Genomic DNA, 133731 nt, shown 5'->3' with positions numbered 1-133731 from the left:
GAACCATACTATTCAGGTCTTAGTCTATATAAGAAGTACGCTCGTGGATATTCCTAAAAAAATCTAAGTTTCTGAAGGGATTGAATTATTATGTGCAGTTAATGCCTACAACAATACCTAAATGGAATATAAACAACAACAAAAATTCAAAGAATGGTGATTCAGTTCCTTTTCGACAAGATGACATAAGTTGTCCATCTGCGACAGTGGTTGTTAAGAGGATCACACAGGAAGATCTTATACAATCTCAACGTTTGAAATCAATGGGGTCCAAATATTCAAGACATATTTCTTCAGAAGGAAAAAACATTGAGTTATCTGGTTTTCATGTACATATTAACACCATCTGCTAATACATCCTCTTCTACTTCGCGTAGTTTCTCACCTACAAGGCTACAACGATGAGAGCTGACCACTTATTTTGTTTTTATTTGTTCTCTTTGTATTCTAGTTTGCGGTGGCTGAGTACAGACATCAAGTTTTTGGAGCAAAGGTAAACTTTAGCATTTGGGAACCAGAAGTTTCTCCCACTCAATTCAGTTCTGCGAGTATGCTTATCGCCCAAGGCTCTAAAGAACAGTTTCAAAGCGTTAGAGCTGGATGGATAGTAAGTCTAGATCTTTTGTATTACTTTGCTGATATTGCACTCATCAATTTACACTAGTTCATATCAGTGGTGAAAAAGTAGAAAATATATAACGAAACCCACATTTCAAATTGTCGCTCAGGTCTACCAATGGTTGAACCAGAATCACAGTCGCCTGTACACCTATTGGACTGTATGTTCTCAAAAAACTTCATGAATAACATATAGAGTTTTCTTCCATTCTCAATAAATCACTTATAGAAGTTCATTTGCAGTAAACTCTAATAGCTTTATGAATAACATACTGAGTGTCTTCCATTCTCATGCTATGTCTTGTATTATTTGATTCAAAACAGGCAGATGGATTTATCAAGACAGGTTGCTACAATATCTTATGTCCTGGCTTTGTACAAGTGAGCGCCAGAATCCCACTCGGCATCTTTTTTGGACCAGTTTCGGTTTATGATGGCCCACAATATGAAGTAGGGATCAGAATCTATAAGGTAGCACCAACTTCCTTAAATAAGTAGAAGTCTCACGAAATGAGCCGAATCTACAAGAACTTGAGGCTCTAACTCTATCTTAATAAGAATGTTCATTGTGTTTACTAGTCATTTGAATGAATATGTTCGGTCCAAATTTTCAGCTGTATAGTGCATGTGTAAACAGGATGGCAGCACAGGAGATTGGTGGTTAGTGGTGTACGACGAAAATGTTGGATACTGGCCAAACTCATTGTTCACAAAAGCAGGCTTAGGTCATGGAGCTAGTTTGGTAGCGTATGGAGGAGAAGTATACAGTCCAGTGAACGAGAAAAGCCCAAGCATGGGAAGTGGGCATTTTCCGAGTGAAGGTTACTCGAAGGCAGCCTATGTGAATAATTTTGAAGTGGTCGAAGGAAGTGTAGCTTCGAAGCCCCTTTTTCCTGTAACGCTATTCTCAAGCACTCCGAATTGTTACAAAGCAAGTCTTACAGGTAAAAAAAAAGTTTGGTACAACGCTATCTTCTTTGGAGGGCCAGGAAAATGTGTTTAAGATATGTATCTTCTGTTTTTCAGTTTGATTACAAAAATAAAGTTGTTATTCTGAAGTTAGAACTTTTTTATGAGATTTAACAGAGATACAAGAAGAATGTTTTGGTGTATGTGTAATTGGAGTTATTCAATTAATATCAAAATTAGAATAAGAATGTTTTTTTATGCACTCCGATTATAGATGTCCTATAGGACCACTCGCCAGAATTTCAGTCGGGTGGATCAGTGGATGCTAACTGGTAAAATATTGTGAAGTCCAAACAAGATAATTGAAATTCTACGCGTAACGTTTTCTTTTTACAGCAATAACGAAGTTATTCGGATAACCAAACCGGAAATATGAAATCAATATATAACAAATGAAGAGAAGTACTTCGTGCACCACATCCGCATGCAAACTTGTTTGTTATTATATTTTGTGCTTTTGGCATATTTATGATCGTGAAATTATGAAATAATTGTTTACATCATCGAAATTTGAGAAAATTATGTCATTGAATTTCGTCCACACTAAAAAATAGTGTCGCCATCGTTTTCATCGATTGAGAACAAACCTTCGTAAATATAGTCTTTGTGCATTTCTTAGTCCAAAAAAACTTCATATTTTGATGTAAAAGTGATAAGCTTCGTCAGGTATTTATTTATTTATTTATTTTCTTGAAAGAATGTTAAATTAATTCAAACAAAAAAGTTGTTTTACATTTTGAGAAACTTTTATAAACCCAGAAAAAAGCTTTGAGAAACTATTTCGTTGCAAACCATTGAACTAAACCTCCCGTGTGCGCTCGGGCGCGGATGGAAGACAGCCTACTACGAATGTTTTTGTCCACAATCGGAATGAGCTGACTCGGGGACAGTGGACTTTCGTCAGGTATTTATTGCCCCTATTATCTTCTAATCCTGTGGTATGCAGGGGCGGATCCAGAAAAAATATTGGTATTTGGCACAAATAATTTTTTTTATCATAACAAAATATCTAAATTAATAGCTTACAGAGGAATTAAAAAAAATGAGCGCCGCTAGGGTTGGCGACGAAATAGGCGACTTTGAGATCTGGTTTTCCTCCAACTCCGGCGAACCCTCACCACATCTCTGAAGTCTCTCTCTCTACCCTGGTGCACAAGGGAGACTACTCAACACTCCTTGTGCCCCACGTCCTTTTTCTTTTCCCTCCGGCGGATCTCCCAACCCGACCAATCTCTGGCTTTCTTGCCAAGGAACGCAATATTCCCACGATTCTCACGATATTCACTTCCCGTTTTTAGGCAACCTCTTCGAAAACCGACCCCACAGAAACCCTAGAGGAACTCGCACCATAAAAGCACCACCATACCCTCGTCAGATCCTCACCGCAGTTCTCCATATCTTATAGATCTCGATCTACCTTTCTAGCTTTTGCTAAGTTCTTTACGAGTCATCTCTCACTATGAGTCAATCCTCGCTAATGATTCGCAAGGGAGGTTCCACCAATGGAGATCGTCGTGCTTTAAACTCCGAAGACGATATCATTCGTATTCCGGAATGTGATATCACTGACGCCAAGGAACGCTTCCGCCTCACTCTTTGGGCAAGTGTTCCATACCCGTGGACGTAGTATCGACGCTCTGATCAACCTCCTCCCCCGATCCCGGATCTGGAACGTAGAAGGGAGAGTCCGAGGTCTCAACCTTGGAAACGGCCGCTTCCAGTTCGATTTTGACAACGAAGCGGACCTCCAGACCGTCCTAAACAAGCGACCCTGCCACTTCAATCAATAGAGTTTCGCGCTGGAGCGTTGGGAACCTTTCACGTCTGAAACTTTCCCAAACACAATACCTTTCTGGATAAATGTAACTGGAATCCCAGTTCATTTCTGGAACGACAAGACCTTCACGGAGATCGCCAATGCACTTGGAAAAAAGCTCCTCGTTGATGAAAAGAAAGCCCGCATTCAAGTCTCTATCGATGTTGATAAGCCTTTGCAGTTTGAACGTAGGTTTGGCTTCCCAAATGGATATATAGGGAAAGTAACACTTACCTATGAAGGTCTTCATCGCTACTGTTTCACTTGCAACCTCATCTCCCACGATGAAAACACTTGCCCCCAATTAACACCGGAGGAACGGGAATATAAGAGGAAGCAACGCCTGGAAAATAATGCTTCCAATGATCAAACTAGGCTACCGATCCAGGGCTCTCAAGGTCTAAACTCTAGAAACCAACTGAAAAGACCTCGATCCCCTCTGATTGGGAGATACCAAAGTTCTGCGGCAACCTCTCGAAGCAACCAACTCTACCGAGATGAAAAAAGAAGGAAGAGCACGCCCTCATCCTTCTCAACTCGGGAGACACGAGAGACTGCCGATCATACTTATGATCGTAAAAGCTCAAGCAGACAAGACAACCGTCATCTACACCATGGTAGGGAAGTGTGGAGTCACCTAGAGATCCCATCCAGGAGGGAGGACACCCATCGAGGAGGACGCAACAGTAACCATCTCCCCCGAAGCTTGTCCCGCAAGGAAGATCACCGCCCACTCAAAAAGCCTTCATTGGAATGGCGGCCAAGACACAACTTCGAAAATTCCAGGAGCAAATCCAATGTCAATGGCACGACCCGTCAACTTGAGCATGACCGCATGGAAAGGTCCCGTGCCACTATGGACTCTCAAAAGACAATCTCCGACAACCGTGCATCCCTGGAGTCAGGTGAAATTATCGCAACACACAATAGGGAAGCTGCAAACATAGTTTCAGAGGAGGAAAGGATCTGACGCCTTAAAGGAAAGTCTATAGCCACAGACACACCCACGTCCCAAGCTAAAGATACACCCTTCACGATCTCCGAGAAACAAAGCAACAACCTGATCATCTCGGAGAGACACTCGGGGACGCCTCACTCAACAAGTCAAGCTCAAAGGTATGATCCCCCTCCTACGGAACAAGGAGAAAAATTCCTAGAACTAGAAATTGGTTTAGATCAGGATATAGACGCCCCCATAACTGATCTTGAGTTGGCGGAGGTAGATAACTTAGTCCTTGAAACCGAACGCTTAGGGATGTCTGAAAAAACTATGAGGGATGAAAATATGTTTGATGCTGATAATGTTGATCTTCTTGGAGATTCTCCTGACCTTGATGCAGAAAAAATTGAGGCTATAACTCAACTCTCTCCAGCCAATGCTGTGTACAAGAAATCGGCTCGCACAGAACATCAACCCATCTCTGCCAGGTCAGATGTTCCCCCCCCCCCCCCCGAGCCAACCCAAAAGAAGTCGCCCGGAGCTTACGTCCCAAAAGGTCTTTTGAAGAAGAAGATCCCCCGCTCCCCTGACATAAAAGGAGCGCAAGCTTCAAAGAAACTTCAGGTGCTCAGTACCCGTGCTTCCCCAAAGAAGAAGACAGCACCGGGTAAGAAATAGACGTCCTCTTCGACTATGGTCCCTCGCTTTGAGGTGTTTCCTTCTACTTCACGCAAAAAATCTGTGTCCCTTTCAGGTTCGGTGGTGTCCTAGAAACCACCCAGTAAGAAGATATGACTGCAATAGCATGGAACTGTCAGGGTGTCGGAGCCTATCTGACAAGACAACATCTCCGGGAACTGCATCATTGTTTTCTTCCTTCTTTTCTTTTTCTTTCTTAAACAAAAAAACAATTACTCTTTTCTTCAGGATTTTTAATTTGAGTTTGGTTATAATAAATTGTTCACCGTGGAACCCGAGGGCAGAAGCGGTGGACTAGCACTTTTTTATTTGGATTCTTTTGATGTTACGGTTCTTTACTCCAATAATCGCATGATCGATATTGAAGCCACCATAGAAGGGCACAAGGTCTATATTACTTTTATATATGGTGATCCGGTCGTTGAGTACCGAGAAAATGTATGGGAACGCCTTACTCATATGAGCACGTCAAGGTAGGGACCATGGTTGATGCTGAGTGATTTTAACGAAATTACCAGCAACTTAGAAAAAAAAGGAGGCAGAAAACGTCCAGACTCCTCTTTCCTTCCTTTTAAAAACATGCTAGCAAACTGCGGGATGATAGACTTCCCCTACAAAGGAAACCCTCTCTCTTGGGTTGGCAATAGAGCTTCTGGAAAAGTCCAATGTTGATTAGATCGAGCAGTAGGCAATGAAGACTGGCACCACAATTTTTCCCACTCGAATGTGGAGTATCTCCGCCTTTGGGGAAGTGATCATCGTCCCATCGTCACCCGATTTCTATCCACAAAGAAGCAGGGCAAGAGAGCTTTTAAATTTGATAAGAGATGACTAGGCAAAAATGGCTTTCGCGATTCTATTCTCCAAGGTTGGAATGACCCATCTCTCTTTAGCAAGGAGGACCTTCACGCACGAATAGTCCACTGCCGTAAATTTATTTCTCGCTGGAAGCGCGCCAACCTATCAAACGCAAAGCAAAAAATAGAGGAAATCAAGGACCAACTCGAACAAGCGCAAGTAGATGATAATTTCTCGCAGGAAGCTATCTTAACCTTAAAGTGGAACCTCTGTAGTGCCTTTAGAGACGAGGAGCTCAATTGGAAGCAAAAAAGTCGAGCTAACTGGCTCAGAGAAGGAGATCCGAATACTAAGTTCTTCCATGCTACCACAAAGCAGCGTAGAGCCAGAAACCGGGTGACAAAACTCCTACGGAAGAAGATATCGAGGAGGTAGCGACATGATACTTCCAAACCCTTTTCACCTCGTCGGAACCCTCTGATTTTTCTGAATCCCTAAGATACATTACAGAGAAGGTTACCCCGGCCATGAACGAAGCTCTGACTAAACCTCCATCAGATGATGAGATCCGCAAAGCTGTGTATGACATTAATCCAGACAAAGCACCTGGCCCTGATGGAATGACATGCCTCTTTTTTCAGAAGTACTGGGGTATCACAGCAGAGGTGATGTGTGAAACGGTGAAAGACTTCTTCCAGCACAACGTTTTAGATCCCCGCTTGAACCAGACAAACATATGCCTCATCCCAAAGACCGATCGTCCTAGTGAAATATCACAATTCCGACCAATCAGCCTATGCAATGTAAGCTATAAGATCATCTCCAAAATCCTTAGTAAACACCTCAAGCGTTGTCTGTCCAGCCTAATTTTGGAAACTCAATCATCCTTTGTGACTAGGCGGTTGATTACAGACAGCATTCTGGTAGCACACGAAGTCTTTCATGCCCTGAGAACAAACCCGAGCTGCAAAGCTAAATTTGTTGCAATCAAAACGGATATGAGCAAAGCTTTTGACATAGTTGAATGGTCCTTTCTTGAAGCACTCCTACTCAAGCTGGGTTTCTCGTCTAAATGGGTATCGTGGATAAAATTATGTATCTCCTCGGTGTCTTACCAGGTACTACTAAACGGAGAACCCAAAGGCAGCATCCACCCCTCAAGAGGCATTCGACAAGGCGACCCGCTCTCCCCTTTCCTTTTCATCATCCTCACAGAAGCTCTTATTTCCCAGATTCAAGGAGCAGAAAGGGAAGGAAGAATCACGGGCCTGAAGATCGCGAGAGGTAGTCCACCAATCTCTCACCTTCTGTTCGCAGATGATAGCCTTTTCTTCTGTAAAGCAGAAATCCCGCAATGTACGGAGCTTATGAAGATCATACATACATATGGTTGCTCTTCAGGACAGCAACTAAATGTAGATAAATCTTCCATTCTGTTTGGTAACAAAGTTCCTCCTGACCTAAAAGCTGAGATAAAGTGAGAACTAGGCATTTCAAAAGAAGGTCGCATGGGCGTCTACCTAGGACTACCGGAAAAAATATGTGGAAGCAAGAAACAAGCTTTCGCGTTCATTCAAGAACGTCTAATGAATACTATAAACTCCTGGTCTGCGAAATTGCTTTCTAAAGGTGGTAAAGAGGTCTTAATAAAATCAGTAGCCCAAGCCCTCCTGACCTACGTTATGTCATGCTTCCTTCTCCCACAGGATATCATTCGCAAGCTCACAAGTGCCATTTCTCGCTTCTGGTGGAGCACAAAAGATAATAATCGTGGGCTTCATTGGATTGCCTGGAAAAAAAATTGTTCCCCAAAAGATAAGGGAGGCTTAGGCTTCCGGGATTTTAAAAACTTTAATCTCGCATTACTTGCGAAGCAACTCTGGAGGCTCATACAATACCCGAACTCTCTCCAAGCTCGCGTACTAAAATGGCGCTATTATAGACTATCAAACCCGATAGAGGTCAACAAGGCGGGCAATCCTTCATACGTGTGGCGTAGCCTCATGGCTGCTCAACCCCTCCTGAAAGCCGGCCTGAGGAAAGCGCAAAGCTGGGCAAACGACCTTGGTTTGGTCCGACCCATGGCTCCCAACGTCACCAGCACGCCCACCCATCCCATGTGGCCCTTCTTTCAACCCCTCGCTACGGGTTAGTGACTTGATAGACCCTCATTCGCACCAATGGAAACACGAGCTCCTACGCGAACTAGTAGTCCCTGAGGATATTCCGTATATACAAAGTCTCCAGCCGAATCGATCCCCCCGAGGCATTGACTATTGTTGGAACCTCACCAAATCTGGCATGTACTCGGTCAAATCTGGGTATACCTTGGCCATGGAGACAGAGGAGCACTCGGAGAATGATCAGGTCCTTGAACCTAGTATAACAACTCTCCAAGCCAAAGTCTGGAAGCTCAAGACTTCCAAGAAGATACAACACTTCATCTGGCAAGCGATCTCCAACTGCCTTCCGGTTTGTAGCTCGCTCTCCGATCGCCATTGCTGAACTGATCGATCCTGCCCGAGATGTAGAGCAGAAGAAGAAACCCAGAACCACCTACTCTTCGAATGCCCGCCATCAGTCCAAGCCTGGGCTCTGGCAGACTTGCCGCACTCTCCAGGGCTATTCCCGAGAAACTCGATCTTTTGTAATCTGGATCACATATTATGGCGCGCAAAGGAACTTGCAATCCCGGAAAATATCAGTGCAACTGTTCCGTGGGTCATTTGGTACATATGGAAAGCTCGCAACGACAAAGCTTTTAACGGCAAAGATATCTCACCGTTAGAGACCATATAAATAGCCCGCGCAGAGGCAGAGAGTTGGCGCATAGCCCAGATCATCGACCAATCCCAAGTAGAGACAGGCGACGACACTCCCCTTACCCCTCCACCTCAAGACCCAAGCCCCCAATGCTTGATCGACGCATCTTGGCACAAGGATGATAACTTTTTTGGTGGGGGAATGGTTCTAACGACTGAGGATGGGGCGACGACTTACGGTTCATTTGCTAGTAACTGAGTCTTAACCCCCCTACATGCTGAGTTCCAAACTCTACTGTGGGCCATGAAATCCTCCATTCAGTTGGACCATAGCACTATGAACTTCAGGACAGACTGCCTCCAGCTAGTCAACCTCCTGGAAGAAGACGACGAAGACAAATGGCCATCCTTACTGGCTGAATTCGATGAGTTTCACCTTATTAGTTCTATGTAAACATTTTGCTCCATATCTTTTATCTCCCGTTCTTTGAACTTCCGAGCCGACCACCTTGCAAAAGGAGCTAGGTCTCGAGGTCTTTATTTTTCCCATGTAAACACTCAACTCCCGAGTTGGATGGCTCATGAGGCCAACCTCTTGGTAGTTTCTTAATAAAATATGGAGCTTTCGATGTAAAAAAAAAAACTAATATCTTACTAATACTTCCTTTGTTTCAAAATATATGAAGTTTAGGTTAATGCACAATTATTAAAATTTTGATTTTAACCTAAAAAGTATCTTAAAATATAAATTAAAAATTATTTAATCAATTACAAAATAAACTAGAAAATATTATTGGTGAAAAAGTTTTTTACAAAGTTAAAAATTATATTAAAATATGAAATCATCATATATTTGAATCACCAAAAAATTTCTTAATTAAAGATCATCTATCATGATGTAATATATTTTAGAATGTGATTATGGAACAATATCGTTTTGTTAGCGCACAAAAAAGTAGCTTTCAAACTTAAGTATTATTGATTTTTATTTTCAAAAATTATTTGTTAATCTAATGGTAATATTGTTAAAGTATGAGTGTCATTCCAGGATTCCAATGTTTTTAATTGTTATTTTGATTTTTATGCTCATTCAAGGATTTCTATTTCTTGTGGCCTTTATAGAAAAATCTAAACAATAATTGGATACAAAAAAATACAGACGAATAAAATACAGCTTACAATCGGTCATAAAGAAAATTAAACACACAACTACTTTACAAAGGAGTAGAAAAGGAAATTAGATATTTTGAGCAATAGATAGGCATGGAAAATAAAAAGAAAACGAAAAAAGTTAAAATGAAAAAAGGAAGGTGCAGAGAACATCAAAACCATGCATTACCGTAAAAACAGATTACATGGAGCACGATCTATAGGAAGCTTAACATAGTATGGGGCACGTCTACCACGGCCGTAGATCCGCCCCTGGTGGTAAAGGATTTTGTTCTTTCAAAACCCCACCTATACAATGCCATATAGTACTTTCCCTTTGTTGATTCAAGTAGAACATACATCCTCCAAGCGTAACGGCTTCTAAATTATATTGATTTTAGCTTTATCATCAATAGTAAAGAACGAAAGATATCAAAGCTTTTTTATAAATGTTAAACGTATGGACGTGTATTTTTTTTTCATTTCGATTGTTTTTTTCTAACAAAAGGTATACTACTCTTAAGAAGATTCCAAATCTATAAACTAGTTCGGTGGAACTGAATCAACATAAATCATATCATAAAACATATTTCAAATACCTCGTACAAATTTATCAGCCATTATATTTTTCTCCTTTGGGTATGATAAATGTCAAAATTTGGGAAGAAATCTTTATAGCGTAAAAATTCTTCAATATGTATAGTGAAGGCCGATCATTCTGTCAGTGCAGACATTATTTTTACCAATTGAGAATAAAGAAGTAGTATTCAGTTATAAATACTACCTATTTAGTATCTAGAGTCTTCGTGCACTCCATCCCCCAAATCAAAGCTTCACATTTTGTATTTAAAGATAAGAGTTTTTAATGTAAAAACTCCTCAAGTATGTTTCATTTGGGTAGAAACCCCTCAATTAATGATTCAATATATTAACCCCTAACGTTATGTATCTCAATGAAAGAGCCCCTCCGTTAATTCAACCGTTTAAGCAATACGATGTGTTTTGATTATCTTGTAAACTAGTACATCTTATATATTAAAACAGAAGTCACAACTTTGATTCATGTGTAATTTTTTTTAAAAAATGGATCTATTCCTATAAAGTCATGTTACATTTAATCTCTAATCTTATCATTTAAATTTTGGGCCTACCAAAATTTTTTATTAGGCTATAATTGGATTTAAACAATAGATGATCCATTGGATTTATATATAGTATAAATTAAATAGATATAATTTAATGTTGTAATACTATACCTCCATATATTAAATATTTAAATATTTGTCAAATGTTAACTTTTAAAATTACAAAGATTTTTTTTTAAATAACAAAAATCATATTATCTAACAATGATTAATCTTTACTACCTTTAAACCAATGAAAACAAATTTTCAACTATATAGTTTATTTTAAAAATTAAAAAAGTAAATGTTTAATTATTTACTCGATAATATAAATCTATGAAGCGAAAAGTTTAATTTTTTAAAAAAATTCTAAATTTATGAAATGTTACAATATCTTTGAATATGACAATAAGACAATATTTTACTAATCTTTATATATATAGTTACGATTTTAATAGTGAAATAATAATCCAAAAATATATATATAGAAGAAGATACAAATACATGTGAAAGTTTGAAACAATCAATTCAATGAAAAAATATACCGTAAACTTATTATGTTTTAAAAATTGATAGACACATATATATTATAATATATACCAATTTAGAATTGAAAACAAAATATTTATATAAAAATAAATGAAAACAAAAACCCGCGCGGTTGCGCGGATCGAGATCTAGTGATATTTTAATTAAGCAATACGAGTACACGACATTAGCTTAGAACAACATGTAGTTTGAGATTAGTTTAAGCTTACGACTTATACTATCAAGATGGAGATGACGAACCCTAGTTTCTCAAATTCTGAGATTTCCGAGTTTTAATTGTGAGATGTGAGAGAGGCGAATTCGAGAAAAGCTTATAGACTATTTTTATATGTTCGTGTGTTCTGTGCGGAAATTGAAAAGGGACAGTGAAGGAATTGTGGCAAACCGAAGAAAAAGGAAAAAGGGTGAAAGATGAGTCTGTGCGAAATTTTCATGTTCGTGTGTTTTGTCTTTTTATAAGTTCTATATTTATGATGAAATTTTCATGTTTGTGTATATTCTAATAATTTAGTGACTTGATTGTGGATCATATATGACAAAATGTAAATAGTAAAAGATGAGTCTGATGACCTTTAACCGAGACCAACAACATCTCTACGACAACAACTTGGCCAGATGACACAAACAACTTGAGCATAAGACATAAACAAGGTACGAATCATACACCACCAACAACTAAGATTAACAATTTGACCAAAAGAAACTAACAACACTTCTAAAACTTAGCTCTAATACTCTCCAAGACACTAATAATCTTTGCAATGTCTTTCTTCATATCAAAGTCTTTCTTCAGCTCCATCAATTTTCTTCTCTAAGAAATAGCAAATCACGTACAAGTTGATAACATAAGAATCTAAGTAGAAAACATAAGAACCAAAATAGTTTTGTTTACTTCCCTGGATGGAGAAGAATGGAGAAAATTTACAAGAACCCTAAAGATTTGGGAATTCTGGAAATAGATAAAAAAGAGATATGAAAGCTGTGACATTTTTGGTAATTCAATGAACCAATGCGTTTCTGATTTAACGACAAACTACAACTTTTAACGTCAGGTAGACGGAGGGGTTGATTCCTTAAAAAAATTGACTTTGGGGGTTTCTATGTCACATTCTTAATTGAGAAGTTTTACCCAAATGAAACATACTTGAGGGGTTTTTATGTTAAAAATCCTAAAGATAATAGACTCTTTCGAATATTCATGGCTCTAATCATACTTTTAGTAGATCTCTCTTTACCACAAAACCATCCTAGTTTTGTAAAATATTATGTTCTTTCCGAGCTCCATCAATACATCACCAATTGATATCTTCCAAATTCAAGCTTATATATTTTGTATCAGACTCTTTCACATCTTGTAAATCTTTGATTTATGAATAAAATATCTTTAATCTCTGATATACATAAATCTTTTGTGGATTTCCATTTCTATTTTCCGTATCCTCAATTTGGAGAGTTTAATATGCTATAAAAATTAACAATGATAGGCAAAACTATTAATGATTTCTTTCAATTTGTGCATATCATTTTTGCAATTGGATTCATTATTTAACATTAATATTATCTTTAAAAAAATAAAGAAAGATAAAAAATATTTTTATAAATTATATACGAGTTATAGACTATTTAGTTGACTGGAATTGCTTCCATCTTTGTTAATTAATTTCTTTGTTTTAATTTACACATTATTTTGGATTTCTTTTTTTTTTTTAATATAAATCGTGTTAAAATTCAATGCAAAATATTAGTTAAATAATATTTATTTAAAAATATTTAAAGTAAAATTGAAACATAATTTATGCTAGATACTATTTTATTTAATTATAGTAAAGATAAATTAATATTTACCAAAACAAGTTATAAATTGAAAGAAAGCGTGACTACTTTTTTACAGTTTGTGAATTTATTAATTTATAAAAAAAAAGTATCTTAAAGTTTGCTCTTTAATGACTCATTTAAGAATCCTCATAAAGGGATTTAGGAAGAGACATTTGTCAACCATTGTATATAGGTGCCTCGTAGGTATCAATGGTCTCGAAATTATTGATACCGTATATAATTGTTGTGCTTCATTAAACTTTTGGTAAAGATAGTCAGTCATAAGAGCCATGGTTTCCTTTGATAAGTTACAGATGCTGACTTTTTCGGTACTAATTCTCATTATTGTTGCCGAGAGTCACAGAAAAGTACTAGTGGAAGACAATGGAAGGGAGCTGGAAAGATTACTCAACTATGTCAATAGACCTGCAATCAAAAGCTTCCAGGTAAGTTATAGCCTTTCCAAAACCATATTCATATTATGTTCATAAATTTGGCTTGTTTGTGCGACCATAATCACTTTACTTTCAGATCATATCATAATTATTTTTGTGCATTTCGACAGACTGAACTTGGTGATATATTGGATTGCATCGACATTAATAAACAGCTAGCATTTGATCATCCTATGCTCAGGACCCACTCTGTTCAGGTTTTTCGTGCATATAAGAAGTTTGCTACTACAAGAAGCTAGTAGAAATTCTGAAATTATATTATTATGTGAATGGATTGAAACTATGATGTGCAGTTGAGGCCTACAAATACATCTAAATGGGCCATCAACAGAAACAATTCAAAGAATGGTGGTTCTGTTCCGTTTGGACAAGATGGGATAAGGTGTCCACTTGGGACAGTGGTTGTTAAGAGGACAACATATGAAGATGTTATACAAGCTCACCGTTTAAAATCCATGGGGTCCAAATATTCAAGATATGTTTCTTCAAAGGGAAATAATATCGACTTAACTGGTTATCATGTATTTAACCATATGCTAATTCATTATATTTTCCTTTACTTAGAGCATATCCTCACCTACAATGAGCATTTAACTTTATCACTCGTTCTTCTTATTTGTTCTCTTTGTAAACTAGTTTGCCGTGGGTGAGTTCAAATATGACAATTATGGAGGAAAGGCAAACCTCAGCATTTGGGAACCAGAAGTTTCACCCACTCAGATCAGTTCTGCGAGTATGCTTGTCGCCACAGGCAATTATGAACATTTTCAAAGCATTAGAGCTGGATGGATAGTAAGTCAGAATCTTGTGTTTTTCTTTCATTTTTATGAAATTGCACTCATCAAATTACATTAATTATTATATCAATGTTCGAATGTGAAAAGTTGGAGCTGGATTGACAGTAAGTCAAGGATTTGTTGCATTTCCGGTTGCTTTCCCTGATTGCACTCATCAGTTTACATTTATTATTATGTCCCTCAGGTGTACCAATGGCTAAACAAGAACCACAGTCGCTTATTCACCTACTGGACTGTATGTTCTCCAAACATATAAGTCTTTTATGAAGAACATCTTGACTTTTCCCACTTTCATGATGTCTTGTCGTAAAATATATCAGTCTATTCTTTGTTTGTAAACAGGCAGATGGATTTATCAAGACAGGTTGCTTCAATACATTATGCCCTGGTTTTGTCCAAGTGAGCACCAAAATCCCGCTGGGCTACCTTTTTAACCAAGTTTCTACATACGGTGGCAAACAATATGAAATAAAAATCAGCATCTTTCAGGTAGCATCCTTATATTAAATCATTTGAAAGCTTAATTCTCTAGTAAATTTTAATGAATATATAAGGTCCAAATTAGCAGCTGTATATGCAACAATGCTTTGTCTAAGCAGGATAGTAAAACAGGAGATTGGTGGTTGGTGGTGTTTGATGAAAATGTTGGATACTGGCCAAAATCATTGTTCACAGAAGACGGTTTAGTCCATGGAGCAAGTTTGATATCATATGGAGGAGAAGTATACAGTCCAGTGAAAGAGAAGAGCCCACACATGGGAAGTGGGCATTTCCCCATTGAAGGTTACTTGAGAGCAGCCTATGTGAATGGTATTGAAGTGGCTGATGAAATTGACGGCAAACTATCAAAGCCACCAATTTCTACAGTAAATCCACTCTCAACCACCCCAAATTGTTATAAAGCAGAAACCAAATCAGATAGTAAAGTTCCGTATGATGCAATCTTCTATGGAGGACCAGGAGGTTGCACACTCTAGCTAGCTTGTGTTTAAGATCTCTCCTGGTTAAGTATCTTCTGTTTTTCAGTTTAAAATTTAAGAAATAAATAAAATGGATATTTAACTATGTCGTTCAAACTTTATCAACCCATTCAAACTTTATCTCCAATTTACTGTTAATTTCTTTTACAAGATATATCTAGCTTAATCTATTTTGATATGTTATTTTATGTTTATTATTAAATTACCTCTTTTATTGTATCCAAGAAAGTTGAGCTAATGAAAGTAAGATATGTTCAAAAATACAATAAAGTAAAATGGTTGTTCTGATCTTAAAGCTTCTTTTGTGAGATCTAAGAGAGATAAAAAAATTTCCCAAGCTTTAGATGAGATATTAAAAAGCAGAGTTAAGTGTCAGAGGTTTTAGTAGCAAATTAGCAATTAATTTCATTAATGCACTCCAATTTCATTGATTTTTTCCCATAGAAAAGTGAAAGCTACGCCAGCGTATATTACATTATAAAAAGGCCTTTTGTTCTTTTAATTATATTTATATCTTACAAATATTAAGGAGCAATATCTCTTAAAAATATTAGTTGATTGCAAGATGGATTATATTATTTTTTACCAATAAATACTCCATAATCTTGCATTTACTACTTTTACTGATTTTACTCAGTTATGTGCTTTTAATTATTCCATTCCATTGTTTTACTACTTTATTGATTTTACTTAATTTGTGTTTATATTTACATATATTTAACTTAGATATCTATTTATAAGTGACACTAATTTTTTAGTCTTTTTTGTTTAGGAAAGCACTTTAGAGAGAAGAGCAAACTCTCAATCATATAGATATTCGTTTGCACGCAGAAGAAAGATATAAGAGATTTTTTTGTCATGTCCTATTATTTTGGGGATTATAGACGATTTAATAAGGATTTCTATAGTTTAGGGGCCTAAATTTGTTTTTTGTATAAATTTAAGGGTTTGTATATATGTAATTTTTTCAAAGTTTTTGGGGAATCAATGTCTTCCTTCAACAACTTTGTGTTACTGGTTCTGTTAACATTCACTCTTATTTTAGTCATTGAATCAGCTGAGGAACGTCGAGCAATACCATCGGAAGAAGAAAAGAAAGAACTTGAAAGACTACTCAAAGTTATCAACAAACCTGCAATCAAGAGTTTCAAGGTTGACCCAATAGCCTGCACTGGTCTTAGTATAATTACATTATAAATCACATCTAATCATAATGATTTCAACAGACAGAACAAGGTGATATATTTGATGAGACAGGAAACACGATAGATAAATTCCCGAACTAGAAATCCTACTTGCGGATTCGAAGAAAGGATATACACAGACCTAGAAGATGATCGTAAGGATAGAAAGATCACCTCGAAAGACTGAGTTCGTTATGCGAAGCTCTTGTATGAACTTAGCAAGGTTTGCTTGAGAGATAAGTAATAGGTAAAGAAAGAGTTTATTGATTGTGTGTTCTAAAACGTGTCCTAAGGCTACATATAGTAAACAAAGAAGAGGTTTAACTATCTAGGAAAAGGAAAGAAGATATAAAACCAAGCATAATAAAGAAAACTAACAGTTAGATAACAATAACTATGATATGTGACTTATCCCGTCACGTTTGATTGTATCAATGTTCACAAACAACTAGCCTTTGATCATCGTCTCCTCAAAAATCACTCTGTTCAGGTTCTTGCTTTCTGGAGAGTTCTTAGTTCTTTTCAATATTCACAAACAACTAGCTTCTTTATGAAAGATGAAGCTCTTTAGTAGATAATGATTTTGTAAACGCATTGCCGTATATGCAGTTGAAGCCAAAAAATTTACCTGAATGGATCATAAGCAATTAACATCTCATGGAAAGCTGATCCCTTGCAATATCTGCAAGAGAGCGTAAATTTGTTGAAAGTTAAACTTGATTTGGATCACATTTTGGGCTAATAATTTACTAATCATTTTAGTCCAAACTTAGTCAAATATCTAGAATTATCCTCCACCTCCTTAGAATAAAAATCTAGATATGCTCATAGAATTATCTAGATAATTATAATAAAAAAATCTTAGATATTATGGTAGAATTCTCTAGATTTAGGATTAAAATATGTAAGATATTTTGTATTTTGGAGGCTATAAATACCTCCACTCCCCTTTCATTTTGTATCATCAAGAAATAATCCAAGTTTGTAAGAAACTTTCAAGTAATAAGAGTTCTTTCTAAGTTATAAAATCTTTCTTCTTCACAAAGCTTCTTTCTCTTCAAACACTTAAACACTTTCTCCATCTTTATAAAGTTTTTCATTCGAACAAAGTGGTATCAGAGCTATAAGTTTCTTTTGAAGATGGCAAACAATGGTGTTCCCTTCCAAGTTCCATTGCTCACTAAGAGCAACTATGACAATTGGAGTCTTAGGATGATGGCTATTTTAGGAGCACATGATGTGTGAGAAATAGTCGAGAAAGGCTTCAATGAACCGGAGAATGATGGTGGTCTATCTCAAACACAAAAGGATGGTTTGAGAGATTCATGGAAGAGAGACAAGAAGGCTCTTTGTCTAATCTATCAAGGATTAGATGAAGATACATTTGAGAAGGTTGCTGGAGCAAAGACATCCAAAGAAGCATGAGAGAAGCTTCAGACATCTTACAAGGGAGCGGAACAAGTTAAGAAGGTATGTCTTCAAACTCTAAGAGGAGAATTTGAAGCGTTACAAATGAAGGAAGGACAACTCATCTCAGATTACTTCTCAAGAGCCTTGACGGTTACTAATAACCTAAAGAGAAATGGTGAGAAGTTAGATGATGTGAGAATCATGGAGAAAGTTCTTAGATCATTGGATTCAAAATTCGAACACATTGTTACCGTGATTGACGAGACAAAAGACTTGGAGACTATGACAATGGAGCAACTTCTTGGATCACTACAAGCTTATGAAGAAAAGAAGAAGAAGCAAGAAGATATTGTGGAGCAAGTTCTCAAGATGAGAATTGATCACAAGGAAGAAAGTGGCCGAAGCAATCTAAGACGTGGTGGCGGTCATTTCCGAGGACGAGGTCGTGGTGTAAATGGACGAGGTTGGAGACCATATGAAGACAAATTCAACCAAAGAGGAGAGAATTCATCAAGAGGTCGTGGAAGAGGAAACCCAAAATCAAGGTACGATAAATCAAGCATCAAATGCTATAGTTACGGAAAGTTTGGACATTATGCTTCTGAATGCAAAACTCCAAACAACAATAGAGTTGAAGAGAAGTCCAACTATGTTGAAGAACGACGTAAGGAAGAAAATATGCTGTTGATGGCTTACAAGAAGGATGAACCAAATGAGGTTCACAAGTGGTACCTTGATAGTGGCGCAAGCAACCACATGTGTGGAAATAAAAATATGTTCGTGGAGCTCGATGAATCGGTAAAAACCAATGTGGCTTTGGGAGATGAATCGAAGATGGAGGTGAAAGGTAAAGGAAATATTCTCATCCGCTTGAAGAATGGAGATCATCAATTCATTTCCAATGTTTACTACATTCCAAGCATGAAGACCAACATCTTGAGCCTAGGACAACTCATAGAGAAAGGTTATGACATTCGACTAAAGGATAATAGCCTTTCTTTAAGAGATAAAACAAATAATCTCATCACAAAGGTACCGATGTCAAACAATAGAATGTTTGTCCTAAACATTCAAAATGACATTGCACGATGTCTCAAGATGTGCTACAAAGAGGAATCTTGGCTTTGGCATCTTCGATTTGGGCATCTCAACTTTGGAGGCTTAGAGCTACTTTCCAAGAAAAAAATGGTGAAAGGATTACCTTGCATCAATCATCCAAATCAAGTGTGTGAAGGTTGCTTACTTGGAAAGCAATTCAAGATGAATTTTTCAAAGGAGTCGGAGACAAGAGCAAGAAAGCCACTAGAACTCATACATACAGATGTATGTGGTCCGATCAAACCAAGTTCACTTGGTAAGAGTAACTACTTCCTTCTCTTTATTGATGACTTTTCAAGAAAAACATGGGTTTACTTTTTGAAACAAAAATCAGAAGTGTTTAAAAATTTCAAAAAGTTCAAAGCCCATGTTGAGAAGGAAAGTGGTCTTAATATCAAGTCTATGAGATCGGATCGAGGAGGAGAATTTATGTCCAAAGAGTTTCTGAAATATTGTGAAGATAATGGCATCTGGAGACAGTTGACGGTGCCAATAACCCCTCAACAAAATGGAGTAGCAGAAAGAGAATAGGACAATACTTGAGATGGCAAGAAGCATGCTCAAGAGTAAGAAGCTACCAAAGGAGTTTTGGGCGGAAGCAGTTGCTTGTGCGGTTTATATATCAAACCGATCTCCAATAAAAAGTGTTTTAGGAAAGACACCACAAGAAGCTTGGAGCGGAAGGAATCCCGGTGTGGCGCACTTAAAAGTCTTTGGAAGCATTGCTCACGCTCATGTTCCAGACGAGAAGCGGAGCAAACTAGATGACAAAAGTGAAAAGTACATCTTCATTGGGTATGATGCTAACTCCAAAGGCTACAAGCTCTACAATCTTGAAACAAAGAAGACAATCATTAGTCGGAATGTCATCTTTGATGAAGAAGGAGAATGGGATCGGAGATCAAATAATGAAGACTACAACTTCTTTCCATCCTTTGAAGAAGAGAATGTGGAGCAACCGAGAGAAGAGCCAGCTACACCACCAACTTCACCAACAACAAGTTTTCAAGGAGATGAAAGCTCAAGTGAAAGGACTCCACGTTTTAGAAGTTTACAAGACATCTACGAGGTAACTGAAAATCAAGACAATCTTACTCTATTTTGTCTATTTACGGATTGCGAGCCTATGAACTTTGAAGAAGCTAAAGAAAAGAAGTCATGGAAAAGTGCAATGGATGAAGAAATCAAGTCGATTCAAAAGAATGATACATGAGAGTTAGCTTCACTTCCAGATGGACACAAGGCAATTGGTGTGAAGTGGGTGTACAAGGCAAAGAAGAACTCTAAAGGAGATGTTGAAAGGTACAAGGCAAGATTGGTGGCAAAAGGCTATAGTCAAAGAGCCGGGATCGACTATGATGAGGTATTTGCTCCAGTTGCTCGCTTAGAAACAGTTAGATTAATCATTTCATTGGCAGCCCAAAAGAGTTGGAGGATACATCAAATGGATGTCAAATCAGCCTTCTTAAATGGAGACCTTGAGAAAGAAGTCTACATTGAGCAACCACAAGGCTACATAGTTAAAGGAGAAGAAGATAAAGTCTTGAGGCTGAAGAAGACGCTTTATGGATTAAAGCAAGCACCAAGAGCATGGAACACTCGGATTGATAAGTACTTCAAGGAGAAAGGTTTCATCAAGTGTCCATATGAGCATGCACTTTATATCAAAACTCAAAACAATGATATATTGATTGCATGCTTATATGTTGATGACTTAATATTCACTGGCAACAATCTGATTATGTTTGAAGATTTCAAGATGGAGATGACAAAGGAGTTCGAGATGACCGACATTGGATTGATGTCATACTACCTTGGCATTGAAGTAAAGCAAGAAGAAAATGGAATCTTCATTACTCAAGAAGGCTATGCTAAAGAGGTGCTTAAGAAGTTCAAGATGGATGACTCAAATCCAGTTTGCACGCTAATGGAATGTGGAGTCAAGTTATCAAAGGAAGAAGAAGGAGAGAGTGTGGATCCAATACTCTTTAAGAGTTTGGTTGGAAGCTTACGATATCTAACGTGCACAAGGCCCGACATCCTACACGCAGTTGGAGTTGTGAGTCGATACATGGAGCATCCAAGAACAACTCATTTCAAGGCAGCCAAGAGGATCCTATGCTATATCAAAGGTACAATAAACTTTGGCTTGTATTACTCTATTTCTGACGATTACAAGCTTGTTGGATATAGCGATAGCGATTGGGGTGGAGATGTAGATGACCGGAAAAGCACAATTGGCTTTGTGTTTTTCATTGGAGAAACCGCTTTCACATGGATGTCAAAGAAGCAACCAATTGTCACTCTTTATACTTGTGAAGCGGAGTATGTGGCAGCTACTTCATGTGTTTGCCATGCTATTTGGTTACGAAACTTGCTAAAGGAGTTGAGCCTACCACAAGAGGAGCCAACAAAGATCTTTGTGGATAACAAGTCGGCAATAGCATTGGCGAAGAATCCAGTCTTCCATGATCGGAGTAAGCACATCGATACTCGTTATCACTACATTAGAGAATGTGTTACCAAGATGGATGTGCAGTTAGAGTATGTGAAGACAAATGATCAAGTAGCTGATATCTTCACCAAGCCACTCAAGCGAGACGACTTTATCAAGATGAGGAGTTTGCTAGGAGTAACCAAATCAAGTTTAAGAGGGGGTGTTGAAAGTTAAACTTGATTTGGATCACATTTTGGACTAATAATTTACTAATCATTTTAGTCCAAACTTAGTCCAATATCTAGAATTATCCTCCACCTCCTTAGAATAAAAATCTAGATATTCTCATAGAATTATCTAGATAATTATAATAAAAAATATTAGATATTATGATAGAATTCTCTAGATTTAGGATTAAAATATATAAGATATTTTGTATTTTGGAGGCTATAAATACTTCCACTCCCCTTTCATTTTGTATCATCAAGAAATAATCCAAGTTTGTAAGAAACTTTCAACTAATAAGAGTCCTCTTCTAAGTTATAAAATCTTTCTTGTTCATAAAGCTTATTTCTCTTCAAACACTTAAACACTTTCTCTATCTTTATAAAGTTTTTCATTCCAACAAAATTGCCCAGATGGAACAGTAATTGTAAAAAGGACTACATTGCAAGATCTTATGCATGCACAACGTTTAAAAGCCATCAGATTCAGTGGTCCCAGCTTTCTTACAGAGAGAAATAATACTGATGTAACTCGACCACATTATGTTAGGCTGCAGCGGTTAACTTTGGACCTAGCAACTTTTATGGAGTAAAAGGAAATCTTAACCTGTGGGATCCACAAGTCTCACAAGATCAATTCAGTGGCACATTCATGGCAGTTGGGGGGGGGGGGGGGGGGGGGGGGGGGGGGGTTGTTGCTAAAGAACGACTATCCAGCATTTATGTTGGGTGGATGGTAAGTCGCTTTGTGGTTCTTAATTTGTTCTTTAGTAAATGACATGAATATGAAGTTCACAATTTTGAAAAATGTATATATACAACAGGTGAATCCCTCTCTGTACCAAGTCCCTCAACATCATGTCCACTTATACACACACTGGGGTGTAAGTTTTGAGTTATCAGTAAAGAGCTTGTGCTAATGTTTCTCTACTTTTTAAGGTCTTAAATGTTACGTGTGTATATATACCATTAACAGAAAGATAATGAAAATTCCGGATGCTGCGACATAACATGCCCTGGGTTTGTGCAAATCAGCATGAACATACCACTTGGTGCCCTTCTTCAAATCAGGTTAGGTCCAGATTCTGTAATCTCTACTCAATCTTTAATCACTTCTCATTAAACCATTTGTATATTCATATTTTCTAAATCAAGAACAGGATCTTGGCGATGGAGATTGGTGGTTTGCATATAAGGATGAGGACGTTGGGTATTGGCCTGCTTCATTGTTCATGGGCTCGGGCTTTGAAAAAGGAGCAAATTATGCAGCTTGGGGAGGTCAAGTGTACAGTCCGGTGACAGAGAAGACTCCAGTTATGGGAAGTGGGCATTGGCCTAAGGAGGGATCAAACAAGGCAGCCTCTGTGAACAGTATCAAAGTCATCAAAGGTTTGGGAAAAGTTTTGGATCCAGAAATCAAGCGTCTGAAGGCACGAGAGACCAGTTCAAAGTGTTACAGAGCCTTGTATGGTGATGGGGATAAAGAACCTTGGTTAGAACTCTTTATTATGGAGGTCCTGCTGGATGCATATATAGGAACATGATCTATTTTCTAAAGTTTTACAAGATATATATATATGCTTTTATGAATAACTTAAAGGTTTCATGAATTTCTTTACCCTTTTTACATACATTGAGAATATATGATATACACAACTTTCAGCAGAAACTTAATTGTTTCTGACTTCTAAGGTTGAAAATAATGAAACTATAGCCAACGTTTAAAATGTCACAATCAGTTATTAACTTATTATAAGCTATCATAATTTCTATATTCTTATACCGACAAATGATTAGTTAACCAGAAATGTGGATTCTATTGTGAAGCCAAACCGCCATTGAATGAAAAAAAAATCTATAACCATGTTACTGAATTTACAGACAACTTCTCAGTTTTAGATAAACAGAAAAGACTTCTGTTGCGTAAAAAATGCATGAATCTTTGTTATGTTTCTATGCATTACAAATGATAACATGAAAGTACGAGAAGATGATATTGTAATAAATAGAGAAATTTGGTAGAAATAAAAGCTTTTTAATGCAAAATGTTTTCCCTGCCACTATGCCACAGGGCAGGTCTAATTTTCACCATAGCAACACAAAAATAATTTCCCTATCTTTTTACCAAAAAATACTCCACAATCTTGTATTTACTACTTTTACTGATTATACTAGATTTTGTGCTTTTTTTAATTACTCCATATTTTTGTATTTACAATTTAATTGTATTATTAATTTTGTGTTTATATTTAGTTCAAATTCCTATTAATTATAAATTTATAAGTGACACTAAAAACTATTTAATGGAATATTTGTTTTTTTTTTTTGAGAATTAGAAGTACTGTATATGTTTTCAAAATAAAGATATAAGATCAACTTTTGGGGAATCAATGGCTTCCTTCCACAACTTTGTGTTACTGCTTCTGTTAACAGCCACTCTTATTTTAGTCACTGAAGCCGCTCAGGAACGTCGTCGAGCAATACCATCGGAAGAAGAGAAAAAAGAATTTGAGAGACAACAATTCAAAGCTATCAACAAACCTGCAATCAAGAGTTTCAAGGTTGGCCTAATGACCCAATAGTATTATTCACTGGTCTTGGGTATTTACATTGTAAATAACATCTAATCATAATGATTTTGAACAGACAGAACAAGGTGACATATTCGATTGTATCAACATTCACAAACAACTAGCCTTTGATCATCTGTTCAGGTTTTTTGCTTTCTACATAGTTTTTTCTTTTCCTCTTCCGTCTTTTGTAAGATAATGATTTTATGAACGCATTGGCGTTTATGCAGCTGAAGCCAACGAATGCACCTGAATGGATCACAAGCAACAACATTTTATGGGAAGCTGATCCCTTACAATATTTGCAAGAGGAAATAAACTGCCCAGATGGAACAGTAATTGTAAAAAGGACTACAATGCAAGATCTTATGCTTGCAAAGCGTTTAAAATCCATAGGATTCAATGGTCCATTAAACTTTCTTACAGAGAGAAATAACACTGATGTAACTGGACCATATTATGTAAGAAACAATTAGTGTGACAGAGTAGCAACCAATGTTCTCTACTTTCGTTTTCTTAGTTTGATCTTTGTTCTCTATGATTATTAGGTTGCAACGGTTAACTTCGGACCTAGCAATTTTTATGGAGTAAAAGGAAATCTTAACCTGTGGGGTCCACAAGTCTCGCAAGATCAAATGAGTGGCGCATTCATGGCAGTTGCTGTTGGGTGGATGGTAAGTCCCTTTCTGTTGGGTGGATGGTAAGTCCCTTTCTGGTTCCTTTGTTATTAAGTAAGTGACATGAATATGAAGTTGACAAAATGTTTTGAATATGTATATACAACAGGTGGATCCATCGCTGTACCAAATCTCTCAATATCATGTTCACTTATACGCATACTGGGGTGTAAGTTTTGTATTACCAGTAAAGAGCTTCTGCTAATGTTTCTCAACTTCTTAAGGTCTTAAATGCTATGTGTGTCATATATCATTAACAGAAAGATAATGACAAGTCCGGCTGCTATGACATAACATGTCCTGGGTTTGTGCAAGTCAGCAAGACCATACCACTTGGTGCCCTTCTTCAACCAGTTTCCGTTTATAATGGGACACAATATGAAATAAGGTTGAGCTTGTATCAGGTAAACTCAAGATTCTCTAATCTTTAATCATCTTTGATCACTTCTCACCAAATCAAGAACAGGATCTTGCCAATGGAGATTGGTGGTTTGCATATAACGATGAGAACGTTGGATACTGGCCTGCGTCATTATTCCTGGACTCAGGCTTTGATAAAAGAGCAAATTATGCAGCTTGGGGAGGTCAAGTGTACAGTCCGGTGACAGAGAAGGCTCCAGTTATGGGAAGTGGGAATTGGCCTAGGGAGGGTTTAAGCAAGGCAGCCTATGTGAACAGTATCAAAGTCATCACTGGTTTTAAAAAGGTTATAGATCCTGAAATCAACCGTCTGAAGGCACGTGAAACCAGTTTGAAGTGTTACAGAACCTTGTATGGTAATGGGGATAAAGAACCTTGGTTAAGAACTCTTTATTATGGAGGTGATGCTGGATGCATTGAGACATGATCTATGATTTGAGGTGTTACAAGATATATATGCTTTTATGGATTACTAAAAGTTTCTTGAATCCCTTTACATACATTGAGAATATATGATATTTAAGCTATAACTTAATTGTCTCTGACTTCTCACTTCTCAGGATGAAAATAATGAAACTATAGCCAAAGTCAAAAATGTCACATTAAATTTTTATAAACTATCATCATTTCTATTTTCTAATACCTAAAAACTGGTTAGTTAATCAAGATTCACAATAGTTTATCAAAATTTAGTTGGTAGATGAGGTCTCTAAGGAAGGAAATTTGATTGATAAAAATCGAGTGAGGACTTTCTTGTTGTTAACACTGGAGATCTTGTGTAGGCATGGATTAATGGACGTCTGAACATAGAGTTGTATTAAGAAAGCTGGTGTACAGACAGAGTCTCTGGCATTTTTTCTTTGTTTTGAGGCTGAGAAAGCGATACTTGTGCCACAAGTAATAGTTACGAGGGAAATTGCTGGAGCTACGAGTCGTTTAAGTGTTCGGAGTAACGTATCCTCCCTGGCACGTTTTACAAAGCAAGAGCTTTCACCTTCCGGGTTAAAACAATCACCTTTCCGACATCCCCCTTTTCTTACTGATTCTGTCTTTTAACCGCTGTAATTCTCTGCTTCTTTTTCAAATTGTTGCCTGAATTAGAAGTGACCTCTGGATAATAGGCAACCTCGAGTTTTTACCTCCGGGTTCTTCCCCCGACGACCGTCGGAGGGACCGCTTCCAGCCACCTTTTCACCGGAATCGTCGATGACGGGGACGGGAGAGAGCTCCACTATGAAATCTTAACCGTGTAAACACTTTGAAACAGGGATTCCTGTACTAGAAATCAAATACCCTAAGATACAGCTGAGAGTTCAGCACTGCGATTTGCTCAATGACTGGAAGATTATCTAAGGAAGACAAAGGCAAAGGCCTTGCTACTGATTACTATCAAGCACCCCGAAAACCTTCTATCAGAGCCCAAGCTCCAGATAACGCAACGCTCCCCCAAAAGTTCTCCCTCACGCTGATTGGTACGGTAACGAACCAAACAGCTCAAAAGGTCTGGTCTCTAATCCCCTTCTTCACTGAGCTCTGGAAGTCAGATACCAGACCAGTTGGAGCAGATCTTGGAAACGGTTTGTTCTAGTTCCAGTTTGAGAAAGAAGAGGACCTTCTAGCAGTTCTTGAGAAAAGACCATACCACTACTCTAGATGGATGGTTATTGTCCAGAGATGGGAGCCAACAGTATCCAAAGAATTTCCAGCTTTAATTCCTTTTTGGATCAAAGTTCAAGGTATTCCAATTCACTTATGGAGAGAAGAAACTGTGGAAGACCTGGGACATAACTTAGGAATATTTGAGAAGCTGGAGATTACAAAAACTTCTATGAAGATGAGAGTCCAAATAAATGGTCTCTTACCGCTAATAAAGTCTTCAGTCATCGAGTACAACAATGGCGATAAGGTTACTGCAACCTTTGTCTATGAAAAACTGGAGAGACATTGTTCCAAGTGTCTCTGTTTAGACCATGAACTTAAAGACTGCTTAGTTGCTAAGCACCAAGACAGAGAGGCTAAAGCAACTGGACCAAAAGACAGAGTTACCAATGAGGAAGGGGGCTCCCTGAATCAAGGTGAAACTCGAAGAGCTGATTCTGATGTTTATCATTTCTCAGCATCAAACCCCAATGGGGAGAAATATAGAAGGGGACGTAGTTTTGATCCCAGAGGCCCACGATATGATGCGAGAAGAACCCTAGATGACAGACGTCGATATCGCTCTAGCTATGACACAAGTAGCAGAGGATACTCTAGAGAAGCATCCAAAGAGAGACAAAGAAGCGATGGTAGTAGGTCATCTCAACCGAGGGAGCCTAATTATCAATCTAGGGAAGTCTCCTCTCGACCCCCACGAGATGATATTGATCGAAGAGGATATAGAGGTCGCTCCATGACACGAAGAGAAGAGCAAAACAGATCGAATGAGAACTGGTTGAGCCCCGACCACTCAAATCTCAACTTGGAACGACAAACTCATATTCCACAGGAAACTCTCAAGGTAGCCAGAGAGGAAGTAAGAGAAGCTATGCTTCAATACACACAAGTTGCAGATCCAACGGAAAGTGCAGCTCGAAGAGAGCGGATGCGACTAGCAGAGGAGAGGATGGAAGAGTCTGCGTTGCGTATAGCCTCGAAAGCAGCTCTGATGGAGACACATATTGGTGGGGAAGAAACTACGACTGAGAAAGACCTCTCTGCGGAGCGAATTCCAGCTCCTCTTAGGCTGGGCTCACCTATGGTACACAAGAAAACAGGGGAGAACATAAACTTAGGGGATAATTCTGCCCCTGAAGGCACAATTTCCGAAGGAAGGATTCCAGCAGCACTTAGACTGGGACAAACTAAGTCAACAAGGCGACCAGGGGAACAGAAGGAGAATACAGTAAAGCGAAAGCCGGGTCGTCCACCTGGAATCCGTAAGGTTCAACTCAGCCCAAACCAACTAGCCGGCTCTAGCTCTAGGAAAAAGAAGACCCAACAAACAAAGACTACGCTGGTACGAAAAAAGCTGAACACAACGGAGGGGAAGGAAAAGAAAAAGTACGCTAGAGCTAGAGTGACAAACTCTCGTGAAGCAGGGAGCTCAGCAAACTCTGACGACCAACCTATCTGCAACATGGTTCCTGCGATCTCGAAGCGAAGGATGGATTTTCGAAATCCATCTCCTCTCGGTCCTTAAAAGTGGCGAGCTGGAACTGTCAGGGGTTAGGGAATCCCCGGACAGTTCGTCGTCTAAAGGAGATGAAGAGAGACATCTTCCCAGACATTCTTTTCCTCATGGAAACAAAAAATCCCGACAGCTTCGTTTTGCGGAAGACGGAGCAACTGCAGTATGAGAACCAGCACCTAGTCCCACCTTCAGGGCACGGAGCGGGTGGTCTAGCTCTTTTCTGGAAGCAGGAGATAAAGCTTCAGATTCTAAACTCTGATGCAAATTGTATTGACACTTGTATTGAGTTTGAAAGAAAAATTTTCTATGCTTCTTTCATCTATGGAGATACTGATAAACCAAAAAGAAAAGCCCTATGGGACCTGCTGTTAGATAGGAGCTTGGCTAGAGATGCCCCTTGGTTTGTAACTGGCGATTTCAATGACTTGATTAATAACTCGGAAAAAGAAGGAGGGCCAGAGCGTGCGGAAGGCACTTTCATCGACATGAGATCTTTCTACTCCGAGGGCGACCTTTACGACTTGCGCCACTCAGGAGACTTCCTGTCTTGGCGAGGAACAAGAGGTTCCGGCGATGATACCTACTTGGTCCGTTGTCGCTTGGACAGAGCGGCTGCTAATAGCTATTGGGCGGAGATGTTCCCAACTGCTCGATCTCAATATCTGACGTACGAGGGTTCTGACCATAAGCCTTTATTGCCTTTCTTTGAGCCCGACAAGAAGAAGAGAAGAGGTCTCTTCCGATATGATAGGAGGCTAAAGGATAACCCTGCGGTTAAGGAGTTAGTCAAACAGATTTGGGAGGCAGAACCAGATACATCTGTCAATGACAGAATAAAACTTGTTCGCTCAGCTTTGATCCAATGGAGTAAACAACAGTACCAGAACAGTAGAGAACGGATCGAACAAAAACGGTTCGAACTGGAGGAGGCATTGACGGACCCGGAGAATAATGCCGCCCATATCTCAAAGGTTTCTAATGAGCTTAATGATGCATACCTTTCTGAAGAAGAATACTGGAGGCAAAGGAGCAGACTTTTATGGCTGAGTCTTGGAGATCGCAACACCGGCTTCTTTCATGCCACAGCGAAGAATCGAAAGAGGGCAAATGGTTTCTCTGTTATAGAAGACGTGGAGGGTAACATGGTTTACCAAGAAGACCAAATAGGGAAAGTGATCGTAAGCTACTTCCATGACCTGTTCAAAGCGATGGATGGGAACAGAGAAGAGACAGTCCGCTATGCATTATCACCAATGGTGACTGAAGAGACAAACAACAAACTTATAGCCATCCCGGACGCAGCAGAGATCAAGGATGCTGTCTTCTCGATTCATGCGGATAAAGCTCCTGGCCCCGATGGTTTCTCCGCTAGTTTTTTCCACAAAAACTGGGACTCCATTGGAAAAGACATAGTGAAAGAGATTCAAGATTTCTTCATTTCTGACAGTCTACCTCCCAAGATCAATGAGACTCATATTCGATTAATCCCCAAGATCTCCAGCCCACAGCGTGTATCAGAGTATAGGCCCATTGCTTTATGCAATGTGTATTACAAGATCATCTCCAAGCTACTCACTAAGCGTCTGCAACCGCTTCTCTCGAGTATTGTTTTGGAAAATCAGTCTGCCTTCGTACCGGGGCGAGCGATATCAGATAATGTACTTATTACTCATGAGGTTTTGCATTTCCTCAAAACGTCAGATGCGGAGAAGCGTTGCTCTATGGCAGTCAAGACGGATATGAGTAAGGCTTATGATAGGCTAGAGTAGGATTTCATAAGGCTGGTACTTCAGAGATTAGGCTTCCACACCAAATGGATTGCTTGGATCATGCAATGCGTGTCTACTGTTACGTACTCCTTCCTCATTAACGGCTCGCCTAGAGGAAGAGTCACACCGAGTCGTGGTATCCGTCAAGGTGACCCACTCTCCCCGTACATATTCATACTATGTAGCGAGGTGCTCTCGGGCTTATGTAACAAAGCACAAGAAGATGGATCTCTCAAAGGGATTCGGGTTGCTCGAGGGACTCCTCGAGTAAATCACCTTCTATTTGCGGACGACACGATGTTTTTTGTCCGAGCCAGTAAGGAGAGCAGTGAGTCTTTATGCAAACTGCTTAAAAGATATGAAGAGGCTTCTGGCCAATCGATCAACACAGAGAAGTCTTCTGTTTCTTTCTCCCATAGAACACCACGGTCACTGAAATCGACAGTGCAGAACACTCTAGCAATACAAAAAGAAGGTGGCGTCGGGAAGTATCTCGGGTTACCGGAACATTTTGGACGATCCAAAGGTAACCTGTTCTCCTCCATTGTGGATCGTATCAGACAAAAGGCGAGGGGATGGTCAAATAGATTCCTGTCAACTGCGGGAAAAATGACAATGCTCAAGAGTGTGCTTTCAGCGGTACCGTCCCACGCTACGTCATGTTTTGAGCTCCCGGTTTCTCTCTGCAAGAGGATCCAATCTGCTCTTACTCGTTTCTGGTGGGACGACCGTATGGACAGCGAGAAAATGGCGTGGATAGCTTGGGAAAAACTCATCAGACCTAAACAACAAGGGGGACTCGATTTCAGGGACATTCAGAGCTTCAATCAAGCTTTTCTCGCTAAACTCTCATGGCGGATCATAAACAACCCGGATTGTTTACTAGGACGCATACTTATCGGAAAGTACTGCATAACGGAGGATATACTCACTGTCACAGCGAAAAGTGCCATCTCCCATGGCTGGAGAGGAGTCCTTTCCGGGCGCGATGTTATTATGAGTAATGCAAGTTGGGAAGTGGGCAATGGAGAGAGCATCAATATCTGGGATAAGCCTTGGCTTAGTTGCACTGCCCCAGAAAGGCCTATGGGACCGGCCCCAGCGGATTATCAAAACCTCACAGTATCTGATCTTCTGGTACCCGATAGTGGAACCTGGAACTTGGATATGATACAGCTGGTCCTTCCTTTTGAGGAGGGCAAAATTTTAGCTCTCAAACCGAGCAGAACTGGAGCTCCAGATAAGCTTTCTTGGATGGGATCAAAATCCGGAAATTACACCACAAAGACGGGGTATGCGACGGCTCTCACCAACCGACCAGGACACAGACTTATATCACAAGAAGACCTTTCCTTTGACTGGAGGAAGGCGGTATGGAATTTGAAAACATCCCCAAAGACTAAGCTGTTTGTTTGGAAAGCAATACATGGTGCAATTCCTGCAGGCGAGGCTCTGCGTGCCAGACAAATCAAGGTAGATGGGTTATGCAAGCGCTGCAACTTACCGGAAACTATAGATCATTTGTTCTTTCACTGTGCTTTTGCGAAACAGGTCTGGTATTCTGCCCCTGTTTTCCCAAGCATTGAGTACAATGATTCTATAGCTTTGAGAAGTCTGTGGATCGATCTGACGATGAGAAAGAATCTCCCGCCATCTGGGGTAGCAGGAGGTCCGCTAGCTCCCTGGATCTTATGGAATATATGGACTGCAAGAAACAATTTAGTGTTCAATGGGAAGGCCCAAACTGCAGCTGAAACGCTCTCCAAAGCCATCTCTTTGGCTCGGGAATGGGGAGCTTGTCAAGCTTTGCCATCGGTACAAACTGCTAAGGCAAATCCCCCAGCTACAACACCAACGAACTGCTATCTCATCAAGACGGATGCGGCTTGGAACGAGGCTCAGCAGATCGCAGGTTTGAGCTGGATGGTGGAATCACAGAACAGAGTCTCGTCTTACTCTGTCTCAGCTCACCATGTGAGAACCCCCTTGGCAGCTGAGGCTTTAGCTCTCCGTGAGGCTATGGAAAAATGCAAGGAGTTAGGAATCGCAAGAATTCGGTGCGAATCGGACTCGGCTGTGCTGATCAAAGCGCTTAAAACGGGATCGTCGATGGGAGGTCTCTATGGGATTCTTGCTGATATCGTTTTTTTAGCTTCTTCTTTTGAGTGTGTTTCCTTTAATTGGATCTCTCGTATGAGAAATGTTGAGGCTGATAAGCTAGCAAAATATGTGCTGTCTGTTGAACTGGCATTAATGGCTACACCTACCCTGCCTTGATGATTTTAATATAAGTTGTGTTTCAAAAAAATAGCCAACGTTTAAAATGTCACAATCAGTTATTAACTTATTATAAGCTATCATAATTTCTATATTCTTATACCGACAAATGATTAGTTAACCAGAAATGTGGATTCTATTGTGAAGCCAAACCGCCATTGAATGAAAAAAAAATCTATAACCATGTTACTGAATTTACAGAAAACTTCTCAGTTTTAGATAAACAGAAAAGACTTCTGTTGCGTAAAAAATGCATGAATCTTTGTTATGTTTCTATGCATTACAAATGATAACATGAAAGTACGAGAAGATGATATTGTAATAAATAGAGAAATTTGGTAGAAATAAAAGCTTTTTAATGCAAAATGTTTTCCCTGCCACTATGCCACAGGGCAGGTCTAATTTTCACCATAGCAACACAAAAATAATTTCCCTATCTTTTTACCAAAAAATACTCCACAATCTTGTATTTACTACTTTTACTGATTATACTAGATTTTGTGCTTTTTTAATTACTCCATATTTTTGTATTTACAATTTAATTGTATTATTAATTTTGTGTTTATATTTAGTTCAAATTCCTATTAATTATAAATTTATAAGTGACACTAAAAACTATTTAATGGAATATTTGTTTTTTTTTTTTTTGAGAATTAGAAGTACTGTATATGTTTTCAAAATAAAGATATAAGATCAACTTTTGGGGAATCAATGGCTTCCTTCCACAACTTTGTGTTACTGCTTCTGTTAACAGCCACTCTTATTTTAGTCACTGAAGCCGCTCAGGAACGTCGTCGAGCAATACCATCGGAAGAAGAGAAAAAAGAATTTGAGAGACAACAATTCAAAGCTATCAACAAACCTGCAATCAAGAGTTTCAAGGTTGGCCTAATGACCCAATAGTATTATTCACTGGTCTTGGGTATTTACATTGTAAATAACATCTAATCATAATGATTTTGAACAGACAGAACAAGGTGACATATTCGATTGTATCAACATTCACAAACAACTAGCCTTTGATCATCTGTTCAGGTTTTTTGCTTTCTACATAGTTTTTTCTTTTCCTCTTCCGTCTTTTGTAAGATAATGATTTTTATGAACGCATTGGCGTTTATGCAGCTGAAGCCAACGAATGCACCTGAATGGATCACAAGCAACAACATTTTATGGGAAGCTGATCCCTTACAATATTTGCAAGAGGAAATAAACTGCCCAGATGGAACAGTAATTGTAAAAAGGACTACAATGCAAGATCTTATGCTTGCAAAGCGTTTAAAATCCATAGGATTCAATGGTCCATTAAACTTTCTTACAGAGAGAAATAACACTGATGTAACTGGACCATATTATGTAAGAAACAATTAGTGTGACAGAGTAGCAACCAATGTTCTCTACTTTCGTTTTCTTAGTTTGATCTTTGTTCTCTATGATTATTAGGTTGCAACGGTTAACTTCGGACCTAGCAATTTTTATGGAGTAAAAGGAAATCTTAACCTGTGGGGTCCACAAGTCTCGCAAGATCAAATGAGTGGCGCATTCATGGCAGTTGCTGTTGGGTGGATGGTAAGTCCCTTTCTGTTGGGTGGATGGTAAGTCCCTTTCTGGTTCCTTTGTTATTAAGTAAGTGACATGAATATGAAGTTGACAAAAATGTTTTGAATATGTATATACAACAGGTGGATCCATCGCTGTACCAAATCTCTCAATATCATGTTCACTTATACGCATACTGGGGTGTAAGTTTTGTATTACCAGTAAAGAGCTTCTGCTAATGTTTCTCAACTTCTTAAGGTCTTAAATGCTATGTGTGTCATATATCATTAACAGAAAGATAATGACAAGTCCGGCTGCTATGACATAACATGTCCTGGGTTTGTGCAAGTCAGCAAGACCATACCACTTGGTGCCCTTCTTCAACCAGTTTCCGTTTATAATGGGACACAATATGAAATAAGGTTGAGCTTGTATCAGGTAAACTCAAGATTCTCTAATCTTTAATCATCTTTGATCACTTCTCACCAAATCAAGAACAGGATCTTGCCAATGGAGATTGGTGGTTTGCATATAACGATGAGAACGTTGGATACTGGCCTGCGTCATTATTCCTGGACTCAGGCTTTGATAAAAGAGCAAATTATGCAGCTTGGGGAGGTCAAGTGTACAGTCCGGTGACAGAGAAGGCTCCAGTTATGGGAAGTGGGAATTGGCCTAGGGAGGGTTTAAGCAAGGCAGCCTATGTGAACAGTATCAAAGTCATCACTGGTTTTAAAAAGGTTATAGATCCTGAAATCAACCGTCTGAAGGCACGTGAAACCAGTTTGAAGTGTTACAGAACCTTGTATGGTAATGGGGATAAAGAACCTTGGTTAAGAACTCTTTATTATGGAGGTGATGCTGGATGCATTGAGACATGATCTATGATTTGAGGTGTTACAAGATATATATGCTTTTATGGATTACTAAAAGTTTCTTGAATCCCTTTACATACATTGAGAATATATGATATTTAAGCTATAACTTAATTGTCTCTGACTTCTCACTTCTCAGGATGAAAATAATGAAACTATAGCCAAAGTCAAAAATGTCACATTAAATTTTTATAAACTATCATCATTTCTATTTTCTAATACCTAAAAACTGGTTAGTTAATCAAGATTCACAATAGTTTATCAAAATTTAGTTGGTAGATGAGGTCTCTAAGGAAGGAAATTTGATTGATAAAAATCGAGTGAGGACTTTCTTGTTGTTAACACTGGAGATCTTGTGTAGGCATGGATTAATGGACGTCTGAACATAGAGTTGTATTAAGAAAGCTGGTGTACAGACAGAGTCTCTGGCATTTTTTCTTTGTTTTGAGGCTGAGAAAGCGATACTTGTGCCACAAGTAATAGTTACGAGGGAAATTGCTGGAGCTACGAGTCGTTTAAGTGTTCGGAGTAATTACAGTGCCAAAGACTTTGCTGGACTAAACCTGCCTCAACCAGATGATCCTTGTTTGATCCGAAATCATTGATACACACTTGGCGGCTAGATTAGGGTTTTACCTTTGTTATCTCGTCTTTTTGTATCTCTCCGGTAAAGCCTTCGAAGCTCCGATAACTTTCTTTTCACGCATTTTCTTTCCTTGTAACCGACGAAACGTTCTTCCCACCATTAATAAGACGTCTTTGCTTAAACCCACTTCTAAAACCGAACGTTCTCTCGTTCTATACCGTGTTCGAACTGAAAACGGTGTGTTTGTCGGATTCATAGAATGAAGAATTTAAGAAATAGATTTTTTAGATTCTCGAGGTTTAAGAGAAATCAACATAGAAATCAAATGGAAGATGAACATCAAAAAGAGTTTATTGATCAAAGATTGTATTACATGTATGATTACAAGTGTAAAGTAAATCTAAGAATTCATAAACTCTTTGTAAGAGAGTGTTCTAAGTCTAGAATGGAGAAGAGAAGATCTCTTTAATAAAGAGAGGTGTATCTCTATTTATACAAAGAAGAAGCTAAGGCTTCATAGTAAAATGAGCCTAATTTATTGTCTAATGGACCTTGAGGGAGGATATAAATCCACCCCCAGCAATCCTTAAAGAGAAAAAAAAAAACGGTTTTTTGGTTTAGAGATAATTAAAACGGTTCCTGCTTTTGTAAGTGAGAAGAGTTTTCAGTTGTTGCGACTTGCGAGTGTCATGCAAATCAAAGTATTAGATAGTGGAGCCCAAAGCTACTTATGGATTTTATAATCTTGTTGTGCAGAAATATTTTCAGTCTTTCTACATTCTAAAGCCGTGTTTCTGAGGTTTTTTAAAATGTTTATGCAAAGTGGGAGTAGTAGTCAAAGTTAGATTCCATTCATATAGTGAACCAGTAAAGTTAATTCAACGGAAATCAACTGCATTCTAGTTTATCACCACTTGTCAACATACGAAACAAACATACGAGAAAACGTTTTAATGCATAACCTTCTGTTACAAATAGAAAACATGTTTATTCAAAATGGGAACAGTAGTCAAGTTAGATTCCATTCATATAGTGAACAAATAAAGTCAGATCAACGGAAATCAACTGCATTCTAGTTTATCACCACTTGTCAACATACGAGACAAACAAACAAAAACTTTTTAAAACATATAACCTTCTGTTACAAAAAGAACAACATGAGTTATAATCAAAATCTGTACCAGAAACAAGTGATCCAAATTCCGTGAAAGCTGATGACTTGTCATGGAGGACGGAGAAGCTTGTTCACAGCCGTGTCAAGAACATCCACATTTCTCCTCAGGTGCTTTCTGCACATTGATTTATTAAGGATTCTAGAAACAATCTCCGACTAAAACCACAAGTAAGAAAAGCAAAACATGGAATGTCTGCGTCTCTGTGGTGTTCAACATTCAAACACAAGGTTGACACGCAAATAGCCATATAAAGGATACAACCTAGCCGCCAGATTCTCAACGCCTTTAATTTCCTCGTTCAATCTTGCATACAAAAACCATACCACAGAAGAAGCCGTTGACAAATCACAATCATGAACACATTTGAAATTTATACGTCAGGAACTGTATAAAGCAACATATACACACGCACATACTCTTTGTTCTCTAAGTTCAGATAAATAGTAAGAAAATCAAGATCATTACGAAAGTACCTAAGGCAAGAGTTGATGTAACGGTTCCCTTTGGTGGAAGCATCTAAAGCTGCAAAATTCATTTAAAAAAACAAAAAACATCAAACTGAATCCATATCTCCAAGTCCCTAACAAGATTACACAACACCAGTAAACTAAAAGAAAAAAAAACAAGATAGTGTCTTAATCTCACCAGTCTCCTGAAGCCGTCCTGCTGCATCTCCGAAGCAACCCATGTGATCAACCGAGCTACTCGTAGCCTATCCCACCACCAAACAAAGTCTCATAAGAACAAAGATTATAATCGAATAAGATAAAAGAAACAGTTTTTATGATAACAAACAAACAGATCAAAGTGTCATCAAACTTAACAAAGTTTTCATCTTTATTCTAACCTCGGAGAGAGTCGATCTGAGGGATACAAAGAGAGATGAGAAACTCTCCGCGATTGCCTTCGAATCCTTCTCCACCGTAGCAAGTGTTCTTAATATCTCCCCTTGGTTCGACGGCGACGGCTCCGATCTTCCGCCGCTGTTTTGATTCGATCCAGATTCCTCCGCTGCCGAAGAATCGCCATCCACCGGAAGATCTACATCAGATTCAGCTCCGGCTTCCATATTCCCCGCTAGTTAATCCCGGTTGCTCCTACTCGATGTGGCGTCATTGAAGAGCATCTCTTCTACAAGTTTACGAAATTACATATCTACCCTTATGCTCTTTTTATTTGCATATACTAATATTTTGATAAAAAAGGTAGAGTATTTGCACTCTCAACACAAGTTTTATAGTGTATTTAGCTATATACACATTTTCATCATTCCCCCACATATTTATACTTTACAATGATTCAACTACCCCTATTATCTACATTATGTATATAGCTAAATACGCAAAAGTATTTTGGTTGAGAATGAAAATATTATATTATTTACTTTTCTTTTTCTCTCATCTCTCTCATTCCTCTCGTTTTCTAAACTTGTTTTTATTTTTAGAATCTTTATTTTTCTGCAAATCTGAAATCTCCACTAATTCCAACTTCGGTTCATCATCATCTCACATTCCTATGTCACCTCCTATCTCTATTTCCATATACAGACTTTCTAATAACATGCACTGCAAAATTTATTCTTTTCACTTGTATAATCATAGATCTCTTTTTTAATATAGTAATAGAAGAAGGCCACCCGTTTTATTTCTGGAGAAGCATATATTAAGAATAGTATGGGACAGCGATTTATAACAGTGAAACATTTCAGATGTTGTCCTTTGTTTCTAGTTTTATTGGTGATTCAATGTGATCATTTTTTTTGCAGGAGTTCCTCAGACGACAGCTCTTGCTTCCGATCTGCAGAAACCAAATCACGAAATGGAGTCAGCTAAAACCTGTTAATCAATTTTATATCATGGCAATGTTAACTGTAGTCAGCTAAAACTTGTAAACCAATGTGAACAGTTCTTTCTTCGAGTCGAGCAAACACATAATGTGGGCTAAAACTTTTGAATGTATTTTATGATAATCATCATTATATTGGTTATGTCAACATCTGTATTTGTTCAAAACACAAAGTTAAATTAATTTGTACGTGCTTAACCATATGTATTTCTTGTTAATCAATTTTATATCACGGCAAACAACTATTGTGGACACAACCATACACTACAAGAAAACAAATGCTTAACGAGGAAATTTAACGAGGAATCACAATCCTCGTAAATTTACGTCGATTTTACGAGGAACTTACGAGGAAACTAAAGTCATCGTTATTTCCTCGTAACGTAACGACAAAAGTGTTTCGTCGTAAAGTGGATGTAATTTGGCGAGTATTTTACGAGGAAAAATTATTTCCTCGTAAATACGACGTAAACTTTGCGTGTTATTTACGAGGAAATAGTTTACGTGTATTTAGCGAGGAAATTTTGAATCCACCAACTTTGTAGGTGTTACACGTTTTTTTTTTGCCACCTAATTAATTTTCGTCGTAAATTCATAGGAAAATTACAACAACCAGATTCGAAATTCCCTATAAATATGGATGTTTGAACATCATTTTAAACACACCAACAACAAAAAACGTGAAAGAAAAAAAATGGCTGGCTCCGGGACTATTTACGAGTTGCGGAAGTAGATGTATATGCATAGAGATGCTAACGGGAGAGTGACGAAAGAATACCTTGCGGGTCTGGAGACATTTATGCATCAAGCAGATTCAACACCGCTCGCCCAAGAAAGTGGTAAGATGTTCTGTCCTTGTCGGAAATGCAACAATTCGAAACTGGCAAACCGTGAAAATGTTTGGAAGCATTTAATAAATAGAGGTTTCACGCCAAATTACTATATCTAGTTTCAACATGGAGAAGGTTTTAGTTATGATCAGAATGAAGCTAGTAGTAGTAATAGCAATTTTCAGGAAAAAGAACCGGTTGATCATCATTTGCATAATGAACATAGTTACCATCAGGAGGAGATGGTAGATTATGATAGGGTTCATGATATGGTAGCTGATGCATTCGTAGCTCATGATGAAGATGAAGAACCTAATATAGATGCAAAAAAGTTTTACGAAATGTTAAACGCGGCGAATCAACCACTTTACAGTGGTCGTAGAGAAGGTCTCTCTAAATTGTCGTTAGCTGCTAGAATGATGAATATTAAAACTGATCACAATCTACCTGAAAGTTGCATGAACGAATGGGTGGACTTGTTTAAAGAGTATTTGCCGGAAGACAATGTGTCTGCTGATTCTTATTATGGGATTCAGAAACTGGTTTATAGTCTTGGGTTGCCTTCGGAGATGATAGATGTTTGCATCGACAACTGCATGATCTATTGGGGAGATGATGAGAAGCTAGAAGAATGTCGATTCTGCAAGAAGCCACGATTCAAGCCACAAGGACGGAGACGTAATAGAGTACCGTACCAAAGGATGTGGTACCTACCAATTACAGACAGATTGAAAAGATTGTATCAATCAGAGCAGACTGCTGGAAAGATGAGATGGCATGCCGAGCATACTCAAACGGATGGTGAGATGACTCATCCATCAGATGCAAGAGCCTGGAAACATTTCAAAAAAGTACATCCGGATTTCGCTAGCAATATCCGGAATGTGTATCTCGGACTATGCACAGATGGATTTAGTCCGTTCGGAATGTCAGGGAGACAATATTCATTGTGGCCAGTCTTTCTTACACCATACAACCTGCCACTAGAGATGTGCATGCAACGGGAGTTGCTATTCTTGACCATATTAATACCTGGTCCGAACCATCCAAAAAGGTCCCTGGATGTTTTCCTACAACCACTGATAAAAGAGTTGAAGGATTTGTGGTTAACAGGGGTGAGGACGTATGACTGTTCAACGAAGACGAATTTTACGATGCGAGCGATGCTTTTGTGGACCATAAGTGATTTTTCTGCCTATGGGATGTTGTCTGGATGGACTACACATGGGAGATTAGCTTGTCCATATTGTAATGGAACGACAGATGCGTTTCAACTGAAGAATGGTAGGAAGACAAGTTGGTTTGATTGTCACCGTCGATTTCTTTCCATTGGCCATCCTTACCGAAGAAACAAGAATTTTTTTAGGCACAAAAGGGTTGGATGAAATCGTCGTAAATACCACGTAAGCAGAAATCGTCGTAAATACCTCGTAGTGTAAAAACTAGAAAAAAAAAAGAAAAGGAGAAAAATACCAGATTAACATGTGGCAAGACTTCCAGCAATTATAATACGTAAGTCTCGCCCACATGAATTCTAACATCTTCTCCTTTTCTTATTTTTTTCAAATATTTATAATTTGAATAGGATTTTGCTGAGGAATGTGATTTGAGATAGGGTGTGATTTGGGAGTTTGTGTGTGGTTTGAGAATGAGAGTTGTGGGTATATTTATAGGAAAGCAAGGCTCATTAATTCCACGTAAGCAAAATCGTCGCTAATACCTCGTATATAAAAACACGGGCCTTTGTGATTCCTCGTAATTTCCACGTATTGAAAAACACGGGCCTTTGTAACTGCTCGCTATTTCGTCGTAACCTTACGACGAATTTGCGACGATATGTAATCTTATATATACCCCTGAGCGCTTACTCTTTCTTTCCTCTCTACTTCCTCTCCACTTCCTCTCCATTTCGTAGCAATGGTAAGCCTCTCTAATTCCTCTCTAATTTGGTTAATTTATGATAGATTAGGTGGTTAGTATAGGGAATTTAGATAGGTTTACGGATTTTATGTTATTTAGTGTTCATTAGGTGGATAATGTTGGGGAATATACTGTTGATGTTAATTTTAAAATTTTAATTTTTTCTCAGGTTCGAAAAGGAAGACTTACTACCCATTACAGAGAGATCTTCGGTGAGCCGGGTAGTCGTTTAGACCCGGCCTCTTCTTCAGCCCCTGGTTCTTCGGGTCAGGAGACTATCCCCGAGACTCAGTACACTCAGAGAGTCTCTGGTTCTACTTCTTCTAGTGCACCATCGGCTCCTCATGTGCCTTCCCCGATGGCTCATCCGACAATGCCTCCTCCTGTGCCTCCTCTGATGGCACCTCCGATGGCCGCCGATATTCATCCCGATTTGATGGTGCCTCCGAGTGCTCCTTACTCGCAGTACACTGTAGAGGACATTCTCCGTCTGCCAGGCAGAGAAGGTTTACCAGTCATCGACCCCGACCGACCGGACGGAACTTTGTGGTATGTTGCATTAATTTTTTTAATTCGTTTAAAATTCTTTTATAACATTAAAAAATAATTTATATTTAAAATTTGTATTTTCCAGGTGGGGGTTGACGGATGTCTTGCATCGGACGTAACCGACACGATCAAAGGTTACTTCTCCATGGCACATCCGAACTGGAGTAAGACGCCTCACTACGTCAGAAAGACGTGGTTCAAAATTTACGCTGTAAGTTTCTATTAATTAATTATATATACTTTAATTTTTTCGTGATTTATATATATACTTTCTAAAAAAATAATTGTTAATTTATTTTTTCCAACAGCAAAAATATATATACTTGGTGACCACTGAGAGGGTGAGGAAGAAGTTTAACGCGAAGGCGAAAGTTCGCTTATTGGACACGGTCTCCAACTGGAAGGGTGACTGGAACGTGAAGGGGTATGAGTGTGGCAAACCCGCTGAGCTCACCACGGATGTGTGGGATGGCCTCATCTGTTATTGGCGCCTTCCTGATTCAATTAGAATCGCCCAGACTTGCTCTAACTCCCGTAACACGGTCGATGAGCACGGAAACGGGCCGATGCTTCACACTACGGGCCAAAAACCTCACGCCGGTGTCCGTTTGGAAATGGTAATTAAATATTTTATTAAATAAATTTTTTAATATATATATTTTATTCTAACTTTCTTAAATTTTTTTTAGGCCAAAGAGACGGGACATCTCCCGTCTCTTATGGAACTTTACGAGAGGACCCACAAGAACAAGGCGGGCGTATTTGTAGATGGCAAGTCCGAGCAAATCTACAACGACGTGGTTGCTCGAGTTGAAGACCACCAGACTCAGCTGACCCAGCAGTCTACCGACGGATTACCCGTCACCTTATCCACACTTGAAGTGGATAAGATTTACGAGGAGGTAAATTTTCAAAAATTTTAATTTTTATTATTCATTTATTATAACTTTAAATTTTTACTAACAATATTTATTTTTTGTTTTTAAGGTTGTCCCTAAAAAAAAGGGACGGACGTTGGGGATTGGTTCCGTCAACGATGTTCCGAGAGCGACATCGTCTTATGGTCAGCGACGGGATGATGAAGTCACTGAGCTGCATAGAGAGTCCGCTCAGCTGCGTAACGAGTTGGCCGCGACAAAATCGCGTATGGGTGGAGTCGAGGGCTTCTTGGACGTTATAGCGGCCACAAATCCGGAATGGGAGTCCATGTTGAGGAACATGCGACAACAACATCCCATTCGAGGCGAGTCATCCGACGTACATAACGAGGCGGATGTTACGAGGAGGAGTGATGAATTCTACCAGGCGATGAACAACCCTTAGTTTTTTTTTTCCGGTTGTTGTATTATAAATTCAAAACTTATTTATATATAAAATATTTTCATATTGATTTATTTTTATTTTAAATTTTAATTTTATTAATAAATTAAATAATTTTAATTATTTTTTAATTATTTTTTAAAATTCTGTAAAATAATAAAAACGAAGTAAATTCGTAGCTAATGTACGACCTATTTACGTGGAAACCTTACGAGGAAATGACGAGAAATAATAAACGAGTATTTTACGAGAAAACATTTACGAGGAAATAACGAGGAAAGATAAACGAGTATTTTACGAGGAAATCCTTTCGTGGTCGTTACGTGTATTTTGCGAGGAAACACTTTCAAGGTATTTACGTGTAGTTTACGAGGAACTCGTTTCGAGGTATTTACGAGGAAATATAGCGACCTCCTTACGTGGAATATTGACGTGGTTTTTACGACGAAATGATCTACTTCGTCTTTACGACGAAATATATTCCTCGCTAAGTTACGTACGACGAATTAGCGAGGAAATATGTATTACGACAGATGAGTAACGAGCAAACATGGTTCTTCGTTAATTCATCGTAAAGCCTCTTTTACGACGAACTTACGAGGAAAACCGCCCTCGTTAAGATTATGTTTTCTTGTAGTGATAAGTGTCCTTGTAACTTGTCATTAGTATGGATAACCAGCTAAAAAATGTGTTATCTCTGTATAGGATCACTAAAGACAGCTACTGCATGACTTACACTTATAAATTTGGGAAGATAGTCATCTTTGTTTACGGTTGATAATCTAATGAACGAGTTATCAATTAAATTTTATTAATAGCATGTCTCTTATAGAACAGTTGATAATGATGGATAATATATCCAGCTAACATATATGGTACCTGGCCAACTAAAATATTGGCCGGCTAATAATTTGGCAACTTATCATTAACTTGACATTAATCCCCAGTGGGCATTAGAGTTTACAATTTCATGAAAAACAAGTCAGATTCTAAGATTACATATCAAAATTAACAAATATCAATTGAAATGCATGTGTATTTTATTAAAAAGTGATTCAAGAGAATTCATGTTGGCATGCCGAAGAAACAATTTTGGAATTTCTAGAGGCGGGATGAAGCGCATCGTCTTGATCGTCGTAGAAAAAACCTGAGGATTCTCCGAACTCTGAGAAATATTTCACATGATTTTGTTCAAGATTGTGGTGGTGAATGGTTAGGTGTGGTCGGGTGGTTATATTTTATAAATCAATTAACAATATCATGATGGTTGATTTGTTTGGATTCAATAAAATAAAAATAAAAAGAAACGGAAGTAGAAGACGAGATAATGAAGAAAAACTATATTTTTTGTAATTATATATCTTTTAATATGTATACATAGCCTCCCCTCGTAAAGATTCTAAAAGATATAAAATATAATATAATATTTTGAATAAATAAATTTACTCCCTATTTGCCAGCTATGAACCTACATTTTACACAGAAACAAACTATCTTGAGGTCTCCCGGGTAATTTTGCCTCTCTCTCTCCTACTGTTTAATTTATCTTTTACTATTTTAGGCATTTGCCTAATTATCAAAATTTTTATGTATTTTGAGCTAATTGACTCAAAAAAGTAAGTCTGAGCAATATTTCCGGACCCGAAAACGCTAAAAGACAAACTAAAACTGATTTGGTTCGGGTTCTCGGATCTATAGCAGAATATATATTGGATTGTTTTTTGGATTTGCAGGTCTCAGTTCAAACTAGGATCTTACCCAAAACTTGATTGGGTACTTGAACTACTCAATTTTTTATTTATATATTAAGAATATTTGAGTATTTTAGATATGTTTTGATATTAAGGATATTTTATTTTAAAATTTCTGTTTGGATTTTTGGTTATAATTGCTTAAAACCTAAAGGATCCGGTAAGAACCGATTCGAATCCAACCCTAAAAATAGAGTTAGGCATTTTATCCATTATATTTGATTTGATTTGTTATTTATTTCGATTTGATGGGAAAAATGTAGATATTTGTGATTCTTTTGAGTAAAAAATATATTAAAAATCAATATTCACTAAAATTAGAACCAATCACAAATACTAAATTTTCAGAGACGGATATACCCTCCGCTCCGGTTTTTATACAAATATATGTATATCTACAATTAAATATATAGTTTTATATAATTATTATTTTACATGATTTAATATATAATATTATTTACAAAGTTTTAAATTAAGAAAAGAAAATAAATATTTTTTTAAAACAATAATTTTCTTAACTTTTATGTTTTATTAAAGATAATTAATTTTAAAAATTTACAAAACATAAAGTTTCACTAATTGTTAATTTTTATTTATATTATGTAACATTAAAAAAAAACAAATTTGTATAGCTTTTTCTAAATTTACTTGTATTAAATAAAAAAGATGAAATACCTGTAAATATTTATAAATATTTGTAAATTATTTAAATATCCGAAAACAAGATATCTATATTTTTTCAAAACAAAACAAATTAAAAACACTTAAAATACAAAAAAAAACATAAGACTTAAAATAATAAACTTACATAGATAGAAGACTAGATATCAAAGCTAAAAAGCTTTGAGAATTAATTTTCAGAATAGCCAATACAGTTTCATCAACTTTCATCTTCGGCTGAACTCTGAAGCTCTTCTTCCATAGGTAACTTGTTTAAATCTAATTTCTGAACTGAATGTGTTTCATAGATTCTTTTCACATTTCGTGAGTTGCTTTCTTTGTATTCCATTTGTTCTTTTATTTTTATTTACTTTTGGATCCATTTGTTTCTTACAAAAATGGTTTGATCACAAGTTCACAATCTTAATCGTTGAAAAATAACGAAAACAAATCTCAGAAAATATAATTGGCTGTTAATAAAAGAGGTAATAAAATATAGGCAACTAATGCTGTTTGACTTTATTGTAAAGTGTACATTTTGGAAACAACAAACGTTTACTAGCTTGCTTCTAATACTATTTTATCAATAATTTTAATAATTTTGCATGAAAAGTCTAAAAAAATCTTACATACTGAAACAAAAAATATATTCAAAATATCATACAAAAACAAACAGAGAGAGTAAAAATTATAATATTATTCGTCTATGCATACCCCTACTAAAAACGGCACTCCATTGACCTGGCAAGTATGACCAAAAGTCTTAACTCACTAGCCACATCATTGACATCGACTGGTCATCTTCCAAAGACTTTTTAAGTTAGAATATTCAATAAGAATTGGTCAATTTGATACAGCCAATGAAACTGAAAATGAGTATAAACATTCAAGAATTCAAAGTTTTAATTTCTGACAATCAAATACAAAAAAGAAAGACCAAGATGGACGACTTGTTGTTCGTCCTCTTCTGGATTGTCCTCTTAACCTCTATTCTTGTTTCTGCAGATATATGCTTTGAAAGATCTGGTTTTTTCACACCCAATGGTACTTACGACTTAAACCGCCGACTCATGCTCGCTTCTCTTCCTTCCCTCGTCACAGCCAATGACGGCTTCTACACAACATCGACCGGACAAGATCCCAACAGAGTGTACGGTCTAGGGATGTGTGCCCCTGGTTCTAACACTCGATCTTGCTCTGACTGTATCATCTCTTCGTCTGCTAGATTGTTACGGAACTGTACTAACCAGATGGAAGGTATAGATTGGAGGATGGACAGAACACTCTGTCTTGTACGCTACTCAAACCGCTCTTTTTACGGGTCGCTCGGTATGGAAATTCTCCGGAGTGAGAACTATACAAGAATTTTTCAAGATGACATGACGGATCTAGACGATGAATGGGAGGCTTTGATGATTAGTTTGATAGATCAAGCTTCCACTTTGTACTACGCAGCCGGAAGGCAGAAGCTTGAGTCGTCTATCTCCCACGTGTACGGTGTTGTGCAGTGTAGTAGAGACTTGTCTCTTGAAAACTGCACTCATTGTCTGCAACAGGACGTGATTGAGTATAGGTCTTGTTGCCGTGGGAGACAAGGAGGTATTATTTCTAGGCCGAGCTGTTTCATTCGGTGGGAGGTTTATCCGTTCTTGTCACTTTTCGATAATATTCCTCATCTTGATAAAGGTTCGATCATATCAAACCTTGTTTTATTTTTTTCTGCCCTGTTCTTTAGTTTGGTGCCAATATTTTTCATTCAATTGGTGGTTTTGGTTGGTGCAGATGGCAAAAAGATTTCTAAGGGAACTATTGTGGCAATTGTCGTTGCTCCCGTCGTTCTGATTGCTCTTGGATTTGCTCTTTGGAGGAGGAGAAAAGCATACAAAGCATTTACAAGTGATTGTGAGTTTCTTGTTTTTCAAACATAAGTTCAAAATGTTTTTTTTCCTCCCTATGTTCTTCTCAGACGGTTACTATTTCTGTGTTACAAATAGATTTTGGAAGGCTTATAATGGTAAAGGACTATGGAACTGAGAGTGAAATGTATTTAGTGTAAAATTATGTATACATTTGTTGTGCAGCTGTGGATGATATTACAACTTCAGGTTCACTACAATTCGAGTTTAAAGCAATTGAAGCTGCCACAAGTAATTTTCATAGTAATAACAAGCTTGGTCATGGTGGATTTGGTGAAGTTTACAATGTATATTATTTGTCCCATGTACTTATTTGTGTTACACAAGAACAAAACAGATTCCGGTAATTAAGTCAAGAAGATCATATGAATTGACAGGGAACGTTACCGAATGGAGCACAAGTTGCTGTGAAGAGGCTGTCTAAAAAGTCAGGACAAGGTGAAGAAGAGTTCAAGAACGAGGTGTTTCTTGTAGCAAAGCTTCAACATAAGAATCTTGTTAGGCTTCTTGGGTTTTCTGTCAAAGGAGAAGAAAAGATATTAGTCTACGAGTTTTTGCCCAACAAAAGTCTCGATCACTTCCTTTTTGGTAAGAAACATATGATATATTATAGGTTTATATTCTCGAAACCTTAGGTTCTTGATCTCATAGTCTAATCAGCTGATATATGGGATTTATTCCAGACCCGAAGAAGAGTAGTCAACTGGATTGGACAAGACGATACAACATTATCGAGGGAATTACTCGTGGGATTTTGTATCTTCATCAAGATTCGCGGCTCACAATTATACACCGTGACCTCAAAGCGGGTAACATTCTCTTAGATAAAGATTTGAACCCGAAGATTGCAGATTTTGGTGTGGCTAGAAATTTTAGTGTGGACCAAACTGAAGCTACCACAGGAAGAGTAGTTGGAACATTGTAAGTAATTGTTCATAGTAATTATACTTTTCCTATCAGTGTTGTTGTTGATAAAAAGTTATATTTTATAGCGGTTACATGCCTCCCGAGTATGTGACAAGTGGACAGTTCTCCACGAAATCAGATGTGTATAGCTTCGGAGTATTGATTATGGAGATTATTTGTGGAAAAAAGAATAGTAGCTTCAACGAGACAGACGGCTCAATAAGCAACTTGGTCACTTATGTTAGTACAAATTCCAATGCCAAGCTCAAACTCTTCTACTTGTTTTAGCAATGATCATGGATGTCAACACTATTTTCTTGATAAATGACTTGAATAGGTATGGAGGCTTTGGAACAATGACTCATTGCTGGAAATGATAGACCCGGCCATGGAGGAGAATTATGACAGAAATGAAGTGTTTAGGTGCATCCACATTGCATTGTTATGTGTTCAAGAAAATCCTACAGATCGTCCAACCATGTCCACAATATTTCGTATGCTCACTAATACTTCCATTACGTTGCATATGCCCCAACCACCTGGATTTGTCTTCAGGGTCAGATCCAAGTCAAACCCATTAGATGAGAGATTGCAGTCTGGTCCGTCTACTAGTATATCGATTACGTGTCTTAGTCCCCGTTGAAAGCTAGGCTGATGTTTGATATGTATAGTCTTTTACAAACTTATGATTGATGAAGAAATATTGATTCAAAAGCCTAATATCAGCTAGTTCAGAAGGAAGACCTAAAGATCTCTAGTCTCCCATGATAATTCATATTAGTTCTCGTAGAAGATTCAAATTCTGATTTAATTGAATTGAACCAGATATACTAACTAAACACACATTATCTGAATCATAAAAAGGTTAAAAAGGCTGACAAAGGAAAGCTCTGTAACAGTCCTCTGTTCCGTGTTCTTCATAAGCTTAAGTGACAACCTATTCTTAGTAGGGAGTCGTTGTTACCGTTACCATAATATAATTTACTTACTTTCAAATGGGGGTTTTCTGTTTAACTCTTGATTAGTCTTGGTTTGAGAACATTTGTGCAAGACAAAAGTTAAGTACCCGTATTCAGGTATTCAGGGGCGAGCCACGTTGATTACTAAGGTGCACGTGAATCCAATGTATTTTAAATATTTAACATTTTACACTAAAAAAATAAAATGCAGGTGGTTATTTAGTTATAACGTGATATCTTGCATATTTGCATTGTTTTATCTATTCATCCATGTGCATTTTCATCATAGAGATTAGGATTTAGACATGTTTAGGTTGCATTTTGCATACATGAGTCTCTATTAGGTACTGGAGTGCCACATGGAGTTCTTAGGGACATTTGGATGCATTTGGAGCTCGAAGGAGGTGAAATAGGTGATCATTAAACGAGCAGAGCATGGGAGCGACCTCCCGGAGCGACATCACGAAGTCGCTGTGTCCCACCTCTCAGAGCGACCTTCCTAAAGCGACGCCATGAAGTCGCTCGCGTTCTCGTTACTCCGAACCGTCTTGGATGACCCTGGAGCGACCTCTCAGAGCGACCTACCAAGGTCGCTCCCGATCCAGAGCGACCCGTTGGAGCGACACACCAAAGTCGCTCGTGACCTCTCACCCGGAGACACCAAAAATCGGCCTTGGAGCGACTTCCCGGAGCGACACCTGCAAGTCGCTCCGCGTTACTTTGCTGCCGAAAATCATGATTTCCCGAGGACCTTTTTGCAATTTATTTTGGACGTTTTGCTTGGAAAAACCTATGTTTTAAACATCTTTTGTAGCCACCAGGCAGACCATCTTTGGATCTATTGAGAAATACACAAAAACTCTCTTGAGAAGTTCATCTCTGGGATTTTGATTGTTATGTTCTTGTGTTCTTGTTGATTTCTTATCTATTTCTTTACATGATTAATCTGAAATCCAATATGGGTTTAAGAGGAATCATGGAGATTAATGAGTAATCACCTTTTGAATTCATGGGTTAGGGAGATCAAGGGTGATTAGGTTAGTTCTAGGATGTTTTAGTGTAGATCATTCTTGTTCCTTGCTAGTAGAGTATTCATAATGCATCTTCTGAGTTGGCCACTCAAAAGTTGATCAATAGGCATTTCCCACCCAAAAGGTGTTTGATGAAATGCCTGAGACAACTCTCCTAGGCTTTTAGTATACTTTGCCAAAGACATTTGTTGTTAAAGATGCTAAGATAGCTAATAGACTTGTTCGTAATGATTGCTTTCATATTATTCAACCAAAGACATTTGATGTTTGAGATATGTTAGCAAATGAGCATTCATCTAGACATAGAGCTTGCTTAGAATTGTGTCTAGGCTTAAGGTTGATAGTTTGATTGATCATTTGCCATCCTTAGTTCGATACTTGATCACCCAAGGTCTAATCACTATGCCCATGAGTTCTCTTTTCCCTTAGTCAAGAAGTATCATTCTGTTATTGCTTTCTAGTTTTAGTCATAGCTTAAAACCCATCTAAATCATTGGTTGCACTTAGATTAAGTGAGTACTTGCATTCTCAGTGCTTTGATATCCCTCAGAACTGGTTCGACAATCACTATACTACAACATTTGTCTTAGGAGCCTTGAAAACTCCTAACATCAAATTGGCGCCGTTGCCGGGCACTGAGTAGATTGAACATTGAGATTTAGTCACTTACTTGAGGCTAAGTCATTTTTTTTTTTTTGTTACTGATTCTTCTTCTTCACCTACCTTTAACTTTCAGGTGTATGAACTTGAGGAGCAGGGGTCCATCAAACCTAGTTCCAATAGTAGCAGACATCAGAGCTTTCAAGAGGGAGTGTGCTAGAGCTAGAAGAGAAGAAGAACAACAAGCCCACTTGCAGAGATTGGATATTGATATGGCAGATCCACCGCAAGGGGCAGAACACCAACCGCGGGCAGCTCGACCCATTGGTACTTATGACCGGCCCAACATTCATGGTCATAGACTAGGAATCCGAGCACCGGCTGTGGCAGCCAACAACTTTGAGGTCAAGTCAGGACTCCTCAACGTGATCGAGAACAACAAGTATCATGGCTTGGCTTTAGAGGACCCTTTGATCACTTGGACAGGTTCGACAGCTACTGTGGGTTGTCAAAAACCAATGGTGTGTCCGAGGATGCCTTAAAGCTCAAGTATTCCCTTTCTCTTTGGGGGATAAGGCACGTCAGTGGGAGAAGTCTCTACCCAGCGACTCTATCACCACTTGGGATGAGTGCAAGAGAGCATTCTTGGAGAAATTCTTCTCATCCTCAAGAACTGCTAAGCTGAGAAATGAGATCTCCAGTTTCCAACAGAAGAACTTGGAAGGCTTCAGTGAAGCCTGGGAGAGATTCAAGGGCTACCAAGCTCAATGCCCACACCATGGTTTCTCTAAGGAGAGCTTGCTGAGCACATTCTACCGTGGTGCTCTTCCTAAGTACAGGGCCAGACTGGATACAGCTAGCAATGGGTTCTTCTTGGGGAGAACTGAGGAAGATGCAGAGGAGCTGGTTGACAACATGGTAAAGAGTGATGCAGTCTACAGTGGAGACCACGACAGAAGCAGTCGAACAGATGATAAGCAGACGAGGAAGGAGTTGAAAGCTCTACAGGATAAGATAGACATCCTCCTTGCTGATAAAGCCACACAAGAGCAGCTGCACTTTGTTGGTAACCCAAGCCAAGATACACCACCTGTTGTCCATGAGGTTGAGGGTTTGGAAGGTCAGGAAGAGCTGTGTTTCATCAACAACAATGGTAGCTGGTACAAAAAAGAGCCCAACTTTCAGTACAACAACTACCAACAGAAATCCTATCCCAACAACCAACAGAGTGGTTATCCGCCTCGAAACAACCAGCAAGGCAGCTATCAACCTCATCAAAACCCCTCATCTGGTTCCTCTGCTCCTCAAGAGAGCAGCACTGACACCCTGCTGAAACAAATCTTGGAGTCTCAGACTAGAAGTGAGAAGCATGTTGGTTATGAGTTGAAGAACCTTCATTCCAAGATTGATGGGAGCTACAATGAGCTCAACAACAAGTTCTCACATCTTGCTTCTACAGTCAAGAATTTAGAGAATCAGTTTGCTTCCATGAACACTCACCAGACTCGCCAGCAAGGATCTCTACCTGGAAAATCTGACCAAAACCCCAAGGAGGCCAAAGCTATCACCCTTAGGAGTGGTAAGCAGTTACCTCCTACAACCCTCACCAGGGATGCTGAGAAACTAGGTGAGGAGGTGGCCATCAACTTAGATGATGAAGTGGTGATTGTTGATGAGAAATTCAATGATGAAATCTTGGAGAAGATTGTGGAAGCCAAGGGTAAAGGAAAGGTTGGGGAAGAGAAGAAAACAGTGAAGGATGGTGAAGTTCTTGCTCCAGCAAGTGAGAATTCTTTTGTTCCTCCTCCCTATGAACCCAAACTACCATTCCCTGGTAGATTCAAGAGGCAGCTGCTAGAGAAGTACAAGGCTTTGTTTGACAAGCAAATGAGTGAAGCTCAGGTTGCAATGCCCATCATCGATGCTTTCATGTTGATTCCTCAATACAACAAGTTCCTGAAAGATGTTGTAGCTGCAAAGAAGAAGGAAATGGAAAGCATGATGATTCTTACCCATGAGTGCAGTGCCATCATCCAAAGGCTTGATGTTCCAGAGAAGTTAGAGGATCCAGGATGCTTCACACTACCTTGTGCTCTTGGACCTATGGTATTTGAGAAATGTCTCTGCGATTTGGGAGCTAGTGTCAGCGTGATGCCTTTGTCTGTTGCAAAGAAGCTTGGATTCACTCAGTACAAGAAGTGTAAACTCTCTCTGGTGTTAGCTGATCGTTCAGTGAAGTACCCTGTGGGCATCTTAGAGGACCTACCTGTGAAGATTGGAAGGTATGAGATACCTACAGATTTTGTGGTGCTTGAGATGGGTGAGGAGGCTCAGGACCCATTGATTCTTGGAAGGCCATTCTTAGCTACAGCAGGAGCAATTGTTAAGGTGAAAGAGGGCACGATTGATCTCCATTTGGGTAAAGGGCATGTTCTCCACTTTGACATCAAGGAGAAAATGAAGAAACCAACTGTGTTCGGGCAAGCCTTCTACATTGAAGAGATGGGCACTCTTACTGATGAGCACCTTGAAGAGTTACCACCTGAGGACGACGAGGAGGGAGCATCTCCCTCTACTCATTCTCCATAGAAGGTAACCCACTACTTTCCCTTGTATATACCATTTCGTTTTTGCATATTAGTTTTCTCTTTTTGGGTATCTCTCTCTCCTTGACAACACAGAGACTGTGTCATTTAAGTTTGGGGGAGGTACCAAGTATTTGATCACGTTTGCTTTGATGATTTTGAGTCTCATGCATTGCATTATACATATATATTTGCATTAAAAAAAAAAATTCATTTAGTTTGCATCATTGGCATTTCTAGGAGAGTCTAGAGCATATAGGTTGCATTTACTTGCATTAGGAGCAATGATTTGAAATGCCTTGTAAAGACATTACTTTGCACCTGAATAGCTTATGCACCTCTCAAAAACACTTGTATGCTTCGAGCCTTGAAGACTCTTCCTGAAACTTGTTGATTGCTGAAACTCAGTCTTTGAAGTCAACTACAACCTTATTTGAACTGAACGAACTTAATGCTTCTTGCTCATGGTCCCTTGTGTACTGAGTCATGGCTATACACACCTGAGTTGTCACATCCTTTATGCCAATCTTATTCTGACAAACTCTAGTGGTAGACCACTCCCAAAACCTTTCCCTCCTTTTAAGCTTTCATTGTTTGATGAGTGAGGCCTTCTTCGGAAAGTCTTACATGTGCATAATGTTGAGAGTATCGGGAACGACAATGCTTGATCTTCATTCTTGCTAGATTGGGCACTCTATTGTCTAGCTATAGGTGGGGGGGTGAGAGTTGTGATTATGATTTGGGAGCAATGAAAAAGGAAAAGAAATAACTCTTTGTGTTTAAGTGAATTGTCTTACTGGGATAAGTAAAAAAAAAAAAAACCTCTAGCTCAAGTTATGAAAAGTCTTGGCCCCCATTTAAAAAAAAAAAAAAAAAATGAAAAGAAAAGAAAAAGAAAGAAAAAGGGGGCTAGCAAAGTTGTTAGGAGCTAAGTAATGTTTTGAGGTTGTGAAAAATCCCTTGTAGATTTCAAAGAGAAGGAGTTAATGTTCTTAGGATCTTTTGGTGAGAGATGTGAGTTGGGTTTGACATTTGAGAATGATTGTGTAATTGTATGTTTGGGAAAAGGGTAAAACAATGGAGATTGAGCATTGTATGCATGAGTTGATCCCTTTCTTAGATATATTATGTGCAATGTCAAGGCTACTTGTTTCGAGAGTAAACCACCTTAAAGATTTTATGTTTCGAACCTCTTGAATCAATTGAATAAAAGCCTTCCCTTTCCCAACCCAATGACTTGGACCAACTGACCATTTGCAAGAATTCAATTGATGCTATGCTTAATGAACTTGAGAGTTGGCTGATTTGCATGTGTGAATGCATGATGATGAGTGTAGGGATGAAAAGAGTTGAATAGGCCTAGAGAAGCTAGAGTATAATAAGAGAGGATGTACTAATGCTGAATTTAGATGTCGATTTGAGTGCTTTATGTGTTTCTTTTGGCTATGAGCTCTCACCTTCAAACCTCTCTCCCTATGAGTTCTAGAAAGTTCACTTGTGGACAAGTAAAAGAACAAGTTTGTGGGAGTTGATATCTTGCATATTTGCATTGTTTTATCTATTCATCCATGTGCATTTTCATCATAGAGATTAGGATTTAGACATGTTTAGGTTGCATTTTGCATACATGAGTCTCTATTAGGTACTGGAGTGCCACATGGAGTTCTTAGGGACATTTGGATGCATTTGGAGCTCGAAGGAGGTGAAATAGGTGATCATTAAACGAGCAGAGCATGGGAGCGACCTCCCGGAGCGACATCACGAAGTCGCTGTGTCCCACCTCTCAGAGCGACCTTCCTAAAGCGACGCCATGAAGTCGCTCGCGTTCTCGTTACTCCGAACCGTCTTAGATGACCCTGGAGCGACCTCTCAGAGCAACCTACCAAGGTCGCTCCCGATCCAGAGCGACCCGTTGGAGCGACACACCAAAGTCGCTCGCGACCTCTCACCCGGAGACACCAAAAATTGGCCTTGGAGCGACTTCCCGGAGCGACACCTGCAAGTCGCTCCGCGTTACTTTGCTGCCGAAAATCATGATTTCCCGAGGACCTTTTTGCAATTTATTTTGGACGTTTTGCACTTGGAAAAACCTATGTTTTAAACATCTTTTGTAGCCACCAGGCAGATCATCTTTGGATCTATTGAGAAATACACAAAAACTCTCTTGAGAAGTTCATCTCTTGGATTTTGATTGTTATGTTCTTGTGTTCTTGTTGATTTCTTATCTATTTCTCTACATGATTAATCTGAAATCCAATATGGGTTTAAGAGGAATCATGGAGATTAGTGAGTAATCACCTTTTGAATTCATGGGTTAGGGAGATCAAGGGTGATTAGGTTAGTTCTAGGATGTTTTAGTGTAAATCATTCTTGTTCCTTGCTAATAGAGTATTCATAATGCATCTTCTGAGTTGGCCACTCAAAAGTTGATCAATAGGCATTTTCCACCCAAAAGGTGTTTGATGAAATGCCTGAGACAACTCTCCTAGGCTTTTAGTATACTTTGCCAAAGACATTTGTTGTTAAAGATGCTAAGATAGCTAATAGACTTGTTCGTAATGATTGCTTTCATATTATTCAACCAAAGACATTTGATGTTTGAGATATGTTAGCAAATGAGCATTCATCTAGACATAGAGCTTGCTTAGAATTGTGTCTAGGCTTAAGGTTGATAGTTTGATTGATCATTTGCCATCCTTAGTTCGATACTTGATCACCCAAGGTCTAATCCCTATGCCCATGAGTTCTCTTTTCCCTTAGTCAAGAAGTATCATTCTGTTATTGCTTTCTAGTTTTAGTCATAGCTTAAAACCCATCTAAATCATTGGTTGCACTTAGATTAAGTGAGTACTTGCATTCTCAGTGCTTTGATATCCCTCAGAACTGGTTCGACAATCACTATACTACAACATTTGTCTTAGGAGCCTTGAAAACTCCTAACATCATAATGATCCCATGATTTTCTAACAACCTAAGTTCAATTCCCCTTGCACCCACTTATAAAAAAGTCTAGCTTCGCCCCTGCCTGTATTAGTACTTTTAAACTATACAGATCAATTTGAAGGAAAAAACAGCAACATCAAATTTACTTGTGGAAAAGTGGACTGTGGTTGAGATATATGGCACAACAATAAAGATCAGTTGGAAAAATCTTCAGACGGTTTCTGTTGTTGAAAACATATGCTTGGAAATATACTTTTCTTTACCTCCGGAGAAAATTGGAGATAAAGTCCATCGTCTTTCTGTTGTTGAAATAATATGCTTGGAAAACAGAGCTGAACATCTCAATTGATTGGTTATATATTTTAGTAGAATATATTTTTTATTTCAGTCACTTGTCTGTCAAGATACCGAGCAAGTGAGTTGAAAGCATATAAAAAATCACATGGTAATTGCATAGTTAGAAAATAAGTATTTCGAGTCTCTAAAAATTAATACACCGGCCGTGACCGAGTGGTGGGGCCATGGGAGGGAAGAGCATGCATAGAGCCGTTACAGAAACCAAACTATAAACCAGAGTATTATTAACTTTCTTGCCGAGCACATTAAGAGTATGGAAAATGGAAACAGCTTAGCTTAGACCAACTGGATTTTTCGTCCGAAGCAGGGATGAACGAGTAGGGAGAGCAGGTCTATCTATTGATATGTCTGCTGCATTTTCCAGATGCACAAACAAACATCACCTATTGGATTATTTGGAGCTAAGCATAATCAAATTATTAATTTATCTTTCATTTATTTTATATTTATATTAAATATTTTAATTTCTTTATTTAACAATATATATTATTTTGATGAATTGTAAAAATTATATATTTTGATGAATTGTAAAAATTACATATATATATATCAAAAGAAATTAGATAAATTTTTAAAGTTGTATTAACATTATTATTTAATTTTTTTTGTCAAAAGTTATTATTTAACTTAACTAATTTAGATTGATTTAATTTGATTTAGAGCAATTTAAAACGTGTCAAACTGATTTGAGTAGTATAAATCAAAAATTTTAAAAAGTAATTTCATTATAACCTATTTGCCCTTTAAACACTAAACCGATTTTAAGTATATTGAAAAAACTCATACTAAATAGGTAATTATAAAACCAAGTTAACCGAAAGTCTTAATTACGTCATATCACACTGAAATTGACAGACATAGAGATAGACTGATCATCTTCCAGAGTCTAAAATATAGAATAATCAATGACAATTAGTCAATTTCGTACAGCCAAAGAAAATGAAAATCAACAGCTAGTATATTTTAAAATTATTAATTTCAAGAATTTAAGTTTTTGATTCGGAAAACCAAACACAAGAGACAAGACAAGACCAGGATGGACGACTTGTTGTTCGTCGTCTTCTGGATTGTCCTCTTAACCTCTGTTCTTGTTTCTGCAGATATATGCTTTGAAAGATCTGGTTTTTTCACACCCAATGATACTTATGACTTAAACCGACGACTCATGCTCTCTTCTCTTCCTTCTAACGTCACTGCTAATGACGGCTTCTACACAACATCGACCGGACAAGATCCCAACAGAGCGTACGGTCTAGGGATGTGTGTCCCAGGTACTGACGCTCGATCTTGCTCTGACTGTATCATCTCTTCATCTGCTAGATTGTTACGGAATTGTACTAACCAGACAGAAGGTATAGACTGGAGAATGGACAGAACACTCTGTCTTGTACGTTACTCGAACCGCTCATTTTACGGGTCGCTTGGTTTGGAGATTCTGCGGAGTGATAATTATACAAGAGATGTTCAAGCGAACATGACCGATCTAGAGATTACATGGGAGGCTTTGATGATTGGTTTGATAGATCAAGCTTCCTCTTGGTATTACGCAGCCGGAATAAGAAAGCTTGAGTCGTCTATCTCCCACGTTTACAGTGTTGTGCAGTGCAGTAAAGACGTATCTCTTGAAAACTGCACTCATTGTCTTCAAGAGAACGTGATTGAGTATAGGTCTTGTTGCCGTGGGAGACAAGGAGGCATTATTTCTAGGTCTAGCTGTTTCATTCGGTGGGAAGTTTATCCGTTCTTGTCACTTTTCGATAATATTGCTCCTGAGAAAGGTAACATCATGTTTTGTACTCATTGTTGTTGTTAGATCAAATGATTATATACATATCAAACCTTTTTTTTGGGTCAACTATCCATATCTAGCCTTATTTGAGGGTTTTTGCTCTGTTCTCTGTTCTTGTTTTGGTGCCAAAATTGTTCCTTCATTGGTGGTTTTGGTTGATGCAGATGGTAAAAAGATTTCTACGGGAACTATTGTGGCGATTGTCGTTGTTCCCGTTGTATTGCTTGCTCTAGGATATGCTCTTTGGGAGAGAAGAGAAACATTCAAAGCATTTACAACCGATAGTGAGTTTCCTTATGTTTTGGTACGAAGATAATTTCAAAACATAAGTTCAAATGCTTGAAATTATTTTGGAAGAGGACTACGGATTTGAGAGAGAAATTAATTAAGTATAACGCCATGTATACATTTGTTCTGCAGCTGGGGTTGATATTACAACTTCAGGTTCACTTAAATTCGAGTTTAAAGCAATTGAAGCTGCCACAAGTAATTTTCATAATACTAACAAGCTTGGTCATGGTGGATTTGGTGAAGTTTACAAGGTATAATATTTGGTCCACGTACTTATTTATGTTACAAAGTAGGTGAAAACGAACAAAAAAATATTCGGATAATAATGTGAAGGTCATACGAATTGATAGGGAACATTACCGAATGGAACACAAGTTGCTGTGAAGAGGCTGTCTAAAATGTCAGGACAAGGTGAAGAAGAGTTCAAGAACGAGGTGTTTCTTGTAGCAAAGCTTCAACATAAGAATCTTGTTAGGCTTCTTGGGTTTTCTGTCAAAGGAGAAGAAAAGATATTAGTCTACGAGTTTTTGCCTAACAAAAGTCTCGATCATTTCCTTTTTGGTAAGAAACATATCATACATAGGCCTATTTTCTCGAAATCTTAGTTCTTGATGATCTCATAGTCTAATCAGTTGATATATTCCCAGACCCTAAGAAGAGTAGTCAACTGGATTGGACAAGACGATACAACATTATTGAGGGAATTACTCGTGGGATTTTGTATCTTCATCAAGATTCGCGGCTCACCATTATACACCGTGACCTCAAAGCCGGTAACATTCTCTTAGATGAAGATTTGAATCCGAAGATTGCAGATTTTGGTGTAGCTAGAAATTTCAGTGTGGACCAGACTGAAGCTACCACAGGAAGAGTGGTTGGAACATTGTAAGTAGTTCTCCACAGTATAATTTTATATCCTAGTTGTTGTTGTTGATAAAAAAAGTTGTATTTTATAGCGGTTACATGCCACCCGAGTACGTGACAAGTGGACAGTTCTCCATAAAATCTGATGTGTATAGCTTTGGAGTATTGGTTTTGGAGATTATTTGTGGAAAAAAGAATAGTAGCTTCAACGAGACAGACGGCTCAATCAGCAACTTGGTTACATATGTTAGTAAATTTCCACACTATCTCAAACTGTTCTACTTGTTTTAGCAATGATATGGCTGTCAACATTATTTTCTTGATAAATAACTTGAATAGGTGTGGAAGCTTTGGAACAATGACTCATTGCTGGAAATGATAGACCCGGCCATGGAGGAGAATTATGACAGATGTGAACTCATTAGGTGCATCCACATTGGATTGTTATGTGTTCAAGAAAATCATGTGGATCGCCCAACCATGTCTACAATCTATCGTATGCTCACTAATGCTTCTATTACTTTGCATATGCCTCAACCACCTGGATTTGTCTTCACGGTTAGATCCAAGTCAAACCCATTAGAGGAGAGATCGCAATGTGGTCCGTCTACTAGTATATCGATTACGTGTGCTAGTCCTCGTTAATAGTTAGGCTGATGTTTGAGATGTATAGTCTTTTACAGACTTATGATTGATGAAGAAATATTGATTCAAAAGCTTAATATCAGCTAGTCCCAAAAGATGACCTTAAAGATATCAAGTCTCCCATGATAATTCAAATTAGTTCTTGTAATTTAATTGATAAGAACCAGATCTACTAAACACATACACATTATCTGAGTCATCAAAAAAAAAAATCTTTTAATAAAAAAGTGACAAAGGAAAGCTCTGTAATAATCCTCTGTTCCATCCTAATCTTACTTAGTAGGAAGTTGCTATTACTGTTAGTCTGTTACTATAATATTAATTTACTTATTTTCAAAATGAGATTTTGTTTAGCTCTTGATTGGTCTTGGTTTCACAACATGTTTGCAAGAGAAGATAAGTATCCGTATTTGCTCCTTTTTTCCTTTCATATCTGATGCGTTATTGGGTAGTTTTTAAGCTATACAGATCAATTTGAAGAAAACTACATCAACATCAAATTTACTTGTGGAACAGTGGAATCTGATTGAGATACATGACAATAAAAATCATCGGAAAAATACTCAACCACTTTCTGTTGTTGAAAACAAGCATATGGAAAAATCTTTTTATTACATGTGTTAGTCCTCGTTGAAAGCGAGGCTGATGTTTGATATGTATTGTCAAGTCTCCCACGACAATTCAAATTAGTGAATTTCTGATGGAGGGTACGAACAAGATATCAGCTCAATCTAGGGTTTTCGACTGAAAACTCTAGAGACCTGCTTATTGAAGAAGATGAATTTAATCGAATCTCTTCCAAGGCTTCTCGAGCAAGATGAATTGAATCAAATCTCTATCAAGGTATAAAGCTCAAAGCTAGTTTTATTAATTATCAAAAGCGTATCTTACAAAAGCCATAAGAGAGTTCTTTATATAGAACTCTTAAACCGTCATATAAAAACCTATTCCTAATAGTAAAAACCTAACGAAAAGAAAATCAACATAAAACGGAAATAACTCAAATAAGGAAAGTAGCCGTTGTAGCTTCTATGATGCCGCTGCATCAGGTCCCTCCAGGTGAAGAGGATTCGACCGCGAATCACAAGGCTGGTCTGGTGGCAAGTAACGTGACAGGTACTTGATATTGAAGACGTCGGAGGTGGTAATATCAGATGGAAGGCGAAGTCTATAGGCATTGTCATTTATCCGTTCTAAAACTTCTAACGGGCCAATCTTCTTTGCTTTTAGTTTGTTATATGCGTGTGCTGGCATACGATCACGAGTTAGAACAGCCCAAACGAGGTCACCAACTTCAAACAGAAGGCGACGCCGGTGCGTATCAGCAGCCGCTTTGTACTTAGCCACCGAGGTTTGTAGATTATCGTGAGCCTGTGTATGAGTTTCAACTAGCTGCTCCACAAACTCTTCGGCACCTCCATGCAAACGTACCCTATCGGGAAGATTCAACAGAGCCGGAGGTGAGCGAGGAACCATACCGTAAATAATTTGAAACGGACTATACTTAGAACTGCGATTTAGTGCATGGTTGTGTGCAAACTCGGCTTGAGGGAGTTTAGAATCCCAAGTTCGTATTGAATCACCAACAAGGCTGCGCAATAGGTTGCCAAGAGATCGATTGACGACCTCCGTTTGTCCATCAGTTTGTGGATGGTATGCGGAACTCATATCGAGACTTGTATCAAGAAGCTTCCACAAGGAACGCCAAAAGTGGCCAAGAAATCTTGAATCTCTGTCAGAGACAATAGACAATGGTAAGCCGTGCAGCCGATAGATTTCGCGAAAAAAAAGTGTAGCAACTTGAACTGCATCGGTCGTTCGTTTGCAAGGAATGAAGTGAACCATCTTAGAAAAACGATCCACCACCACGAAAATTGAGTCAAAACCCCATTGATTTCTGGGCAAACCCATGACGAAATCCATACTGATGTCCGTCCAAGGCTGAGTTGGGACCGGGAGTGGGAGGTACAAACCGGCGTTGGACGCCTGTCCCTTCGAGGTCTGACATATCACACATCTTTCAACAAAACGCTCTACATCCCTGCGAAGGGTCGGCCAAAAATACGACGTTGCGACGAGGTGGAGCGTACGATCTCGACCAATATGGCCCTCATTATGAAGCTCTGTAATGAGTTGTAAGCGGAGGCTGCAGTCTGGAATACACAAACGGTTCTCCCGAAACAAGAAACCATCATGCAATGTATAGGACAGGGAAGTACCGGCAGAGACGGCAGACCATATCGGACCGAAAAAAGGATCAGAAGAATATAGGTCAGAGAATGAACTGAAGCCTGGTACCGATGTGTGCAAAACGGACAGTAAGGAGTGCTTTCGGCTAAGTGCATCTGCGACGCGATTACTTGCACCAGAAGTGTGCTTAATGACAAACGAAAATTGTTGGAGATAAGCTATCCAAGAAGCATGACGGGCGGAGACTTTGTCTTGAGTACTAAGATGTTTCAAGGCGTCATGGTCTGTGTAAAGAACAAATTCTTTATGGAACAAGTAGTGACGCCAATGTTTAACTGCTTGGATAATAGCGTAAAATTCGATATCATACGTGCTGTAACGAAAACGCGCACCCGCGATCTTTTCACTAAAGTAGGCGATAGGCCTGTGCTTCTGGCTAAGAATGGCGCCAATACCTGTCTTCGATGCATCACAATGCAACTCGAAAACGGAGGCAAAGTCAGGTAATGCGAGGATAGGAGCTGAACTTAACTTGTCTTTGATGATGCTGAAGGCATTGGTCGCAGCCGTGGTCCACACGAAAGTTCCGTCACAGATACAATTTGTAAACGGGGCCATAATAGCGCTGAACTGAGGGACAAAACGTCGATAAAAAGAGGCTAGACCATGAAAACTTCGAGCTTCTGATATTGTGCTAGGCACCGGCCATGACTTGATGGCGTCGACCTTTGCTGGATCAACCGCAAGTCCATTCGACGAGACGATATAGCCAAGAAACTGAACCTCTGGTAGACCAAAAGCGCACTTTTTAAACGTTGCAAAGAGCTTGTCGCAACGTAAGACCATCAGTACTTCACGCAGATGAAGCATATGATCCTCCATTGTTAAGCTGAAAATCAGTATATCGTCGAAGTAAACGACAACGAATTTTCCTATGAAAGGTCGTAGGGCCTGGTTCATAACACGCATAAATGTACTTGGTGCGTTAGATAAACCGAACGGCATTACCAACCATTCAAAAAGTCCTTCTCGTGTTTTGAAAGCTGTTTTCCACTCATCTCCCTGGCGAATACGGATCTGATGGTAGCCACTTTTTAAATCCAATTTGGAAAATATACGTGCTGTGCCGATCTGATCAAGTAGATCGTCGAGGCGAGGAATTGGGAAGCGATAACGAACTGTAATTTTATTTACTGCTCGACTATCGACACACATTCGCCATGAACCGTCTTTTTTTGGGATCAAAAGTGCAGGAACCGCGCAAGGGCTCATACTTTCTCGTAAGAATCCCTTAGTGACTAGTTCTTCGACTTGTTTTCGTAGCTCTTCATGTTCGGTAGGGCTCATTCGGTAATGAGAGCGGTTAGGGAGATTGGCGTCTGGGATGAAGTCGATTTGGTGTTGAATGTCACGCAGCGGAGGGAGACCTGGCGGGAGATCTGGTGGGAATACATCAGCAAACTCGGAATGAATGGCTGCAAATTCTGGTCGTGGTTCGTGTACTGATATTGATGATGAGGGTGATACAGTTAAGAGGAAGACAATATCTTCATTACGCATAGCTGCCTCAAACGTCTTTTTGTGTAATAAGAGGAGCGGGGCTGGTGTCGATGGTGGTGGCGATGAGTTTGAAGGGGGCGGTGGAGAAGGCTTGAGTGTGAACGTTCGATCCTGAAATTTGAACGTATAAGTGTTGAGAAACCCGTCATGGAGAACATGTCTGTCGAACTCCCATGGACGACCTAGTAACAAATGACAAGCGTCCATTGGCACAATGTCATAGTAGATTTGATCATGGTATGAATCGCCAATGGAGAACGCAACCATGGTACGACGTGTGATCAGTATGTCGTTGGTTCGATTTAGCCAAGCCAGCTTGTACGGGGTAGGGTGTTTTTCATCTTGAAGCGACAGTTTGTTTACCGCATCTTCTGCGATCACGTTTTCACTGCTGCCAGAATCAATGATCAGTTTGCACACTTTGCCCTCGATAGTGCAACGGGAATGGAAGAGGTTGTTACGTTGTGGGAAGTCATCCTGCTGGCGTGGTGCTAAACAAGAGCGACGTAGCATCAAGGAGACACCAGTGTCGGGATCGAGTTCTTCGGGAGAATCGTCGATTGCATCTTCATATTCGATCTCAACATCTCGGCCCGATGAATCAAGCAGCAAACCTCGACGGTTTCGGTTTGGACAGGCTGACTGTCTGTGACCGGGTTCTCCGCAAGCAAAGCAACGCAAGACTCCAGTTCGGGTAGGTCGATTTTGATCAACTGGGACAATTGCTGTTTCGGTCGGAGTTGTGGATGGTGGTAGTGCGGTTGTAGTAGGTGTGGTGGTGAGGGGTGTGGAACGTTGTGGTTGGCGAGATGAATTCCATGATGAAGAGCCTGTTTTATTTTGGGCCTCCACTGTTAATGCTTGTTGGTGAGCTTCGGAAAGAGTCACTGGATTAAACATGTTCAGTGTGTGTTGAATTTGTTGTCGTAATCCACCAATAAAGCGTGCCACCAATTGTCTATCTGAATCGCGAAGATCAATCCGGTTCAGTAATAAGAAAAATTCGGTAGCATATTCTTCCACCGTACGGCTTCCTTGTCGAAGATTCTGCAAACGTTGAAACAAGAGTTGATCATAGTTATATGGTAAGAACGTCTTTTTCATGTGTTTCTTCAGTTTATCCCAAGTCTCGATTTTAGGTTTCTCCAAACGAAGCCTCGACGTTTTGAGCTGAGTCCACCAGGCTGTTGCTCTGCCTCTGAAACGCATAGCTAGCATGGGAACACATCGTTCACGAGGAATTTGTTTGAATTCCAAAATTTCATCGACCGTAGCGATCCAGTCTAGAAGGTCGTCAGCAATCTGACTTCCGTGAAACTCCGGAATCTCGATTTTGAAACTTCGATCCCATTGTTCGTGTGGTAGAACGGGTTGAGCTTGGTCTCTGTTTCGGAGGACAGCGAACGGGTTTGCGTCGTCCTCATGGTCGGATTGATCATCGTCTTGTGCTTCTACTTGTGCGGTGGTGTCACGTTGAGCTAACAGACCTTGCATCGCTTGTGTTAGTTGAGCAAGTTGCGTCTGCATCTCTTCCATGGTGCGTTGTGTGATCTCGGCTTGTGTTTCTTTTTTTGCGCGAGGCATGGTGAATGATGGAGGTTGATTGCGTGGGCGTTGGGTGATGCTGGGTTTTGCTCTGATACCAACCTGATGGAGGGTACGAACAAGATATCAGCTCAATCTAGGGTTTTCGACTGAAAACTCTAGAGACCTGCTTCTTGAAGAAGATGAATTTAATCGAATCTCTTCCAAGGCTTCTCGAGCAAGATGAATTGAATCAAATCTCTATCAAGGTATAAAGCTCAAAGCTAGTTTTATTAATTATCAAAAGCGTATCTTACAAAAGCCATAAGAGAGTTCTTTATATAGAACTCTTAAACCGTCATATAAAAACCTATTCCTAATAGTAAAAACCTAACGAAAAGGAAATCAACATAAAACGGAAATAACTCAAATAAGGAAAGTAGCCGTTGTAGCTTCTATGATGCCGCTGCATCAATTTCCCACTGACGTAGAAAATTCAACTCGACACTGATTTAACCAACACTCTTATCTCAACCACCTAAACAAAGAAAGCTCTGTAATAATCCTCTTTTCATTTTCATCACAATATTAAGTGACATCCTAATCATTGTAGGAAATATTGGTGCACTGGTCGTTATTAACGTTACCATACTATTAGTTAGCTTATCTTCCAGAGAAAAAGAACAAAACTAAAGCGATTGCGTTAACCCTTGATTTGTCTTTGGTCTATGTATAAGACATAAGTTAAGTATTAGTCGTTACTCTGTTTTTCTTTCGTATATCATGGCATCATTAACGGGTTGAATTTTCAAGTTATACGGATGAGTTTGAAAAAGCTATACTTGTGAAACATTGGGAGTTTGGTCAAGCTATATGACAGCAAAGTTTCATCAAGAACTTAGAAGAAAAAGGAACTGAGCTTTTATTACAAAATAAAAAACCTCTGACGCTTCATCTTGTTGAAATGGAGCTGAACCTCCCAATTTATCCACAACTCATAATCTTCTATTGAAAAGGGAATGATCTCTGAGCTATGCTAATAAAAACTCACCGTGCAGCCTTCCACACAAGCATGCAAGTTATGCTTAGAACGGACAAGCAATACATGTTAAAAATCGCTGAGATGAATCCTTGTTGAAGGAAACCAAACTTTAAAACAGAGTATTATTGTCTTTCTTGCCGGGCACATAAAGAAATGAAAGATGAAAAATGGAAACAGCTTAGCTTAGACGACTCTTTGTTCATTGTCTATGTGTAATACTCTAATAAGTCCTCTAATAACTTTAACATTGATGCGTTCTTTTTGTCTTCAACGAGGAGCTACACTAGTAATGGAAGCATCGTCGACTGAACAGAGAGCAGACGTATGCATAGATGGACCTGCTCTCCCTACTTCTTCATCCCTGCTTCTGAAGAAAAATCCAGGTGGTCGAGGTACCGCAAGAGCGATCGAACTACTAGCCAGCATCTGGACTATTACTGACATAGTTGGACGATCTTCAGCTTCTTCTTGAACACACAGTAAAGCAATATGAATGCACCTAGTAATTTCGTTAGTTTGATAGTTATCTTGAAAGGAAGGATCCACGAGCTCTAACGGTGATCCATTGCTCCACAGTCTCCAAGTCTATTGAACATATTAATAATTAGAACTTTGGTCACACTGTTGAATAAAGCAACAAAAACTTCAAAATTTAGGCAGTGTACTTACGTATGTAACCAAGTTACCAGCACTACCATCCATTTGATAGAGACTACTGTTCTTCTTGCCGCTGATAATCTCAAGAACTAAGACCCCAAAACTATAAACATCTGATTTCATGGAGAACTGTCCGTACATTGCATACTCTGGAGACATGTAACCACTGCGACAATAATTAAATGTTAAGTTAATAGATGCATGTACCGGTCTACAAAGGCAAGAAATGGCAAGAGGAAAACATACTAGGTTCCGACGACTCTTCTTGTATTGGCTTCTGTCTGGTCTATCCCAAAAATTCTTGCCATTCCAAAATCCGCAACTTTCGGGTTCATATCGGCATCCAATAAGATGTTACCTGCTTTGAGGTCACGATGTATGATAGTTAGTCTTGAATCTTGATGAAGATATAGAATCCCTCTAGCAATTCCTCCTATGATCTTGTATCGTCTTTTCCAGTCTAGCTGTTTTTGCATCGTAGAGTCTGCACATATTATTATGTTAGAAAAAGAATGGCCTGGAACTTGAAAAAAATATATTTTAGGCTAAGTATTGAACTTAACTGACCAAAAAGAAAGTAATCGAGGCTTTTGTTGGGCACAAACTCGTAGATAAGTATTTTCTCTTCTCCTTCCAAGCAAAAACCAAGTAGCCTTACCAAATTCCTGTGCTGAAGCTTTGCCACACCAACAACTTCATTTTCAAACTCTCTTTCGCCTTGTCCTGATGTCTTAGATAGCCTCTTCACAGCAACTTGTGCTCCATTAGAAAATGTACCCTACATGTATGGGAATTGTACTGTAAGATTAATCATGAAAATGAAAGAATTGAGGCTCTTGCCAAGGTTCCAAACGCAAAAAGCTAGTGTGGAATCGCTATGCAATGGTAATACCTTGTAAACTTGGCCGAATCCACCTTGACCAAGCTTGTTAGCAAGTGAAAACTTATCAGTTGCTGCCTCGATTGCCTTAAAATCAAACTGAAGTGAGCCTGCAGATGTAATATCACCTTTGTCTTGTTTTTTTTACCTTCGGTAGGTGGTTCCATCTCATAAACCGTCGTCTTTTTCTTAGCCCGGACAGTAAAAAGAGCTACGAAAAGAAGAATAACCGCAGTGATTGGAACAACAACAGCGATGATTGTGACGAAGGAGTTTCTGGCTCTTCCTGTGTTCAAGAAATAAGTGGTGTCCTATTACATATGAGCCGCTGTTGTACGGAATATTGAATATCCCAAAGAAAAGCTGTGCCGAAACATGTAATCAAAAGGGAAAGTGGTGTTCAGACCAGGCTGTGGTGGTGGAATAGGAGCTGGATCCAGTTGCGATTGACTTGCCATAACAGCCGATTCATTGTAAAACGGGTAAAGCTCGTATCTTGCATTACAGCTCTGAACAAAAAATCTTCCCCCAATTTTATCGGTAGGCAACTGATCGACGGCCTGTTCCAGACAGATTAAACAGTCTTTCCCCGTCAGATCAGGAGTACACTGGACCATTCCGTACAGAGTCTGGAATTGGAAAGCGGTTAAATTGGCCTTTCTCACAGCGAATTTTCGAGAACTAGTAGCTCCATCGACAGCAGCTTGCGTCATCGTAGTGGATACCAAATTAATGAACCCTGTTTGGTTCGATGTAACGTTCTGAGTGTTGTACACGATGATTTCTCCTGTGGTGTTAAGGGTCAAGAGAATATTGCCGTTGGAGTATCTGAGCATACACTCGTCGTAATAGAGCGTCACCTCTCTCTCGTTCGGACAACGTGTTAAGGTTTCGTTGATGGCAAAGGCGACGCAGCTGCGGCAAACCGCCGGCGTGACGTCTCCTCTGTCGGGGGCTCGTCCCGATGTGGCGTTTTGGAAGCCGGTGGAGTAAGAGGCGTTGTGGGAAGAGAGGGAAGGGAAAAGGGTTCTGAGATTGGTGTAGTAAGTGCTGTTTCTGGTGAAAGGTTTGGTATTTGGACAGACATGGTATACGTAAGTAGGATCTTGAGCTGAAGCTCTGAAGCTTGTGAGAAAGGATAAAAGGAAAAGGAGTATAGATCCAAAATAGGTATAACCAAACATTTATACATGCAATTCTTCACCATTCCTTTTGTTTTGTTTTTTTGTCTTGTTTTGTGTTTCCTAATGTTTTAGTAGATGTGATGCAGCCAGCCAAATGATTTCCATGTAAATGAATGACAATTTATTGCAAGAAAGAGTCAACACTGCATCAATGTCAACTTAATTAACGATTTAACATTTCACCAATAAAAGGAGGTAAAGTCTACTGTGGGGCTCAGGTCATTATTAGGCTGTAAAGACTGGACAGGCCTATACATGGAACTCGAGACACATAGCTACACTGTTTGTGCCATTGTGCCAAATCTTTGTCATGTCTAATGCCCCCTTTGGTAACACACACCTGAACCTGACAATACCTTGAAGATAATATAGAATTGAACCTCATAGGCTTCTCCTATGTACTTACACCCAAGATAACTCAAATTGTCAGCACAAGATGAGGTTTCTTCTTATTTCTGGTTTGTATCTAACACTACTCAGGATTATTATAGCCCTGTTCGTTTGGTTGCCGCAGGTTTCGGCGTCAGCGGCGGCGGCAGCGTCAATGAAGACAGTTGTTGTTCGTTTCGCAGACGCTGACGCTGCCGCTGCCGCATACTATGTCGCGACCGCAGGTTTTATCGGCGTCAGACGCAGCTTCCTGCGTCAACGAAACGAACAAGAGTTGACGCAGAATGTTGACGCTGCCGCTGCCGCCGGTACCTGCGGCAACCAAACGAACAGCCCTTATATATCTCTCTAGCTCGTCTATGGTTATCTTGCCCATTCTCTTGAGCATACAGTGAGTATTAATTCCTATCAAGACCTTTTCCAGAAGGATGACTTAAGGATTCCAAGTCTCCCACGACTATTCAATTTCAACTCGATCCTTATTTAGTCCACAAATCATTATCTTCGGTATAGAAGGGAAGGATCTCTAAGCTATGCTAATACTAGTTCCCCATACATCCTTCCACTCAAACATGCAAGTAATGCTTAGAGCGGACAAACAATATCGCTTAAAGATCACTGATATGAATCATGCAGAAGGAAACCAAACTATTATTACAGAGTATCATTAACTTTCTTGCCGGGCACATAAAGAATAGAAAAATGGAAACATCTTGGCATAGAAGAATCTTTGTTCATCGTCGATGCAGAGTACTTTAGCAGTCCTCATTGATGTACTCTTTTTGTCTTCAACGAGGAACTACACTAGTAATGGACGCATCATCAACAGAACAGAGAGCAGACGTATCCATAGATGGACCTGCTCTCCCTAATTGTTCTTGCCTGTTTCGGAAGAAAAATCCAGGTGGTTGAGGTACGGCAAGAGTGATCGAACTAGTAGTGAGCATCTGGAGGATGGCTGACATAGTTGGACGATCTTCAGCCTCTTCTTGAACACACAGCAAAGCTATATGGATGCACCTAGTAATTTCGTTTGTTTGATAGTTATCCTGAAAGGACGGATCCACCAGCTCTAACGGCGATCCATTGCTCCATAATCTCCAAGTCTGTTGATCATATTGATAAATGATAATTATGTTTGGTCCCTGTTGAATAATGCAGCAAAAGTTTCAAAGATTTAGGGTGTATACTTACGTATGTAACCAAATTGCCAGCACTACCATCCATTTGATAGAGGCTACTGTTCTTCTTGCCGCTTATAATCTCAAGAACTAAGACGCCAAAACTATACACATCTGATTTCATGGAGAACTGGCCGTACATTGCATACTCTGGAGACATGTAACCACTGTCACAATACCTGAATGTTGAGTTAACGTAAACAAATAGCAGTCTACAGAAGCAATAATGGCAAGACCAAAACTTACTAGGTTCCGACTACTCTTCTCGTATTGGCTTCTGTTTGGTCAATTCCAAAAATTCTCGCCATTCCAAAATCGGCAACTTTCGGATTCATATCCGCGTCGAGGAGGATGTTACCGGCTTTAAGGTCACGATGTATGATTGTGAGTCGTGAATCTTGATGAAGATATAGAATCCCTCTAGCTATTCCCCCAATGATTTTGCATCTTTTTTTCCAGTCTAACTGGCTTTGCATCGTAGAGTCTGCTCACGCATATTCAAAACAGTCGGGACAAATAAAGGAATGCAATCTAAGAAATATTTTAGGCTATATAAGTATTGAACTTAACTGACCAAAAAGGAAGTAATCGAGGCTTTTGTTGGGCACAAACTCATAGATGAGTATCTTTTCTTCTCCTTCCAAACAAAAACCAAGCAGCCTTACCAAATTTCTATGCTGAAGTTTTGCCACAACAACAACTTCATTCTCAAACTCTCTTTCACCTTGTCCTGATGTCTTTGATAGCCTCTTAACCGCAACTTGTACTCCACTAGGAAATGTTCCCTACAAGAGTACATTATTTTCAAATCAATCATGGAAATGAAGAAGTACGTACTACAAAAACTATATGGATGAAATAATTGGCTAACAATAAAATAATAAGAATTCAATACAAATCCATGGCACTGTGGTTACTGGTTAGTGGTTACTGTGGTTTTGAATAGAGTAGCGAAGTTTTTGACGAAGGTCTACACAATTTAGAACATTTTCAAGGTTAAATGACTCTAAACCTACTTTATCTTGTTGTGTTATAAAATTTATACTTGTATATAATCAACTACATTGGAAGCCCTATGCAATGGGATTAGTACCATGTAGACTTGGCCAAAACCACCTTGGCCGAGTTTGTTGCTTTCGGAAAACTTATCAGTGGCTGCCTCAATTGCCTTAAAATCAAACTGAAGGGAGCCTGCAGTTGTAATATCGTCTCCATCTGTAGAAACAACTTCAACTACTTAATTAAGGAAAAGAACACACAAGGATATTCATTCGAACTGAGAAGATAGATTATCACTAGACTAATGACGCCTTACCAGCTAGTGGTTCAGTTTCATAAGATGTCGTTTTTCTCTTTGCCATGAAACTGAAAACAGCTACGAGAAGCAGAAAAATAACAGTGATTGGAAGAACAACAGCGATGACTATGACAGAGGAGCTTCCGCCTTCTCCTGTATTGACATAAATATTTGTATACCATCACCATGTGGGAAGAATTGTTGTTTTAGTAAATCTTAAATGCCTTGAGAGAAAATTTGAGCTTAAAACATGTACTGAAAAGGAACGGAGAATGTTCAGACCTTGCTGTGGTGAAGGAATTGAAATTGGATGTGGTGGAGGAGCTGAATCGAGCTGAGGTGGAGGAGCTGAATTGAGCTGTGGTTGAGGTGCTGCAAAGATGGATTCGTTGTAAAACGGGTAAAGCTCGTATCTTGAATTACAGCTCGGCACAATAACTCTTGCCCCCATTTTTTCAGTAGGCAATTCATTGGTGGTCCAATTTAGACAGCGGAAACATTCTTGGCTCGTCAGATCAGGAGTGCACTGAACCAGTCCGTACAAATCCTGGAACGCTGTGAAGTTGGCCATTCTGGCATCGAATTTCCGAGAACTGTTCGCTGCCTCAGTAGCGGCTTGGTTCATGGTAGACAAGACCAAATCTCTGAACCGAACTAGGTCCGATGTGACATTCAGGTTATGCAAGATAAATTCTCCATTGGTGTTAAGGGTCGAGAGTATATTCCCGTTAGAGTATCTGAGCATACACTCGTCGTAATAGAGCGTCACCTCTCTCTGGTTCGGACACCGATTTAACGTGTCGTTGACGGCAAAGGTGACGCAGCTGCGGCAATATTCCTGTGTGACATCTCCGCGGCAAAGGAAAAGTCCGGTGAGTCTGTCAGGGGCTTGCCCAGCGGTGTTGTTTTGGAATCCGGGGGAGTAGGAGTTGAAGGGGGAAGAGAGAGAGGACAAAAGGGTTCTGAGATTGGTGGCGTAAGTGCTGTTTCTTGAATAAGTGGTAGTGTTCGGACAGTCATGGTATATGTAAGTGGGATCTAGAATCGAAGCTCTGACGAAAGTGTAACGGAGCATACACTGATTGTAATAGGCCGTGACCTCTTTCTCATTCGGACACCGAGTTAAGATATCTTTCACGGAAAAGGCAACACAGCTACGGCAAAGTTCAGGCGAGACGCCGCCAAAGCAAGAGAAAAGTCCGCTGACTCTCTCGGGAGGTTCCCCGACAGTGGCGTTCTGGAATCCGGTGACGTAGGAGGCGTTGGGAGAGGAGAGAGTTGACAAAAGGGTTCTGAGATTGGTGAAGGAAGTACTGTTCCTTGAATAAGTTGTCGTATTCGGACAGCTGTGGTATACGTAAGTGGGTTCTTGAGCAAAAACTTTGGAGCTAGTGAGAAAGGAGAAAAGGAAGATGAAGATAAAAGAGGTGCAAGAAGACATAATTGCTTTTCCTTGATTTGCGTTTTTCATCACAGCGAATTTATACGAACATATATTGATCTATATTGTCTGTAATAGATTAACGTGAAACAGGGGATGGTTCTTTTGACGAGTAGCAACGAAAAGTCTCCTCAAGAATAAACGATCTTGTAAATGTAAAACACTTCTTGTTTTTTTTTTTTTTTTTGATATCCGTGGGGGATCCCAGGCGGTAAGCCCAGACTAATCCCCACGAGGCCTTCTATCCGGGCACGCACGGTCTATAGGTGGGAAAATAGCCAAGGCGACTCGAACCCAGGGCGGACACTCCAACTGGAGTTCCATTACCACTAGGCCAAGTGTTTTGTTGAAGTGTTTTGACGACGACAACAAAACACTTCTTGTTGCTGAGTAGGAGAACTCAAGCTTGCTAGAAAGGCGACAAAAGGAAGAGAGAACTTAGAGAAGAACCAAAGATAAACAGACGTTTATGGCTTCTGATCCCGCATATAATAATATCTGTAAGGTGATACAATTTTATGCATGTCAATGTCAACAAGTTAGTCAACTGAATGTTACAACTCAAATAATACCATTTTGATATACTAGTCAAATACCTAAAAAGTTTACAATCCGATACTGAATATTCTTACAAATTTAGCTTTGATTACGATTTCGTGGGCGTAGACTTTTCATAGGTTTAGATTAGTTAATTAGTAATTAATCAAACTGAAAGGAGACGGCAAAAAACGAGCTTTACCTGTGTAGTAAATCCTAGAGAGAGAACGATTTGAATCTTCATTTCAATCTAAAATATTATTATTTGTTTAGCGTACTTAAGTCATATATTTTTCGTTTATTGGCATCGATACGGAGCCATATATTAGAGAAAAACAAGTTTTTGGAACTCGTAGATCCGGTCATTGGATGAAATCATTAGATGCGTCCATATTGGGTTATTGTGCGTTCAAGAAAATCCAGTTATCTACAAATCAGAATCTTCAATAGAAAGGATATAACATCTGAACTGTACTAATAATAGCATCATCTTACAGCATTCCACACAAGCATGTAAGTTATGCTTAGAACGGACAAACAATATGCCTGGTTGAAGGAAACCGAACTTTACAACAAAGTATCATTTTCTTACTTGCCGGGTACAGAATGTAAATTCAAAATGGAACCAGCTTAGCTTAGACGATTGTTTGTTCATTGTAGATGCGTAATACTTTATTAGCCTTGAATCATATATCATAACTTCTACATTGATGTCGTCTTTTGTCTTCAACGGGGAGCTACGCTAGTAATGGAAGCATCATCTACTGAACATAGAGCAGACGTATGCGTAGATGGACCTACTTTCTCTACTTTTTCGTCCCTGCTTCGGAAGAAGAATCCAGGTGGTCGAGGTTTGGCAAGAGCAATCGAACTGGTAGTGAGCATCTGGACTACTGCTGACATAGTTGGACGATCTTCAGCTTCTTCTTGAACGCACAGTAAAGCGATATGAATGCATCTGGTAATTTCGTTTGTTTGATAGTCATCTTGAAAGGACGGATCCACGAGCTCTAACGGCAATCCGTTGCTCCATAGTCTCCAACTCTGTAAAACATATTAATAATTAAAATTTTGGTCACTGTTGAATAAGGCGGCAAAAGCTTCAAAAATATTAAGTTGTAGACTCACGTATGTAACCAAGTTACCAGCACTACCATCCATTTCATAGAGACTACTGTTCTTCTTGCCGCTGATAATCTCAAGAACTAAGACCCCAAAACTGTAGACATCTGATTTCATGGAAAAGTGTCCATACATTGCATACTCTGGAGACATGTAACCACTGCCACAATACTTGAATGTTTAGTTAAACGTAAACATATAGCAGCCTACAGAAGCAATAATGGCAAGGCTAAAACTTACTAGGTTCCGACTACTCTTCTAGTATTGGCTTGGGTTTGGTCAATTCCAAAAATTCTCGCCATTCCAAAATCGGCAACTTTTTTGGTTCATATCGGCATCTAAAAGGATGTTACCTGCTTTAAGGTCACGATGTATGATTGTGAGTCGTGAATCTTGATGAAGATATAGAATTCCTCTAACAATTCCTCCAACTATCTTGTATCTTTTTGCCCAGTCTAGCTTGTTTTGCATCGTAGAGTCTGCTCTTAAAATAGTCAAAACAAAGAACGGAATGTAATTTGAAAAATATTTTAGGCTAGTATTGAACTCATCTGACCAAAAAGGAAGTAGTCGAGGCTTTTGTTGTGCACAAACTCATAGATGAGTATCTTTTCTTCTCCTTCCAAACAAAACCCAAGCAGCCTTACCAAATTTCGGTGCTGCAGCTTTGCCACAACAACAACTTCGTTTTCGAACTCTCTTTTACCTTGTCCCGATGTATTTGATAGCCTCTTCACCGCAACTTGTACTCCACTAGGAAATGTTCCCTACAAGAGTACATTGTTTTTAAATTAGTAGAACTGGGTGCAAATTACTCATCATGAAAATAAAATTTTTTATTTTAAGATTCATTTTTGTTGAAATTTTTTATTAGTAAAAACATGAAACGTTTCCTTTCGTCAAAACATATCGTTTTCTAACTTTTTTTATTCACATTTGATGATAATTTGTACGTAGAGGAATGACATTAAAAATTAAATAAATTGGAAGATGTATTCATTGAAAATATAAGTGAGGTTGGAAGCTTTTCCTAAAGACCGTGTAAAGAACTCATGTTTTAATAACACTATAACTAAGTGATTTTTTTCGTGTTTATGAATGGATATACATATTTATAAAATAATTAAATTATAATTAATTTACATTTTATGTTTGTTTGTTTATAAGTTTTAAATGATTTTATAGTTTATATACATAAACGTAGCATATTAACATAGACTTATTCTTGGATTATGTTATTTCAAATTTGATATCTTTTATAAAAAGAAACAAAATATTGTCAAGTTATATTATGTTTTTAAAATAAAAAGATAAAAAATAAAAAATAAAAAATAAAAATAGTAGTAATTACAAAAAAATATTTTTAACGTCCTCACGAAAAAACTAAACCCGAAATCCTAATCCCTAAACCCTAAATCCGAAATCCTAAACCATTGGATAAACTTTAAATCCTTAGATAAATCATAAACTCTAAATCAAAAACACTAAACACTAAAACATTCAAGGATTTAGAATTTTAGTGTTTAGTGTTTCTAATTTAGAATTTATGATTCATCCAAGGATTTAGGGTTTACTCAAGAGTTTATGGTTTATCCAAGGGTTTATCCAAGGGTTTAGGGTTTACCTAAGGATTTAGAGTTTTGGATTTATGGTTTAGTGATTAGGATTTAGGGTTTAGTGTTTTGCTGACGACGTTAACAATATTTTTTTTCAAATTTTTTTTTGTAACTACTATTTTTTTTTTTACATTTTTATTTAAAAAACATAATATAAGTTGACAATATTATGTTTTTTAAAATATCAAATTTAAAATAATAAAATCATATTGGTTGGTGAACCGAGGTTCACCCTAAGGGATTGAATCCAATAATAACTCATTAACATATATGGAGAAATACGTAAGCAATTAATTAATTAATACCTTATAGACTTGGCCAAAACCACCTTGGCCGAGTTTGTTTTCTTGGGAAAACTTACCGGTTGCTGCCTCGATTGCTTTAAAATCAAACTGAAGTGAGCCTGCAGTTGCGATATCGTCGCCATCTGTAGAAACGACTTAATTAAGGAAAAGGACACACAAGGATATCCATTAGAACTGAGAAAATAGCTTATCACTGGACTAGTGGAGCCTTTACCAGCTAGTGGTTCAGTTTCATAAGCTGTCGTTTTTCTCTTTGCCCGAAAAATTAAAACAGCTACGAGAAGCAGAAAAATAACAGTGATTGGAACAACAACAGCTATGGCAATGACAGTGGAGTTTCCGCCGTCTCCTGTATTGACATGGGAAGAAGTGTTGTTTTAGCAAAAAAAAACTTGCAGCTTAGGTTGCAGCTAAAACATGTAATTAAAGGAATAGAAGAATGTTCAGACCCGGCCGTGGTGAAGGAATTGAAATTGGCGGTGGTGGAGGAGGAGCTGAATGGAGCTGAGGTTGAGGTGTTCGATCGGCAGCGGCTTCATTGTAAAACAGGTAAAGCTCGAACCTCGAAAAACAGCTCGGCACCATAACTCTTCCCCCGATTCTGTCAGTGGGCAACTGATTGATGATCCGGTCCAAACAGTCTTGGCTCGTCAGATCAGGAGTGCACTGAACCAGTCCGTTCAAAGTCTGGAAATCAGTTGGATTTCCGGGAACTGTTGGATGCCACGGTGGCTGCTTGGTTCATCGTGGACAAGACCAATCTGTGAACCAAACTAGGTTCGATGTAATACTCTGGGTGTTGTCCATGCTAAATTCTCCATTGGCGTTCAGGGTCGAGAGAATGTTCCCGTTAAGAGTATCTGAGCATACACTCTTCGTAATAGAGCGTCACCTCTCTCGTTGACGGCAAAGGCGACGCATCTACGGCAAACTTCCGGCGTGACATCTCCGCGGCAGAGGTAAAGTCCGGTGACTCTGTCGGGAGGTTGCCCGACGGTGGCGCTCTGGGATCCGGTGGCGTAGGAAGCGTTGGGAGAAGAGAGAGAAGACAAAAGGGTTCTGAGATTGGCCAAGTAAGTGCTGTTTCTTGAGAAAGTAGTGGTATTTGGACAGATAAGGTGTACGAATCTGGGATCTTGAGCAAAAGTTCCGAAGCTAGTGAGAAAGGAGAAAAGGAAAAGGAAGACGAAAGTGGAAGAAGACATAACTGGAGTTTCTTGATTTGTGTTTTTCATCATGTGAATATCTATATGATATAATGTATAATGTCTCCTTCACCGGCAACGTCAACCAACGTCAACGTCAAGCGATTATTATAGGTCAAATAATACCATTTTGATATACTAATCAAATACTTAACTTTTCTAAATTTTAAAATCCGACGATATTGAATAGTCTTGGAAAATTAGCATCAAAGGACTTGTCATCGATTTAGAGTAGTCTAATTAGTAATTAAGGATACCGAAAGGAGCGGGCATGAAACGGAGCTTTAGCTGTGCAGAAAATCCTAGAGTGAAAACGATTTGAGTCTTCATTTCAATCCAAAATATTACTTTTTTAGCGTATTTGTCATAAATTTTCTTTAATGTGCATCGATACAGACACATTAGAGATAAACCTTTCATGTATCCATTATATATGGATCCATTCTAAAACCTTGAACTTATTGCTTATCAAAAGAAACTTTAGACTAAAATTCTATTAACGTCCATTTGTCGAAAATACTAAAAGATTTAGTGTCTTAGATGCATTATATCGCTTACGTCTCAGGCACGTAATAAGTGAAGAGTGGAATTGGTTGACGATCTTTAGAGCATCATTATCCCAGCAATCAAGAAAGGTTGTTTAAATTATTTATTTTTTGTCTGAATAAAAAAATAAAAAGTTAAAAAGTGTACCAATCAGCGGGTCACCACGTGTTGGTGGGTCTCACAAACAGTACAAGCAACGAAGAAAGCTCGGTACTTATTTTGCATGCGGAAACGACGATGCTTGTGTTTTTGGTGGAGCCCAGACCATAGGCAATCTTTTTTGCTGGCATAAAGATGCTCTTAGATCTCTTGTCCATTCCCGTTCTTGTGAGCAGTCAGGCCCAAAATCAATCATAGGGCCCTTTCATTCTTTATGAGGTTTAATTATATAAAGCCCATTGTTGACTAGTGAAAAGGGGTTTTGTGGGTAAAATTAGGATTCTGCGCCATTATATACATACACGCAGGAATGACTTTTTTTTTTTTTTTAAACACACTTGCATTAAAACATTCAAACAAAGGTAGGTGGGGCAATTAAGCCAAGTTCAAAAGATAAACTCTGTTTTGCTAGGGTGTCTGCAACAATATTATTGTCTCGAGAGATCCATTTAAAAGAAACGAAATCAAAAGAGGAGGTAACTGAGAGGATATCAGTTAGAATTCCATAAAGACCAGCGAGGGATGCTTCTGTCTGCAGGGCTTTGATCAAGACCGCTGAGTCCGATTCGATTCTGATCCGAGCTAAGCCCAGTTCCCTGCACTTCAGGACCGCTTCGCGAACTGCTAAGCCTTCAGCGACTAACGGCGAGCTCACATGGTGAGCAGGGGAGGAGAATGACGAGCTTCTGTCTTGCGAGGCAATCGTCCACCCTAGTCCTGCAATATTCAATCTTTCATTCCAAGCAGCATCAGTTTTTATCAGGGCGCAATCCATAGGATTTGTAACTGAAGATGGCGGAGTCCGGGCAGACTGTGGGTGTGAAATTTGGCTGGTGGCCCATTCGCGAGCACAAGCCACTGCCTTTGAGAGCGTTTCCTCGGCGGTGAAGATCCTGTCATTAAAAACAAGCTTGTTCCTAGCAATCCAGATTTGCCATAAGATCCAAGGAGCTAAGGGTCCTTCAAATATGCCAGTGGGAGGTAAGTTTTTCTTGCTTATAAGGTTGTTCCATATACTCCTCAAAGCTATAGATTCGCTGTACTCAATGCTAGGAAAAACAGGGGCTGATGTCCAGACCTGTTTCGCAAAGGAGCAGTGAAAGAACAGATGATCTATAGTTTCAGGAAGATTGCATCTCTTGCATTTTCCTTCCACATTGATCTGACGAGCTCTGAGTGCTTCTCCAGCTGGGATGGCCCCGTGTATTGCTTTCCACACAAACAGTTTGACTTTTGGAGAGATCTTTAAGTTCCATACATTCTTCCTCCACTCATATGAAGCGTCAGCCTGTGAGAGTTCCAGTTCCATGTCTCGGTTAGAGAGAGCAACCGCGTAGCCCGTCTTTGTAGAGTACTCGCTTGAGGTTGTGTTCAGCCATGAGAGCTTATCCGGAGCCCCCGTGAGACTAGGTTTGATTGCCAAAATTCTATGTTCCTCAAATGGGAGAATTCTCTGGATCATGTTCCGATTCCATTCCCGTGTAGACGGTAGTAGAAGATCAGCCACTGTTAGGTTTTGGAATTCTTCCGGGGGTGGTCCCATCGGCCGTAGTGGGGAAGTGATGCTGAGCCAAGGCTTCTCCCAAATGTTGATACTTTCACCATTTCCCCCTTCCCAGCCTGCGCTCTTAAGGATGATGTCCCTTCCTACCAAGATTCCACGCGAACCATGTGAGATAGCAGTCTTTGCTGTTACTATCAAGAAATCTTCGGTGGAACAGTACTTTCCAATTAAAATTCTTCCTAGCAGGCTATCTGGTTTGTTGATGATTCTCCAGCTGATTTTTGCCAAGAAAGCTTCATTGAAACTTTGAATATCTCTGAAGTCGAGCCCTCCTTGCTCCTTGGGTCGGATTAGCTTGGACCAAGCGATCCATGCCATTTTGCTGCTTCCGTCGCAGTTATCCCACCAGAATCTAGTGAGCGCTGATTGGATTCTTTTACAAAGAGAGACTGGGAGCTGGAAACAAGACATAGCATGGGAAGGAACCGCTGAGAGCAAACTTTTGAGCATCGTCATTTTCCCGGCTGTTGATAGGAATCTATTAGACCAGCCTTTTGCCTTCTGCTTTTTCCTGTCTACAATGGATGAGAAGAGATCTCGTTTTGATCTGCCGAAGTGTTCCGGCAGTCCGAGGTAAAACTTAACTCAACACGCAGGAATGGCTACTTCCTACTTAATTCAACAAGACCGGTTACTGTGTAGCTAAAACTAATTAATCAAAATTTATGAAACAAGCAATAAGACTTGGTCAGGATGACAACAGAGCCATCAACTGTTCATCAAAGTCAATTTGAGAAAGTTCAATGACGATTTTTCAGTTTTGTACAGCACAAAGAGATTGAAATCAAAGTTGAAAATCCATGCCTGAAAAATTATATCATTCAAGACTCAAGGTTTTTAATTTAAGACATTCAAACACACAGTTATATTGAAAAATAAAAACAAAATGATCAACTTATTAGTATCCTTCTGGTTTGTGCTCATAAGCTCTGTCTACGCAAATACTTGCTTTAACAGATCTGGTTTCTTCGCATTGAATGGTGCGTACGACTTAAACCGACAAGCCATGCTCTCTTCCCTTCCTTCTAACGTCACAGCTAATGATGGCTTCTATACCACGTCGACGGGACAAGATTCCAACAGAGTATACGGTTTAGGGATGTGTTTCCCAGGTACTGAAGCACAATCTTGTTCTGATTGTATCACCGCTGCGTCTAATGGGTTGGTAAAGAACTGTACCAACCAGATAGATGCTCTAGACTGGAGGATGTATGGAACTACACTTTGTCTTGTGCACTACTCAAACCGCTCGTTTTACGGATCGCTCGATATGGAAATTATACGGAGTGATAATTATACTAGAGATGTTCAGGCTAACATGACGGATCTAGAGCTTACATGGGAGGCTTTGATGATTGGTTTGATAGATCAAGCTTCCTCTTTGTACTACGCAGCGAGAACGCAGAAGCTTCAGTCGTCTATCTCCCACGTTTACGGTGTTGTGCAGTGCAGTAGAGACATATCTCTTGAAAACTGCACCCGGTGTCTACAACAAAACGTGATTGAGTATAGGTCTTGTTGCCGTGGGAGAGAAGGAGGCATTTTTTCTAGGCCGAGCTGTTTCATTCGGTGGGAAGTTTATCCGTTCTTGGCACTTTTGGATAATATGCCTCCTCTTGAGAAAGGTAAGATCATGTATCATAATCTTTGTTGTTCCTAGGTTAAACAAAACATGTTTAAACTTTTTTTTTTCTGTTCTGTTCTTGTTGGTTTTTAATTTTTATTCTGCTCTACTCATGCTAGTTTCCCTTAATCCCAATCAATGGTGATGTGGGTTCGTGCAGATGGAAAAGGTATTTCTACAGGAACTATTGTGGCAATTGTCCTTGTTCCCATCTTGTTGCTTGCTCTAGGATTTGCTATTTGGAAGAGGAGAAAATCGCATAAAGCATTTACAACTGCAAGTGAGTTTCCGCTTTTTTTTTTGGTACAGAGACAGATCAAAACATAAGTAGTTTCTTAAATTTTTATATGTTCTTCAGATGGTTATTTCTCTGCTGCAATGAGATTAAAGAATCCTTATGATACTGAACCGCTAGATAACGGTAAAGAGATACGAATTTGATATAGAAATGTAATGACCCTAGGAAACTCTCCAGTGATGTAATACTACGTTAATTTCGTTCTGCAGCTGAGGATGATATTTCAACTTCAGGTTCACTTCAATTCGATTTAAAAGCTATCGAGGCTGCAACAAGTAATTTTCACAACATTAACAAGCTTGGTCATGGTGGATTTGGAGAAGTTTACAAGGTATAGTGTTTGTGATAGAAACTTGACGAGAAAGCAAACAAATATATTCTGATAAATCATGAGACGTGCAGGGAACGTTTCCGAATGGAACAGAGATTGCTGTGAAGAGACTATCTAAAACTTCAGGACAAGGTGAAAGAGAATTCAAGAACGAGGTGCTTCTTGTAGCTAAACTTCAACATAGAAATCTTGTTAGGCTTCTTGGGTTTTGTGTCCAAGGAGAGGAAAGGATATTAGTCTACGAGTTTTTGCCCAACAAGAGTCTTAACTACTTCCTCTTTGGTGGTAAGTAAAATAGGAACAAATATTATTCTCTGAAAGCTTAATTTTTAATCTCATGATAGTCTAATGGGTCAATGAGGCATGTGCAGATTCAACAAAGAGGAGCCAATTAGATTGGACAAGACGGTACAAGATCATTGGAGGGATCACTCGAGGAATTTTGTATCTTCATCAAGATTCACGGCTTACAATCATACACCGTGATCTCAAGGCCAGCAATATTTTATTAGATGCAGATATGAACCCGAAAATTGCGGATTTTGGTATGGCTAGGAATTTTAGAATAGACCAAACGGAAGATAACACAGGAAGAGTAGTTGGAACATTGTAAGTATTTGTCCGGTTTAGTTATAATCTGTAACTCTTTATTGTTTTTGATAAGTTATATGCGATGTTTTTTCAGCGGTTACATGCCGCCGGAGTATGTTGCGAATGGGCAGTTCTCGACTAAGTCTGATGTGTATAGTTTTGGAGTATTGATTCTAGAGATTATTGGTGGAAAAAAGAATAGTAGCTTCCACGAGATAGATGGTTCAACAGGCAACTTGGTTACATATGTTAGTAAATTTCCACACTATCTCACAATTTGCTACTTCATTTATAGTAATGATTGTTGCGCTGAACAGTAGTTTCTTGGGAAACAAATAAACAGGTATGGAGGCTTTGGAACAATGATTCATTGTTGGAATTCGTAGATCCGGTCATAGGAGATAACTATGATAAGTATGAAGTCATAAGATGCGTCCATATTGGGTTATTATGTGTTCAAGAAAATCCAACAGATCGTCCAAGCATGTTCACAATATTTCAGATGCTCACTAATACTTCAATTACACTGCCTGTGCCCCAACCTCCCGGGTTTTTCTTCAGAGTCAGATCAGAGAATATCCCATTAGCTGAGAGCTTTCAGCCAGGTCCGTCCACTAGCATGTCCATTGCTTGTTCTGTAAATGATGCAACGATCACGTGTGTTAGTCCTCGTTGAAAGCCAGGCTATTGTGTAATATATATATTCTTTAATTTCATAAACGAGTATTAGTAATGAAACCTAGTGAAGTAACTTGGGTGAGAATCCATGCACCTGTTTTGTAACCTAGTGAAGTCAGGTATCAAGACCGTCATGAAGTTCATCCACAGCCAAACATCTATCTTATCAGTCATTTACCATTGCACTGAAACAGAAAATCGATCTCCCTTACAAAATTCAAATGTCTCCTTTGTAAAACAAGACATTTGCTATAAAAAGGGAAGCAATTTCTCTCCCAATAGATCTGGTGGTTGTAAAACCCTGAAAGTATACGTGTACAGATTAATATAGTCGAGTCTTCTTAACGGAGAAGTCTCGGTGAAGCGTCCCTGCCCTAATCGTCTTGGACTGGTCCATGAGATCCAACAAGAAAATATTTTTACTCTTTCTTATGATTTTTTTTGTCAAAACAATTCTAGGATTCACGTACTTGTTTGCTCTCTCGAAGTCAAAGAGAAGTTCCAGGTCTTAACTTATTCTTGGTTTCTCCACACTCCTTTAGGCGTAAGGGATCTTCATGAATTCATATAGTGCACATGAATTCTTATATTTTTATGTTCTTTATAAAACGCTGGAATTGCGACTTTTACTTAATCTCCTCTCACCGATCACCCTTTGTTTCCTCACCTTTTCAAATTAGACATTCTTCGTGTACATGTATGGACTCTTATACAAAAGTCAGTACTCTCTATCTTAGCTTTTAACTACTCGGTTAGCTCTAACACTAAAGCCTTTAATTTGGGCTTGCAATGTTTTATTTTTTTCTGCAATTTATATACGAACTTGAGGAAATTTTATCAGGTCTTTGCAAGCGTGGGCCAGTTTCTTTCGACGACACATATATATACTAGGCTCGGTGTGTTAACTGATCTAAACGAATATTGTTTTGCAATTTCACTGAGCCTCAAAATATGTTTTTTTGTCAAATCGCTAAATTATATATTTTTTTTGTAAAAACCGTAAAATTATATGTTTTCAACCAAAATCACTAAATTATATATTTTTTTGTCAAAACCGTAAAATTATGTGTTTTCAACCAAAATCGCAAAATCATATATTTTTTTCTTATAAAAACCTGTAAAATTACTTTTCCTTCTAAAGCCATAAAATCATATTTTCTACTGGCAAAGTCATATTTTTCTGCAAAACCGCAAAATATATTTTTCTCCGCTAAAATAGCAAAATTAAATTTTCCCATTGAAACCATAGAATAACTTTTTCTAGGCCAAAACAATAAAATCATATACTTTTCTTCCAAAATTGTAAAATCGCTTATTCTCACATCAAGATGTAGATGCAAGTTAAGAAAACAAACAAAGTTACATCTAGATGAATGTACAACAAATATACAAATGAACAACATCCAAATAGAGTATATCTAAATAAGATGTTGTTTCCATCTAAATGGAGCAGATTCCAGTTGTACAAAAGAACTGCCTTTTACTTTTTCCCATCATTGTTTGTATGTTCCCAAGTTCATATTAAATTTTCAATAGTTTCAATATTTATTTTCTCGTTTTCTTTTTAAAAGTACTAGGATAAATCCGCCCTACGGGCGGAACAATAGTTTAAAAATAATATTGAAACATCTTATATTTGAATGAGCATTTGTAAATATAAATTTATTTTAATTATAAATATAATTTTCACTATTTGTTATTTTATTTTTGGTAGAGATCACAAATGTTTTTTGATTATGATGGTATTTAGAATAAATATCTTTAGAATGGTAGTTGATTATTTTCTGTAAGATAAATATAGATTATTTCTTATTTTTGTATGTGTATTTTTGAATTCATTGGAATTTTGGAAATAAAAACATGTTCTCGAAAAAAAAAATTGATTCAAATGATGTTGAAACTCACAAATCATAGATTGAACTCAATGGTTTAGATGTAGACAAATGAACTAACTCTTTAGAAGTAAACACCTTCTATCTTTTTTGTTTCACATGATATGATCTATTTTGACTTTCGAGCTTTACATGACATTTATTCTTAGTAAACTTACATTGTGATACACTAACCAAATGATCTGTGTGTTTTCTCGCTCTTTAGAAAATCTGTTCATAACATAAAGTAATGCTTGCCTTAATAAGTTTCTTGAGGGAAAATCATACATGCTGCAACATCATGTTGCAACATCTCTGGGTTAGGATTTTGAACCGAAAAAAATAAGATCACACCAGTTCTCACTATGGTCACTTGGGCAGCAAGATGGAATCGCATTATCTGACGAAGCTGCTCTCTAAGGTGTTCAACCAAAGCCTGAACCGTTTAATATTATAGTTACATATTTTATATGATTATTCTGATTTTCAAGTCTTTGTTTTGTTATTATTCTTATTACAACATTTGCTTTGTGGTAACAATGTAGAGCTTTGAGCTAGCAAATTTCAGTTCATCTGAAACTCTTGGATAATATTAGCAAAAATGGTAGAATATATAACAAACCTATGAAGTAAAAAAAGGACAAATTCTGACTACATGAACATGTTTGGTCTCAAAACTTGTGTTTTCTAGAAATTGATCTTGAAGACATACTTCTTGGGACCAAACTAAGTTGACATTGTTCTTTTTAATCCAATCATCTTTTATCTTCTTCATTTCAAGCTTCCATGATAACCAACTTAATTTTTTCCCATCTCTCCAGTATTCCACCATTAGTTAATCCCGTTGCAACCTTAATTCAACAAATGCAATCTTCATCAAACTGTTCATCTATCATACACTAATAAAATATTTAACCAAACATTAATTTTATATTATTTTGTAAAATATTTATGGGTTTATCTGTGAATTAACCAAAAAAAAGGAAATCAGATTTGTAGAGAAAAGGTAGAGAGATTGAAATTAAAAAAAAAAGAGGAAAAAGGGTGTGGTTTTAGTTAGTTAGTGATTTATAGTTTTTCTGTTGGTTATTTCACATAATTTCCCACTTAATATTTGTTTTTATTTTGATAGTTTGGATATATGTTATGCATAATGCATTATTTTCGTAAATGAATCGGTGTTGTTTACTAATTTTTAATAGATTGTTGAGGTTTTTTAGTAGTTAACTAAAAAAAATTAATATATTTATTTTATGTTTTTAAATAATTTATGATGTATTTAATTCAGACAGTGAAATTATATTATTTTATTTTCATATCAATATTTGTTTTTGTTTATTTTGTATTGTATTTTTTTATTTTTAATATATGAATTTTTGTTGTCCTATTTTATCAAAATTTTATATATTCGTAAAATTCACTTCTAAAACTTTTTGTTGTCTTGAGTTTGGTTAAAACCGAAAATTGAAATCGTAAATAGGTATTGTCTTGAGTTTGGTTAAATCTGAAAAAAATATAAGTCCTTGGATTTAAAAGACAACAGTTTTCTTGTAGAAGAAAAGCGAGAGGATTAGCATGTAGAAACTTATGTGAGAAAGGAATAGGCTTCTTCTTCCTCATGCTGCTCAAGTACCTTCGAGCTTTACTGTTCCTAACATTCACACTGATTGCACGCATTTCAGCCAAAAAAGTAACAATGCAACTGTGAAAACTGGAAAGGGACACTGGACCTTTCAATGGCTTCCGCAGATGGAATTCCCAACATATTATAGTCATCAAATCCAACTGATAGACATGGATCACCTGTTCACCTGGGTAAAAGAGGTTTCCCTGCAAGAGCTCTGCAAAAATGCACCTTATACTTCATATATTTATTGTCGGTGTGTACTGAACATAAGAAAATAATTTCAAAAAGGAACATTACAAAGACAATTACAATCTACAACGATAACATGTGTTAAAATAATGTGTGATTATGATAACAAAGTTTAACATCAAATGAGACAGTGATTTTCCGAAGAACCTGTCATAATAACTTCATGGGTCATAGTGAAAGCAAAACATACATAACAATGGACCATATCACCACGATTCGTCATAGTGGAATTGACGCAACACCATTTCACAAACTCAACGGGCATCGTCTGCTGCTCAGGTTTCAACCACACTATCATCCTCCTGATCTTCTTCATTCAGCAATGCCTCTGCACCGTAAACATCTTGAAACGTCAACTCTCCTCTTGAAACCATAGCTCTTTTCTGCATAAGAAATTAACAGATACATGAACCCAAAAAAAATCGTGGCAGAAAAAGTTATACATAATGAGGAAAATAAATGGTTTAAAGTTCTGGATGATGATACCCCAGTGTGTCCATTGCTAAGCTCATCGGGATGAGTTTCTTCACCACCATTGCCATGTTTTCTTTTTGAACCCAAAAAGAACTCTGAAGAGAGTTTCTACACCAATGTTACCTCACCAGTGACCGAAACTACTAACCATCAATTTTCTCAGGGCAAAAGTAGAAGCAAAAAGGGTAGCTTTTTAAATAATGTGGAGAGACAAATCAAAGCCGAACTTAATGTCAATTATATAGACCCACATACGAACACAATATCTGCAGCCTTTGGATCGCGAACCCTAGCCAACAAATTTGATAAGAACATATGTAGAGATGTGAAGATGATATAAACTCTACATAAGAAGATTTTATATTCACATTTGACAGTAGCTGATGTCTATGACAATCGCATATTCTTTAGTGAGTGAAAGTACTTAATTAGCTTCCGATGTTGGATTTACTTTGCCGTTTACGGCGAATGTTCCACAAAGAAGAACAAATATGATGTTCAGAGTATGCAATGGGAGGTCTTATAAGCCAATATTATAAAATGGATTCGTTACATGCGAATAAATGTACAACACATCTTGGAAAAAATCAACAATACCTTGATAGATCCATTATTTGTTCCTCCTTTAGCATGCATTTACTTTTGGTTGGTACCTGCCTTGAGACATGGAAACTGTTATTTGCTGCAAAGAAGGAAAGCTGCAACCAAATACCGAATTCTCGATGGTGTTAATTTACTGCAAATAGCGTAGCTGTGCTTCTTAGTTTCATAGAGGCGATTTCTTAAAGTAAGAGATCACCCGAGAATCTGTTTGTTCTGTTAGGTATTTTTCGGTCTCACTCAAAATGTTTGTTATGTTCTCAAAAGTGAATGTTTCACAATCAAAGACAGTGAACCGTACATAGCTACATAACAAAGAGACTGAAGAGTACATGAAACAGAACATCAAAGATGGAGAAATTGAGGACATAAACGAAGAAAATTCAGACGAGAGATCTTTATTCTACAATGGTCTAAGCCAAGGTAGAACCTTTCCTTACAAAGACGCATATAATCATATCGGGTCCAAGACTACATTACTTCATCAGTTTGGTAGAAAATCAAGATGGTAATGAGCTAAAGCCAGAAACTTGAGAGCAGAGATATATATAGATAGATCGAAGCTAAAAACCTCTACATGTATTTTCTCTGTTTGCTCGTTTGATTCTTCCTTTGTAAGTAAGAAACTGACAAAAAAAAAAAAAAAAAACTTGAATCTTTGACATGTATAAGCTTTCTGATAGGTTACACAAACACACGAATTGTCTAACAATTGAAGATTACGACTCTCACATCAAAATCTAAAATTACAGCGAGAATCAGAACCAATTGGAAAAGGAAATAATAAGCTGATTAATATACTCAAAATCTACGCCTGAAAAACGTTAAACTCAAATGTTAAAGGAAAAGGGAATGGTTTGTTTTGGAAATCGCCGGGGCATCAAGGAGAAGCATACGACGCCCATAAGCTCGCCACCTCTTTTCACATTCTTGGCCTCCCAGACGGTGGTGCTACAGCTACCAGCTTTCAAATCAATAAGGAGGAAATATGAGTTAGCCACTCTGCTCAAAGAAGAAGATTTTTTTAGTGTTGTGAGGAGTGAAAGGATGATGTTTACAGATGAATGCATACCTTTTTTATAGCTAAAGATTGACCGACTGGAAGAGAAGTGCATTGAATGAGGAATCTTGATAAGAGTGGGGAGAATGAGTTAAGACCATCAATCAAAGCATCCGTAACGGTCTGGAGGAGAGGAACCTCAAACGAAAACGTCACAAACAGAGTTCGATCCAGAGTTTCTTCATGACGATTCGTGTAACATAAAACTCCATAGTCGGTTGACATGATGAACCCTAGAAATCCATGGACGTAATGTCTGAAGAAGGTCAAGGTAAGAATTCGGCTTTGATTTTGTTTTGTTATGAGCCCAAATAACGTTAGTCCAAGCCAATCAAAACGCAGCGTATGATTGTAAGGGACATGTGTCACCAAGTACAGGAGATGAGAGCTCTTCTTTATAATAGATAGATAGATGTATAAGATGTGAATGCCTCCTTTGTAAAACAAGACCCAATTTTGCAATTAAAAGGGGACGCAGTTTCTCTCCCAAGAAATCGAATACCTGGGAAGGGGCCATCGATCTGAATCTGGTGGTTGTAAAACCCTAAAGTATACGTGTACAGATTAAAATAGTCTAGGCGAATGTCTTCTTCACCGAAGTCTAGGCGAATGTCTCTTCCCATGCTTTGACGAAAATACAATAAGAGTTAGGTCACGGTTTTACCAGAGCCATCGACTGTTCACCAAAAGTCCGCTTGGGAAAATTCAATGACGATTTGTCAAATTTGTAGACCACGGAGAGATTGAAAATAAAGTTGAAATTCCATGCTTGAAAAAAATTATATCTTTCAAGACTCAGAGGTTTTCATTTTAAGACATTCAAATTAACACAATTATAGGAAAGAACAAAATGATCAACTTATTAGTATCCTTCTGGTTTGTGCTCATAAGCAGCAGTGCCTACGCAAATACTTGCCTTAACAGATCTGGTTTCTTCGCACCCGATGGTACTTACGACTTAAACCGCCGAGTCATGCTCTCTACTCTTCCTTCTAACGTCACAGCTAATGATGGCTTCTATACAACGTCGACCGGACAAGATCCCAACAGAGTATACGGTTTAGGGATGTGTGTACCAGGTATTGAAGCAGGATCTTGTTCTGATTGTATCATGGCTGCCTCTAATGGGTTGGTACAGAATTGTACTACTCAGATAGAAGCTGTAGACTGGAGGATGTATAGAAATACACTTTGTCTTGTACGCTACTCAAACCGCTCGTTTTACTGATCGCTCGATATGGAAATTATACGGAGTGATAATTATACTAGAGATTTTCAGTTTAACATCACGGATCTAGAGATTACATGGGAGGCTTTGATGATTGGTTTGATAGATCAAGCTTCCTCTTTGTACTACGCAGCGAGAACGCAGAAGCTTGAGTCGTCTATCTCCCACGTTTACGGTGTTGTGCAGTGCAGTAGAGACTTATCTCTTCAAAACTGCACCCGGTGTCTACAACAAAACGTGATTGAGTATACATCTTGTTGCCGTGGGAGACAAGGAGGCACTATTTCTAGGCCGAGCTGTTTCATTCGGTGGGAAGTTTATCCGTTCTTGGCACTTTTGGATAATATGCCTCCTCTTGAGAAAGGTAAGATCATGTATCATAATCTTTGTTGTTCCTAGGTTAAACAAAACATGTTTGAAGTTTTTTTTTTTCTGTTCTGTTCTTGTTGGTTTTTAATTTTTATTCTGCTCTACTCATGTTAGTTTCCCTTAATCCCAATCAATGGTGATGTGGGTTCGTGCAGATGGAAAAGGTGTTTCTACAGGAACTATTGTGGCAATTGTCATTGTTCCTATCGTGTTGCTTGCTCTAGGATTTGCTATTTGGAGGAGGAGAAAATCGCATAAAGCATCAATTACAACTGCAAGTGAGTTTCCGCAATTTTTTATTGTACAGAGACAGATCAAAACATATGTAGTTTCTTTAATTTTTATATGTTTTCAGATGGTTATTTCTCTGCTGCAAAGAGATTAAAGAAGACTTATGATACTGAACCGCTAGATAACGGTAAAGAGATACGAATTTGATATAGAAATGTAATGACACTAGGAAACTCTCCAGTGATGTAATACTATATTAAATTCGTTATGCAGCTGGGGATGATATTTCAACTTCAACTTCAGGTTCACTTCAATTCGATTTTAAAGCTATCGAGGCTGCAACAAATAATTTTCACAACATTAACAAGCTTGGTCATGGTGGATTTGGTGAAGTTTACAAGGTAAGAGTGTTTGTGCTAGAAACTTGACGAGAAAGCAAACAAATATATTCTGATAAATTATGAGACGTGCAGGGAACGTTTCCCAATGGAACAGAGATTGCTGTGAAGAGACTATCTAAAACTTCAGGACAAGGTGAAAGAGAATTCAAGAACGAGGTGCTTCTTGTAGCTAAACTTCAACATAGAAATCTTGTTAGGCTTCTTGGGTTTTGTGTCCAAGGAGAGGAAAGGATATTAGTCTACGAGTTTTTGCCCAACAAGAGTCTTAACTACTTCCTCTTTGGTGGTAAGTAAAATAGGAACAAATATTATTCTCTGAAAGCTTAATTTTTAATCTCATGATAGTCTAATGGGTCAATGAGGCATGTGCAGATTCAACAAAGAGGAGCCAATTAGATTGGACAAGACGGTACAAGATCATTGGAGGGATCACTCGAGGAATTTTGTATCTTCATCAAGATTCACGGCTTACAATCATACACCGTGATCTCAAGGCCAGCAATATTTTGTTAGATGCAGATATGAACCCAAAAATTGCGGATTTTGGTATGGCTAGGAATTTCAGAATGGATCAAACGGAAGATAACACAGGAAGAGTAGTTGGAACATTGTAAGTATTTGTCCGGTTTAGTTATAATCTGTAACTCTTTATTGTTTTTGATAAGCTATATGCGATGTTTTTTCAGCGGTTACATGCCGCCGGAGTATGTTGCGAATGGGCAGTTCTCGACTAAGTCTGATGTGTATAGTTTTGGAGTATTGATTCTGGAGATTATTGGTGGAAAAAAGAATAGTAGCTTCCACGAGATAGATGGTTCAACAGGCAACTTGGTTACATATGTTAGTAAACTTCCACACTATCTCACAATTTGCTACTTCATTTAATTATAGTAATAATTATTGCTCTGAACACTAGTTTCCTGGAAAACGAATAAACAGGTATGGAGGCTTTGGAACAATGATTCATTGTTGGAACTCGTAGATCCGGTCATAGGAGATAACTATGATAAGTATGAAGTCATAAGATGCGTCCATATTGGGTTATTATGTGTTCAAGAAAATCCAACAGATCGTCCAAGCATGTTCACAATATTTCAGATGCTCACTAATACTTCAATTACACTGCCTGTGCCCCAACATCCCGGGTTTTTCTTCAGAGTCAGATCAGAGAATATCCCATTAGCTGAGAGCTTTCAGCCAGGTCCGTCCACTAGCATGTCCATTGCTTGTTCTGTAAATGATGCAACGATCACGTGTGTTAGTCCTCGTTGAAAGCCAGGCTATTGTGTAATATATATATTCTTTCATAAACGAGTATTAATAATGAAACCTAGTGAAGTAACTTGGGTGAGAATCCATGCACCTGTTTTGTAACCTAGTGAAGTCAGGTATCAAGACCGTCATGAAGTTCATCCACAGCCAAACATCTATCTTATCAGTCATTTACCATTGCTCCTTTGTAAAACAAGACAAAAGTTTGCTATAAAAAGGGAAGCATTTTCTCTCCCAATAGATCTGGTGATTGTAAAACCCTGAAAGTATACGTGTACAGATTAATATAGTCGAGTCTTCTTAACGGAGAAGTCTCGGTGAAGCGTCCCTGCCCTAACCGTCTTGGACTGGTCCATGAGATCCAACAAGAAAATATTTTTACTCTTTCTTATGATTTTTTTTGTCAAAACAATTCTAGGATTCACGTACTTGTTTGCTCTCTCGAAGTCAAAGAGAAGTTCCAGGTCTTAACTTATTCTTGGTTTCTCCACACTCCTTTAGGCGTAAGGGATCTTCATGAATTCATATAGTGGACATGAATTCTTATATTTTTATGTTCTTTATAAAACGCTGGAATTGCGACTTTTACTTGTTGATATGCCTTGAATCTGAATGTTACATCTAGGCGATGGATGTTACATCACGTACATCATACCGATTCGGTTGCATCAAGAGCGTTGCATCAAGTTATTATGGATGTTACATCTGATCGTGGGCTTAATCCCATGAGTCCGTTTAGTCTAGGGTTTTAGATGCGAGATGTTACTATATATATCTTGTATTCGAAGTAACCCTGAACTTGCACTTTGTAAGTTCAATATCGCCTCCAATAATAAGATCTCTCTTTGCCCGTGGACGTAGCCCTAAGGATGAACCACGTTAAATATATGTGTCGTAGTTACATCGCTTTTATTCATCTGTTTCCGCATCTGTTCCTTCTTACGTACGTTACAACATTACTTAATCTCTTCTCACCGATCACCCTTTGTTTCCTCACCTTTTCAAATTAGACATTCTTCGTGTACATCGAAAAGTCAGTGTCTTTATGTATGGACTCTCTATCTTAGCTTTTAACTACTCTGTTAGCTCTGAACACTAAAGCCTTTAATTTGGGCTTGCAATGTTTTTATTTTTTTCTGCAATTTATATAGGCTCGGTGTGTTAACTGATCTAAACGAATAATGTTTTGCAATTTCACTGAGCCTCAAAATATGATTTTTTTGTCAAAACCGTAAAATTATGTGTTTTCAACCAAAATCGCAAAATCATATTTTTTTTTATAAAAACCATAAAATTGTTTTTCCTTCTAAAACCATAAAATCATATTTTATACTAGCAAAATCATATTTTTCTGCAAAACCGCAAAATGTATTTTTCTCTGCCAAAATAGCAAAATTAAATTTTCCCATTGAAACCATAGAATAAATTTTTCTGGGCCAAAACAATAAAATCATATACTTTTCCTCCAAAATTGTAAAATCACTTATTCTCACATCAAGATGTAGATGCAAGTTAAGAAAACAAACAAAGTTACATCTAAATGAATGTACAACAAATATACAAATGAACAACATCCAAATAGTGTATCTAAATAAGATGTTGTTTCCATCTAAATGGAGCAGATTCCAGTTGTACAAAAGAACTGCCTTTTATTTATTCCCATCATTGTTTGTATGTTCCCATCATTGTACAAGATGAATTATATCAGTTAGTCAAAGTGATGTTAAGTTTGTTAATAATGACATCAGTTGTTATAACTGATGCTAAATTATCTATATTTTGTATCATTTACAAATAAATGATTAAAAACTGTATCATTTACTTTTGTGATACAATTTAAATGATACAATTCACACCTTTTTTTGTAGTGCTCGTGGTGTGGAGAAACTACTACATGTAAGCCAGTTGTAACAGTAAACATAAGTTAGACATTATAGTTCTTAAGTCAGCTTTTATATGTAATAAGTCAGCCGTTTCACATTTATTCTATTTTTCTTAATAGGGTCGTGTAACTGCCGCCAGAGATTTGACGGTACAAAGAATTGATGATCATTACACTGAAGTTAAATATGGATCTTCTGACGAGTATTTGAATGTTGTTAATTTAGTAGAGTGAAAGTGCACATGTCGGCGTTTAGAATGCGAGAAATTACCATGTGTATACGCAATCGCAGCTGCGGAGTACAACAATGTTTGTCGGATATCCATGTGCAGTCCTTACTATAACAGTGCATATTTGGTGAGCGCATACGCTGAATCGGCCATGCCGGCTGACTCGGCGCAACCTGTTCCAGAAATCGTGGCTAACCAACTGTGCTTGCCCCCATATATTCGTCAACAACCAGGAAGACCTAAGAAAATTAGGATGAAATCTGCTTTAGAAGTTGCACTTCAAAACAAACGTCCTAGGAAAGAACACACATGTTCTCGATGTAGACAGAGTGGACATAATGCGAAAACTTGTTCGATATAAGCAAGTGTTGTAGGGATTTTCATGTTTTTGTGTTACGATTGGGTTTTTGTTTTAATGTTTTTGGTATTACGACTGGATTAAGGATTTTCATGTTTTTGTATAACGGTTGGATTTTTGTTGAAAGTTTATGTATTACGGCTGGATTAGGGATTTTCATGTATTTGCATTACGGCTGGGTTTTTGTTTTCAAACGAAATTATTATAATTCCCGCCCAAAATAAGAAACGTCGTAAAGTCAATAAACGGCTGATTTATTAATTGAATTTGTATTACGGCTGGGTTATGGAATAACTTCCCGCCCAAAATAAGAAACGTCGCGATACGAAAACCGTTTTACTGTCAATAAATAAGGCACTTCTCGAATAATTATATGTTCAACGCTCTATTTTTTACACAATTGCTCTCTCTCTTTCTCTCTCTAAATCAAATTCACAGTAAATGGAATATTCTCTCTTCTTGAATTGCCTGAAGAAATTCAGGCGTGGGTGGTTGAACGTGTGGCCCGTAACTCCTTCCAAGATCTCTATGGCCTCAAAGCATCGTCCAAGCCGATGAAGACATTAGTAGAGCGGCGTTGTGTATACCATTTTTACGATGTGTTATCCGTTCCCTGGGAACTCAATATGCCTTCTTCGTTATTGAAATCTTGCTACGCTGAGGGAAATCCAAGGACACTTTATATAAAGGGTGTACAATTGTTCTTCTGATTCTGCCTTAAAGAAGAAGGGCTTTCTCTCATGAAGCGTGCAGCAGATGAAGGATATAAGCGTGTTGTGTATACACACGCAATGACTCGAGCAATCTTTTGGTGTGTTGGGCAGTATTTTGTTGGTATTCCAAGAGAATCAGTTCAGAGGATAGGGAAACTAGTGCGATCTGTGAAATGGGGAAGGGGTTTGTGGCATTCTGACGAGTTCCGCCAAAATAGGACCCCTTTCATTTCAGCTTATCTTTCGTCGTTCTACAGTTGCCAATGTGCAACACATGTAGAGCGACAATGTCTCTGCTTGTGGCACATTGATCTGACTAAGGATGACAACATGTGTGAGCGCTGTTTCTGGATCAAAGAGATTGGCATGTTCTTACGTGATTTTGAACTGATAAGCCTTATTATGGGCACAAGGAAGTGGTGAAGATGTAAAATCTATCGGAATCTTATATTTTTTATGTTCTTTGCTATGCCATTATGTATGTATGACAACATATTAATGTAATGAAGGCTTAGTTATTGTTTCTTTTGACTGAGTTATAGTTTAATTACGACTGCGTTACTGTTTTATGATGGCTGAGTTATTGTTTTCAAGCACACACATCATGCAAACATCAACAAACATCATGCAGAGTTATTAATAGCGTTATTAATTATGGCTGAGTTATGATTTTATGACGGCTAATTTATTGTTTCTTTTGGCTGATTTAGAGTTGAATTATGACTCGATTTATGTTTAATTACGGCTGAATTATCATTGGTTTAATTTGGCTGAGTTTTGGTCACATAATATGAAGTCATATTAGCATTAAACACTAATTAAAATCGGTATTGCATCAGATTTCTTAATTTACGTACAGACATGTAAAACATCAATTAAAAACGAATGGAGAGAGTAATAATTAGCCTTGATATTCTCATATCGTTGGCGGAGTTAAAGTATAAATCGTCTTGATATTATAAAGATCTCGATATTTTCCACACGCGCCACCATTAATCGACAACTCAGTCCAATCAAGCAAGTGGAAACATCCCATTAATAATGAAAGTGGGTGAGTGATAATCTACGTTGAGACTGAGTTATATTAACATTCACAGCTGAGTTTTGGCTATGTTTATTATGGCTGAATTATCATTAGTTTAATTACGGCTGTGTTTCGGTCACTTATGGCTGGGTTTATGTTTAATTGATGGGGAGTTATCATTAGTTTACTTCACAGCTGAGTTACTTTAATACGTTAAGTCTGAGTTACATAAAAAATATGCTGACTTATATGTACAAAACATTACTAAACAAAGAAATAGTTGTAGCAAAGTAACGACATTCCAACCCCACAAACAACCACATTCCTCAAACACCGACCCTGACTCATACATTTTTCTCCTTTTCCCTCAGACTCCGTCTTCATTACTTCAATCTCTTTCTCTAATCGAGCAACGTTAAGTCTGAATTCCGAGATGTCTTTGTTCATGCCACTTATCAGTGACTTAATATCCTCAACCTCTTCAACCAAAGACTCATCCTACCATTTGAATAAATGTCTCTGTTTTCACCAATATAACCATATCTAAGTATTACGTTACATAACATGTGAAATAAGAACCAAAACGAACCTTATTATATCCTTTTCCGCAGCAATAGTACAATCTTCCTGGATTTGTAGCGGTTCCAGATGTAGAAATGTAACAGGGTTCACCACACCAACATTGTTTCGGCATTCCTCTTTCCGCATTCAAACGTCGTCTGTAAGAATTTTCTGAAACACAGGATGAAGATGACATTTTGATTCTCAAAACAATTTCAGAAACAAAATAGAATTAAATGGAATTAGGGTAAGTAAGAAGAAGACATGATGAAATGGCGATGTTTACTTTTTTTCCTTTTTAAGTAATATGTATATAATATTTAAATGTCTTGATATTGTAAATCCCTCGATACATGCGTGGCAGCCGTGTATTTCAAACTCTTAATAATTAGCCTCGTTATTAGGTTTGAGCAGTATTTTCCACACACGCCATAATTAATCGACAACTCAGTCCAATCAAGCAAGTGGAAACGTCCCATTAGAAATGTTTTGTATTAACATTCACAGCTGAGTTTTGGCTATGTTTTATAATGGCTGAATTATTATTAGTTTAATTACGGTTGAGTAATTGTTACTTTAAGGCTGGGTTTATGTTTAATATGGCTGAATTATTATGTTTAATTAACATTCACAACTGAGTTACCTTATACGTTTTGGCTGAGTTAACTTAAAGTTGTCTTTGAGTTAACATTCACAACTGAGTTACTTTATAAGTTATGGCTGAGTTATTCTAACAGAAGAATATTTTCATTATGGCTGAGTTATAATACTTAATATAAAAGAAATACGAATCGACATGTTTACATTCAGGAACCAAAATTATCAGGTTCAAAATACAGACAAGACATCACTTTCAGAAACCAAAATTGTCAGGACCAAACTCTTCAAACATGTGGACGAGATCACGCCAAACTCTTGTTAACATCCACGGAGGCTTGTCGCCTCCGTTTTCCCAAGTTCTCTTCAAATGGCGCATCTGGCAACGAAATAGCGTTCTGGACACAAGATTAAAATGTGTCCAAACTGTCAAATTATGCCTTCGATCCCACGTGTTTTTGCGCTACAATAAAAAGATTACAAAACTGTTGAAAACAAAAAACAAAAAATAACTCAGCAACGTTATGCTGCCGTTTTAAGTGGACAAACTGTTCTTACAGTGAGTTGAAGAAACTAGCGTTCCTTAAAATGATTGGGAATGGCGCGGTATGTCGGTCAATCATGAACCCATCCTTCTGCAAGAATCGACGGGATGGCGAGGGAGAGATCATTTAAAATTTTGAACCAGATAGTACTGGTTGTGTCAAGCAATTCACCCGGACCAGGGTATGGAAGAGTGAGGTTTTCACGATTTGCAGAGCTTAGTATCGCATTGAAACTGTCCTCTAATATCGTTGAATAACCACGAACAATCGGCACAACTTTTGATGGGGATAGAGAGATACTGTTTAGGTTTTTTCTAGAGAGAGAAATGTGTAAGAGAGGAGACAATATATAGAGAGGTACGGAACATCAAACGTCTCGAGTTAAAATTTCCCAAGAATCAGTTATCTTTTTTTCCCCCAAACGTCCAAATTAAATTGCACTTTACGGCTGAGTTACTTTAACATTTACAGCTGACTTAATAATTAGGGTTTAGGGTTTAGGGTTGCTTATTTAGGGTTTAGGTTTGCTTTTTTGGGTTTAAAGGTTTAGGATTTGGATTTATGGTGCAAGAAATATTATAAATAACACAAATTCATAATAAATAACACAATAATAGTTTATGAGTTTTGAAGTATGCTCACACCTTATATCTATCAGTTAAGTTTATGTGTAATTGTAAGACAACATATACCTCAAGATCATGATTGATTCTAAACTCGTAAATTCAATAAAAAAGACACATTCAGTTGATTATATATTCACTTCAAATTTATAATTGGAGTTTCAATTTAACATTTTAAAGTATAAACATTTAATTTTTTTTTGATTCTAGGGTATGAATATGTTTGAGGTAAGACTGAGTTATACTAATCGATACAACTGAGTTATATATACACTTTTCGATTTTAGGGTATGTTTTAGGTAAGGTTGAGTTACACATATACGACACAGCTGCATTATAAAAACGATAAGACTGAGTCAAATACAAAATAACAAACACAGGTTCAATTGGTCAGCAAACTGCTCATCACAGAATTTCCTCCTTCATCGAGGATCTATGCTGCCATCTTCATCCGTAAACCTTGAATATTTTTATCGTTCATCCCATCAAACGTTACACCAAGCGCTAGACACTCCACAAACTTCAACGAATATACCCCACAATCGCCAACCTGGGTGTTTTGTGGAGTGTATCTTTTGCTCCTCTTTCTTAATGAGAACTTCTTCTTATTAGGGGCTCGGATATTGGCAGGAATATGATCACTCAACATATACGAAATCATGTGCATCAGCAGTTTAAATGAATTTAGAATTCTCTGCTCACTTTTGGGTGTTGCCTCTCCAAAAATTGGATCGTAACAATCAATCTTCTCCTTCTTCAAATCCACATGATACGCAACCCAGTGATTTCCGCCGGTTTGAAGACATCCGTACAAGTGATCCACATCTTCATACCACATCAAATTTGTTGGACATTGATTGGGAAGCTTACCCTTTAACATATCTTCATAACCATTTCTTTTGAAATTGAACATACTAGGTTTTATCTTGAACTGAATGAAATCGTGAATCAAAAAATTTTGCCACCAAACGTCAACGAAGGCAATCCGCTTGGACCAGAATGGAGTGGGATTTCGCATGGACCTTTTAATGAGGACGGTCAAATACGCAACGACATGCTACACAAATAATATTAACAATTCAGCCGTGATATAATAAAAGAATATATAAGTCAACCGTTATATAATATATAACTCAGCCGTACTTAAAGAATATGTAAGTCAGCCGTAATCAAATATATAACTCAGCCGCAATATAATAAAATTAATATATAACTTAGCCGCACTAAATACTTACATTATCAAACACCTATCCATATTCCTTTTCCGGCCACGTTCTTTCATGGATGAGTATGCTCTAGAAGTCACCTTCATGATCAGCGGAGAGGACTGCTGGTTTATCTGCTGGTGCTGGTGGTTTGGGTGGAATTCTCTTAATGTGTTGCATCAGTTTTTTGAGTAAAATTGGATCAACAGGTGCTAGAGGGTCATATATTACTGATGCAGGAGTAACATTCTACCTCAAGCATGTCGTTCCATTCTCTCCTATGTACGGAAAAACTGCTGGTGAAGAAACTGCAGTGTCTTTTCTCCCGATATTCCTTAATTACTGCAGATCTAACCACTTCAGATCTCTCGACGTCAGACTCCGGCGCGAATTCGTTCTCTTCCCCAACAACTTCGTCACTCACATCAGCAAATACACTGTCCTTTCCAGATTTTTGTACACCGGCACGCGGTGGAGTCACCTTTTTCTTCTTTGACTCATCCTATTTTTGCTTCTTTTGGTCAGCCTCTTATTTCTTCTTTGCCTCACCCTCTTTTTTGGATGCCTGAGCCTCCTTTTTCTTAGCCCGAGCCTCTTTTTTTCTTAGCCTCAGCCTTCTCCTTCCTCTTCAACGCAGCATCTGCCTGCTCTGCTTTTTCTTATCAGCGGCATCCTCATCATTAACAGTATGCTTGCCCCTGCAGGCGCGTCCATAGGCTGGAACCTTATCATCCTTAGTAGCCTTTGCAGGAGTAACTACTAGGAAATCAAGATGTTGACTATCAAGATCAGTAGCTTTAGCGACACTACCAAACTCCTCAGCCAAAGTCCTTTTCACCCCTGATTCCTTATCAAGCTCCTTCGCCAAATTCTTTTTCGGTCCAAATACCTTACCAGGAGTCGCAGCTAACACTGGACTATTGACAGAGTTCTGCTGCGTTTGAACCCGCAGTGATGCCAACGATAAAGATTTATCTGCTGATGGTGGAGAGGGGTTATCATTGTTTTCGGGAATTTTCCCAACTCCCAGAACTTTCAGACGCTCCTCCAGTAAAGCTTTCACCCTGTCATCAATGGTCTTTTGGTCCATCAATGGTCTGTTCCGGTCAAACTCGTAAGCTTCCAACCGTGAGTCAACTGATCAAATTTTCTGGAAATATTATCCAGAGTACCAACAATGGTCGTCAGAGTCGCTTTGTTCTCCAACTCCAAATCTTTGCTACCTTCCTTCTCGCTAGAACCCTTTCCCGTTGCAGCAGCTTCAGACTCATTATGTGTCTTAACTTTCTTCTACTTCTTAGTGGGTGGCTCAGCTTCTGACGAAACTCCACCCTTCATTTTCTTCTTCTTATCATTCCCCTTCCCTTGCGCATTACCCTACGTATTCCCCTGCACTTCCCAAAAACCTTTCACAAATCTACCTTCATGTATGTCTGTTATCAAGCTAACGAGTTGTGGGTCGTCAGGTTCACTCGACCTTTTAAAAAACATCTCTTCAATTGAGTTTTTTAAAATCATTCTCCTCACACGCACCTGCAACACTAGGTTATAATTAAACTCAGCCACCAAAATAACACATAACTCAGCCATCAAATATAATAAATCAGCCATCAAATATAATAAATCAGCCATCAAAAAACTAAAAACTAAAAACTCAGCGTTAAACCTTACCTCGCCATGCTCTTTGATTTTGACAGCCAACAAGTTATCAAGACTTGCACGTGTACGCTTTCCACCCCATCGCAAAAGCGGAACGTCTTCATTATTCACCACCCTCCCAAAATTCTCACCGAAGCAGGCGACAGATTCATACGCCCAAATAAATAACGCGATGGTCATGCCGCTTATTGTGTATGACCCTCCTTCTGGAGCCAACATATTAATATAGTCAATGAGAACTTTATATGCAGTCTGACCCCATGGGTACGACCCCATGGCTTCATCGTCGAATACCCTTATTGCACTTTCAAAAGGTATCCTTGAATTGTGATGCAAACAATAGACTCCCATGGCTTGAAGAAGTAGCAGCCCCAACCACTTACGCTTTTCAGAAATCCAAAGCGGACAGAACGCTAATGCTTCCTTATGTTCATCTAACTTGGGTCCCATCCCAAGCGGCACCTTCAACTCCTCCCAAAACTCTTTGTATTGATCAGCTTCAAACCTTTCTGTTGGCAATGGATCCGTATTTAACCCGGTGATCTCACCAAACTCGAGCAAGCTAAACCTGATAGCCTCGTCAACCACGAGACACCATATCTCCTTCTTATGTACTCGCAGATGTCTACATAGTAGATAGTGTACGGTCCTACCAGACCATATGCTTTCGCGTCCAACTAGCCTAGCAACTACTCCAATGGGAGAATTCACCAGTTCTTCCCACACATCAAGTCCAATTGTTTCTCTAATGTGAGAGAAATTTCCTAGACGGAAATTGTGATTAATTTTTTTTTTCCAGGTCAAAAGACCCTTCAGGGTAAAGTCTTGGAAGGTAATCATGTGATTTAACTTCATCAACATCCATCTGATCATATAATCTAACAATAAATCAGCCACAAGAAAACAATAACACATACGTACTATAACAATAACCCAGCCACAAAATGTTTGAATAACTCAGTCACAACATAACTGTAACTCAGCCACAACATAACATTAACTTAGTCATGACACATCGATAACTCAGCCATAACATAACCCTAACTCAGTCGCAACAAAACCCTAACCCAGACGCAACAAAACCCGCAACAAAACCATATCACAGCCGTAACATAACCCTATCTCAGTCGCTACAAAATATAATATATACCGTCACGTTATCCTATCGGAAAAGACGAACCCGTAGATAAGAATGCGGCGAAGACGGTGGGGAAGACGATTTCGTATAAACAATTGAAGACGACGATTTCGGGCACGACGATAACGGAGAAAACAGAGTTTCACGACAGAGAGGTAGTTCGAGGAAGAGGAAGTAAACACAAACAATGTCGATGACGAAGAGTGGGAGTATCCTCGCGGTTCCTTCTTCGACGGTTCCTTCTTCGAGACGACAAAGACAATATTCTTAGTTAGTTTTTTTTTACTTCTATGTAGTTATGTTTGAGAAGAGACGGTTTGGTTTCTATTCTGATGATGTGTATATTTAATTACTGATGTGGATTTAATGTTTAAAAATAATTTCAATTAAAATAACTAACTAAAAGCCTTTACAGTCATTTCTTATGGGTAGAAAATTTTTTTAGTAATTTTTAAAAGATGTTTAACACTCTAATAATAAAACAATTTTTGTTAAACATTCTAATAATTTTCTCTTTATTTATTCCCATCATTGTTTGTATGTTCCCAAGTTCATATTAACTTTTCAATAGTTTCAATATTTATTTTCTCGTTTTCCTTTTGAAAGTATGTATCCTTATGTAGATGTGAATGCCTCCTTTGTAAAACAAGACCCAATTTTGCAATTAAAAGGGGACGCAGTTTCTCTCCCAAGAAATCGAATACCTGGGAAGGGGCCATTGATCTGAATCTGGTGGTTGTAAAACCCTAAAGTATACGTGTACAGATTAAAATAGTCTAGGCGAATGTCTTCTTCACCGAAGTCTAGGCGAATGTCTCTTCCCATGCTTTGACGAAAATACAATAAGAGTTAGGTCACGGTTTTACCAGAGCCATCGACTGTTCACCAAAAGTCCGCTTGGGAAAATTCAATGACGATTTGTCAAATTTGTAGACCACGGAGAGATTGAAAATAAAGTTGAAATTCCATGCTTGAAAAAAATTATATCTTTCAAGACTCAGAGGTTTTCATTTTAAGACATTCAAATTAACACAATTATAGGAAAGAACAAAATGATCAACTTATTAGTATCCTTCTGGTTTGTGCTCATAAGCAGCAGTGCCTACGCAAATACTTGCCTTAACAGATCTGGTTTCTTCGCACCCGATGGTACTTACGACTTAAACCGCCGAGTCATGCTCTCTACTCTTCCTTCTAACGTCACAGCTAATGATGGCTTCTATACAACGTCGACCGGACAAGATCCCAACAGAGTATACGGTTTAGGGATGTGTGTACCAGGTATTGAAGCAGGATCTTGTTCTGATTGTATCATGGCTGCCTCTAATGGGTTGGTACAGAATTGTACTACTCAGATAGAAGCTATAGACTGGAGGATGTATAGAAATACACTTTGTCTTGTACGCTACTCAAACCGCTCGTTTTACGGATCGCTCGATATGGAAATTATACGACATGACTACAATACCAGAGATTATCAACCTAACGGGACGGATTTCGATATGACATGGGAAGCTTTGATGGTTGGTGTGATAGAAGATGTTTCTTCTACGAACTACGCGGCTGGAAGACGAACGCTTGAATTTTCCAACACCAACATTTACGGTTTTATGCAATGCAGTAGAGACATATCTCCTCAAAACTGCACCCGGTGTCTACAACAAAATGTGATTGATTATAGGTCATGTTGCCGTGGGAGACAAGGAGGTACTGTTTCGAGGCCGAGCTGTTTCCTTCGATGGGAGATTTTTGCCTTCTTGGGACTTCCCGAAAACATTCCTCCTCCTGAAAAGGGTAAGACCATGTTTTATAATCTTTGTTGTTATCAGGTCATATGATTTTTTTAGCCCATATCTAAACCATGTTTGAAGTTTAATCTTATCTGTTATGTTCTTTTTTTTTCTGTGTTAGTTCTTATTCTGTGATTTGGGTTCGTGCAGATGAGAAAAGTATTTCTACAGGAGCTATTGTGGCAATTGTAATTGTTCCTATCATATTGCTTGCTCTAGGATTTGGAATTTGGAGGAAGAGAAAATCGTATAAAGCATTTACAACTGAAAGTGAGTTTCCTCATGTTTTTGTACAAAGACAGATTTTCAAAACACAAGTAGATTCAATACGTTTTTTACTCTTCTATGTTCTTGTCAGACGGTTATTTCTCTGCTGCAAAGAGATTAACAAAGACTTACAATACTGCACCGCCAGATAAGGGTAAAGAGATACGAAGTTGATATAGAAATATAGTGACCCTTGGAAACTCTCCAGTTATGTGTAAATGCTTTTCTTTTCTTTTTTGCAGCTGGGGATGATATTTCAACTTCAGGTTCACTTCAATTCTATTTTAAAGCTATCGAGGCTGCAACAAGTAATTTTCACAACATTAACAAGCTTGGTCATGGTGGATTTGGTGAAGTTTACAAGGTATAGTGTTTGTACTAGAAACTTGACGAGAAAGCAAACAAATATATTCTGATAACTTATGAGACGTGCAGGGAACGTTTCCGAATGGAACAGAGATTGCTGTGAAGAGACTATCTAAAACTTCAGGACAAGGTGAAAGAGAATTCAAGAACGAGGTGCTTCTTGTAGCTAAACTCCAACATAGAAATCTTGTTAGGCTTCTTGGATTTTGTGTCCAAGGAGAGGAAAGGATATTAGTTTACGAGTTTTTGCCCAACAAGAGTCTTAACTACTTCCTCTTTGGTGGTAAGTAAAATAAGAACAAATGATAGGCTTATTATTCTCTGAAACCTTAGTTCTTAATCTCATCATAGTCTAATTGGTCAATGAGGCATGTGCAGATTCAACAAAGAGGAGCCAATTAGATTGGACAAGACGATACAAGATCATTGAAGGGATCACTCGAGGAATTTTGTATCTTCATCAAGATTCACGGCTTACAATCATACACCGTGATCTCAAGGCCAGCAATATTTTATTAGATGCAGATATGAACCCAAAAATTGCGGATTTTGGTATGGCTAGGAATTTCAGAATGGACCAAACGGAAGATAACACAGGAAGAGTAGTTGGAACATTGTAAGTATTTGTCCAGTTTAGTTATAATCTGTAACTCTTTATTGTTTTTGATAAGTTATATGGGATGTGTTTTTCAGCGGTTACATGCCGCCGGAATATGTTGCGAATGGGCAGTTCTCGACTAAGTCTGATGTGTATAGTTTTGGAGTATTGATTCTGGAGATTATTGGTGGAAAAAAGAATAGTAGCTTCCACGAGATAGATGGTTCAACAGGCAACTTGGTTACATATGTTAGTAAATTTCCACACTATCTCACAATTTGCTACTTCATTTATAGTAATAATTATTGCTCTGAACACTAGTTTCCTGGAAAACGAATAAACAGGTATGGAGGCTTTGGAACAATGATTCATTGTTGGAACTCGTAGATCCGGTCATAGGAGATAACTATGATAAGTATGAAGTCATCAGATGCGTCCATATTGGGTTATTATGTGTTCAAGAAAATCCAACAGATCGTCCAAGCATGTTCACAATATTTAAGATGCTCACTAATACTTCAATTACACTGCCTGTGCCCCAACCTCCTGGGTTTTTCTTCAGAGTCAGATCAGAGGATCTCCCATTAGCTGAGAGCTTTCAGCCTGGTCCGTCCACTAGCATGTCCATTGCTTGTTCTGTAAATGATGTATCGATCACGTGTGTTAGTCCTCGTTGAAGGCCAGGCTATTTTTGAGAAGTATTAAGTAATATAACGCATATATTCTTTCATAAACAGATTTTTAATGAATCTTGAGAAGACTTAAAGAAATGAAGAGCTCTGTATTAGTTTCATCTTCTTTATAAGCTTGACTTTGATACGTTGCAGCAAGTGTATTTCCGCAAGCATATGAAGAAGAGTGGAGACAGCGCAGAGACAGTAGTCGCAGAGGGAGAGCAAATGAATGAGGAAGTAACGAGCAAAGCCTCGGAGTGAGAGAGAGACTTTGCGAGTGGGAAATAATGAATCGAAGCCTTGGAGTGTGAGAGAGACTTTGCGGTTTTAATATCTCTTTATAAATATAGGAATAAAGCTCACACTTTCCTTATGTTGAGTATTGTGAGAAGTGGCGTATGTGTCCTTCAGGGTGATCGTGTGTGATCATCGTTACTTCCTTGTAATCGATACTGGGTATTTGGGGTTTATCATAATCAAAGTATTATTCAGTATTCTGGTGTGGGAGATTTACAAGGGGGTTGAGTGTAACGAGAGATCATAACAACAAACTTAACAAATTGGTGCGTTTGTGACTCGATCGAAACTTCGCTGTGTCTTCGAGGGCGGATTCTAGTCTGATGTTACGTTCTTACGACGATTCCACCGGCGATCATGAGTTGGCTTTTCTTCGCACGGAGTGGGAACGTTTGGCGCATCACGCCGAAGTTACGGCGGCTCGTTTTACAGAGATGGATAAGCGCCTTGCGGCGTACGATTCTCGTTTTGATTCCATTGATCGTCGCTTCGATCAGCTGACGACGATCCTCCTTCGTATGGAGAGTGACCAGCTACCGTAGAAAGCTCAAGGAAAGGCGATCACCTCGCCAAGCGATTCTCCAGATCCAGCGACGATGTCGTCGTCTCGATCGCATCTCGATCATCGTCCTCCTGGGTTTGGTGTTCCGCCGTCGGTCTTTGAGACCCGTGAAGGGTTGTTGAAGAAGCTCGAGATGCTTGTTTTCTCTGGATCTAACCCATTTGGTTGGATTGCTCAGGTTGAACGTTACTTTTGTTTTGGTCAGTTTCATGGGCTCGAGCGGTTGCAGATGGTTTCGATGAGTTTGGAGGGTCCGGTCCTGAACTGGTTTAATGCGGAAACAGAGAATGATCCTTTCACGGACTGGCATCAGTTCAAGTGCCGTTTGGTAGCACGTTTTCGACGAGGAATGGAGGAGGAGCCGGGAAAACGTCTGGTCTCGCTTCGCCAGACCGGTTCTATTGCTGATTACTTAATGAGTTTGAGGAGTTGCGTTCTATTGTCACGGGTGTTGATGAGCAGAATCTGGTTCATGTGTTCTTTAATTGGTTGAAACCAGAGTTTCAGGAGGTCATCAAGATGAAAGAACCGCAAGGGTTAACTCAACATATAGCAGCGGTTATTGGTATGGAGGGTAGTGCGTTCTGCAAGTCAGTCAGCTTGGCAGCTCAGAAAGATGGAGGGGTTTCTCGCGGGCTGTTTTCTCAGGGATCTAAAGGCACGGGTTTTGGGTCTCAGTCAGGGTACAAAGGGGCTCCACCGGTTGCTAACAGACAGGCTACGGGTACTTCTTTCACACCACGGTTGAAGTATACTCCAGCCGAGTTGGATGCTATGAGGAGGGATAATATCTTTTTCAAATGTAAGGGTCCTTACTCGAAGACGCACATTTGTCCTAAGAAGGAGCTTCACATTTTGACAGTGATTAACGGGTATGATGTGGAAATTTTGGATGAAGGAGACGCTGCAGTTGACGTCACTATGAACACTGATCAGGTGGAGCTGTCTCTTAATGCGTTTTTGGGTATTGATACTCCTACTACTACTAAGCTTATGGGGGTTTTTGGTAATGTTGGCGCTGTGGTGATGATTGATAGTGGAGCCACCCATAATTTCGTTTCTCCTCGGGTGGTGGAGGCGGCGAAGCTTCAGTTGGCTACAGACATGCGTTTTCAGGTGCTATTAGGCACTGGAGTTACGGTGGAAGCACTCGGAGTTTGTCGAGGAATCACTTTCTCTCTGCAAGATAACTTCTTTCAGAGTGATTTTGTTTCTTTGGAATTGGGTAATCTGGATGTTTTCTTGGGGGTGCAGTGGCTGCGCTGTTTGGGAAAGTGTTTAGTGGATTGAGAGCTTCAAGAGTGGTCCTTTCAGTACTGTGGACGAACCGTAACCTTGCGTGGCGACCCTTCGCTCACGAAGACTGCTGCCTCATTGAAAGCTCTTCAAGTTTCGGTGTTTACTGATGCTTTGGAGCTCGGAACAGCGGCAGTAACAGACTCTGTCATGATCCCATCTATCTCTGCAGTGTTGGATGACTTTCAAGATGTGTTTGCGGTTCCGTCTGGATTACCTCCTATTCGGGGCCGTGAGCATACAATTCACTTACAACCCGGAGTTACTGCGATCTCGGTGCGACCATACCGTTACCCTCACGCAAGCAAGGAGGCGATGGAAGCTATGGTCACTGAGATGCTGCAGAGTGGCATCATTCGACCCAGTCAAAGCCCTTTTTCAAGTCCTGTGTTGTTGGTGAGGAAGAAGGACAAGACGTGGCATTTTTGTGTGGACTATCGGGCAGTAAATCGCGTCACCATTCCGGACAAGTATCCTATTCCGATGATTGATCAGTTATTGGATGAACTTCATGGAGCTCGCATGTTCTCAAAGATTGATTTACGTTCCGGTTATCATCAGATTCAGATGCGAGAGGAGGATATTCCGAAGACAGCTTTTCGAACTCACGAAGGCCATTACGAGTTTTTGGTTATGCCTTTTGGCCTCACCAACGCCCCGGCGACGTTTCAGGCCTTAATGAATGAGATTTTTCGACCTTATCTTCGTCGCTTCGTGCTGGTCTTCTTCGATGATATCTTGATCTATAGCAAGTCCATTGAAGAACACGAAGAACACTTGGCTGTGGTGCTACAGGTGCTGCGGGAACAAGCCTTGTTCGCTAACCGCAAGAAGTGTACATTTGGCCAAGTGCAGGTTGATTACTTGGGCCACATCATCTCGGCTGAAGGCGTGTCAACGGACCCTGCCAAGACTGACGGCATGCGCAAATGGCCTATTCCACGATCAGTCAAAGATCTGTGCGGGTTCCTTGGCCTCACGGGCTATTACCGCCATTTTGTTAAAGACTATGGGATCTTGGCACGACCTCTGACTTCCTTACTACGTAAAGATCAGTTCTGTTGGTCAGTTAAGGCTGAGGAAGCTTTTGCAGCTCTCAAGCACGCGATGATGACTACACCGGTACTCACATTGCCAGACTTCACTCAGTTGTTCGTGGTGGAGACGGATGCTTCGGGTTTTGGCTTGGGCGCTGTCCCCAAGCAGAACAAACGCCCTGTGGCATATTTCAGTCACAGTCTCACTCCCCGTGAACAGCTCAAACCTATCTACGAGAGGGAGCTCATGGCAATTGTTCTAGCAGTCATCAAATAGAAGCATTATCTGACTGGTCGTCGTTTCGTGGTTCACACGGATCAGCGCAGCCTGAAGTTTTTGCTCGAGCAACGCGAAGTATCTATGGAATATCAGCGTTGGCTCACACGTTTGATGGGTTTCCAGTTTGACATCATCTACAAACCTGGGATTGAAAACAAAGCAGCCGACGGTCTCTCGCGGCAGATGCAGGATTCTGTTCCGGAGGCCTGCTCAACCTTGTTCGCATTAATGGTTCCGTCTGTCATTCAACTGCAAGATATTTTGGTAATAGGTTTTTCTGCCTATTGCAAATGTTGTAGTATAGGGGGGTGAATGTCGAACCAGTCCTAGTGATGTGAATCAGTGAGAATACAAGTCATTTCTTAAGCTAAGCAGATTCAATAGTTGTGAGTGTGTGACAAGTAACAATAGCAAACAGAGCAATACAACAAGGTTTTAATCAATTTAGACAAGTGAATCCATGGGTATTGGGAATTGACTTCAAGTAACTAAGATCCAATCTAGGTGACAAGCTTTCAATCAAAGTAATCTCTTAAGTCTAAACACAATTTTAGACAGGTCCTATGTCTAGGTAAATGTCCATTTGCTTAGAAATCATTAAACATCAAATGTCTTTGGCTTAATTCAATCAAGCAATCTTTAAGTTCAAGTTTAATAACTATCTAGCAATTTTAACATCAAGTGTCCTTGGCTAATCTCACTAGAGCTTAGTTGAGTTGATTCAAACACTTCATCTAATCATGTCTGATGAGAAGTGTTTAGAAATCAGGTTTAGAGTGATCAAGACTAAACAAGCATTAAAAATACTCAACAAGCAAGTTCATACAAGGATCTAATACAATAACACCATAGATCTTCACTAAGTTACTCTAATCTCCCTAACCCATGAATTCTAAGGAAACTACTCACTAATCTCCATGAAAACACTTAATCTCATAATAGATTGAAGCATATTCAAGTGGATACAACAGAGAATAAAGATAAACAAGGATTTAAACAAGCAAAACGAAATTAAAACTCAAGAACAGATGATGAACAATTGAAGAACAGCTCAAGAACACTAAGAACAATGATATTTCAAAGAGAGAGAGTTTTGACAAGTTAAATTATTACAAAGTTGGATAATCATGTTTCTTGCCCACTCTTTTGATAAAAGAAAGCAAATATTATACAGAAAAGTAGGAAAAATCGTGCAAAGGAAAGGTGGGTGGAAGAAAGTGGGAAGTTGGTTAATCCCATCAACTTTCCAGTGGTCCCCGGCAAGGGTTGATACACCTGTAGTAAATCGATTATAACTTATCCAATACAGCTCCAAATGACTTGAAACCACTTCCATTGGAAAGCTAACTCAATTTCCAGTGTCTCCACAAATTTTGAGCTTCAGAAAAGATCTTTAAGGCTTTCATCCGTGTTCATCTTTCACTCTCCGGATTCGGGAGCGACCTCGCTGTGTCGCTGCGAGAGGTCGCTCCGGATTCGTTGTCTCCGGGTGATCAATACGCGAGCGACTCTTCCCTGTCGCTCTAGTAAGGTCGCTCTGATAGGGAGATCAGAGCGACGTCAAGGTGTCGCTCCGGACTGGTCGCTCCGGGCGATCAATACGCGAGCGACTCTTCCCTGTCGCTCTAGTAAGGTCGCTCTGATAGGGAGATCAGAGCGACGTCAAGGTGTCGCTCCGGACTGGTCGCTCCCATGCCTTGCTCGCCCAATGACCACTCTAAACACTCCTTTTTGAGCTCCAAATGCCTCCAAGTGTCTCCAAGAACTCCATGTGGTACTCCAATACCTGATAAGGACTCATGTATGCAAAATGCAACCTAAACATGGCTAAATCCTAATCTATATGATCAAAATGCACATGGATGAATGGATAAAACAATAGAAATATGCAAGATATCAACTCCCCCAAACTTGTTCTTTACTTGTCCACAAGTGAACTTTCTAGAACTCATAGGGAGAGAGGTTGAAGGTGGGAGCTCATAACCAAAAGAAACACCACTAGCAAACACAATTAGCACACTCTCTTATTACACTCTAGCTTCTCTAGGCCTATCTCAACTCCTTTTGTCCCTACACTCATCATCAAGCATCCACACATTCAGATCTGCCAACTCTCACATTCATTAAGCATAAGATATCAAGTGAATTCTTGCAAATGGTCAGTTGGTCCAAGTCATTTGGTTGGGTAAGGGAAGGCTTTTATTCAAGTGATTCAAGAGGTTCAAAACATATGATCTTTAAGGTGGTTTACTCTCAAAACAAGTAGCCTTGACATTGCACATAATATATCTAAGAAAGGGACCAACTCATGCATACAATGCTCAATCTCCATTGTTCTACCCTTTTCCCAAACATATAAGTTACACATTCACTCTCAAATGTCAAACCCAACTCACACCTCTCACCAAAAGATTCTAAAAACATCAGCTCTTTTTCCTTGAAATCTATAAGGGATTTTTCACAACCTCAAAATGTCTCTCAGCTCCTAACAACTTTGCTAGCCCCCTTTTTCTTCTCTTTTTTTTTTTTTTTTTTTTTTTTTTTTTAGGTTGGGGGCCAAGACTTTTCAAAACTAGAGCTGGAGGTTCTCTACTTATCCCAATAAATCAATTCACTTGAGCACAAGAATCTATCCTTTTTATTTCTCCCAAATCATGATTACAACGCTCACCCTCCCACCTATAGCTAGACAATAGAGTGTCCAATCCAGCAAAAATGAAGATCAAGCATTGTCGTTCCCGATACTCTCAACATTATGCACATGTAAAACTTTCCGAAGAAGGCCTCACTCATCAAACAATGAAAGCTTAAAAGGAAGGAAAGGTTTTGGGAGTGGTCTACCACTAGAGTTTGTCAAAAAGAATGGCATAAAAGATGTGACAACTCAAGTGTGTATAGCCATGACTCAGTACACAAGAGACCCTAAGCAAGAAGCATTAAGTTCATTCAGTTCAAATAAGGTTGTAGCTGGCTTCAAAGACTGAGTTTCTACAATCAACAAGTTTCAAGAAGAGTTTTCAAGGCTCGAAACATACAAGTCTTTTCGAGAGGTGCATGGCTACTCAGGTGCAACGTAGTGTTCTTTACAAGGCATTTAAAATCATTGCTCCCAATGCAAGTGAATGCAACCTATATGCTCTAGACTCTCCTAATGGTGCAAATGATGCAAACTAAATGAAAAATCTTTTTTTTTTTTTTTTTTTTTTTTTTTTTTTTTTTTTTATGCAAATAGGTGTGCAATGCATGACTCAAATGAAACACAATCAAAGCAAACATGATCAAATGCTTGGTACCTCCCCCAAACTTGAGATACACAGTCTCTGTGTCATCAAGGAAAGAGAGAGATACCGAGAAGAAAACTAATTTGCAAAAATGAAATGGTATATACAAGGGAGAGAAAGAAGTACCTCCTATGGATAGTATGTGGGGGCAGATGCCCCAGCATCGTCGTCGTCAGGAGGGAAGGTGGTGTAGTAACCACCGGATGCTGAACCGGAGCCTCCATACCATGGTTGGCTCTCAACCTCGTCAATCTCGTCCTCACTGTCTGAAGAAGCGAGGGATGGGGATTTGTTGCCTGAAGTGGAAGGTTGAGTGGGTGGGTTCCTCCACTTACGCTGAAGCTGCGCAGCAGTGAGGGGGAAGCCAAGAGCATCAGGCGGTGGTTGAGGCTGGGGGTTTGAGGTGTTCGCGAAAGCGAAATCGGCTGAGCTACATCCAGCTATTCCTCCCCTAGTTAAGACATCAGCTACTTTCTTCATGAACTTGGCTGAACTCTTAGCCTGCTTCTTCACAGTCTTGCTTAGCGCCTTGCATTTATCCTTCAGCTTTTCTATCGTTCTGTCCTGAGCTTTGTTCCACCTCTGGAGACGACCAATGTGGTCATGAGCATCACGGAGAGCTCCAGGTGGAAGGACTCCGTCATGGGGCTTGAAGTAGTAGCGCGGAGGTCCATAGATATGCTCAGATGTGTCTGCAACAGGCGAGTCAGGTTGCGTAGGGACACTCCTTTTCCTTGATGGAGCTGCTTGAATTGGATCGAGAGGCCCGTGTTCTCCGAGAAAGTACTCCTGGGGAATGTTGAAGCTGACAGCTCCAGGTATCTCTAAACTCGTCAGGTTCCGGTTTGGAAGAACCACCTCGACTGGCTTGCCCTGCAAGTAGTAGTGGTAGACGTAGTCCTTCCCATACATCCCACTGAAATATGTGGCAATCCTCAAGTAGGTGCCATCAATGAACCTAGGCCCCGCTGCGTCCTTTCCCAAGGGAACATTCAGAAATTGGAGCAGTGGTGTGATCATTCCGCCTATCCCCATCTTTGGGCGCGAATCAGTGGTGTACCACGCCCAATCTCTATAGTGCTCGAGACGGCCCACAAAGAAACTGACAATCCCAAAAGTAGCATAGATGTCAGTGCTGGGAAGGGGTAACACTCCAGGTTGAGCGTAGGGACGGATAGCCGGACAGAGCAGTCTCATGTCTTCCTCAGTAACCGTACCAGCTTGCTTCCGTGGGTAAAAAGCATGGACTAGCAATCTGTGGAGGTAGCGTACAGACGGGTGTCGGATGTGTGAGTTCTTGTCTGCCCCGGTAGAGTGTTTGTTTCCAGTAATCAACTTCCAGAGCTCTGTGGGGAGGTTCTCACACTTGGGAAGTGAGTGGTCTTCTAGGTCTTGGAACCCCATGACCCTCCCAATGTCCTTGAAGTTCATGTTGAATTCTCTTCCATTGACCTTGAACCTGATTTTTCCCCATCCTTGTCTCACGTGCGCCGTGTCATGGTAAGTGACCACAAGAGAGGATAGGAACTGACAAGTGACATCCTTGTAGAAAGGATAAGCCATGGTGAGGAGTTTTGGCATCTTCAAATGTCCCAGCATCGTCTCAATATCAGACTCTAGACCCAACTCCTTCAGCAAACCGAGGTCGGCAAACCTGGTTGGAGCCCAAGTGACTCCATTCTTCAAATGGTCATATAGCTCCTCCACAGATGGAGTTTTCGTTCTGTCTCGATCAACAGCAACCCCTTTGCCCTTTGACATTTTGGCTTTCTTCGTAGGTGCCGGCTCATCTTCACTCTCAGTTTCACCTTCCTCATGGGTGGGAACTGGTACGCTTTTTCCTGCCCTCTTCTCGTGTTCTTTCGATTTCTTTGCAGCCAACGTCTGCTGTCTCACAGTCCTCTGCGTCCCTGAGCCAGTTGGCTCGCTGGTTAAAGCTTTTCCTCTTAGTGCAAACTCTTGACTTTCGGCTTCTTGCCTCTCAGCTTCCAACCTTCCCTTTGTCTTCTTAACCATTTTAACCTGAAAAATTACAAACTTGGAAAGGGATAAGTAGATGGAAGTAAAGAAAAGCAAGACTTTGCAAGATCAAATTTTTGCAAAAGTGAACTTAACAGGTGAATTTTTCAGTTTAAACTCAAGTTCAACACAATGCAACAATGTAACATCTTAACGCATCTAGTCCACCCACAAACACACCCAATTAAGATCAAATTCGAAAAACCCCCAAATCCATGAATCCTAATTTTGCCAAAGTGCAATTTAAACTCAATTTCACCATTAATTCAACAACCCAACTTGATAGATAAACTTTCCCTAGTCTATTTCACCACAATCTAGCAAGAAAAGAATCAAATTTCGACTTTCAAATTCTAGGGTTCATGGACCTACGAATTTGAATTTAAAAACTCAATACCTTGCTCTGGATGAAAGGAAATGGTGAATGGGTAGTGAAGAATAGACTACAGGGGCGAAAGCTTGGATTTAGAAACAAGAACTAGTTGATTTGGGTGAGAATTGAGAAGGTTTTGGGAATTTTGGTGTGGGTGAGTTTGAGAGAGTTTGTGAGTTTTTGAGAGGAGGGGAGAGTGATAGAGATGGAGTCGCGGGGGTTGGGGTAGGTTTAGGGTCGTCCGGTTCGGTCTAGGGTGGTTAGGGTCGGTTTATTTGTATTAAACCGGGGTTTAGAGTTAGTAAACTTACCTGGACCGGTTCGGGAGCGACGTGAGGGTGTCGCTGGGAGAGGTCGCTCCCGAGTCGTTTCCCTGCGTCGTGCTTCTACTAAACCGCGAGCGACCTTGGAGTATCGCTCTAGAAACCTCGCTCTGAGTTGGAGCGACGTCAAGGTGTCGCTCTAGTGTGTCGCTCCGGTTTATCAATACGCGAGCGACTACGAGGTGTCGCTCCCATAACGTCGCTCCCAGATGGAGCGACCTTTCCACCTCGCTCCGAGACCTCGCTCTGGCGCGGTTTTTCTTGATCCGGCGACGAAATCGCGAGCGACCTTGTAGTGTCGCTCTCGAAACCTCGCTCCCAGGTGGAGCGACCTTGAGGTGTCGCTGTGAGACCTCGCTCTCATGCACAACTCCTGCTCAAAACTGAACCGATCAAGCACCTGCACACATCTTCTCTCCCTTTTTTTTTTTTTTTTTTTTTTTATTTTTTTTTTTTTTGTATGCAATAAGATGAAAAATGAAAATACCAATGCAATATATACAAGGATACGCATGGGACTTCCTCCCAAGTGAGCTTGTTTTAAGTCCCGAGCTTGACTTTGCTTCCTTTTAGATTAGGCCGGGGTAGGATCAGACAGTGGAACTGAAGCTCCCAGGTCTTCCGATTTGGTTCCCAAGTAAAGCTTCGCCCTTTGTCCATTGATGGTGAACTCTCTTCCATCAGAAGTCCACAAAACTATTGCTCCATAAGGTTTAACCTCTTTAATCTTGAAAGGACCAGACCACCTTGACTTGAGCTTGCCTGGAAACAGTTTCAGTCTGGAGTTGTATAGAAGAACTTGATCTCCTTCTTTAAAGTCTCTTTTCAGGATATGTTTGTCATGGAGAGCCTTTGTTTTCTCTTTGTAGATCTTTGAACTTTCAAAAGCTTCAAGTCTTATCTCATCAAGTTCATTCAGCTGGATCAATCTCTTCTCCTTGGCGCTCTTGATGTCAAAGTTCAGCAACTTGACTGCCCATAGTGCCTTGTACTCAAGCTCAACTGGTAGATGGCAAGATTTTCCATAGAGAAGGTTGAAAGGTGTAGTCCCCAAAGGTGTCTTGTAAGCTGTCCTATAAGCCCACAATGCATCATCAAGCTTGATGGACCAATCTTTCCGTGTAACCCCCACAATCTTCTCCAGAATGGACTTGATCTCCCTGTTGGAAATCTCAACTTGACCACTTGTTTGGGGGTGGTAAGGAGTTGCAACCTTGTGCTTCACACCATTCTTCTTAAGGAGGTTTGCAAACAGTTTGTTGATGAAGTGAGACCCTCCATCACTGATCACAACTCTTGGAATCCCAAACCTTGGAAAGATTATGCTCTTGAACATTTTTAGAACCACCTTTGCATCATTGGTTGGACTTGCAATTGCTTCCACCCACTTAGAGACATAATCTACAGCCACCAGTATGTACTTGTTGCTATAAGAGGAAGGAAAAGGCCCCATGAAGTCAATACCCCAGACATCAAACACTTCAACTTCTAGGATGGGGTTTTGAGGCATTTCATTCCTCTTGGTGATGTTTCCTCTTCTTTGACAAGAGTCACACCTTGAGACAAAGTCTTGGGTGTCTTTAAACATGTGAGGCCACCAAAATCCAGCTTGTAGGACTTTTGCAACCGTCTTAAAGGTAGCAAAGTGGCCTCCATAGGATGATCCATGACAATGTGTAAGGATCCCATCAATTTCTTCTTCAGCCACTGCCCTTCTATAGAGTTGATCTCTACAAAGTATGTAGAGGTAAGGCTCATCCCAATAATATCTCTTCACATCCTTATAGAACTTCTTCTTGGCATAACCTTCAAGGTTCAATGGCTCTTTTCCAGTAGCTAAGTAGTTGACTATATCAGCATACCAAGGACCCTTCTCATCAGCTGCCTTCACCTCTTCAAGTTTCTTTCCCGTCTCACAAACAGCTACCACTGCATGAATAGCCATCATTTGCTCTTCTGGAAGTCTGTCATCAATAGGGATTCCACACTCCACCTTCAACCTGGACAGGTGATCAGCTACTCCATTCTCAACTCCAGGCCTGTCCTTGATCTCAAGATCAAACTCTTGTAGCAGCAGAATCCATCTCAACAGTCTTGGTTTTGCATCTTTCTTGGCTAAGAGGTGTCTCAATGCAGCATGATCAGTGTAGACAGTCACCTTTGACCCAACCAAGTAGCTTCTGAACTTCTCAAATGCAAAGACAATGGCCAATAGCTCCTTCTCAGTTGTAGAGTATTTAGCTTGAGCTTCATCAAGTGTTCTACTTGCATAGTAGATCACATGTGACTTCTTGTCTCTCTTCTGGCCTAGGACTGCTCCTACAGCAAAGTCACTTGCATCACACATGATCTCAAAGGGGAGATCCCAATCTGGCGGTTGAACTATGGGTGCACTGATGAGTGCATTCTTCAGGTTTTTGAAAGCTTCCATACACTCCTCATCGAAGTGAAATGCAGCTTCTTTGCATAACAGCCTGGTCAATGGTCTAGCTATCTTAGAGAAATCCATGATGAATCTTCTATAGAAACCGGCATGACCCAGAAAGCTTCTTATATCCTTCACTGTTCTTGGTGGAGCTAGACCAACCATGACATCTATCTTGGCTTTGTCCACTTCAATTCCTTTCTCAGAAACTTTGTGTCCAAGAACAATCCCTTCCTTGACCATGAAGTGACACTTCTCCCAATTGAGCACCAGGTTAGTGTCCTCACATCTCTGTAATACCCTGCAAAGATTTGACAAACAAGTAGCAAACGAAGAACCATATACAGAAAAATCATCCATAAACACCTCCATTACATCCTCAATAAAATCAGAGAAAATTGACATCATTGCTCTTTGGAATGTTGCTGGTGCATTGCACAGTCCAAATGGCATCCTTCGATATGCAAAGGTACCATAAGGACAAGTGAATGTCGTTTTCTCTTGGTCATTTGGGTGTATAGGGATTTGGAAAAATCCAGAGTATCCATCAAGGAAACAATAATAAGGATGGTTAGCTAGCCTCTCTAACATCTGATCAATGAATGGTAAAGGGAAATGATCCTTTCTAGAGGCTGCATTCAGTTTTCGATAGTCAATGCACATCCTATGTCCAGTTATTGTTCTTGTTGGTATTAACTCATCATTTTCGTTCTTAACAACTGTTATGCCACCTTTTTTAGGAACTACATGCACAGGTGAAACCCAATTGCTATCAGAGATAGGATAGATCACACCAGCATCTAACAATTTGATTATCTCTTTTTTAACAACATCTTTCAAATTAGGATTTAATCTTCTTTGGTGTTCAATTGAAGTTTTAGATTCATCCTCTAGATGTATCCTATGCATGCACAAAGATGGTGAGATTCCTTTAATGTCATCAAGTGAGTATCCTAGTGCTTTTCTATACTTTTTAAGTTCATTTAAAAGCATAGACAATTCATTCTCAGTCAGCTCACTACTCACAATGACAGGATATGTCTCATTAGGTCCAAGGAAAGCGTACCTTACACCATGGGGAAGAGGTTTAAGCTCCACTTTTGGTGCCTTGAGCTCACTCCAATCAGCTTCATGGAGGTTCTCTTGAATGTCTGCTGAGGCAGCATGTTGAGTCATTTGTGGCAACTCCATGAACTCATCTTCTCCATCCTCCTCAAGGTGAACATCTAGCCTTCTTACTAGCTCATCACTCTCTTTGTTTTCAATCATTTGGGTCTCTCTTTCAATGGTCAGGGCATGTTGAAGAGAGTCCTCAATCGCTAACTCCTCAAGGAAATCATCAGCCAAGGCATCCATCTCATCAATGTAGAATATTTCTCCTTGAGTTGTGGGCTTCTTCATCATCTCCTTGATATCAAAATGGAGAATGTGATCTTTTCCAAGGTGGAGATCAATTGTGCCATCTCTCACATTCACCATTGCTCCAGCAGTTGCCAAGAAAGGTCTTCCAAAGATCAAAGGATCTCTAGGCTCTTCATCCATCTCAAGCACTACAAAGTCAGTAGGCACTTCACAATTTCCTATCTTTACAGGAAGATCTTCTAGGATGCCAATGGGGAGCTTGACAGATCGATCAGCTAGCACCAAAGAGATCTTGCACTTTTTATATTGTGTAAACCCAAGCTTCTTGGCAATGGATAGTGGCATGAGGCTGACACTTGCTCCCAAATCACATAGACATTTCTCAAATGTCAAAGGTCCAATGGCGCATGGCAGGGTGAAACTACCAGGGTCTTCTAGCTTCCTTGGGACAGTCAGTCTCTGAATAATGGCACTGCACTCGTGAGTAAGAATCACCATCCCTTCCATCTTTTTCTTCTTTTGTTCTACAGCATCTTTCAAGAACTTGCTGTATTGTGGAACCAGCATAAATGCATCAATTATGGGCATGGTGAGCTGAACTTCACTCATTTGCTTGTCAAACAAGGCTTTGTACTTCTCTAGGAGTTGCTTCTTGAATCTTCCAGGAAAGGGAAGCTTTGGCTCATAGGGAGGAGGAGTGAACAATTTCTCCTTTGTTGATGTAGCCTCCTCATTTTTGTTCTCAACTTTCTCCTCTCCAATCTTTCTCTTGCCCTTAGCTTCAACTATCTTCTCCAATATTTCCTCATTAGTTTTCTCATCCACAATCACCACATCATCATCTACATTGATGACCACCTCCCCACCTTGTTTCTCATTATCCTTAATGAGAACTTTAGGAGGCAACTCTCTTCCACTCCTTAGGGTGATTGCCTTCATTGTCTCCTTTGGGTTTTGTTCAGGCTTTCCAGGTAGTGTACCTTGTTGGCGACTTGAGCTGGCTGTCATAGAGACAAACTGGTTCTCCAAGTTTTTGAACTTGTTGTTTAGATCATGGTAATTCCCATCAATCTTGTTGTGGAGATTTTTCAGCTCATACCCTAATTGTTTCTCACTTCTTGCTTGTCCCTCCAATAATTGTTTCAGCATCGCTTCAGTACTACTCTCTTGTGGAGGTTGTGTTGATGATCCAGCTTGTTCTTGTGCAGGTTGATTTGGTTTTGGTGAGAATCCAGGAGGGAAGTTCTGTTTTGTTGGTAACCACCTTGGTTGTTGTTGTAGAATGGCTTAGGCTGATTGTTGTAGAATGGTTTTGGCTGGTAGTTGTTGAATGGCTTCTGTTGGTTGTTGTAGAAGGGTTTCTGTTGGTAGTTGTTCTGGTTTTGATAGTCATGTTCCTTCTTGTACCATGTACCCTGAGCATTGACATAGTACATATCTTCTTGGCATTCTACTCCATCAGCTTCAGAAACCATATGTAACTCCTCCTTCTTGTTCTTTTCTGATAGTAGCATGTCAATCTTTTCTTGTATTGCTTTCAGTTCTCTTTTTGTGGTCATATCTTCTCCTCCCCCACTTCTGTCTCTTCTGTCATATTCATCATTGTAGACAGAATCACTCTGTGCCATGTTCTCCAAGAGTTCTAATGCATCTTCGACAGTCCTCCCCAAGTAGTTTCCATTGCTTGCAGTGTCAAGCTGGCTTTTGAATTTAGGCAAGACTCCTCTGTAGAATGTGCTTAGCAAGCTCTCATTGTTGAAGCCATGGTGGGGACATTGAGACAAGTAGGTTCTGAATCTCTCCCATGCCTCTGAAAATCCTTCAAGTCCTTTTTGTTGAAAACCAGAGATCTGATTTCTAAGGTTTGCAGTCCTTGTAGCAGAGAAGAACTTGTTGAGGAAGGCCTTCTTGCATTCATCCCAAGTGGTGATAGTATCACTTGAGATGTTTTTCTCCCAAGTGTGAGCCTTGTCTCCCAAAGAGAAGGGAAACAATCTGAGCTTGAAAGCATCCTCTGAAACTCCATTTGTTTTTGACAAGCCACAGTATTTATCAAATCTGTCAAGGTGATCTAGTGGGTCTTCCAAGGCAAGTCCATGGTACTTGTTGTTTTCAATCATGTTGATGAGGCTGGACTTGATCTCGAAATTGTTGTTGGCAACTGGCGGTCCCCTAATGCCCAACCTATTCCCATTTATGTTAGGTTGATCATATGTACCGATGGCCCTAGCTTGGCGTTGTGGTTGTCTAGGTCGAAGGTTGGCAGCTCCTTGACCATTGCCCTCTTGAGCAGCTCCAGGAGGAACTTCTTGGACATTTTGTCTATGATCATCAACTTCATAGACACCTTCCGGTTGATTCGGGTTTCTCTCCATCTCAAGCCCCAATCTATGTAAGTGGGCTTGCTTTTCTCTTTCTCTTCTCTGTCTTCCCAACTCTCTTTCTAAGGCTTTGATGTTGTCCACTCTTGGTGCAAGATTTGTTGATCCTTTGCTTCTCAAGTTCATGCACCTGTCATCCAAATATATATGAAGATAGATAATTAGTAACTTAAAAACAAAGTAAAACTCAGTCTCAAGCAAAGACTCAAACGCAATGTCACAATCAGACTAGGATTGGCAACGGCGCCAATTTGATAATAGGTTTTTCTGCCTATTGCAAATGTTGTAGTATAGGGGGGTGAATGTCGAACCAGTCCTAGTGATGTGAATCAGTGAGAATACAAGTCATTTCTTAAGCTAAGCAGATTCAATAGTTGTGAGTGTGTGACAAGTAACAATAGCAAACAGAGCAATACAACAAGGTTTTAATCAATTTAGACAAGTGAATCCATGGGTATTGGGAATTGACTTCAAGTAACTAAGATCCAATCTAGGTGACAAGCTTTCAATCAAAGTAATCTCTTAAGTCTAAACACAATTTTAGACAAGTCCTATGTCTAGGTAAATGTCCATTTGCTTAGAAATCATTAAACATCAAATGTCTTTGGCTTAATTCAATCAAGCAATCTTTAAGTTCAAGTTTAATAACTATCTAGCAATTTTAACATCAAGTGTCCTTGGCTAATCTCACTAGAGCTTAGTTGAGTTGATTCAAACACTTCATCTAATCATGTCTGATGAGAAGTGTTTAGAAATCAGGTTTAGAGTGATCAAGACTAAACAAGCATTAAAAATACTCAACAAGCAAGTTCATACAAGGATCTAATACAATAACACCATAGATCTTCACTAAGTTATTCTAATCTCCCTAACCCATGAATTTCTAAGGAAACTACTCACTAATCTCCATGAAAACACTTAATCTCATAATAGATTGAAGCATATTCAAGTGGATACAACAGAGAATAAAGATAAACAAGGATTTAAACAAGCAAAACGAAATTAAAACTCAAGAACAGATGATGAACAATTGAAGAACAGCTCAAGAACACTAAGAACAATGATATTTCAAAGAGAGAGAGTTTTGACAAGTTAAATTATTACAAAGTTGGATAATCATGTTTCTTGCCCACTCTTTTGATAATAAGAAAGCAAATATTATACAGAAAAGTAGGAAAAATCGTGCAAAGGAAAGGTGGGTGGAAGAAAGTGGGAAGTTGGTTAATCCCATCAACTTTCCAGTGGTCCCCGGCAAGGGTTGATACACCTGTAGTAAATCGATTATAACTTATCCAATACAGCTCCAAATGACTTGAAACCACTTCCATTGGAAAGCTAACTCAATTTCAAGTGTCTCCACAAATTTTGAGCTTCAGAGAAGATTTTTAAGGCTTTCATCCGTGTTCATCTTTCACTCTCCGGATTCGGGAGCGACTTCGCTGTGTCGCTGCGAGAGGTCGCTCCGGATTCGTTGTCTCCGGGTGATCAATACGCGAGCGACTCTTCCCTGTCGCTCTAGTAAGGTCGCTCTGATAGGGAGATCAGAGCGACGTCAAGGTGTCGCTCCGGACTGGTCGCTCCGGGCGATCAATACGCGAGCGACTCTTCCCTGTCGCTCTAGTAAGGTCGCTCTGATAGGGAGATCAGAGCGACGTCAAGGTGTCGCTCCGGACTGGTCGCTCCCATGCCTTGCTCGCCGAATGACCACTCTAAACACTCCTTTTTGAGCTCCAAATGCCTCCAAGTGTCTCCAAGAACTCCATGTGGTACTCCAATACCTGATAAGGACTCATGTATGCAAAATGCAACCTAAACATTGCTAAATCCTAATCTATATGATCAAAATGCACATGGATGAATGGATAAAACAATAGAAATATGTAAGATATCATATTTATGCTGAAATTGAGCTAGATGAATGCATTCGGACCTTAAAGCAGCAAGTACGAGCCAGAGACCCTGTGAAGAAGGGGTTCTCTGTGGCTGATGATAAGTTGTGGTTCAACGGGGGCTTGGTCATTCCGCCTTCCTCTCGTTTCATTCCCTTGATCCTTAAGGAGAACCATGACAGTCTGGTGGGAGGACACTCCGGCGTTTTCAAAACTTTGAAGCGCATTCAACGGACCTTCTACTGGTCAGGCATGCGACAACAAGTCCAAGATTACGTGACGAGCTGCGGTGTCTATCAAACTCACAAGACGTCCACTCTGTCACCAGCGGGCTTACTCCAACCGCTGCCGATTCCATCTCACGTGTGGCATTACATCAGTATGGATTTTATCGATGGTTTACCTGCCTCCCGTGGAATCAGCGTTATCTTTGTGGTTGTTGACCGTCTCAGTAAGTATGCACATTTCTATGGACTTAAGCATCCTTACACTGCGGTTGACGTTGCGGGCAAGTTCACTACGGAGGTTGTGAAGTTACATGGCTTCCCCAACTCGATCGTCTCTGACCGCGACAAAATCTTCTTAAGCTCGTTTTGGAAGGAATGTTTTCGGCTTGCGGGGACAACGCTCAAATACAGTACAGCATTTCACCCGCAGACGGATGGCCAAACCGAGGTCTTGAACCGATGCTTGGAAACGTATCTCCGTTGTTTCGCGTCCACTCACCCGAGAACATGGTTGCAGTATCTGAGTTGGGCAGAGTACTGGTACAACACTTGTTTCCACACTGCGATTCAGACCACTCCTTTCAAGATTGTGTACGGTCGAAACCCACCAACGCTGGTTCGTTTTGAAGCAGGCTCGACTACGAACTTTGAATTGGCGAAGAATTTGAAGGAACGTGACCTCATGTTGGATCAGTTGAAGGCTTTTCTGGTTAAAGCTCAGGCGGCGATGAAGAAGTCGGCCGATCAGCACCGCCGCGACTTATCCTTTGAGGTAGGAGCTTACGTGTTCCTTAAGCTACGCCCTTATCGACAGTCCTCTGTTTCGTGGCGTCTGTGTCAGAAGTTAGCGGCCAAGTACTACGGCCCCTTTGAGGTTCTCGAGCGTATTGGGAAGGTGGCTTACAGGCTACGCTTACCGGAGAGCTCCCGGATTCACCCCGTCTTTCACATCTCACAGCTGAAGCCGGTGGTGGGCACGGTCCCTCAGGTTACGCCATTGCCTCAATCCTTTTCGCCAACTGGTGAGCTTATTGTTGCGCTAGAGACTATCTTGGAAACACGTTACACGACATCTGGCTGTTTGGAGGTGCTAGTTCAGTGGGAAGGGTTGCCTTCGCATGAGTCAACTTGGTGTTTGGGTTGGGACATTGCACAGAGGTATCCGGAGTTTCAGCTTGAGGACAAACTGCGTTTCGTTGGGCGGGGTATTGATACGTTGCAGCAAGTGTATTTCCGCAAGCATATGAAAAATAGTGGAGAGAGCGCAGAGACAGTAGTCGCAGAGGGAGAGCAAATGAATGAGGAAGTAACGAGCAAAGCCTCGGAGTGAGAGAGAGATTTTGGGAGTGGGAAATAATGAAGCGAAGCCTTGGAGTGAGAGAGAGACTTTGCGGTTTTAATATCTCTTTATAAATATAGGAATAAAGCTCACACTTTCCTTATGTTGAGTATTGTGAGAAGTGGCGTATGTGTCCTTCAGGGTGGTCGTGTGTGATCATCGTTACTTCTTTGTAATCGATACTGGGTATTTGGGGTTTATCATAATCGAAGTATTATTCAGTATTCTGGTGTGGGAGATTTACAAGGGGGTTGAGTGTAACGAGAGATCATAACAACAAACTTAACAGACTGACATGCCAATCTCAGAAGGAACTGTTTGATTCCCCTTAAAAACTGCAAATGCTTTGAGCAGGCCTGGCTTCAAGTATTATCAGACCCTGATCAAACTATAAAAATAGACCCTGATTTTATATGTTTTTTTTATATGCAAGAGTATTTACAATCTATTAACAATGGACCTTTAATTCTGATGTAAATGTGTAATAAAAAAAGTTGGACCCTGTGCTTTAGAACCTTGGGCACATGCCAAGGGCTGGATGTCAGATCAGAGAATGTCTCTAAATCTTGTACGTAACAGTCTACAATCATATATCACATCAATTTTTATTTATGAAAAGTTTTTGTTTCATCGAGGAGCTACTTGAGTAATGGAAGACTCGTCCACAGAATCCATATATGGATGCACTCCTCCTACTTGTTCATGCTTACTTCGGAAGAAAAATCCAGGTGGTCGAGGCAAAGTGAGAGCGATGGAGCTAGTAGTGAGCATTTGGTCGATATCTTGCATGGTTGGACGATCTTCAGCTTCTTCTTGAACACATAGTAAAGCGATATGGATGCATTTCGTAACTTCGTCTGTTTGATAATTTTCTCGAAATGATGCATCCATGAGCTCTAATTGCGATCCATTGCTCCATAGTCTCCATGTCTATTAAAGATCTAATACTATAAATTAGAAGATTATTCTCTTCTCCTCTTGCCACCTTATAAAATAGGGCAAGGAGGTGGCGATACGTGTCCCATTTACAAAACGCACAGCATTTTCATGTTTGATCCGAGTTTTTTTGTTTTTTGGACCGTTTCATTTAGATTTCTGAAGCCCAAGGTGTGCTGAAATCCACAAGTTCGTGATGAAACGCGCGCCTTACATAAGGGTTAACAAGAGTTCTTCCTAGCGTCTCTAGAGCTGATGGTGACTCCTGTTGCGCTGCCGATCTTTCGTCTTCTTTGTCGCGCGAAACCAGTAACCGATCAATCATCTTTAAGCCTCCCATTAATCAATCACCCACGATCTAGATTCAATGTGAGATCTTTGTTGTGCAAGGCGGTGGAGTCGACTATAAGAAGGTATGCTTTCCTCTTTTCAGAGACTACATCCCATTCGTTCTAACTCATCAGGAAAAAAAAGTGCTATGGCTAACGTTTTGGTTTTCTTCTCTGATCTGCAGACCGGCCGCTCCTCCTCCACCGTTGAAGTTCCCTTGCTCCGCTTTTGGGAGGCCAAAAACGTCCGTCTTGGTGGAGAACTAATGGACGTCGACATGCTCTTACTTGATTCTCAGGTTATGTATTAGATCTGCCTTTTGTTTTAATTTCACCGGTTAACTTTTCAGCTTTTGATGATAGTTGTGTAAATATTTGATGTTCATACGTTTTCAAACGCTTATCTTCTTTCTCAGCTTTACAACCAATTTTAGGGTTCATCTTCCTTTTCAATTTCCAATCATGAGTGAAATTATTTTCTAGATGATGTTGAACTAGCCGGTCAGTTTAGCAGCGGATTGTCAAGCCTCAAACAATTATTAAGGCTAATGAGGTAATGACATGATAATAGATTTTTTTCCGCTTTACGAAGGCTGATTAAAATTCAATTTCATTACATATTCTCATATCATTGTTTTCATTAGGAAGTGATCATATATGTGTATTCAACTTACCCAATTCTTCTTTTTGTTTCCGTTAATTAGATTGTCTTTTATTCAGCTGAGACATGTTTTCACGAAAATCAAAAGAAGTTGGTTTGAGGTTAAGGTGAAATATATTATAAGAAATCATATAAGTATGAAAACCTTTTTTAGCCAAACGCTTCTTAGTATGTGGGAGAGGGATGGATTTATATATATATTTTTTACAAAATAGAATAAGATCAATGATTTTGATTCACAACTATAAAAACATATAAAATCAAGAAAACAAGATAAAAAAATTATGATTCACAATAAAGAATAAAAACACTGTTTATATGATAGAAGTTAGAATCTAGAAGACTAAAATAAATACTATTTATGATGAAGAAAATAATCAAATTTTTTAAAAGAATGTTAAAGGAATTATAGAATACTAGATATTTGCCCGCGCTATTGCGCGGGTTCCTTAATTAATTTTGATGCATATTGTAAAACAAAATCATATACTTTTTGTTAGAAAACAAATCAACTAAATTTACATACATAGTCAATACTTGAGTTACATGTACTAACTCAGGTAATGTTAAGTGTGACTTTTTGGAATTATAGTGATGACTACACATATAGGAAACAACAAATGATTGGATTTATTATCATCTAAACATAAGAAATCATTTTGCTTTTTACTTTTAAATCAAAGTTCTGCAACTGATCAATGGTACAGATAGCCACATTCATTTTCCAGGAACGAAGACTTTGAAAGAGTTACATATGAAAGTATATTCTATGAATAAATTATATTGGCTCAAAGAAACAGAAAAGAGAATCCACCTCAAAAATAATATATATAAATAAAAGTTTCTATACTTCTTATTACCTTCATTGTTGACAATGCGTTCATTTTTATAAAGACAATGCTTTTATTTCTATTAGTATTTGAAGAATGAAGGTTGAGGAAACTCAATTGAAATTTTTGTGAATTATGCGAAAAGAGAGTATCAAGTTGTGAAGAAGAGAAAATTCAATCTGGATAAAAATTAATTATAAACCTGTATCGATTTCTTTCCTCACTCAAAACCTAAAAGATGATTTAAAAGGTGAAACTATGAAAAGAGAGAGATAGAGAGGGAGAGGATATAAACGAAGCAAAATGATAGGTTAAAAATTATATAGAAGATAAACAGTTTGAATCGTGAGTATGGCAGTTATATAAATGACATGATTCACTTTAAACGTGGTGGTAATGCTTGAGAAAATTTTGGGTTTTGAAATTTTACGGTTTTAAAAATTATGGATTGTAATATTTTTTTTGATTAGAGAATTTTTACTTTAACCTTTTGTTTTTTGTTAAATTAATTTTTTTTAATATAAACCAAATGGCAAAATATGATTGGATGAGTGACTTGTGCTTTAGTATATAAGAGATATGTGGCAGTAAGGAAAACGATAGTCTCACGAGAAAAATAAAAGTCTTAAAAGTTAAAAACGTAATTTCTCATTTAGAATACAAAACATATTTAATAAAATAATTAAAAACCTAAAAAAAAACTAAATAATAATTACTCACTGGTTCATCCAGTGGTTCAACTGATAGCCAGATTATCGGGTTCAGGTTTTTTAACGGATTTTATCGGATTTTTAATTAGCGGATATTTTTGAAAATCCAAAGCCAATACTTAAAAGGTCAGCGGGTTTACCGGTCCGACTGCAGATCCGGATCGAACGTAAAATTTTTAAATGGGACTAAACTAAATCTTATAAAAATATATATAATAGAAAATACTTTTCTATTGTTTTCTTAACTTATTTACCCTAGCTAGTTTTAATAATAAAAAATGTTGGTCATTCCCTATATATTAAAAAGGAATCATTTGTAATAAATATGTTCACACATTAATTAACACGTGTCAGCTTTACAATCATTTGTAAATTAGAAGGCTGGCATAGCAGTCTTAAAATCATTTAAAACTAAATGTGTTCATGAACTAATTTTTTAACTCTAACGAATACAATTTAATGTATTCACACACTAATTTTTTTAATTAGCTTATTTTTAGTTCCTATATTTTAACCTTTGTATTAGTGAATTGAATTTTTCTCAGTGCAACTACTGAATAATATCATTATTGAAAGAAATAAATTAGAAAATCATTAAGATTCACATCAAATAAAATGTTGGAATAATAATGTTTAAAAAAATGAAAGTTTCGTACCTTGCCAAACTTGGCCATTGTTGAGGCATCTGTAAACGAAGCCAACAAATAATTGTGATTGGTTATGAGTTAAGGAAACTGAGGTGAAAAACACTGCACACAAAATCGGATCTTTAGTTTAGACAAATATTGCTTTTCTTTACTGAGTTTTTTATACGAGACCAAGAATTAGAAACAAAATCAAATTTCTATAAGAATCAGAATTTAACAAATCCTTAAAAAGAAAAAAATTCACGAAAACGATTGAAAAACAAAATTCAGGTTCCGAATGAAGAGATCACATTATTTTTGATGCAATCCTAACCTTTTTTCACTCGATTGTATCATGTTTTTATTATATTTACCAAGAATATTTTATAAGAAGTACATGTTATTGGTTATAGACTATGTCAATTTTTCAACATGCCCAACAATATTGACCCGAGGCCCAACGTATTTGATATTTTTAAAGTATGGCCCAATTAATAATGATGTATGTAAAATAATATTTATTTTACATTTATTTTATTTTGATTTACATTATTAGAAGAAAGTAAGTCTTGCTAAAATATCAAAATCCGAAGAACCAAATCGAACTTGATTTGAAAGTAATACTAAACACAAACTAAAACTAATTAATTATTGAGATGGATCTAAAATTTTAATATCCAGATAACAAACCCGAATTCTATCAAAACTGTAATATTTTAGATGCCAAAAATATCTAAATCACAATTATATACTTAAGTATATTAATTATTTTTAATTTTATATCTAAAAATAACAATAAAAGTTCAAAATAGTGAAATTATCAATTGTTAATATTTAATTTGAACTAATTTTTATTTAAATTTAAGTATTTAGTCTTACATTATTCTAATTTTTATGTTTTATATTATTTTTATTTTTGAATGTTGAGGACTCAAGTATATTTGAGTTTTTGTTAAAAAAATTATATAATTAAAATGGTTACACGAACCAAATCCGCAAAGATTCGAACCAAATCCAAACCAAATTCAAACTGAAATTTCTAAATATCTGAATCAAATTTAAATTTCTAATTCTAAAAATATGAAATCCGAATATATCACATGAATCTGGACGGATATCTGAATGTCTATCTATAGAAAAAGCTATACGACAAATCTCTTAGTACAACGTAAAATAAATAATATAATCGATTATTTTACTCTGCGCATGGATCCCTATCTAGTTGCTAAATAAAGAAAAATAAATAAATGAAAGTATAATGGTTTATTTTCACATATGTAACCAAATTACCAGCATTACCATCCATTTGATACAGACTGCTGTTCTTTTTACCACTTATAATCTGAAGAACTAAGACTCCAAAACTGTACACATCTGATTACATTGAGAATTGGCCGTACATTGCATATTCGGGAGACATGTAATCACTGCCAATATTCTTGAAATGTTTAGTTAATAAAAGCATACTAGGTGGTTGCCTGCAAATTCGCGGATATATTATTGTATGAATAATAATTAGAAACATTAAAAATATAATTTTTAAGTTCAGATAGTTTAAAAATCAGTCGTAAAGTTTCCATAAATTTGATGTAAAAACAACTGATGAATCTATATATAATAGCAAACCCATTTTTTGTTTTTTCTGTCATCGCCATTTTTTATAGGAAAATAAAAATTTAATCTAAGGGTGGAAATTGCTCATAATCTCTAATCTAAGGGATCTAATCTTATTTATAATCACAAGTATGATGTCATTTTATTTAACCAAAAGATGTGTTCATTCGTAAAAGGGTTGTATCTTTTCACAAACTGAATCATTGAACCATTTCATTAAATCTTTTCATAATTAGAAAATTGTACGTTTTTATAAGTTTAACCATTGAGCCTTTTCATAATATTCTTTTTTAAAATAATTAATTTAAACAAAACAGAGGTTCATTCTTTGAAGAATTGCATCTTTTGAGAACTCTTTCATAATATAAACTTTTAAAAAAATTGTTTAAGGAAAAAACATGTTCATTTTTCGAAGAGTTGCATCTTTTCAGAAATTCAACTCTTTTCAGAAATTCAACCATTAAACCTTTTCATAATAGAAAAGTTGCATCTTTTCAAAAGATTTACCATTGAACCTTTTCATAATAGGTTGACAAATTTATATATTTTCTCTTCCTCCCTCTCATCACCATTTCTCTTTTAATTTATTGTTTTTGTGAAGTTACGTACGATCAGAAATATAACGTTATTCTCAAAAATTCATTTTTTGTCTGTTATTTTAACTCATCCAGAATTTCATAGTTTTGTGTGTTTACTGGATCCCAATTCAAAACTTGTTTTCATCTAAACAATGATGTCAACATTTTTGTAGAAAAAAA

The 133731-nt window shown here is 38.8% G+C and overlaps 9 protein-coding genes, 1 long non-coding RNA gene, 3 other non-coding genes and 4 pseudogenes across 15 annotated transcripts in view; 12 read left to right on the top strand and 5 right to left on the bottom strand.

Moving 5' to 3' along the window:
* Nucleotides 1-1861, top strand: part of LOC106398134 — a 2784-nt gene extending 923 nt beyond the window's left edge. The window contains exons 2-7 of the mRNA XM_022700382.2: nucleotides 1-16; nucleotides 99-329; nucleotides 452-607; nucleotides 729-779; nucleotides 943-1089; nucleotides 1256-1861. The exon at nucleotides 1-16 is cut by the window's left edge and continues 71 nt beyond it. Of these exons, the coding sequence (XP_022556103.2) occupies nucleotides 1-16; nucleotides 99-329; nucleotides 452-607; nucleotides 729-779; nucleotides 943-1089; nucleotides 1256-1621 (967 nt within the window). The 3' untranslated portion in view covers nucleotides 1622-1861. The remainder of the gene's footprint in view (nucleotides 17-98; nucleotides 330-451; nucleotides 608-728; nucleotides 780-942; nucleotides 1090-1255) is intronic.
* An 11634-nt stretch (nucleotides 1862-13495) lies between these two features.
* Nucleotides 13496-15556, top strand: LOC106402267. Its single transcript, XM_013842965.3, has 7 exons — nucleotides 13496-13685; nucleotides 13805-13891; nucleotides 13988-14215; nucleotides 14331-14486; nucleotides 14676-14726; nucleotides 14834-14980; nucleotides 15091-15556. Exons 1-7 carry the CDS (start codon nucleotides 13530-13532, stop codon nucleotides 15466-15468), a joined length of 1203 nt encoding a protein of 400 aa, XP_013698419.2. The 5' UTR covers nucleotides 13496-13529; the 3' UTR covers nucleotides 15469-15556.
* Nucleotides 15557-24214: 8658 nt separating this feature from the next.
* On the top strand, nucleotides 24215-26026 carry LOC106398130. The gene is made up of 7 exons (XR_007317789.1): nucleotides 24215-24385; nucleotides 24527-24538; nucleotides 24625-24855; nucleotides 24943-25094; nucleotides 25181-25240; nucleotides 25332-25475; nucleotides 25538-26026. It is a non-coding gene; the product is annotated as an uncharacterized LOC106398130 (transcript).
* A 7744-nt stretch (nucleotides 26027-33770) lies between these two features.
* LOC125580697 lies at nucleotides 33771-35234 on the top strand (annotated as a pseudogene).
* Nucleotides 35235-36712: 1478 nt separating this feature from the next.
* On the bottom strand, nucleotides 36713-38120 carry BNAC01G14900D. Its single transcript, XM_013839745.3, has 5 exons — nucleotides 37729-38120; nucleotides 37527-37593; nucleotides 37355-37403; nucleotides 37140-37184; nucleotides 36713-36995 (listed from the first exon to the last, which is right to left on the bottom strand). The coding sequence occupies exons 1-5, from the start codon at nucleotides 37948-37950 to the stop codon at nucleotides 36929-36931; spliced, it is 450 nt and encodes a 149-aa protein (XP_013695199.1). The 5' UTR covers nucleotides 37951-38120; the 3' UTR covers nucleotides 36713-36928.
* A 217-nt stretch (nucleotides 38121-38337) lies between these two features.
* On the top strand, nucleotides 38338-38955 carry LOC111205049. The gene is made up of 2 exons (XR_002657435.2): nucleotides 38338-38552; nucleotides 38647-38955. It is a non-coding gene; the product is annotated as an uncharacterized LOC111205049 (long non-coding RNA).
* Nucleotides 38956-46614: 7659 nt separating this feature from the next.
* Nucleotides 46615-49319, top strand: LOC106401440 (cysteine-rich receptor-like protein kinase 24). 2 transcript variants are annotated; one of them, XM_022700381.2, is made up of 7 exons: nucleotides 46615-47442; nucleotides 47539-47658; nucleotides 47862-47959; nucleotides 48050-48260; nucleotides 48356-48593; nucleotides 48665-48818; nucleotides 48916-49319. In XM_022700381.2, the coding sequence occupies exons 1-7, from the start codon at nucleotides 46617-46619 to the stop codon at nucleotides 49219-49221; spliced, it is 1953 nt and encodes a 650-aa protein (XP_022556102.2). In that variant the 5' UTR covers nucleotides 46615-46616; the 3' UTR covers nucleotides 49222-49319. The 2 variants fall into 2 exon arrangements, with proteins under 2 accessions (XP_022556102.2, XP_013697411.2); XM_013841957.3 differs by having other exon boundaries at nucleotides 47838-47959.
* Nucleotides 49320-51846: 2527 nt separating this feature from the next.
* On the bottom strand, nucleotides 51847-51953 carry LOC125581003. Its single transcript, XR_007318714.1, has one exon. It is a non-coding gene; the product is annotated as a small nucleolar RNA R71 (small nucleolar RNA).
* A 6028-nt stretch (nucleotides 51954-57981) lies between these two features.
* Nucleotides 57982-60751, top strand: LOC111213282 (cysteine-rich receptor-like protein kinase 24). The gene is made up of 7 exons (XM_022715004.2): nucleotides 57982-58831; nucleotides 59007-59126; nucleotides 59263-59384; nucleotides 59484-59694; nucleotides 59781-60018; nucleotides 60090-60243; nucleotides 60337-60751. The coding sequence occupies exons 1-7, from the start codon at nucleotides 58090-58092 to the stop codon at nucleotides 60640-60642; spliced, it is 1893 nt and encodes a 630-aa protein (XP_022570725.1). The 5' UTR covers nucleotides 57982-58089; the 3' UTR covers nucleotides 60643-60751.
* Nucleotides 60752-67050: 6299 nt separating this feature from the next.
* LOC111213280 lies at nucleotides 67051-70509 on the bottom strand (annotated as a pseudogene).
* Nucleotides 70510-70673: 164 nt separating this feature from the next.
* Nucleotides 70674-74855, bottom strand: LOC111213279 (putative cysteine-rich receptor-like protein kinase 23). Of its 2 annotated transcripts, none has more exons than XM_022715001.2 (7): nucleotides 72830-74852; nucleotides 72566-72700; nucleotides 72344-72465; nucleotides 71825-72035; nucleotides 71497-71734; nucleotides 71264-71417; nucleotides 70674-71175 (listed from the first exon to the last, which is right to left on the bottom strand). In XM_022715001.2, the coding sequence occupies exons 1-7, from the start codon at nucleotides 74016-74018 to the stop codon at nucleotides 70858-70860; spliced, it is 2367 nt and encodes a 788-aa protein (XP_022570722.1). In that variant the 5' UTR covers nucleotides 74019-74852; the 3' UTR covers nucleotides 70674-70857. The 2 variants fall into 2 exon arrangements, 1 of the variants encoding a protein (XP_022570722.1); XR_007318444.1 differs by having other exon boundaries at nucleotides 71135-71175; nucleotides 71264-71429; nucleotides 72830-74855.
* A 236-nt stretch (nucleotides 74856-75091) lies between these two features.
* Nucleotides 75092-78972, bottom strand: LOC111213281 (annotated as a pseudogene).
* Nucleotides 78973-81914: 2942 nt separating this feature from the next.
* LOC125575638 (cysteine-rich receptor-like protein kinase 24) lies at nucleotides 81915-86309 on the top strand. Its single transcript, XM_048745673.1, has 8 exons — nucleotides 81915-82667; nucleotides 82827-82946; nucleotides 83025-83087; nucleotides 83174-83295; nucleotides 83367-83580; nucleotides 83667-83904; nucleotides 83981-84134; nucleotides 84230-86309. Exons 1-8 carry the CDS (start codon nucleotides 81929-81931, stop codon nucleotides 84560-84562), a joined length of 1983 nt encoding a protein of 660 aa, XP_048601630.1. The 5' UTR covers nucleotides 81915-81928; the 3' UTR covers nucleotides 84563-86309.
* A 4602-nt stretch (nucleotides 86310-90911) lies between these two features.
* On the top strand, nucleotides 90912-94029 carry LOC125575201 (annotated as a pseudogene).
* An 11470-nt stretch (nucleotides 94030-105499) lies between these two features.
* On the top strand, nucleotides 105500-108990 carry LOC106366211 (cysteine-rich receptor-like protein kinase 24). The gene is made up of 7 exons (XM_048745674.1): nucleotides 105500-106275; nucleotides 106422-106541; nucleotides 106781-106902; nucleotides 106974-107184; nucleotides 107283-107520; nucleotides 107598-107751; nucleotides 107847-108990. Exons 1-7 carry the CDS (start codon nucleotides 105534-105536, stop codon nucleotides 108177-108179), a joined length of 1920 nt encoding a protein of 639 aa, XP_048601631.1. The 5' UTR covers nucleotides 105500-105533; the 3' UTR covers nucleotides 108180-108990.
* A 79-nt stretch (nucleotides 108991-109069) lies between these two features.
* On the top strand, nucleotides 109070-112055 carry LOC125579800. The gene is made up of 3 exons (XM_048743653.1): nucleotides 109070-109411; nucleotides 109498-110190; nucleotides 110350-112055. The coding sequence occupies exons 1-3, from the start codon at nucleotides 109070-109072 to the stop codon at nucleotides 111643-111645; spliced, it is 2331 nt and encodes a 776-aa protein (XP_048599610.1). The 3' UTR covers nucleotides 111646-112055.
* An 11134-nt stretch (nucleotides 112056-123189) lies between these two features.
* On the top strand, nucleotides 123190-123296 carry LOC125581076. The gene has a single exon (XR_007318787.1). It is a non-coding gene; the product is annotated as a small nucleolar RNA R71 (small nucleolar RNA).
* The last annotated feature ends 10435 nt before the right edge of the window (nucleotides 123297-133731 follow it).

The sequence above is a fragment of the Brassica napus genome, chromosome C1 (assembly GCF_020379485.1).
Source record: "Brassica napus cultivar Da-Ae chromosome C1, Da-Ae, whole genome shotgun sequence".
Taxonomy (NCBI): Eukaryota; Viridiplantae; Streptophyta; class Magnoliopsida; order Brassicales; family Brassicaceae; genus Brassica; species Brassica napus.
The sequence above is the reverse complement of the archived record's forward strand: the minus strand, read 5'-3'. Positions and strand labels throughout refer to the sequence as shown.

What these genes read in the sequence shown, in the direction of transcription:
- LOC106402267 (XM_013842965.3), top strand. Translation starts at nt 13,530, where the DNA reads ATGGTTTCCTTTGATAAGTTACAGATGCTGACTTTTTCGGTACTAATT. An exon ending in GCTTATTCACCTACTGGACT is followed by an intron (nt 14,727 to 14,833) that starts GTATGTTCTCCA and finishes GTTTGTAAACAG; the next exon opens with GCAGATGGATTTATCAAGAC. An exon ending in TAAAAATCAGCATCTTTCAG is followed by an intron (nt 14,981 to 15,090) that starts GTAGCATCCTTA and finishes TTGTCTAAGCAG; the next exon opens with GATAGTAAAACAGGAGATTG.
- BNAC01G14900D (XM_013839745.3), bottom strand. Translation starts at nt 37,950, where the DNA reads ATGGAAGCCGGAGCTGAATCTGATGTAGATCTTCCGGTGGATGGCGAT. An exon ending in TCAGATCGACTCTCTCCGAG is followed by an intron (nt 37,594 to 37,728) that starts GTTAGAATAAAG and finishes GTGGTGGGATAG; the next exon opens with GCTACGAGTAGCTCGGTTGA. An exon ending in TACATCAACTCTTGCCTTAG is followed by an intron (nt 37,185 to 37,354) that starts GTACTTTCGTAA and finishes TTTGTATGCAAG; the next exon opens with ATTGAACGAGGAAATTAAAG.
- LOC106401440 (XM_013841957.3), top strand. Translation starts at nt 46,617, where the DNA reads ATGAAACTGAAAATGAGTATAAACATTCAAGAATTCAAAGTTTTAATT. An exon ending in TATTCCTCATCTTGATAAAG is followed by an intron (nt 47,443 to 47,538) that starts GTTCGATCATAT and finishes TGGTTGGTGCAG; the next exon opens with ATGGCAAAAAGATTTCTAAG. An exon ending in TCTCGATCACTTCCTTTTTG is followed by an intron (nt 48,261 to 48,355) that starts GTAAGAAACATA and finishes GATTTATTCCAG; the next exon opens with ACCCGAAGAAGAGTAGTCAA.
- LOC111213282 (XM_022715004.2), top strand. Translation starts at nt 58,090, where the DNA reads ATGGACGACTTGTTGTTCGTCGTCTTCTGGATTGTCCTCTTAACCTCT. An exon ending in CAAAGCATTTACAACCGATA is followed by an intron (nt 59,127 to 59,262) that starts GTGAGTTTCCTT and finishes TTTGTTCTGCAG; the next exon opens with CTGGGGTTGATATTACAACT. An exon ending in TCAGCAACTTGGTTACATAT is followed by an intron (nt 60,244 to 60,336) that starts GTTAGTAAATTT and finishes TAACTTGAATAG; the next exon opens with GTGTGGAAGCTTTGGAACAA.
- LOC111213279 (XM_022715001.2), bottom strand. Translation starts at nt 74,018, where the DNA reads ATGAAAAACGCAAATCAAGGAAAAGCAATTATGTCTTCTTGCACCTCT. An exon ending in TGAAACTGAACCACTAGCTG is followed by an intron (nt 72,466 to 72,565) that starts GTAAGGCGTCAT and finishes TTGTTTCTACAG; the next exon opens with ATGGAGACGATATTACAACT. An exon ending in GTTTTGGCCAAGTCTACATG is followed by an intron (nt 72,036 to 72,343) that starts GTACTAATCCCA and finishes GTACTCTTGTAG; the next exon opens with GGAACATTTCCTAGTGGAGT.
- LOC125575638 (XM_048745673.1), top strand. Translation starts at nt 81,929, where the DNA reads ATGATCAACTTATTAGTATCCTTCTGGTTTGTGCTCATAAGCTCTGTC. An exon ending in GATTTGGAGAAGTTTACAAG is followed by an intron (nt 83,296 to 83,366) that starts GTATAGTGTTTG and finishes TGAGACGTGCAG; the next exon opens with GGAACGTTTCCGAATGGAAC. An exon ending in CAGGCAACTTGGTTACATAT is followed by an intron (nt 84,135 to 84,229) that starts GTTAGTAAATTT and finishes ACAAATAAACAG; the next exon opens with GTATGGAGGCTTTGGAACAA.
- LOC106366211 (XM_048745674.1), top strand. Translation starts at nt 105,534, where the DNA reads ATGATCAACTTATTAGTATCCTTCTGGTTTGTGCTCATAAGCAGCAGT. An exon ending in TAAAGCATTTACAACTGAAA is followed by an intron (nt 106,542 to 106,780) that starts GTGAGTTTCCTC and finishes TCTTTTTTGCAG; the next exon opens with CTGGGGATGATATTTCAACT. An exon ending in CAGGCAACTTGGTTACATAT is followed by an intron (nt 107,752 to 107,846) that starts GTTAGTAAATTT and finishes ACGAATAAACAG; the next exon opens with GTATGGAGGCTTTGGAACAA.
- LOC125579800 (XM_048743653.1), top strand. Translation starts at nt 109,070, where the DNA reads ATGTCGTCGTCTCGATCGCATCTCGATCATCGTCCTCCTGGGTTTGGT. An exon ending in AGGAGCCGGGAAAACGTCTG is followed by an intron (nt 109,412 to 109,497) that starts GTCTCGCTTCGC and finishes GTTGATGAGCAG; the next exon opens with AATCTGGTTCATGTGTTCTT. An exon ending in TTACGGTGGAAGCACTCGGA is followed by an intron (nt 110,191 to 110,349) that starts GTTTGTCGAGGA and finishes TGGTCCTTTCAG; the next exon opens with TACTGTGGACGAACCGTAAC.